The 144,179-nt window shown below is 37.1% G+C and overlaps 6 protein-coding genes, 2 long non-coding RNA genes and 1 pseudogene across 10 annotated transcripts; 7 read left to right on the top strand and 2 right to left on the bottom strand.

Moving 5' to 3' along the window:
• The first annotated feature begins 1,816 nt into the window (after nucleotides 1–1,816).
• LOC121409750 (octopamine receptor-like) lies at nucleotides 1,817–14,984 on the top strand. 2 transcript variants are annotated; one of them, XM_041601659.1, is made up of 2 exons: nucleotides 1,817–2,708; nucleotides 12,621–14,984. In XM_041601659.1, exon 2 carries the CDS (start codon nucleotides 13,081–13,083, stop codon nucleotides 14,548–14,550), a length of 1,470 nt encoding a protein of 489 aa, XP_041457593.1. In that variant the 5' UTR covers nucleotides 1,817–2,708; nucleotides 12,621–13,080; the 3' UTR covers nucleotides 14,551–14,984. The 2 variants fall into 2 exon arrangements, with proteins under 2 accessions (XP_041457593.1, XP_041457598.1); XM_041601664.1 differs by lacking the exon at nucleotides 1,817–2,708 and adding an exon at nucleotides 8,004–8,261.
• A 2,447-nt stretch (nucleotides 14,985–17,431) lies between these two features.
• LOC121429928 (putative defense protein Hdd11) lies at nucleotides 17,432–36,982 on the top strand. Its single transcript, XM_041627193.1, has 4 exons — nucleotides 17,432–18,155; nucleotides 34,013–34,241; nucleotides 36,098–36,165; nucleotides 36,900–36,982. Exons 1-4 carry the CDS (start codon nucleotides 17,891–17,893, stop codon nucleotides 36,980–36,982), a joined length of 645 nt encoding a protein of 214 aa, XP_041483127.1. The 5' UTR covers nucleotides 17,432–17,890.
• A 9,825-nt stretch (nucleotides 36,983–46,807) lies between these two features.
• Nucleotides 46,808–50,047, top strand: LOC121409742. Its single transcript, XR_005969195.1, has 4 exons — nucleotides 46,808–46,825; nucleotides 47,569–47,661; nucleotides 48,238–48,334; nucleotides 49,858–50,047. It is a non-coding gene; the product is annotated as an uncharacterized LOC121409742 (long non-coding RNA).
• Nucleotides 50,048–63,002: 12,955 nt separating this feature from the next.
• On the top strand, nucleotides 63,003–64,724 carry LOC121406327. Its single transcript, XR_005968771.1, has 2 exons — nucleotides 63,003–63,044; nucleotides 64,557–64,724. It is a non-coding gene; the product is annotated as an uncharacterized LOC121406327 (long non-coding RNA).
• Nucleotides 64,725–78,735: 14,011 nt separating this feature from the next.
• On the bottom strand, nucleotides 78,736–81,716 carry LOC121409731 (inhibitor of growth protein 1-like). The gene is made up of 2 exons (XM_041601641.1): nucleotides 81,534–81,716; nucleotides 78,736–80,067 (listed from the first exon to the last, which is right to left on the bottom strand). Exons 1-2 carry the CDS (start codon nucleotides 81,664–81,666, stop codon nucleotides 79,436–79,438), a joined length of 765 nt encoding a protein of 254 aa, XP_041457575.1. The 5' UTR covers nucleotides 81,667–81,716; the 3' UTR covers nucleotides 78,736–79,435.
• A 377-nt stretch (nucleotides 81,717–82,093) lies between these two features.
• Nucleotides 82,094–107,499, top strand: LOC121409713 (ATP-dependent DNA helicase DDX11-like). Of its 2 annotated transcripts, none has more exons than XM_041601625.1 (23): nucleotides 82,094–82,250; nucleotides 84,679–84,687; nucleotides 84,861–85,112; nucleotides 85,517–85,635; nucleotides 87,117–87,207; nucleotides 88,481–88,567; nucleotides 89,039–89,245; nucleotides 90,253–90,451; nucleotides 91,671–91,876; nucleotides 93,411–93,563; nucleotides 94,573–94,619; nucleotides 95,587–95,782; nucleotides 96,722–96,760; nucleotides 98,215–98,359; nucleotides 98,781–98,897; nucleotides 99,707–99,892; nucleotides 101,149–101,252; nucleotides 103,980–104,198; nucleotides 104,446–104,552; nucleotides 105,004–105,088; nucleotides 105,680–105,755; nucleotides 106,339–106,493; nucleotides 107,274–107,499. In XM_041601625.1, exons 3-23 carry the CDS (start codon nucleotides 84,888–84,890, stop codon nucleotides 107,307–107,309), a joined length of 2,799 nt encoding a protein of 932 aa, XP_041457559.1. In that variant the 5' UTR covers nucleotides 82,094–82,250; nucleotides 84,679–84,687; nucleotides 84,861–84,887; the 3' UTR covers nucleotides 107,310–107,499. The 2 variants fall into 2 exon arrangements, with proteins under 2 accessions (XP_041457559.1, XP_041457565.1); XM_041601631.1 differs by having other exon boundaries at nucleotides 82,095–82,250; nucleotides 87,120–87,207.
• A 3,970-nt stretch (nucleotides 107,500–111,469) lies between these two features.
• Nucleotides 111,470–116,149, bottom strand: LOC121409702 (coelenterazine h 2-monooxygenase-like). Its single transcript, XM_041601614.1, has 3 exons — nucleotides 115,490–116,149; nucleotides 114,839–114,914; nucleotides 111,470–113,476 (listed from the first exon to the last, which is right to left on the bottom strand). Exons 1-3 carry the CDS (start codon nucleotides 115,943–115,945, stop codon nucleotides 112,962–112,964), a joined length of 1,047 nt encoding a protein of 348 aa, XP_041457548.1. The 5' UTR covers nucleotides 115,946–116,149; the 3' UTR covers nucleotides 111,470–112,961.
• Nucleotides 116,150–117,141: 992 nt separating this feature from the next.
• Nucleotides 117,142–126,137, top strand: LOC121409697 (coelenterazine h 2-monooxygenase-like). The gene is made up of 3 exons (XM_041601607.1): nucleotides 117,142–118,149; nucleotides 118,700–118,775; nucleotides 125,095–126,137. The coding sequence occupies exons 1-3, from the start codon at nucleotides 117,718–117,720 to the stop codon at nucleotides 125,607–125,609; spliced, it is 1,023 nt and encodes a 340-aa protein (XP_041457541.1). The 5' UTR covers nucleotides 117,142–117,717; the 3' UTR covers nucleotides 125,610–126,137.
• Nucleotides 126,138–130,874: 4,737 nt separating this feature from the next.
• LOC121406319 lies at nucleotides 130,875–138,529 on the top strand (annotated as a pseudogene).
• The last annotated feature ends 5,650 nt before the right edge of the window (nucleotides 138,530–144,179 follow it).

The raw sequence follows: 144,179 nt of genomic DNA, 5'->3' as shown, positions 1-144,179 counted from the left end.
AGTAGTAGTAGTAGTAGAAGTAGTAGTAGTAGATGTAGTAGTAGTAGTAGTAGTAGTAGTAGAAGTAGTAGTAGTAGTAGTAGTAGTAGAAGTAGTAGTAGAAGTACAAGTAGTAGTAGTAGTAGTAGTAGTAGTAGTAGTAGTAGTAGTAGTAGTAGTAGTAGTAGTAGTAGTAGTAGTAGAAGTACTAGTAGTAGTATTAGTAGGAGTAGTAGTAGTAGTAGTAACTAGAAGTACTAGTAGTAGTAGAAGTAGCAGCAGCAGCAGCAGCAGTAGTAGTAGTAATAGTAGTAGGAGTAGTAGAAGTAGTACAAAATATATTGAGTTAAAGAGTTCAGAATAAGTATTCATTCATGACTTTATTTTTTTTTTAGATATACAGTATGTACCCCTATGCTCTCATAAAGGGCATATGCCACTCAACTTGGTAGCTATTGATAGCGAAATGCTTTAATTACCAAGTGCTGTGCTCTCGGTGTATGGCAATTATTTATTCGAACCCCCATTGCGTTGTATATTGATCTATTTAATCATTAACGTCTTGAGTCATTAGTTATACAAACATTACTCTTTCTGAATCTTGTCCCGCATGCCACGTCCACCACAGAATCGGACTCTCCGTGTGATTTATTCAGTATTAAAAACTTGTCGAGTACGCCGTACATATTCATCGTTATAAAATGGGGTGAATTACTGAATATGAGGGGGGAGGGGGAGAAGAGGGGGAGAGTGCAAGAATGAACAAACAAACGAATGAATGAATTAATTAATTAATTATTTTATATTAATGAGAGTATGAATGGATGAAGGATGGATGGATTGATGAATGACTGAAAGAAAGAAAGAACATTTAAAATTGGTGGTGCGACTGCTTGCAACCGTTGCGATTCTGTGCAACATACATTTTGACCAAATGATCGCAAACGGTCGCACGAGCAATATTGTGAAAGCCCCTTATAGAAAGAAAGCTTTTAGGTATGGACATTTACTCTGTTAAATCATTTTTAAGGGGGCGACCTAAGGATGACGATTTTTTTTTCTTCTCAATTGAATAATGGGGATATCAGTCCTCTTATTCCTCTCGTTCTCTTCATTTTCTTCTCTTTCTTTTTTTTCACTAGAAAAAATCGAATGGTCCGTCCTCCCCCTGTTAGCATAAGAATATGACAGAAATTTGTATAAAAAAATAAAAATAGAAAAAGAAGGAGAAAAGGCAACAAGAAAAAGAAATACAAAAAACAGATGTGGATGTAGATTCAAACTGAAATATATTTGATAGAGCAACAGAAAGTAAATATGATTATGGGGAAGAGCGTAAGTATAATGATCCGAGTGATGAATTATTTTATTAGCTTAAGTGATCCTGCACTTCAAGTTGAAATCCTCATTTGGTCCAATGTCTCCATTCTTGAGTAGTTTTGACTCCTTTACCGGAATTGTTCGAGGCGCCATTGATTGACCAAGTACCAAATTGCGACAATACTACTATTTTCTCTCCCCCTCCCCCCTCTCTATCTCTTTTCATCTCTCTGTATTTTTTTCTCTCTCTCGGGGGGGGGGGGGTCTGCTAGTGGATGGTTCTCACTTGCGCGTCATTGATTAAGGGTAAGGCGCTGTTCTCATCAATTTTATTGTTCTTTGATGAACTAGTTATTTACTAATCGCACTTTCGTAATTCAAATTAAAGCGCATCAATCGCAGTAATTACATGAGACGTGTCTCTCTTCATTTGTTCATCACCCCCCCCCCTTCCCGTCCACGAATAAAAATGCTATAGGCCTACCCGATTCTTATCACTAGTCAGTCAATACCTGCGTTTGGTTGCCCGTTGATAAAAGAGCATTGCTTTCTTAATCGTTGTTTAACATTCTCCCCGTGGTGCTTCTCGTAACGTAGAATACATACAATCACTATTGGGACTTGTTCAGTGGGTAAATCGGCTTATTAAACTGGACTTGTGGATATTTAGCTAGCACAATACATGCATGGATATGAACATGGTAATGATTATGAACCCGTGATCATGTCATGTTGTCAAAGTTGTCTCCAATTTGCACTCACCCGCGATGTTTTACCATGGACATGGTTTTACCAAGGAGATTTCATTCGACAGGCCAGGGCAATTTGAGCTAATACGAGACCAGAATAAACCGAAGTGTGACTTGTTTGGGCTGTGTTCTTGATCTTGTCATTCATGTTTAGTATTACCCTTGATATTCACCAATAATGGCTGAAGATAACGCGATGTTCGGAGATAACGGAGTTTGAACTTTGGAATTTGATTCAAACGGTTTGCAGTTTAATTCGGTCATTTAGTGCCATTATTACCATTATTATAACCGCCCGAATGTGAAGTCTGGTCACTTTTTGACGCTTATGCGATCATTTGCTTCTGACTCGGTCATAAAATGAGCACTATGCTTGAATAATTTATATATCGCATCTCATGGTACTTGAAATAAATGACAATTATCATTGCTTTTCCACAAACGGAGCCTTTTTTCTGAAAAACCTTGCGCGTCATTTCTACAAAGTTCTCTTGGAGCAGACGATATCCCTTCATCTGATTTTGGCGGGAGCCCTGCATGGATAAATTCATGACATACTCCGTGGCTGTGGGTGGGCAGAGGAGATACAAGATCGTGAATCAAAGACACTGGAATGTGTTTTTCAAAAGGTGACATCCTCACTGGACATTTTAAGTGAAGGTAATATACATAAGCTTGTAAATCATTATGTACATGATGTAGCCTATATGTATAAGCATTTATCTGTCAGCCAACGCCACTTATACGTTCACCGTTAACATGTTTATGGTCAATTAAAACTGGTTTGTCGTTAATTAGTCGATTTGACAGTCTCATAGGCTCAATACACCAACCTAGAAATGTTCTTTCCGATGAAGTTTTTTTCTTGATTCGTGTTCCTAAGGGGTCGTAGAACAAATTCAGGTTGGTTGCCAAAAGTTGCCGTTTGGGCAATTTTGCTAATTTGCATAAATCCAAAATGGCCGCCAGATGCATGCCATCTTGAAAACCTAACTTTTGAACCCCTGTCCACAAAATGATGAGTAATGACTCGTTTTAGGGGTTTAGAGATGTGTAGAACTGATTTCTGTAATTATTTTTGCAATATAAGGTCATCTTCAGGTCAAATCCAAGATGGCCGCCATATGCAATCTTGAAAAATTGACTTTAGTTCCCCTTGCCCAAGAATGACGAGTAATACCTCTACTTAGGGGTTTTGGGGTGTGCAGAATCCATTTCTGCTTTCTATTTTGCAATATAATGTCATCTTCAGGTCAAATCCAAGATGGCCGCCATATGACACCATCTTGAAATATTAATTTTTGAACCCTTTGCCCCAGAATCATGCATAATAACTCTATTCATGAGTCATTAGGTATGTTGATTCAATTCATGTAGTTATTTTGCACAAAGGATAATCTTCAGATAAAATCCAAGATGGCCGCCAACCGCCATCTTGAAAAATTACTGTCTGAGGCTTATACGTGTTAGAACTAATGTAAAGGGATTTCAGTAAGATACTCATTTCTTTTATTAATTCTCAAGTTTTTGTCCCAGAATCATGAATAATATCCCTCTTTTCGTGAGTTATTTGGTATGTTTATTCAATTTCTGTTCATAATTTTGCAATGTAGGATCATCTCCAGGTCAAAATAATCCAACATGACCACTAAACGCCATATTAAGAAATAAAAAAAATACTTCCGAGACTATTGAACCTTGAAGAAGTGCTGTCCCTAATAAGGTTGTTGTTATGTATTGGAGCTCATGTAAGGGGATTTTAATGAGAATGATTCATTTCTTTTAATCACTCCATTTTTAGTTCGAGGTCAAGTCATGTCTAAGATGGTCAGATGGTTGATAGATTTCGTCATTAACCGCTTACTTTAGAATTAAACCATTCAAGGTTTGGGCTATGATTTCGGGAGTTTTGATCCCTTTTTTTTCTGTGCAACCATACTTTTCCAGTGAAATGACTTTAAAGTATTATTTGAATTAAAAAGTGATTTCTCCGTATTTTTTTTCAAAAAAATTGATTTAATTATTAACTTCCTTTATAATTATTATTGGACTTTTCCTCCTGACAAGAGCCATTGACTTGGTCAGCAGGAGTGCACTCTTTAGCCTCCTGCAGAAGATAGGCTCCCCAAGACTGTTCCACGGTCAGGATTGTTCTCATTCGTGAAATGTTTTACGGAAACGATGTCGCCCCTGCCTCTCAAGAAGTGGGAGTACAAGACCTAGTCATACATAACAGCTGCCTGTCTTGTGCATGTAAGGGGTTTGGACCATCCATCAGACTTTGAGACAGTCAGAAATCCTGATAGACTCAAGACACCGACTGTCCTCCAGATATGTATATCAACAGCACACACTCGTCTGGTTATGGTGGACTCCTCACCTACCTTGGACCGACTAAATTTCTCTGTCCCCTTTCACAGGACAAGCATATAAGCATCATGATTGTAAAATCTGTCACAGTCATGGCCAAGCTCCTGCACGGAAGTAAGTCCTGGAAAACGTACGCCGACCAAGAAAAGTGGCTAAACACCTTCCATGTCAGCTGCCTCGGACGTATCATGCACGTTAAATGGCAGGACAAATTGAAAAATACAGAGGCCCTTCAGCGTACGTGCTAGCATCAAAAGCTTATTCTCGCTCCTTAGTCAAAGGCACCTCAGGTGGTTGGGGCATATACATGTTTGCCCCATGAAACCTTGGCGAATCCAAGAAGGGATTCGCCAAGGTAAGGTAAGCTGTGTGATTGGTCTCACCCCATCGATAGATCACACCTCCGTTTTAAAGACACATGCAAATATGACATAAAACTTGCCGGCATAGACACTAACACTTAGATGATAGTCGCCATCCATTCTATGGAGAGCTACTAAGTACAGGGGTCAAGACGTCAGAAAATAATCGGAATGCTAAATTGGCAGACCAAAGGCCTAGGAGGAAGGCTAGGGCAGCATCTCTATATAAACGTGTCTCAGCGCCATCCTCCTTCATCTGTAAAGATTTGCTCTAGAGACTGCCACTCTAGAGTGGAGCTCTATAGTCACTCTCGAAAATGTAAGGCCTAGCGCTACACCATCGTCTTTTAAGGCGAACTGATGCCTACCAATTATTGGACACATTGATTTAGAAAAATAATATTGATAAAACACTTTCAAATTGAAATAAGACCCTAAAAGCCTCTTCAGTACAAAGGTATGAATGGACCTTAAAAAATACACTCGAAATGGATAGCCCAAACCTAAAGAGGATTCATTCTAAGTTGAGCAATTAATGTTGAAATGAACTTGAGAATTAATAAAAGAAATGAGTATTCTTACTGAAATCCCTTTACATTAGTTCTAACACGTATAAGCCTCAGACAGTAAGTTTTCAAGATGGCGGTTGGCGGCCATCTTGGATTTGATCTGAAGATTATCTTTTGTGCAAAATAACTACATGAATTGAATCAACATACCTAATTACTCATGAATAGAGTTATTATTCATGATTCTGGGGCAAAGGGTTCAACAATTGATATTTCAAGATGGCGTCATATGGCGGCCATCTTGGATTTGACCTGAAGATGACATTATATTGCAAAATAGAAAGCAGAAATGGATTCTGCACACCCCAAAACCCCTAAATAGAGGTATTACTCGTCATTCTGGGGCAAGGGGAACACAAGTCAATTTTTCAAGATTGCATATGGCGGCCATCTTGGATTTGACCTAAAGATGACCTTATATTGCAAAAATGATTACAGAAATCAGTTCTACACATCTCTAAACCCCTAAAACGAGCCATTACTCATCATTTTGTGGACAGGGGTTCAAAAGTTAGGTTTTCAAGATGGCATATCTGGCGGCCATTTTGGATTTATGCAAATTAGCAAAATTGCCCAAACGGCAACTTTTGGCAACCAAGCTGAATTTGTTCTAGGACCCCATAGGAACACGAATCAAGAAAAAAACTTCATCGGAAAGAACATTTCTAGGTTCGGAAAATGTCAAATCGACTAAATTGGGTTTTCGTCCAAAAGTTAGTGGACCCCACCTGACTTCACATTGAATATCTAAATCATGACACACTTTGAAGATAATTTTCTGATGGGGTTCAGTAACTTTTGAGCACGAGGAACTGATTGTCATTTTTGGAAAACATGCAAGCAATAAAGGGAAAGGAATGAGTAGATGTACCGCTCTGGGGTACCGATTATTCTTAAGTTATCAATGTTGGGAGAGCAAGTCGGCCTGTTGCAGAAAGAGTTGCGTTTAAACGCAAGTCAAAAAATCAATCGCAAGTCAAAAATGCGCGCTGTTGATTTGTTGAAAATCAAGTTGCGCATGATTTTCAGAGTTGCGTTTGATTGCAACTCTTTCTGCAACATTACACGCCAGTGAGATTTAGGCTTACCCAGGCATATTCTTTTCGATTACATTTTACAAAAAAAGTGAATCTTTATGTAATAAATATTGCAAACAGAAATTGTTTATTTACAAATAACTACACAGTAAAAATAGGAATAGCACGTTGTTTAAGCATGTCACTCTAGCAACAAGTTGTTTAAACTTTTTTGTGATTGTTTAAACTTTTTAACAACTTGAGCGACCGAAAATTTCTGCCTATCTAAAATGAAAATTTAATTTTGTGATAGATAATATTCCACTTAGTTTTATTTCTTTCGTTGAATGGATTCATCCATGTAATCTGTCATGCATGAACATTAAAATAAGTATTAATTTCATTTCAGATTAAAGAATTAAGATTTTTTTTTTGAAAGAAATCATTCATTTTCAAGATATACTTTCTTTCATGGGGGGGGGCGCATATTTTACAACGATAATTTTAAATCTACAAAAGTAAGTATACGTGCAGATATAAATTCTTATTCCCGGATCTCGTATCGCGCACATTCTGGTATCAATTTCACTTTCTTAATTTTTCATACTATAAATATCATGCGTGGATGCTATAGAGCATTGTAAAAGGTTTATAAATGTAATGCTTGTATCATCGGGTTAATTAAAGCCGGTACGGGGCTGCCATTCAATACGCCGTCGAATCTGTTGGCTAGCTGAAAAAAAAGTTTATATTTTTCGTGTCTGTAAGATTATCTCCGCAGGAAAATTCCTTACTGATATCCATGCTGATATTTTACAGATTTATTTACTATCGTTTATTTGTAGACATTCTCGACAAGAAAATAAATGAACGTGAATTATTGCAGAGCAGCTGGAACATCGAATCTGTTAGTTCCCCTCTCGTTTGTTTGGGCAAAAGCCCAGGAAAAGGCCATCCTTGATTACGTGTTGGATAGGTCAGTGAACTGACAGAGTCAAGAATGTTCAAAACCTCGAACCCCATAGTTATTTCAAAATCTATTTTGAGGTTGGTCAAGAGCTTACTATAAGGGCTTTAATTGTGCCCTAACATAATTATAGAAAAACGTGAATTTCTTGGCGCCACCCCTTTCCCACCCCCAATGCCCCTTGCACGTCCCACTGTGACGGATACATGGATTTCCCTAATTTCTAATCCCAAATTTATTTAATTCTTTTTAAATAGGAAAAAGGAAGGGGGCAGTCATACTCATAGATAATTATAAGGACTTGATTTTCTTGGGGTAGTTCCATGCCGACCAGCCCCCCATCCCCTACTGCATCCCATATTCCATATTCCATCCACTATTCCATACCGGGATTTCATAATTATCCTGTATTCTCTCTCTTCCTCTCTCCACTCTTCAAGCATCCCTCGATCCACTCTCTCCCTCTTTCCTCCCCCTCTCTCTCCCTCTCCATCCACCCCTGTCAGCCCCCCTCCTCTCTCTCTCTACTGATGTTTTTTTTTTCCTCTCTCTCTCTCATGTATATTCCGCCACGACCTTGGGAAACTATATGACCAAACCATATTATACAGGAAGCGACTAGAGAAGCATTCACGAGACGTCGTTTCTCCATACTGAAGTTGTTATTTTACTCGCTGAAAACAACTTTTCTTACCAAACAGTAGCATTCTTTTCAATTGGACTATTACGGGGACTACAGGCCTATTACACCTTGTGACATAATGGTCGTTATATCCAATTTAATAGCTTTTATTCCTTGTCCATTAGCTTCAAAGAAAGGATTGTATCAGGATTGTGGCAGAAGATGCAAAAAAGTATTATGAAAGACAATGTTTCAACATGTTATGGATCATTTACTGTACATAGTTCTACACTTTGTAGCTGATGGGGTAAGCGTAAATTTTTCATTACAGGCTTTTTGCAGAGAAGATATATTTTAAGGACTGTTTGTCACACGTCGTCCATGTCTTCATAGCATGTTTAGGCTCCATTCTGAGAGTCCGAACCTATAGGCCCATAGGTGCAACTAGGCTACTCAGGCTATATAGGACGTTTCACTTGTCATTTTTCATCCCCCCCCCCCCCACCCTAATTCCCCCGACGCCAAAGGGTTTCGGGTTGCTACTGAAGTGATGACCTTAATTTGCTTAATTTGCCGTTTTGTTCCTTTATTTTTATGAATATCGAGTCATTGAGTTTTTGTTTGTCTCCCCGGCCGGAATATTTTCATCCAATCTATGATATACATAGTATACATCAAAATAGTGAACAAAAGTAGTGTTGTTTTTAGTGTTGTGTATATTGTTACTCTGTAATATAATATTCCACAGCTAAGCGTAGGATGCGGACTTCCTTAATGTGCGATTTCCCTCTTAATTACTCAAAAAAGTTAAAGGGGGTAAACAACGTTATGGAACCATTGCTGACATAGTAAGCTGTGATAAGAATCCCACACTTTCAAAATATTTGAACAAATCCATTAACACTGGTCAATTCAGTCGATATACGAATTTCCATTCTTTTAGTTTCACAATATTGTTTCATAATTATGAAACAAGGTAAAAGGTTGGTCTATTAATTGTGAATCCAAAAGTGGTAATGACCTGGTCTACGTGACAGGATAGCCACAAAAAATAGAAAAATGAATTGGTGAAAATTTTAAAGATATTGGACAAAGAATATATAAGAAAACTATTGGCTGGTTGAACCTATTACTTACACAATAGAAATCACTAATTTGGCAACTTGACGGGTAGATTTGTAACAAAAGGTGGTAGGAACCAAATTCCATATCTGGTGTGTACCTATACATGATTGTAATTATCAGGAATTTGTGGAGTTTTCTCATCTTGGTTCCATTTCCATGGTGAGGTGAAGTAGATAGACGGCAATTATAATGAAGTGACAACGACTTTGTACAACTGTTGAAAATTCAAACTTTATTAATAATATTGTCTGATTTTGTTCAAAGTTTATGTTACCCCCCCCCCCCCTCCTCCCCCTTAAATGTATTTTTTCCTGTTTGGTTCGTTTCCTCCTTTGACAACAGCAACGTTAACATTTTTTTTTTACATGTATGTATAGTTTTGCATTGCCCATCCTGTGAGTTTGCACGTCTACCAATAAATTAATTTTGAGATATTTTCTTTATAATTATAATAATAAATCTGGACTGTCTACTATTGCACCTCTCACTTTGCTATCAGATATTAAAAGTAAAGTACATGATTCGAATGTACAGTATATATTTATCGTAAAGAATCAAAAGTAATTGAAGTTCGCTTAATTTCGCGAACTTCAATTACTCCTGATTGAAGTTCGCTTCATTTCGCGCCCTGTTACGTAACTGAGTTTTAGTATTTGTATTGTCTTGGTATTGCTGATCATTCTCGAAAATTAATTATGCCCAATAGACCAAAATAGCGCTTTGCCATGCTTGTGCTGAGTTAAGGCCTATCAAGAAGGCTTTATACGTCATTTCATTACAACATCGTAATTCATACACTTACGTAACTGATTTTGTTATTAATCAATAACTTTTAGTTAAAAATTGATCTTACAGGATTTAGTTATCTTTTCTCAGACGGCATGTCCCTGAATAATTCCAACGAGATTGTGATACTGCTTCATCTACCCACACAGTGTTACTGTTGTTACATATCGATTGCGAGGTCATTTTAATTATCAATACGGGAGCGCGCTTCGCGCAAGAAATCATTGATGAAGGAGGAAGGGAAGAAATGTCTTTAGATTCTTCGTCAACATGGTCAAGGCAGTGGAGAATGGGGGAGGGGGCGAGATGAACTTTCCCATATGCAATTGTACAAATTAATTTCCCCGTGATCGTCACCCGTGATGACGAGCATTAACTATAAGAAATGCAATTACATTAAGAAATGCAATTATATTATATTCCGTAACTCCACAAGGCGTATTGATCTTAATCATGTAGTGGTGAAGCTTAACAACCAAATAATTCCCAGAGTTGAAAATACTAGGTTTCTTGGCGTTATCATTGATAGTAATTTAACATGGATACATCACATAAATGAAATTGAGAACAAAGTTGCAAAAAATATTGGAATAATATATCGCCTAAGTTTTTACTTGCCTAAAACTGTATTACGTACATTGTATTACTCTTTAATCCTGCCATATTTTTATTACTGTAATTTAGTCTGGGCTTACACATATCAAACCCATCTTAAAAAATTATGTTCCCTTCAAAATAAAATTGTACGTATTATTTCTCCAGACGACAATATACCACTAGCAAATACCACGAATTTGTTTCATTCCCTAAAATTGTTGAAATTAGAAGACATCAACAAACTTCAACAATGTCATTTTCTCTACAGATGTTTAAATCCTCAAATTCCACAAAAAATTCGTGATTCATTTCCAACGTACATCATTTTGATACCCGCTCAAATAATCAAATATTCATTCCCAAACATAGAAAAATAATCTTCCAACACTACATTCGTTATACTGGCCCCAAAATATGGAACGAAATTCCGGATTACATAAACAAATATTTGTCGACAACCAGCTTTAAGTATAAAATGAAAAAAAATGTTTCTGTCGTTATAGATATTTCCGATCTTACGTCTTCTTTTTGACTTCAAACATGATAACATGAACCATTGACAAATTGTTGTTAGGGCATTTATATTTTACCCCCACTGATATTTTGTTGTGCATTCTATTTTATTTCGTAATTTTTGTTTTGTTTTGAGTGATTCATGCCCGCCTCCCCGCTCACGTCTCCCTCTCTTGTTCCCTTTCCTTTTCTTTTCTCTGCCCTTTCCTTTGTATTGTTTTTTTTGTCTACAGCGTATCCCGCCACAAGCCTGAGCTTTTAGTTTTAGGGTATACGCCTTCTTCCTTAAACCCAATATGTACATATTTATATTTTCATAACAAATTGATTTATGTATGAATTTATGTTTATGAAAAATGTAAAGAAATGGAAGAAAATAAATGTTTTATTTAAATTGAATTGAATCATTATCATTATACTACATTCTTATTCTTATGGCGTGTGTGCAGCGATATTGAATTAATGAAACTCCATGTGACGTAACCTTTCCTGTGTTTCTTCTCTCTTGTTCAAGACATGCAAGAGATGGGGATTAGGGTAGGTAATCATAATTAAACAATGGAATATCGCCTTCTCTTTGATTAAACTACGTATTCATCATTCTGTTTCCATATAGAAATATGAATCTTAGACAAAACTTCGGTTTGAATGGCGTAAAGTTAAATCTTTATGATGTTAAGGGGATGTCCACCGGAAAGCTCACATCTTTTTTACCCTGCATGTGTTTGCAACTTTATTTATAATGACCCAAGTCACTCTAGCAGCATTATTGAAAATGCAATATTTTCATATTAATGCTGTAGGACACTGGCGTACCTAGGATTTTCCACAGGGGGGGGGGGAATTTGTCCGCCAAATATTTGATGAGGAAAAAAAATAAGGTCTTCAGCCACAAATAAAGGATTTCGTACCAGAAAAAAAATTGATAAGCAAAAAAAAAAAGGTCTTCAAGTTCAAAGGAGCGGGCCAGGGATCAGTTGTGACTCGTCAGGGGGGGGGGGGCAAGGATACGTCCCTTGCATGGGTGGTGACTCGTCAGGGGGGCAGTCTGCCCCCCCCCGTAGGTACGCTAGTGCTGTAGGGTTTGGCACTAAAATGCATCAGATCAAGCAATCCTGCCAAAAGACATTGCGCCTGAAACTTGTTTCAATAATGCACCCAGTATGACACTCGTAAGGATGCGAAGTTGAGCTTTTATTCTTTGAAGATTATTTCGTTTCTTTTGAACTTTTAATCCCATCCAATTATTTATAAAGATTTATAATCAGATCTCAATTCAAAATAATTTATCTTTAACAAAAAATAGTCGATTTGAGTAGATTGTTAGGATTGACTGTAATATTCTGTAAACAGGGAATAAATCTGTCATTACCTTCCGCTTTTACTCCTTATTTACCCATCTCACATTCCTTTCACTCCACCCCTTTCCCCTCCTCCTCCTCGATCCTATCCTCTCCTTTCTCTTCATATCCCTCTCTTAATTTGCATAATTCATCACTCCTGTCATATTGTTTCACGTCAAAAAAAATACCCAAAACTAGTACCCCCCCTCCGAAAAAAACTTAAGCATTTTTTTAAATGTATCAATCGGTTATTGTTTAACATGTCTAATTTTAATTCTTCTATTTTTCTTTTTCGTTTTCAGAAAGCACCTTGCCAGTCAGCCTTTCAACTGAATCAAATTAAATCAAGCGTCGACACAGTCCTTAGTACCAAAACCAAAACTTCAAGAAAAATTAGTGCTAATAATCAATGCCGAAACGACACATTGTTGGACAACTGCCCTCTTTGTTCCAATTGTTACAACACTTCAAACTTCGGCACACCATGGCTGTGATTTTACTCTGCGTCTTTGAAACTTTTCATGTTTCAGTTGTTTTCCATTTCAAATGAATTCGCTGGTTAAATTAATCAGATTTGAAAGTGACAGATTGAATTGATTGCCCTACATTCGAACAGGTGAAATCGTCCTGGTCAAGTATATTTGTATAAAAGTCAGCTGTATCATCATGAGCTCGATTTGGTGACGAGAAAATTGGATAACATGCTCAAAGCCAAATTATAGGCCCTAAGTCTTTCTTCATGGATTCAACAGCTATACAATCATGATTCTCCCGAGTACTTCGAACCCATCCTATGATATGGGTGTCGAATATGATGAGGTGTTGACTACCAACGCGACAGGAAACGTAACAAATGATGAAGTGGATCTGTTCCCCACTCCTCGATACGTTGGACGCTTCTTGCAAACGGCCAGCATGACCTTCATCTTCGTGGCCGCGTTGCTTGGCAACATTTTGGTCATTCTCCTGTGTATAAAGAAACCAAAAGAGTTACGGGTGTCCCGACGCCTCATTCTCCACCTAGCCATCTTGAACCTCTGCATGACTGTCCTGGTACTTCCGTCGGTCATTGTTTCAGCCGCAGCACAGGACTGGGTGCTGTCCAACGCTTGGTGTATGGCTACAGGCTTCTTCAAGAACCTCTTCTGCGTTGCCATTATCCTCAACCTCGTTCTCATCAGCGGCGACCGTTATTTCTCCGTAGTCAAACCGCTTCATTACCATTCAAGTGTCACCGTCAAGCACCACGGGATAATCCTGGGTGTCATCTGGTTTTTGAGCACCTTAGTGGCGCTGCCACCTTTGATCGGTTGGAATAAAATCTCGTATCACCCTAGTCGTTACATTTGCACCGGCAATTGGTCAGAGGATGATGCGAGTTACACGCTTTTTATTTTCCTCCTCGGGTTCGTGACCCCGTTTCTTCTCATGGTGTTCGTGTACTGGACGATCTATCGCGCGGCTCGTCGCCTCATGAAGCGAAAACAAGGGCGGCGCTTAAGCCAGGATGTCACCGATTCAGGGTCAGTCTCGGGTGGAGGATCCGTCCGCGTAAGCTCGAGCGCGCGTCACTCGTCGGAGCAGAGTGGGGACAGTCGCGGCTCTTCGCGTCGCATCAGCGGCATATTCGGACGTCGCAGCAGTAAGCGAAGCAACCGGATCAACGTCACTGACGAATGGAAAATCGCCAAGACGGGGGTTATTGTGATGGCGTCTTTCGTGATCTGTTGGCTCCCATACTATATCGTTCTCATGGTTGATGCTGTATATGGCTTTGGCACAACCGTTCCCCTCTCGATGCCTTATGCTTGGTTTCAATGCTTCGCCATATGGATGGCACTCAGCAGTAGCGCTGTCAATCCCTACGTATACGTCCTTCGTAGCCCACCTATGCGGAAACAAGCTAGCAAGGCCGCCCATAATGTCCTCTCCCGTTGTAGACAATGCTGCGAAGAAGACTCGCGGGATATGCGCCGCCGTCAATCCGGGAAAACCGGACGCTATTCGTTTTTGAGAATGAGTAGCAGGTTCAGCAGTCGCAAGAAGCCCACAAAGAAGCAAGCAGCAAAGGACAAACACCCTGAGGCAAGGAATAGGGGTGAACCTGAGGTGGAGCATATGATGCAGGCTAATCTAGATCCAAACAAGAAGCCTGAGGCAGTGGACCAGATAGATGGTGTGCCACCGAACGCCGAAATTGAACTTGTGTCTCACAGAAAGTTAGATGTGTAGGAGCTGTTATCTCGATAGATAAATTCGTTGTTTCATGATGTTCAAGCTTGCCTTGTCCACATGCCATGGGCATAGTATTTCTTATTTCTCATTTACAGCGGGAATGTTTTGTGTGATGTTTAAATTGTATAAGTATCTGGGGTGCATTTCATGAAGCGTATTGTCATAATAATGAATCTGCTCTCAGCCAATCACAGTCAAGGATTTCAGTGGCTTGTAACATCTTTAAGAGAAAATGGCTGACGAATCTCTTCATGCAACGCTCCCCCACCCCACAAATTGTGCGTATTTCAATTTATATGTCGTTATCATTTTTTAAACTGTGTATCAAAAGTGTATTCATACGATAGTATCGGTTTGTTTATCATGATTGATGATCATGACACTGAAAATGTAATGAGCCTCTTAATAAATTTGTTACCCTTTTGAAGGTGTACCGGCTTACTCATCTTCTTCTCACAATGTGTTTGTTAGTCGACTATTGAGTTTTGTTTGGGCATCTCAAGGTATTTTATTCCGTTCATAGACGGTTTTCAATATCCCATCCCATCATTTCCCCCTCTTTAGTTTTTTTTTTTGGGGGGGGGGGCTGCAGGGTATAGTTTGATAGGAACGACACGACCCAAAGTGACGTCACAGACAAAATTGCCCATGGATTACTTTTCTCACTCCATTGCCATGAGGAAAGAAAACAGATGAAGACAAACAAAACCGATTGTTTTTAATCGCCAATATTATCGGAAATCACGCTCGTGGATTGATTAGTGGTCAAGTATTCTTAGTTTAATCGAAATTATACCTTTTACCAACGATTGAATTTCGGGACATGCAGTTATATTTGTTTTAAACCTCTTTTTCACAACAAATATTATGGGCGTCTTTGTATTCAGGTCTGTAAAAGTGAAGCCCGCCCTCGCTTGGAGAAAAAGTTAAAAAAAAAAAGAAATATATAAGGGAGAACCCTTTGCCAATTCACAAAATACTGAGAGAGTATTTGATCCCCCACAAAAAAATCCGATTTTGTGATGATCATACATGCAAAAATTTACCCATTATTTTGCACTAGTGTACCTGAAGGGGGGCAGGGTTCTGAGGCCCTCCCACTGAATATTTATTACTATTTTTGTCGGGGGGGGGGGCTTGCTTAGTATTTTTATAGACAAATATTTTCAGTCTATATTAATCACTGACAATTGGAAATTAGTGACCTTTATAAAACACAGTGCACGGGATATCTCATTACATTTTCTGTAGTTAAAAAAAACTGCGGTATTGAGCTGAACCTGATCCGTAGGCCTATAATTTTGTAGAGAAGACAATGAGATTTCTATTGAATGCAACTATGATTCTCTTTTCTTGTTTTCATGTTGCATGCATGGGCGGAAATCTCAGGGGGGACGTTTCCCCCCTACCTAAAATAGTAGGGGGACACAATATCAAATGTCCCCCTACTATTTTTGGCCTTTTACGATGGAGAGAAATACATCATTCACAATCGAAAAAATACACGTATTTTTACCTTACATTTGGGTGAATACCATTTTTTTTTTTGCTTGTCAATTTTTTTGGATAAATTGACCGCAAACTTTGGGTGATAACCTTTTTTTTGTGTGTGTTTTTTTTGCGGGGGGGGGGGGGCTTGTCAAAATTTTCAGCACCTGGTCCTGTACCTTTGGGGAAAGATTTCCGCCCATGGTTGCATGCATTGTTCATATTCTATATAAAAATGTAAATTTTGTCATATGGTTAGCCAATATGAGACACACCTGATATTTTTATCATTTTTCTCTTTTTTTGTGTGAGTTTAGAATCCAATATGATTTAAAAAAGATTACGTGCACATCTAGTTACCAATAATGCATATAGCATAGGTGCCACAGCCAATGCTCGAACCCCGGACTTTCCATGTATAGCCAGGCGCCTTAGACCACTCGACCGGGGCATCTCCAGAATATAATACGAAAATAACTCGATATGTATTGTACAAAATGAGAATGAAAAAGGAAGGATGGGAGAGAGGAATTGAGAGAGACGGGGAGACACAGAAAAAAAAAACAGTTAAAGGCTGCGACAGATAAGAGGGAGGGGAGGGAAGAGAGGGGGAGGGGGGGAAAGAGGAGAGGGTCAGAACAGAAAGAAAAAAAAACGAGAGAATTAGCCTAGTAGCTGTGAGGGGTATCTGATGGTTGAATATAGAAGGAAGAACTGGAGGAGCCGTGGTGTAATGGTATCGACTCTCGCCTTGTAAACAGAGGGTCGTGTGTTCGAATCCCATCGCGGTCTGTCGTCCTTTGGCAAGGCGTCAATCCACACTTTGCCACTCTCAACCCAGTTGCTAAATGGGTACCAGGTAGGATGTGAAAGTCTTTTTAGCTTTTCCTGGCTTGTCCAATACTGTGTGCGATCCCCCAGGAAGTGGTGGATGTGCACACATTGTGTGCGGGAATGACTAATTGAATCCGATGACCGGGTAATAATATAATCTGTAAAGCGCTTAGACACATGTTGCGCTATGTATAAAAGCGGATTGTTATTATCATTATTAATTTTATTCATCGTATAATTGAAACAAAGCAATTTCCAACATTTCTTGATTTTATACTGTAATATTGATTTTTTGCTGATCAATATCGATTGTTTTCATGGTTGTTATTCAAACGTTTAGGTAGTAAAAAAAGTTTTATTGGAATTCACTTTGAAAGTATTAACGAGCAAAACAGTTTTTATTGAAGAAATTGTAATTTAATGAATTACAATATTGCATTTTGGTGTGGAATTTCCCGAATAGGCCGCGTATATCAACATTTATTATTACTATACGTGTGTTTGAGAATACTTTAATATTCACCACAATAATCAAATATGATATTTGCTAAATGCAAAATACGGTTCGACGAGTTTTCATGCATGAATCGGATCATCCCTTTGTCATTCGGAACCAGGCCAACTGAACGATGCAACTGACGTATGGACTTCATATGAAATTGACCAATTACTATGACGATTCTTTTCTTCTGTCAAAGAATTAGGCTTTTTTAGCTATATACGTACGGGTGTATATTAGTGGACTGTACCTGTTTGCCTACCACGCCCATTCGTCATTGGAATAAGGTTGGACAAATTAAACGTTGCGATTACCGGACGGTTTTTTTCCTCCAAAATTATTTTGGAGAGGTATTTATAAGGTGAAGACTCTGTCATCATTTCATTTGAAGCCTGCTGATTTCAAACCGGTAAAAGTGTGAACATATCGCTTTCTACAAAGCACGTGAGATATTGCTTTTTGACCTGGTGGGGTTTTTGTCACTTTGAAGGAGTGCCCTAGTGTTATTCAGTCACAATGTATAGTTTTTCTGAGTGTCCCTCAAGGGTGTCCTCTAACTTCGTTTTGACTTTATACACCCTCGTCGTCATCCTTTCAGTGGTCTTCCACGCCGACTGCTACTCGTCGGGTGCCCCGATGACCGCCTGCAGTGGCGGAAACCCGATTCACCACACCAAGGCCAGCAACCGTACCGAGATGTATGACCCCCAGCCGGCCATTGACAACCCGTTCAGATTCACAGCTGATTCTACCATCTACGAACCAGGCGAAAGTTTGAGAGGTGAATAAAAGTAATAACTATAAAAAATAATAATAATAACAATACTGATGATAGTAATAATATGCAACAGTGGTATAGCGCTTATGTTTCTATGCGCATACCCCGACTTTATCACGGCTGCCCTCATTGGACGCTCGAACATTCAAAGAATTACTTCCTACTGGGTACCAACTTACTATACACCTGGGTAGAGAGTGGCAAATATAGATAAACGCCTTGCCAAAAGACGCGAGCGCTGGGATGGGATTTGAACTCCGGACCGTATGGTTACTTCAAAGTCCGGAGACTTATCCACTGAGCCGCAACTGTTACACCCCTAAATATAATCATTATCAACCTGAGAGGCACAAATAATAATATCCCTGAGAGGTAAATATAGTTATTATCGCCCTGAGTATTTTAATCATCATTGTCATGACTGCGTGCCGTTCCTGATCAGGGCGACCTATTATTTATACCAGTATCAAATTATGGGTTCGGGTTGATGACCGATGAATTGCTAGAAAGGAAAGAGAGGAGAAGACTTGTAAGAAACCCCGTGATTAGAAATCATGTAGCCGAACAATCGCTGTCCCAACCGGTAACGATGACTTGCAATTTTAAAAGCAACCATGGTTCTGGGGTTCAGTGCCTCATTATTAGCTCATCAAGTCAACCATAATCGACTGTGGGATGGTCGTTAAAATTGTGACTTTTCGTGGGGCGGCAAATACAACCACGGTTCTTGGACATGATAATATGTAAAATATTATGAGTGAATACATGCACAATGTTGCCATCGGTAAATTTTGCTCCTGACCTCAAAATTAAAATAATAATATGCAAAATCGTACCATTGACTCGACTGGAAATTCCGCCATTCACCCCGTGTGTTAAGGACTTCCGTGAACGCGCGCAAGCGTGCACAATGCATGTAACCTCGTTCGCGTTTTATTTTTTTTTATTCGCTGTACATGATATACGTTCTAATACAGAATGTACGATGGCGGATAAGATGTCGTCGTCTTCGTCGTGTTTTGACAGCGAAAATGACGATTTATCACTAGCAAATATATGCTACATGCACGTCTTACCCAAGGAAAGAGGGCCAGTAAATTCCTTTCAAGTAAAGAGCTAGAACAAATTTAAGCCTTTGCTGCATTCGTTGATGTAGACTACCTGGGACTTCAGAATAAAAATAGCTATTCGTGCAGCAGAGAAGTTTGCGATTGACTTGCATGCAGCCCGGCCCCGGGAGACCAGCCCGACGTCCGACCAGCATTTCAGCAAGATCCGAATGGATCAAAATGAATATATAAATATAAAATTCGATGTAGGCCTACCGCGTTTACATCTTGCCCAGAGCCAGGTCAAACATCGTTCGTATATCACCACCATTGAGCAATCAAGCGATCGAAGGTAATTTGTTTTCACTTTGTGCTCTTGCATTTCACTCTCTGCAAAAGTGAAGCGGTGCAAACTTTGATGATTTTTGTATAGGTCTACATCTAGATTTCTTAATTGAGTCGATGAATAATGAGACTCATGACTTACTTCGTCTTCTATATTCATAGGCTTGTAAATGTGGCGGTGAAGTAAGTCATGACATGAGTCACATTATGTATCGATTCAATTAAGAAATCTAGACCTATACAAAAATCATCAAAGCTTGTACTGCTTCACTTTTGCAGAGAATGAAATGCAAAAGCACAAAGTGAAACAATTTTGGCATGGACAAAGATCGCTATAACAAGGATCACCATCTCAAAATCATCCTCTGTATCTTTTTCACCTTCGATAGCTTGATTGCTGGAATGCTGGTGATACGAACGATCAGTGGCGTACCGTGGGTCACGGCATTGGGGGGGGCACCAGCAAAAATTTTGAGTCACTTCGTGAGCGCGCGAAGCGCGCCCAGTTGCCAGGTATACTGACCTAACAGAGACATTTTAAGGACAGTGCCATTAAACGGATATTCAGACCTAAATAGGGACATTATAATCAGTCTTTTGTAACCATGATACGTACCTGTCTCGCTAAATAATGCGAGCGCGAAGTGCGAGCTGAAATTTTTTTAAATATTGACTCTCCAAACAGGAAGATTTTAAGGACTATATTTTAGGAATCCATTAAGAGTATACACATCTCACCATAGTCATCTAATGCGATTGCCCATAAGCGCTTGCTTATTTTGTTAGAATTACATCTAAACATGCACATAAAGCACTTGTAATCATGATTAACATACCCATCTCACTAATCAAATCTTGCGAGCGCGAAGCGCGAGCTGAAAATTTAGGAAATTCAGACCTGAAGGGGGCATTTTAAGGCTTATTTGTAGGAATTCACGAAGACCATACGTAGTTCACTAACCAAATGATGCGAGTGCGAAGCGCGAGCTGAAAATTTTTGATATTCAGATCAGAAAAAAGGACATTTTAAGGACTGATTCTACGACTTCATGGAGAGCAGACATATTACACAAAGCCACTACTGCGAACGTAAGCACGGACAAGAAATGATTTATATTAAGACCTTAAATGGGGCCATCACTTTTAAGTAGTCATGAAAAAGAAGCTCACTATTGTACATAAAACAATAATAACTCGAAGTGCGAGGAAATCCATTTGGCAGTTTGTTGTATATTGACTTGAAAACGGGAGGTTTTATAGTATAACAGGATTATATATCTCGGTAAATAGACAATGCGAGCACCAGGAACAATGAAGACATATGCCCTATGCAAATTATGTTTCATAAAGTTATGAAAAGAAATGTTTCTTATGTAATATAACATAATTATGATATAATATTAAATTATAATGAACAATAATGTCTTTTTTCCACTACGTTTCTCTCCCTTCCTCTTTTTCTCCTTTTCCCCGTTTTTTTTTTTTTTTGGTCAGCCGATTGGGGGGCACGTGCCCCCCCCCATGCCCCCCGTAGTTACGCCACTGCGAACGATGTTTGACCTGGCTCTGAGCAAGATGTAACGCGTTACATCTATAACGTTAGTTTGATCCATTCGGATCTTGCTGCAATGCTGGTCGGGCTGGGCAGGAGCGTAACGGGTCGGTGGCCATGCAGGAGGGGCAAGAGCAACAAAATCTCCGGTCTCATCAGGGGCAGATCCATGATTTTCCAAAGGGCCGGGGCAAACTTTTCAGAGGAAAGTTTCGACCAGCCCCCCCCCCCAAAAAAAAAAAAAAGTTTTTCAACCAATTGACAAGCAAAAAAAAAATAAAAATAAAGGTTTTCACTCACAAATGAAGTATATTTCGTACACGAAAAAAAGGGTCTTCAATTTTAAAAGAGGGGGCACACCTTTGTTTTAATGGCATATCTACGTTTTTACAATTTTTGTATTTTGCTTCTCAAGGGGGGGGGCAGGCAATTGCGTCATGAGGCAACATTTTGAGGGGCGATATGGTGTATCGGGTAAAAAAAACAATGCGAGTGAGCAAAAAATTATACATTTTTATTACAAAAATCAAATTTCAGATTTTGACATAATAAAGAAGATAACATATTTTTCACCCTTCTCTCTTTCCTTTTCCTTTTTTTTTCTTGGTCTGTACGCCACGGTAAACAAGATTTTGTTTATGATTTTGCATGCTTATTTAAAAAAATAAAATCACCTTTTCATGACAATCTATCTGTTCTTCTTTCTTTCCTTTTCCAGTTCCTCTTTTTCCCCTTTCCCTTTCATTCTCCCCCTTTTCTTTTTTCCCCTTTAAGTTCCCGGTGAACTCCGCCAGGGGGGATAGCTTGCCCCCCCCCCTGCACTGTTAAGCCACTGCTCCCTGGGATGGGCCGGGTTGCATGCAAGTCAATCGCAAACTTCTCTGCTGCACGAATAGCTATTTTTATTCTGAAGTCCCAGGTAGTCTACATCAACAAATGCAGCAAAGGCTTAAATTTGTTCTAGCTCTTTACTTGAAAGGAATTTACTGGCCCTCTTTCCTTGGGTAAGACGTGCATGTAGCATATATTTGCTAGTGATAAATCGTCATTTTCGCTGTCAAAACACGACGAAGACGACGACATCTTATCCGCCATCGTATATTCTGTATATTACGTATATCATGTACAGCGAATAAAAAAAAATAAAACGCGAACGAGGTTACATGCATTGTGCACGCTTGCGCGCGTTCACGGAAGTCCTTAACACACGGGGTGAATGGCGGAATTTCCAGTCGAGTCAATGGTACGATTTTGCATATTATTATTTTAATTTTGAGGTCAGGAGCAAAATTTACCGATGGCAACATTGTGCATGTATTCACTCATAATATTTTACATATTATCATGTCCAAGAACCGTGGTTGTATTTGCCGCCCCACGGAAATGAAAAACTAGAGACATTTTCCTTGTCCATCCCACAGTCTATAACCTGTTTTTTACTTCACTGGATTTTTCTCCTCCTCATTGATTGCCATTTTTTGTGTGCGAATCTAACGTTCTGACTCATCTCTCATTACGCGGCCATTCCAATTTCGTATATCCATTTTGCCCATATCCAACAGTGTGAAGATCTACATGTTTTTTTTCACACTGTGGACACCAGTCCTAAACATGGTAACTGTTCACAGCGTGTTCACATGGTGAATAGGTGATTCACAATGTTAAAATGCTTGAAACGCTCCGATTTAACAGTGTGAAGGTAAATTCACATTGCGTTCCACACTGTGGCCAGTGGCGTAACTACGGGGGGGCATGGGGGGGCACGTGCCCCCCAATCGGCTGGCAAAAAAAAAAAACGGGGAAAAGGAGAAAAAGAGGGAAAAAGGAAGAGGAACGTAGTGGGGGAAAGAAGAAATTGTTTTTATAGTGTTATATAATATTATGTTATAACATAAGAAGCATTTTTTCATAACTTTATGAAACATTATTTGTTTAATTGTGTCTTCATTGTTCCTGGTGCTCGCATAGACTGTTTAACTGTACTAAAGCCTCCCGTTTTCAAATTAATATACAACAAAATAATATATTTCCTCGCAATTAGAGTTATTATTGTTTTAAGTAGTGATACATTCTTCTTTTTCATGAATACTGAAAGTTATTGCCCTATTTTAAGGTCTTAATATAAAACATTTCCTGTCCGTGCTAACGTTCGCATTAGTGGATTCGTGATATTTCTGCTCTTCACGAACTCCTAAAATTAGTCCTTAAAATGTCAATTTTTCTGATCTGAATATCAAAACATTTTAGCTCGCGCTTTGCGCTCGCATCATTTGGTTAGTGAAATACGTGGGGTCTTAGTGAATTCCTACAAACAAGCCTTAGAATACCCCTCTTCATGTCTGAATTTCCTAGATTTTCAGCCTGCGCTTCGCGCTCGCAGTATTTAATTTGTGAGATGCGTATGATAATCATGATTACAATGACTTCAAAAAGTGCTCCATGTGTTTTGATGTAATTCTAACAAAATCAGCAAGCGCTTGGCACTCGCATTAGATGACTATGGTGAGATATGTATACTCTGACTTAATGGTTTCCTAACTATAGTCCTTAAAATATCCATGTTTAGGGTCAATATATACAAAAATTTCAACTCGCGCTTCGCGCTCGTATCATTTGGTTTGTCAAATACGTAGGGTCTTAGAGAATTCCTACAAACAATTCTTAGAATGCCCCTCTTCAGGTCTATATTTCCAAATTTTCAGCTCGCGCTTTTGCGCTTGCAGTATTTGATTAGTAAGATGCGTATGATAATCATGATTACATGACTACAAAAGGTGCTTCATGACTGTGTTTAGATGTAATTCTAACGAAATCAGCAAAGGATGGCACTAGCATTAGATGACTATGGTGAGATATTTATACTCTTAATGGATTCTAAAATATAATCCTTAAAATTTCCTTGTTTAGGGTCAGTATATACAAAAATTTTAGCTCGCGCTTCGTGCTCGCATTGTTTGTTTAGCGAGACATTTAAGTTTCATGATTACAAAACAATTTGTTTATAATGTCAATTTTTAGCCCTCAATATCAAAAATTTTCAGCTCGCGCTTCGCGCTCGCATTATTTAATCAGTGAGATACATATTTGTTTAATGGCACTGCATGACCTAATATCTCTATTAGGTCAGTATACCTGACAACTAAGCGCGCTTCGCGCGCTCCCTAAGTGAACCGAAATTTTTGCTGGTGCCCCCCAATGCCGTGACCCACGGTACGCCACTGACTGTGGCACACACTAGTCTGCAGGCACAGACCCTAATTGACAACTTTGGTCAACAAGTGTTTATCCACGCAAAGAAGGCCTTCGCTACACAGGCATGAATTGGCTGCGATTCATACCCTTAAAGGGATGGTCCAGGCTGGAGATATTCATACCTCAATAAATAGAGTAAAATTCACAAAGCAAAATGCTGAAAATTTTGATCAAAATCGGATGACAAATAATTAAAGATTTGCATTATTTCGGTAAAACAGTTCTAGGCATGTCTTTATGAATATTCATTAGATGGGATAAAGCAGCGAAGGCATGATTTTTGAGGGGGGGGGGTCGAGTTGAATGAAAATTTGAGAAGAAAAAAAGGCTATACTAATATCGTATATCAATTTTATTCATATCCAATAGTGTGAAGATACATTAAAAAGAATATATTTACCCTCCCCCCCCCCCCCAATAAAAAAGAAGAAAAATTAGGTCTTTTCGTACCTAAAAAAATTGACAGGAAAAAAAAGTTTAAAAGAACTGAGGGGGTGGTGCTGGGTTGAACCCTTGTACCCCCCCCCCCCCGTGTAAGCGCCTGGCTTTATAAAAAAAAGTGAAAATAGAAGAAAGTAAAATAAAAAACAGCTCGCTTTTATGTAGGCCCCCTAATTTTTTTTCTTGAACAGCTTCACCAATATCGGTGTGTATTTTTTATATTCATTCTATCCTACCTGTGAATCTTTCTATGTAAACAAATATAATAAGTTTCTACTGTCTTGAAAATATGGTTCAATAGCCAAATTCATCATTCATGGATGGTTTCACATGCCCCTTTGTGATTTACTTAAACCTGTTGTAGTCTCAAAGGAGTATTATTGTAACACGAACCGGTACTGTAAAGGGAGCATATTCCAAACCATTCGCCTGCCATGCCCATTCATTATTCATGTTATTGGAAGCAGTAAGAACAAGGAGTAAGATCAAAACAAAAGTTGAAATTACCCTGTGAGGATTCTTTTCAAACCAAGTCGTCCCACCAAGGAATTAATGAGAGCTATAGTGATAACAAGGGCTTATACCCATATTATTGGATAAACTATTGCTGATAAACCGTCGAGAGGAACCTCAATTTCATCATCCTCAGCGAACGCGCCCCTGTCATTCAGATATTAAAACTACATTCTTGCCGGGAGTCCTTCAAGGATGTCTTCTGTCACCATCTCCTCTTTATGTTCGCTCATCTTCTTACTGTCGGCCTTCCATGTGGACTGCTATCCTCGTGGTTCCCCGTGGACGGGCTGTGCTGCTGGGAATCCGATCCACCGCACGAGCTCAAGTAACTATACCCAGCTGTACGAGCCCCAGCCGGCCATTAGTAACCCTTTTAGATTCACTGCTGATTCTACCTCCTACGAACCAGGCGAAAGTCTGAGAGGTAAAGATGATAATTATTTTTGATAATTTCGAGACCATTTGGCATTGACCTTCAAAACTACCCGATGAATTCAGAATGGATGCAGGAGATCAGACCTACAGTTGTGCTCAGATGTATTCATACCCCTTGGAAAATCACAGTTTTTTGCATTTTTGATATAAATAAGAGTAGAACTGGAGTCGGTTACAAATCAGCTTAATACGTTGAGGTACCATGTACAAAAGCATGCCATTTTTTATTTTCACCTCATTTGCATATCGAAAGAATAGGTAACTTTTCTGGATTTTCTACTGTCCAAAAGTATTCATACCCCTGTCATGAATCATAAGTTAATAATCAATTGAATAGCCTTTATTTGCAATGACTGCCTCCAGTCGTCTCAAATAGTTTGTTATACTACGTTCTTGCATGTCTCTACAGGGAATTTAGCCCATTCCTCCTTTGCAATCCTCTCCAAGTCCTTCAGGTTGCTGGGCTTCCTTGTGTTGACCTTCACCTTTTCAAAGGTTTTCGATTGGGATCAGGTCAGGACTTTGGCTCGGCCACTCCAGTTGACTGTCTGCTCCTGAAACCATGTTTAGACCTTCTTGGCAGTGTGCTTTGGGTCGTTATCCTGTTGGAAGATCCAATCGGGGCCAAGTTGAAGTGCTTCAGTAGACTCTTCCTGAAAAACAGCCCAAAGCATTATACTCCCTCCATCATGTTTACTGTGGGCACCGTGTTCTTTGGGTTAAAGGCTTTACCTTTCATCCTCCAGACGTAGGGGACACCTCTGTCCGAACAGCTCCATCTCCATTTCATCAGACCAAAGAATAGACCTCCAAAAAGTTTTATCCCTTCCCAGATGTCTTCTGACAAAGTCCAAACATGATATTGTTTGGTTGGGTTTTAGAAGTGGAGTCTTCCTAGGCCGTTGTCCAAGGCAATCCTTATTCAAGGTCATCTGGATGGTTTGCCTGGATATCTTGGTCCCTTGGACATTGAGATTATTTAGCATCTCCTTTGTGGTGATTTTGGGGTTGACAGCATCAGCTCATACTAAGCATCTCGCTTTCCTTGCCGAGACTTTGGATAAACGCCAGAAGAGGGAATATTTCTGAGATCTCAGGAATTTCCTCTTCCTGGATACCATGCAACATGACTTTTGTATTCATGCCTGACATTATAGGGTCTAGCTTCAAACCAATAAGGGGGAAGTAAAATATTTGAATATACTTGAGCAAGACAGGGGTATGAATACTTCTGCACATCAGAATGCTTTGTAGATAATGTTCTCGCGTTCGTGCGTACGGTCCTGGAGATTAGTATAAATAGAGTAGATATCAGACAATTTTCGTCACTTGATAAAGAGTTGCAGCGGCACTCGAAAGCTCGTGAACTTGTAAGCTAGTGAACACTTTTTGCGAGAGTGATCACGAATTTCCTAGAAAGCCAGTGAACACTTTTTGCGAGAGTGATCACGAATTTCCTTGTTGACCATAGTAGATTGCGAGACAAATGAATACCCTCTAGCGATTATTTCAATCCGCAATAATGAACCTATTTAGTATTAATGTCTATTAGTATTTATCTACTATGCGAATTATCCTAGTCTAGCTTTCATTTTCATAAAATATGCAAAAATCACATATTTTCTTAGGGGTATGAATACTGAGCACAACTGTACATGCCCTGCTTTATATTCCCCCCCCCCTCCATCACTTTTTGCCTGGGCTTTTCCCCGTTGTCTTCTTAGCGCTTTTCAGTTGTTGATTTCTTCTCGTCATAAAGTACCTTGTCTGTCTACGACACTATACAGATCTACAGATCTATAACTTGGACTTAGCTTAGTACAAACCATTCTTGATCACCTTTATAACAAATATTGAAAGCTGAAATTTATTTTTTGTCTACAAGATTTTCTCTAACCCCCATCGCTGCAGTACTGTACCTGATTAGCTAATTGTATACCACGGTAATAAAAGTTTAAAAAAATATAAAAGAGAAAGAAATTTGACATTTCTCTCTTGAAAATAACATATTTTTACTCACCAAGTTCCCTCTTGCATAATGATGAAAGTTATTATTCAGATGAGACTTTTAAAGACCCTCGCTCAAAGTGGTTTTGTCAAAAAGTCCTATAGGATTCGGTTATAGGAGTAGGTTGACGGGAGAGGTGCACCTGCACACACTTTTTGTATGAAATTCTCTGTGCTGCCATTGGTTATGATAAATTATTGTTCCTGTCTGTCATATAGACTTCTTGATTTAGATGGAATGCCTTTTTTAGTTTCTATAGTCTATTGCCATTCACTATGGCTAGAGATTAAAACATTTGGACGAAAATTTGGCGGGGGGGAGCATTGGCGGCGGAAGCCAAAAATTTTAGGAGGGGACAACAAAAAAAATTTTGACAAGCAAAAAAAAAAAGGTTCTCAACCCAAAAATTTTAGGGGGGACATAGGAAAATAAATTGACAAGCAAAAAAAAAAAAAAAAAAAAGGTCATCAACAACAAATTTAGGGGGGGGACCGTCCCCCCTCCTCAAATTTAGGGGGGGACACGTCCCCCCCGCTTCCGCCGCCTATGGGGGGGGGAGAAAGCGAGAGAGCGAAGTGTCCGAGTGAGAAATGTATTTTATAATCATTAAGCCCGTAGTAGGACCGTAGGCATGATGCATAATTTTAAGATAAATTATTCTCGCTATTTTTATCATGGTTTCACCGATAAAGAGACGTGAAAATTGACTAGTATTAATTTTTTCCCCAATATCCATTAGATATATACGATGCTCCATGTCCCATCACCGAGCACGTACCATAGGGGGATAGCCCCCCCCCCCCCCTTCCCCATGTGATTTGCACCATTACACATAAAATGTTTCCTTCAAATTTCCGGCTTTCACTTCAATTGTACTAGTCTTGAGTGGGGGTGCAGCGTGTATTATTTTCCATAGGCATAATTTTTAGAAGATGTCTAAAAACTGCTTTTCAAAATTCTCAGCATAATTTGATTCCCGTTTCAGAATTTTTTTTTTCAAATTTACGTTAGCACCCCCAGTAAAAAAAATCGTTCCCAGGGCCCTGGTGAGATAATACTTTTTAGCTGGAGTTCTGGGTAATGTTTGGTCGGCACATTCCCCGAACATAAGGGTAAAGTCCATATTAACAACAGGTTGATTTGAACATGGACCTACTATGAATCGAGAAAAATGTGTACAGCAAGTTCAAATATTTCAATATCATCGACAACGTGCTTTAATTCACAATAGGCTAAACAGTTAAATAGTGGTGACTTTGCATTTTCTATTATGATCGATTTTGATGATTTTTTTTTGTTATGCTTGTTTTACTTCTGACATTTCTTTTGCTTCCCCCACTTTTTTGGTGGGGTGGAAGGGGGGATATATAAGTAAAGCCAGTCTTACTTCAGCTTTAGTAAGAGTTCAATAATGTGAATTATATTGGACTACATCATATATATATATATATATATATATATATTACCCAATACCATAGACAGTATGCTGTCCAACATTTTAAGTGTGTATGCTTACTTTGTACCCTGGAATTTTTTTTACATCCCAAGTTCATGCACGAGAATGGGTTTCATTACAACCCAATTTTGTAATCTTGATATTTTGTTGTAAACTTTTCCCATAAATTTTGGATTATAGATTCCATCTTTTAAAACACATGTTGACACATGCATAATACTCTTTGATTTTTCTGACAATGAATGTAGACTTTGAAGATTGAAATAATCTAGATTTCTAAAAATGGATACTTTCAAAATTTGACTCCCATTGAAGTTAAACTAGAGTTTGGTATAAATTTATTTGTCACTACTTCTCATTGCATTTATACAGGTACAAAACGACAAAAGAATTGTAAATATTCGTTGAAAAGGCAAGGTTCTCACCAAAGAATAAAATCACCGCAACTAACAATCAAACCATCTTTTCATTTTCGATGTAGCCTACGTTATCGGTCTATTTCTCTTCACATATTTAAATTCAATGCCAGTTTCCCTTTATTTCGAAGGCCAGCGAATTTTGTGTGTCTTCAAAGCATGAATAATCTCTATTGAAATAGTTTCCTTTCATAATTATTTTGAATATTAACGCGCAACGTATTGACCCAGCAGCTTTTTCTAAATATTTCAAACATCAGGCGATTAAATGGTTTTGAGGGTTTCATGAAAAAGTTTGTTCTTTTTTATTGAATCGTATATAGAATAATATTCAGTGGGCCCCAAATAGAATAAATACAGTAAGTTTAGGTCAATGATATCGTGAATTTCTGATTTGATGTGACCATTGGCGTGACTTCATAGCGTGTTTAGTGCAAGTGTAGCGTGAATAATAGACAGCAAAGTTTATGTACTTTCCATTCGGAAAGGTCTATAACTCCACAGGCATGATAGGGGTGTGGGATTTCACTTTTCCATACGTCATATACATTTAAAGAGTAAATTTAGAAAATCAGAAGCCCGTTGATTTTTTTTTAATCGACGTAAGGACAAGAGCAATAAAAAATAATTTTTCGAGGTGTTTTTTAATCACAACTTCTTCGGCTGCAGATCTTCAGTTTATCACTTATCACAAACAACGGTTTTTGGAAGAGAAAACTGGGATGTCACTTATCTTATTGCTAGATACGTTGCACATGATTGGCCCGTATTCTGAACTCGGGTTCGAATTAAACCCTGGTTTGAAGTTGTGGTTTAACTGTGGATATAGCCAATAGGGGGCAAATCCCTAACAGTACACATTCAATATATCAACTCATATGACACCCATGGGTGTCGATCACGGGGGGGATGGGGGGGATATATCCCCCCCAATATTTCAAGTGGGGGGGATGGCCTGTATTATCATCCCCCCCAATAATTTAGGGTAGAAAAATTATAATAATGATGATGAAAAATGAAAAGTTTGATCATGATGATTATAGTATGCCATCAATCAGTTTGTTTCCCTCGCAATTTGTGTATATTGTTATTAAAAAAAAAAATTCTTTTTCAGGACTATTAAACAGATGGGTGGAGGTTCAAGATGAAAAAGAATGAAATGTTTATATATCTGATATTTTTAACACATGACATAAAAGGACCCCAACGAAAATCAACTTTTGTTGATAGGGTGTTCCATCCCAACAGTGGTGAATAAATTAATTTAAATAAATCATTAACTCAAAAGGGTGGAAAAATAAACGGGAGTAAAAGGGTTGCAAGATAAATAAAGGAATGACGGTAAGCCCGATGGCGCACGAGAAGCCACACAGGTTGTAATTTGTGCTAGTTTTAATTGGTCCGAATCTGCATTTTATCATCATGCATTAAGAAGAATAAAGATATTGCCAGTCAGGTTAGATTTAAGAGAGAAGTTGTATACACATAGGCGTCGATCCTGGGTGGGGGGGCAGGGGGTGATCGCCCCACCAATGAAAATATTGGGGGCAAACATATCGTTTTGCCCCCCCCCCAATAATTCCGCATGTGCAACTAAAAAATTAAATAGGATTGTAATGCTACACTGAAATCAGCAAGCGAGATTGAGATACCAACTCGATTTTGATTTAAAATCGTGCTCAAAATGTTTGCTTTTCAGATTGGAATATAAAAATTTTCAGCTCGCGCTTCGCGCTCGCATCATGTACCAAAAACCCATACTTTTCATGATTATATAGGTGAATATAATGTCCCGTTTTCAATTCTAAACCTCAAAAGAACTTTGATTTTGCAATAATCTTTTGTTGGATATATATCTTCCATTAAAGTGTCCTTTTTTCCAGATCAAAATATCAAAATTTTCAGCTCGCGCTCGCATCTATTGTTCTTCTAGATACCTATCTTAATCACTGGTACCAAAAATGCTTAGAATATCAAGCTTTCAGGTCAGAATATAAAGAAATTTCAGCTCGCTCTCTAGTGAGATACATGCATCGACCCTCCTCATGAGTTACTACAAACAAACCTAAACAGGTACATTTTTCCTGTTTTCATGACATACTAAAAAAATTTAGCTCGCGCTTCGCGCTCGCATTGTTGGTGAAGGTGAGGTATGTGTCTCTTTCTCATATATATATATATATATATATATATATATATATATATATATATATATATATTGTGATCGAGCGCCTTTGGAACGTTGATTCATAATTTTGGCCCCCCCCCCCATCTGAAAAATGGATCGACGCCCCTGTGTATACATCATGCTCAATAAACAGATCACTATGTACATGATCCAGTCAATTTTTGTCATTTTTTTCTTGGTATGAGTTTAGAATAGGCTTACTTGTAACACAAATTGAATTTTCAAAAAAATTATACAAGTATAGTACACTACAACAATGAAGGAATTTCCAAGAACACCATGCATATCAACCACTCCCAAATGTCCTAACTTGTGATTCTAGTGGGGGTAATGTTGAAATATCCCCATCCACAAGAACATTTGTGTCAATCATCCCCCCCAACCAAGAATACCGATCGACACCCATGATGACATCCAAATTGTTCATAATTGTCTGGAAATGATAACTTAAGCATTTTCTTCATTATGAAAGCAAAGGCAAACGATAGAGTAAACATTTAAAAATATACAATATAAATAGATTTTTTGAATTTTTGGCTCCCCATAATTTTTAGCACACAGTTAGACCGAAGTCTAAGTTAAACCTGACTTCAGAATACGGGACCTGGTGTATATGCACACACACACTTACCTTTTTTCAACATGTTTTTATTAAGGATTTCATTCAAATGAATTACATAAACTCCAGATAAATACAAAAAAAAAATACAAATCTTCATTTCATGTCAACAAGGATATGCAAAAAAAAATACACATATATTTACCAAAACTGAAGCACCCCCCCACACACACACAAAGTCACGCCTGCACATTTTTTTCAACATGTTTTTATTAGGATTTCATTCAAATGAATTACATAAACTGCAGATAAATACAAAAAAATAACACAATAACATACTACCATCCCCTCAAGTACCCACACACGCACACTAAGTTTGTAGTATAGAGGTTGAGGATATTCAGTTAAAGTATTTTATTACCTAGCCGTTAACTTTGTGCCAGTAGGATTCTCTCAACGGGGACTATATAAAGATTTTATTCTAGTTATACAACCGAAGACTTTTTGACTATCATAATGTAAAAGCATATGAAAACCAATATAATAGCAAAATAAGAATAATGTGGCGCCTTTGATCAGAAATGGTCCACGAACCGAGGACGTCCCCAGCTTTTTTGTGTGTCCTTGTTTTGGATGTGAAGTCCTCGGTTGTGGTGAGTGCTCACACCCTAATACACAACCAATTTGCAACGATTGTGTAGTGGATAGCAATCCGGAATCTGAACTAAATTTGCTCAATACGGCCAATTTGTAGTTTTCGTATGAAAGATGAATAATCATATTCCTTTCATTTTCTGCCTGATAAATCATTTCTTTCATTGAATATGTCGAAGGCGAAAAGTGATTTTAAGTATTGAAAGTAAAACCATATAGTGACTGACAGGTGGCGACCCTTCTGATCAAGATATAAAAATGAAGGAAAGTAGGAAGAAGATATAGGCAACACCCTGGCCATTCATACTATGGTGATTAATAAGAAAAGTCAACTCAATTTGAGTCATCTTGCCAATCTCCCAAGCCTATCGTAATATGTTGTCCCCTTTGCATACCAGTCTCTGATAGAGCAAGTATGAAAATGAACACAGGGGATTCACAAAAAAATATCTAGGTGATCTGAAAATTGCAACGTCGGAGTAAAATTCTATCTTTACCCTTTTTTAAGTTGCTCTTATTAATGTTGTTGCTGTTGTGGTGCTGGTGGTGTAACGACTAATACACTGGCGGATCCAGGTAGGGGCATATCCGGCCCGTGCCCCCCCCCCCGCATATCCTCTTGAGAGACACGCAAAATATTGTTAGGGGAATATGTCATGCATGCGCGAATGAGCATTTTTTTTTCTGAAACAAAATACCTCCGTTTGTAGTGAAATCTTTTTTTTTTACTTGTCAAATTTTACCTGTACAAAAATGCCCCCTCCCTCTTTGGAAAAACCCGCATCCCACACCCCTGAACTAATACAAGGTATGATAATTAAAATAAAATTAGTCAGTTTAAAGCTGTTGATATATGCCTTTCAACTTTGTTTATTACATAATGACCCACTCGGGAATGAATAGTGAAAATAGTAAAAATTCTCTCCAAACACCCCAGACAATTAATGTCATATATCTTAAAGCGACGAAAAAATCTTGTTCCATTCCAGTGACAATCTCTGGTGAGAACGGGACTGTCTTCAGGGGCTTCTTCCTGCAGGCTCGGATCCATGGCACGAGAACAGCAGTTGGTGAATTCACGGACCCACCGGCCCTCTCCCAGTTTGGGCAGTGTGAAACTCCAAGCGACTCAGTAACCCATACTGGTAGAGATGACAAAGAGGCACTAACCTTCCAGTGGATGGCTCCGAAAAGATGTACAGGGAACATAACATTCATGTGAGTTCATGGGGGAGGGGGGTCTTGGGGGCACGTTTCATCAAGATTTTTCGTCTGACAAGTTGTCAGATCTGGCAACGTTCGAATAAAACTTACTTTGTCGGATAGAATATCTCAGACTAGTCATTTATTATTATAACGCTCCCAGAATGGGAGAGGAGATACAGGTTTATTTTAATTTGATTTCTGCCATTTTTCTTTTTTACAAGGCAAATGTGGCCAAGGCCTTTAAATTACGTCACGAAAACTTTGATCAGTGATTGAATAATCAAAATGTTAAGCATTCATTAGACGGGAATGGTAAAGGCAATTTGGTTTTATCGTAACAACACAATATATTTCATGTAGTCTTAATTCTGGGTAAATATTAAAGCAATACAAAAATCATATAAAAAACACCCAGAGATATAGTTAGGAGTAGGTGCACCGGAAGCAATATTGGAAGTGGGGTAAAAGATCAGAAGGGTGCACCCTTTTTTCAGGGGGAAGGGACCCTCATGTCATCAATCTTTTGGCAGGGGGCGAGTATTTTTTTAATTTTCATCATTATTTAAAAGTGAGATAGTAATGCGACCGAGTTTATCGAGAGGTTAATTTGTATTGAAGATGAAAGAATTAGTGCATATTTTCCGTAAATTTTAACGAGTTTTTAAGCAAACATGGCATAAAAGTGTAACTTTTCACAATGTTTTTTTTTTCCTCTATTCTTTTTTTTCTCTATTCTTTTTTTTTTGGGGGGGGGGGCAGCTGCCCTTTCCCAATATTATTCACGAACGCTGGGTGCAGTTATTGATACAACTTGCTTGGGTAGAAATTTCATAAAATAAGGTCTAATCCCTAACTACATTCCACTTAGAGAAGAAAGCCACTTTGAGGAATGAAAGTGATAGGCCTATACCTGCTTATTACATCAGAATTTAGGGGGTTATGGGATTCCAATTCATTAAGCATCTGTTAGTTCATACAGAAGATATCCCAGATAAGGGAAAATTACTAAGTGTCCTCCTTTTGTCGATTGACGGCGGCATATAGGAATACCATTTTTTTTAATTCAATAAAATGTCCCTGCCCCCTCCCCTTAAGCCCGGCTCGCGTACATTATTTGATTCGATGCGATCCGAATTTCAAAGAAATCGTAATAACATGAACATTCCAACCAATCAAATAAATCTTAGCGATCAGAGTTCGGAATCGTGGCAGGACTACGGAAATCGAAATTAAGTCTAGTTTGAGCTTCCCTGTACTCAAATCCAAATCGTGACGATGTCACCATCGACTTCAATTTGAAGGCGATTTAGACTTTTCTCTGACCACAGGGCCTGCCGCAAAGCAAAACTATGATTTTATTATTCCCACATTATGCCAAACTTCAAATGAAATAATCTTACGTGTTGGAACTTTCACATTCAATGCAAAATGTGATTATTAAAGAATCGCGTACGTCCCAACGAATCGCATGGTGTGAGCCGGGCTTAAAGCAGTATTTCGACAAAAGGGGGTGGGGCGCAGAAAGAAAATTTTAGCTAATTTAAGTTGTTGGTTCAAAGAGGGAACAGATTATTTGCACACACTCATATAAATACACGTTTCTTATCTCCTATTATGACACCGGTCCCAACTCTATCATCTGTGCAGCTGGTGCAGCAAAGTTTCCGAGAAGTCAGAACTTTGTCGTAGATGGCGTGAATGCGCTTACAAAATATCAAATTAATGATCTGTCAGCAGAGCCTCGATCTTCATTCACGTGATCTTATTCTGATTAGAATAGACTAAATGCGTATGCTTGTTTCGAAGCTTATCCATATTATTAACGTAGCAGTTATCTTGTTTTCTTTTATCTAAAACTTATTTTGTAGAGGATCGGTAGCCCTCGGTCATTCCACGTTCTACGTCGACATGACGTCATCCGTAATCACATGCAAAGGTAAGTACCCTTTAGACCACGGAGAATGAAAGTTTACTTGTTAAGTTATATCAAGTTGTGTTCAAGGCTCATACGACAACCGAAATCGACTGATCAGAATCAATCATGATATGTTAAGGTTCATTTTTTTTCAGAAAATTGAATTTGTATTTTAGCCATTTTCATTCAAGGTTCTTTATGACCAACAATTTCAGCATTATGATCCACGGTGGGGAATTAATTTATTTACATAGGGTAGGGTCATCTGTACTGCTCGCACCTGACGTCACAGAAGGAACCTTTGAAAATGCATAAATCACTTTTGTCTTATTATTTTTAATTTTGGTTAAAATCTTCTTCATCATACATACTTTTCTCATTAATCTATTTAACGAATTCCTATTTCTTTTCTACTTATATTGTTTGACTGAGATAAAGTTGGAAAACGTTTATTTTGGCCCTTATACCAAAACATTATTTTTCAACTAATCGATGAGCAACGCCCGTCTAACTTGAAAATTGGAGAAAAAAATATCTCTGACAAAAACGATATTTTTTTAGATTAACAATTAGATCATTATAACTGAGCAGTTCAAACCAAGGTTTATAAACTGTTTACAGTGAGTACAGAAATGTAGGAAGGGTTAAGTTTCTTTCAACGTCCCCTTCATGTGCTTATCCCACGAGTGAATCATATAATCAGAACATTCCTACATTTGATTTTACATTTTTTTTCTTTGTTTTCATCTTTGCAGCTGGATGTCTTCAAGTCAACATCAGTGTAGGCCTACTGGTCATTTCTTTGATGGTCACATTGTTTTACAAAACATCGGAATGATTATAGACGATACGTAATATATGCACTCTAGATTTACAGGAATTTATGCACTATTATTTAACATTAACAAGCCTCAGCTTTTAGGGTATTCGCCTTCTTCTTTAAACCCAACATGTACATATTTATATTCTTCATAATATTGATTTTTGTATGAATTCATGTTTACGAAATATGTAATGAAATACTTGTTTTTTTCCCTATATCATACATCATTCACCAGACTATGATAGCTACGTTCGGATCTTTTGATTTCCAGCACAGTTTTTCAACTCCTTTTAAAGTGTTAACGTCTACAGTGTACAATTTATTCTTGGTACCCTGTATATTTTCTACTGCACTTTTGTATCCTATGTATCAATAAATTGGTATTACTCTTCATCTCATTTTCTATTCAGTTTGCTTCCTAACGTAACTCTAAATCATAGATTTTAACAGAATACAGAGATTGAAAAGCAAAAATTACGATAAAAGTTGTGGTGTTATGTTTGTTTTATTTTATTTTATATTTTGATTAAACTTTCTCTTATAGCGAACATATACTTTTAAAATACCTGGTGTTTATTGGGGGTAAAGATATTCGGACACTAAAGTGAATTAAATTTTTTTTTTCGTTTAGATTTTACTGAGACTTCAAGGGGAACTTAATTCGGGCTAAAAATATTTTTATCAAAATGAATACAGTAAAATTCACAAAGCACAATTACGAAAATTTCATCAAAGTCTGATAACAAATAGCGAAGTTAGTGATTTTTAAAGTTTAGTAATAAAAACGGTTATATGCACGTCGTCATGAATATTCATTAGGTGGTCTAATGTCACTCATTCCCACTTTGTCTTTATCATGTTATTCCACGAAATCATAATTGTTTCATTTTTTCGATATACGTGTGAATGTTATGTCTCCTTTTGAAGCAATGAATATCTACTTCATTAAATCAATTGTCATTCATCATTTTTTGGTTCTTGAGGGAAAAAATTGAACAAACCTAATTTTATATAATAAGACACACTAAAATATGACATCATCAGTATTCAGTCTGCTCATTGAAAATTCATGAAGATATGACTAGAACTGTTTCACCGGAATAATGCATGCCATAACTTTATTATTACTTGTCCGATTTTGATTGCATTTTCATTTTTTTTTGTTCGTCTGATTTTTCTTCATCTGTCCAAGTCATTATTTTTAGCCTGGACTACCCTTTACATCAAACAGCACAAATGATTATGGATACATCTAATATAAGTAGTAGTTTTCGACGTTATTCGACAGTTTATGAATTATTAGCTATAAAAATATTGAAATTGGTGTCAATTAAAAGCTTTCTCTTTACAACCTATCCGCGCACATTTAAAGGAAAACACCAGAGAAGTGTTGAAACAACACAGGTTTGGCTTTGGGAGATGAACACTGACCAGGTAGGTGTTAACACAACACCAATCAGTGTTAAAAATATATCGGTTTGATTCTAAACTGGTGTTATTTCAACTCTTCTCTGGAGTTTTCAGATATGAATACTGGGCAGCATGATGCTGTATAATTTCTCACCAGTGTTTTTGCATTATTGCTTATGATTCCTTTGTGTACTATTAGAGGATGTGAGAGATGAATTCTAATAAAAATATTTCATATCACTAATCATTCGTCGTATGCACTTTTCATTTATTTCATTCATGTTTTTTTTCAATCAGTGTTTAATACCTAGAATGATTAGGGACAACATCCGTGCAGGGGCCCGTAACACAAAGGTTAGTAATGATCGTAGAACGTTTTTTTTTTCTAGAATTGATTGCATTGACTACAATGTACAATCAATCGTGAAAATCGAGCGTACTATTAATCGCTAACGTTTTGTGTTACGCGATCCGATTGGAAACATTTGGCCATAAAAACACGCAATAATATTGTACAATATAAAACCAAAATACTAACTTGAAATTAAGAATTTGCTATTTACATGTATCATTTTTTTTAGTTTCGTTTAAACGTAACTCTTTCTGCAACGGACCCCGTGGGGGGGTCAAAACAATCTAATAGTGAATTCATATTTTCTCAAGCATTTAAATTGCTAATCTTTTTTCGCCTACGCGCTTGTTTCTTTACCATCGGGACGCCCCCCACCCATAGGCGCCGGAAGCGGGGGGGGGGGCAGGGGGGCACTTGCCCAATCGAGGCAATGTCCAAAATTATACCAACAAGGGTCAACAAGGGTCCTGTGTAAACAGATTACATCTATTCATTATCTAACTCCTATTCATTATCTTAAGGCCTATCATAGTATCAAAGAATGAGAGAGTTGTCACCATATTGCAGTCTCATAATCAACTGTCCAAATTGCAAATATGATACATAGGGCCTACATGTGAAGAGTTTAGTTGCAAATGGTGTAAGGCCCTCTTTGGACCATTCCGAGAAAAAAAACACATTTTTTCATTCTCACTTATTGCAATATTCTTATGAGAAACTAAATTGTCATGATGTACTATCCGATCATGTGAACATGAAATTGTCTACCTGTCTTCATTTTTTTCTTTATATTTTTTTTAAATATTTAATATTGTGGACAACACCTTTTGCAAGCAAACTGAAATGAATCCAATCTCTTTTGATTATAAAAGTGATTTTTCTTTGCCATTTTCATTCACGTTTTCATTTGAATTTCAAATTTTCTTTAGTATCATCAGAGCGACTAAAATTGTACAGGTTTAGAGACAGAAAACAATAAAATCTATGAAAATGAGTCTTCCGAAGAGTTTGTTGTAAAAGGAGTTAGGTCCACTACAATTTTTTTTTATTCTCCCATATTGCAATATTTTTATGCAAAATAGAATTTTTATGATACATTACCATGAGAACATAAAACGGCGTATAAAAGAAATCTACCTGTCTCCATATTTTTTAAAGAAATTCTATCCCAAAAAAAATCTGCGTGGACCTAATCCCTTTTGCAACCAAACTGAAATGGACCTAACCCCCTTTGAAAAAAAAGGTGATTTTCATTGCCATCTCAGTTCACTTTTTAATGGGAATTTCAACTTTTCTTTGGTATCATCGTAAAGAGCTACTAAAAATCAATACATTGAGACATAAAATCTAATTTGCTGAAAAATGGACCTAGCCCCTTTTGCAAGTGAGCTCTTCATGTATACTCCTTTATTTATCTTGAAGATTCTTTGTAACTGGATCAATCTTGAGATCAACGTTTTAACGAATACATCTTATTCCAGCATGTACCGATCGATGGACCTAAAAGTCAAATGTATTGCTGTACACATGCATGCGTGGCCAAATTATTTCCAAGTAAACACCCCCTACACAAGTTTTTCGCGGGCTTTATTGTCGCCAGAATATGACCCCGAGGAAAAGCTGGGGAAAAGACATACCCTAAGCACGTTTTGGCTAGTTTTGGTGTGTATATTGACTGCCCCCCCGGCCAGGGGGGGGGCAAAGCGCCAAGTATGTGTTTAATTCATACAGATATATTATATTTTATCATCATGATCATTCATAGTCGATCGGGCATATTGAATTGTGAATGAGTGAATGAAATGTCTCATAGGCCCTAGTGGCGTGATGTAACAAAAATTTAAGCGGCTACATATGGCGTAACTGGTAATTTTTTTAAAAGTTGCTAGCGAGCGAAGCGACGGAGCAAAATTTTTGACGATTTTATTTAAAAATCCAATTTTGTGATAGATTTCGAAATTCATCATAAAATAATATCACATACTTCTCTTTTCCTTTCTCTTTTGTTTTTCTTGGTCGTGATTTCTTAATTATTTTTATTTTATTCTATTTTTTTTTGGGGGGGGAGGGCAATCGTATATGTCCCAGCCCCTCCCCATATGTATTTGTGCAAAGCGCCAAGTATATGTTTAATTCATATAGATATTATGTTTTATCATAATGATCATTCATGGTCGATCGGGCATATTGAATTGTGAATGGGTGAATGAAATGTCTCATAGGCCCAAGTGGCGTGATGTAACAAAAATTTAAGCGGCTACACATGGCGTATCTGGTAATATTTTTTAAAGTTGCTAGCGAGCGAAGCGACGGAGCAAAATTTTTGACAATTTTATTTAAAAATCCAATTTTGTGATAGATTTCGAAATTCATCATAAAATAATATCACATACTTCTCTTTTCCTTTCTCTTTTGTTTTTCTTGGTCGTGTTTTCTTATTTATTTTTATTTTATTCTATTTTTTTTTTTGGGGGGGGGCAATCATATATGTCCCAGCCCCTCCCCATATGTATTTGTGTCTGTGTTTGGCTCGACCGAAAAAAAAAAACCATACTCAATCCATGGATCCAGGACTTGTCCGCTATGGGACAGGAGCCTGGGAACGATTTCTTCAGAGAGGCTGCTGCTTTGTTAAGAAAAAAAAAAGATTAGTCTCCCAGAAAAAGTTTGACCTCTGAATGACGAATGAATGTTTTTTTTGTCACAAGCTCTTTAAAAAACTGAGGTGAAATGAGACTCTGGCCTATCCAGCCATCCAAAAACCAACGGTAAGCTAGTCGTTAGGGAAGATTTTCTGTATATAGTTAAAACAGCAATTTCGTTTTCAATTAGTAAATAATCAGAAATTTACTTATTTGAAAGTCAGAGTAATTTTTTTTTAAAGAACAAATCATCGCTCATCATGGGGTGCGAGATATTGGTGCATTTTTTGGTTCAAGCTTACGGGATGCTCGCGCTTTCATTGCCTCCCCCTGGATCCGCACCAGCCCTCGCTTTCAATTAATCAAGGGCCATGCATGCACAATGATGTGGAAAATCACTGTGGACTTATTTTGTGACGAATGTTGCAGTCAGTCTACTCTCCGACTAATGTCCTCACCCTATGCACCCATAGGGCTCAACGTAGGCCCACCCTCCCCCCAAAAAAACACACAGTGGGGTTACTGGACCTCCGTCTTCTGGCGCGGTCGAATGCTATTATTAAGAAAAAATGTAAAAGTATTCCCCCCCCTCCAAAAAAAGCTGACCTGGTTGTGTTACGCAATAGAGAAAACATATATTCTGAATATATTTCACTGAGCTCTAATTGATGTAGTTTGGCTCCGTTTGTTTTTTTATCCGAACGAAACGCATTTAAATATTCAGAAGACCAAAAACAATGGGGTCCCTGATCATATATTTGCTCTGGCTATACTAGGATACCTGCCGGGGGGGGGGGGCTTGGATTTGGAAAGGGAATATGGTTTGCTGCCTTTATCTAAAACCATATAGGCGGCCCACCATTTAATAACACTGGATATGAGAGGCTTTAGAACACGATCGCCCCCTGCAAAATAATGTGGGTGCATGCTCGGGAATTATGGGGGTCTTTGAGATCTAGCTGATCGACGACTGAAATGAGGGCCATGCAAGAACGGGGGAGAACGGTCAGTGAAAAAAAAAAGAAAAATGATATGATCAGGCAAACGTGAAAGCCGGGGTGAAAGAGGGTCTGGGGCAGCACATATATATACTGCCATATATGGGGTCCCCCCTCGTCCACGGATCTACTCTGGCAGTCGAGTGCAAAGGCGAAAGCAAAGACGTGTAAGTTGATCAAACGACAATTATGTTACGTAATTCTTCGAATCTTTCATCTCTTCATAGCGTTGTTCTCGTGAATTGTTTATCATGTTTATATCCAAAGGGCATTCAGAAAACCGTAACAAAGGAGTCCCAGGATCTTTGCTCCCTGGCTGTATATGTACGTGCAAAGCCGAGTGCAAAAGTGTTAATAAAGAAAAGCCGGTCGGAATTAGATAAGTTACCCATGCAAGCAGAAAAGACATACTCTGAATTCTTCACTCTGCTCTTTTCATAGGTTTGTTTTCATATTTTTTGTTTACATACAAGGGTCATTGCACATCGAGAAAACCAAAACACCTTTGCTGGGCCTTTGCTCTAGTTGGCCATGTTGGCAGTCGATCACTGGACAGTCGAGTGCAAAGACAAGCGCAGAGGCGAAGGCAAAATTGCCCCTAAAAAGCTGAACGGAAGATGAATATGCACTGTTAGAAAATTTATCCTTGAAATAAAAGAAGTTCCTGCAGCAGAGTCTCGAGAACACCTGTAATCTTAACAGATTGCGTAATCTTACAGGAAATTGGTATTTGGTGTATGGCATCTTACAAATTTCCTTGAATAAAACAGTCTTTTCACCTTTTTAAACAGACCTGTTCTGTTAAATTGCAGAAAAAATCATGTTTTATGAATTTACAGAATGATTCTGTAATTGCTTTTTGCAAAATCTTCATTTATTTCTCTGTAAAATCACGGGTTTTTTAACAGTGTGCACACGCGGGGTTATACAATAAATGAAAAAAAATCCTCACTCTGCTCTACAAATAATTATGTTATTTCTTTTCGTTTTTTGTGGGGGTGGGGGTATACAGCATGTACAATAGTAAAGGACATTTGTTCATTTAGCAATCAAGACACTGTGGCCAATGGACTTAAGTTTGATGACTCTATGCAGTGGTCGAGTGCGAAGACGAACGCAATTTAAACTACAAATATCCGCCTCCCCAAAAAACTGATAATTGAATAGAATGAATAAATGAATAGAATTAACAAATAATCAAATAAATAGATAAACAAATGAATGATGGTTGCTGATGTGGTTTACGGTACACCATGTGGAGTGTTAAATGATAACTAATTAAAAAATGATCGTCTCATAAATAAAATGCAATACGCACTCTGTTAATTTTTTTTTTCGTGCAGGGCATTATGAGAGATTGGGAAAAGCAGAACAGAGATCACTGAAAGTACTGAGTCCGAGTGCAAAGACGAGTGATAAGAAGAGTGCAATATTGACAAAGACAGGTTGATTAGAAGATAATGTTATGTAGTACAGAATTCACAGCAGGCTCGATCTCTCTACTCTTTTCTTGTTTGTTTTCGTGAATCGTTTATTTCACAAAGGGCAATTAGACATTCAGAAAACCATGGGATGGGAACCTAGCATGCCTGGACCTAAAGTTTGCCAAAGGAAAAAAAAACGAGCGCAAAGACGAGTGCAAAACCATATTGCCAAAGACAAGTTGATATAAGAAGATAAGAGCGTTACGTACCCGGGTTACGTAATACAGAAAAGATATTCTAACAAAATTCGCTCTGCTTGTTTCCGTGAATTGATATTCAGAGAACCATTACAATGCTGGCAGGGGTCCTGGACCTGCATGCTTTCGCAGTCGAGTGCAAAGACGATGGCAAAGACGAGTGCAAAACTGTTGCTAAAGAAAGGCTGATCGGAAGATAAGTTAACGTCATACAGAAAAAAACTATATATACTAAAAAAGTTCGATCTGTTTTTTTCTTTCTTTTTGTGTGTGAATTGTTTACATACAAAGGGTGGCATTTGGACATTCAGAAAACCATAACAATGCTGGCCGGGGTCCTGGACTCAGTGCAAAGACGATCTCAAAGACGAGTGCAAAACTGTTGCCACTCTAATCGGAAGGTGTTACCCCGATGTTACGCAATACAGAAAAGACATGCTGAATTTGGTTTGCTTTCGTGCTTTGTTTAATATACAAAGGGTATTCTAATAAACCAAATCAGAATAGTTGGGTCACCGAAACTTTACTCTGGAAGTCGAAAGGTCGACGAGTGCAAGTTCCTGCCAAATAAATTGCTGCATGGAGTATTTTGACATTTCTTCTTCTTAAAGAGGCCTATAATCAAGTTATTTTGCACTTTAACCAATAAATCGATTCACCTTTTATTCTTCAATCAGTTGTACATGAGGGTCGATTGTTTGTTTATTTATTCATTCATTCATTTATTTGTTTATTCATGTATGTATTAATTGATTTTAATTTATTGTAATTTATATCTGGCAAAAGGAATGACACATATTCATTTATTTAGGCCTATTTATTATTTATCTATTTCTGTTTTCTTTAGACAGGGTTTTGTCTTCAGTACATAAAAACTGCTTTTCGAGAGAAAACAATCATAATACAATACATAATACATATTTGATTCAAAAGAAAAACTACGTACAATATAAAAGAAATAATATTAAAAGCATATCAGAAAAATTGAAAGACCCGTCGACCGGTGGCAAGGGGTAACCAAAATGAAAATTGTTCCGATATAGAAAGTTCTCTCGCTGGTCGATCAACCAAAACAACCAAAACAGGTGTCGTGGCCGAGTGGTCTAAGGCGCCTGGCTATACATGGAAAGTCCGGGGTTCGATCCCCGGCCACGGCACCTATGCCCGTGAGCAAAGCATTTAATCTACAAAGCTCTTTTTATCTTATTTTCAAATAAATGGAAATGCTATATGCATTATTTGTAACTAGGTTGTGCACTTGTTTAAAAAAAAAATATGTATATTACGGATAATTATGTTCATTATTGTGTAACAGCAGAGGTGTCAGTGTGTCGTAAACAAGCATTCGATCATAAGTCACATGTTTAAAAACAGGTAATGTGATTTTTCGAAAACGGTAAAGGCAACTCCTCCGATTTTAAATGATATATTACGTGATGTGTGACATCAACCCGTTCTCATGCACCTACACCCCCCCCCCCCATATTTCAGCAAGTATATTCGGGTCGGTTGCTTAATTCGTAGTTCGTTGAAAACAAGCAATACAGTTAAATGTCGTAATTTTCTTTATCATCCATGCTTTCTTTACAGATTAACAAGAAAATAAAATATAGATAAATATTTGTCTTAAAGATCCATCAAAGAGCACACAGTTCTGAAAATTTGACAATTTAGCGAGAGATCGAAGTGTACGAGGTCACGAAGCGAGCGATTGTGTGAGCTATGTTTCATCCATTTATTTATTAAGATACATTCAGTCAAGTACGAAAGATCTGCAAAAAGCTGTTTTACATCAAAGAGCACACAGTTCTGAAAATTTGACAATTTAGCGAGAGAACGAAGTGCACGAGGTCGCGAAGCGAGCAATTGTGTGAGCTATATTTCATCCATTTATTTGATTATTTATTAAAATACATTCAGTCAGGTACGAAAGATCTGCAAAAGCTGTTTTACATCAATGACCTAATGAAAACAGAATCAGGATTACAACAAAGATTATTCACATGCATTTAAATTCCGAGTCATTATCTAGGCAATGCTTGCACATTAATAAACAAATATTTTTACATTAATGATAACATGAAAATGTCTAAAATGTTAAAGCAGAATGGAAAAATGTCGATATAAACTACAAATCGTATAATTTATTCACTGCTAAAACCCACTGAGATTAGCGAAATTCCCGCACCCTAGCACGCGCAACCCCCCTTCCCAGGGACATATTCGATGTCAGTGATGTCACCAAATGAAAACTTATGAAATTAAGTTCGTTATTTTTTTGTTGGGTTTTCATGAAAATCAAATGTCCCCAATATTTTCTTTCTGTTTTTATCGAACCAACTTATCGTGAGGGCTAGTGAATTTTCCATTAATCGCTAGCCGGGGCACATACACATACCATTCGCCTATAGCCCCCCCCCCCTCCGCCCTGAAAGATGCGGTGTGCAAAAGTCGACTACTGTTTCAAACAAAAACGCCCCCATTTCGATGGTTAAAAAAAAATAACGCGTGCAAATTTAAGCACTCGTCCTTGACCACACCCCCAAGACCAAGGGCTTAACTGGGTCGGGTGCACAGAATTCGATAACAATTTAGGAAGGTTTTGCACACGGAACTTGATGAAAAGACATAAAACCCAGATCGGAAAGCCAGTCTTCATCATTCTGCTGGCTGATACCTGCACCAACGAACAACTTCCTAATTATTCTTAGAATCACCAGTTTCGATACATCATCACGATGCCTGGACCTGACGTTAAGTGTTTCTGTTGCCAAGGTAAGATATTTGTATATAAAACAACTATGTATTGAGCATGCTGAAATGGCGCCACAGAGGGGACGGTGATGATTGAGGATCTATCGAGGGTTAATCTGAGCATGCGTGCAGCATCTCCCGACGGGATGTTGCCCTGCACCAAGTGGTATATAGACAGTACCTATATAATTATGTCTGCATTCGGCATTTTTTTTCGATCTGAAGGAGAATGACAGCTTTCCATGGGGCACAAAAACAATTCTCCAAGGCCAATTTTGACATTGGGATAAATTCCGCTGTTGTATAACCAGATATGATACCACGGGGAGAAGGGGTGTGAGCGTCGATCCTTACCATAGATTGTTATTGTCGCTATTTTTAATAGCGGGGAATAGAAAAATTGAGATTAGAAAGTATGGATAGAAAGAGATAAGAACACGAAAAAGGTTACTAGTAATCGAAATATGGCGTCGCCCATGCGTATCGTACTTTTTACACCCCTTTCACAGGGAAGTTTAATTTTGTTTTTGAATATGATTTCAATAATGTTTCAATAAAGTATAGTGTTCATATTCGAAGTTTAATTTTCGTTTTTGTTTATGCTCCATCGAGCTTATCGGTTTTTTTTGGTCAAAAGTGATTCTAGTTATATCTGATATGTAAACAATTGGATAAAACTTTGCTTTATTTGTAGTCTGAAAATAAGATTTTGAAATATATTTTACTTCTACCCCAGTGACACTTATGTTTTTTTTTTATTCCAGACGGCAAAGAGTGTGCCTGCGGGGGTGGAGAGTGCTGCATCACAGGAAAGTGCTGTCAGGAAGGAGATGGAACTTGCTGTGGAAAATGTTCAAGTGAGTCGCCAATCAAATTTGACCTATCAAAAAACCTATTAAATTCACTCTAATCAAAGTGAAGGCCTATGAACCAACCTAGCTATATTAATTCTACTAGTTCAATAGGCCAATATTATGCTGTTGGAAATAGGCCCTATTATTAAACATACCGACATAATAATATCCATACTTGAAAATATATTTCGAATACGGATTTGGGAAACGTTATGATTACCGTTTGTTTGGTTATAGAAGATGCGTCTCGGAACCCGTTCTGTGCTGGTTTCATTTTTTATATATTTTTTTACTGGGGCAAATATAAAGAGTGGCATAAGATCATTATACTTTGTCACCGGCATGTGTTTTTTATACTACCAGGATGTGACAAAAGATCTTTGATCAGTTGCCATAGATTGCTACTCTTGAAAATAGCTTTTATATCCCGAAAATTCACCCTTTTTTATCTGTACGATATATAGATGATCGATTTCATGCCGACAGTTATGTGTTCCGTTAACCGCATTTTCATTATCAGACACTTCTCCAAGCGATGGTATTCATCTAAAGTGATTTTTTTTCATACTTTTTTTCCAGATGCTGCATGCAAGTGTGCCGATGGCTGCAAATGTGAAGGCGCCTGTGCCTGTACTATGGGAAACTGCACGTGCTAGATCATCAAGACCATTTCCAGGTGAGTGATCATACGAGTGTGGTTTTAAAGTTCAAGTCCACCCCAGAAATGTTGATTTGAATAAAAAGAGATAAACCAAACAAGCATAACAATGAAAATTTCATAAAAATCGGGTGTTTACTAAGAAAGTTATGACATTTCATAGTTTCGATTATTCATCACAAATATTATGCAGAACTCAGTGACGTGCAAATGAAGAGTCTACGATGTCTATCACTCACTATTTCTTTTGTTTTTATTGTTTGAATTATACAATATTTCAATTTTACAGATTTGACATTAAGGACCAACTTCGACTGAAACATGAAACGTTAAAACAATGGAAATACCACATGTTCAGGAGGAATAAAACGTTTTTTTCACAGAAAAATGAGGAGAAAATTAAAATATTTCATATAATAAAATACAAAATAGATAGTGAGTGGATGACGTAATCAGTCCCCTCTTTTCATACCGACAATGGTGAACATAATTGTTTTGTGAAATTAAGCCAAACTTTGAAATGTCAAACTTTCTTATTTTACATCCGATTTCGATAAAAAAAGATTCAGTTTTATGCTTGTTGATTCTTCTCCTTTTATTCAAATAAACTTTTATGAGGGGTGAACTTGTCCTTTAATTAAAATATTGATATAAGCAAGACCTGGGGAGCGTTTCATAAAAGGACATGTTGGACGTTTAATCCTACAAATTCTCGGCCAGTCGAAATCAAGAAAAGTTGCAAGATCTGACAATTTGCCGAACAAATATTGAAATATTTTGAGGGTATTTTATATAGTCCAATAATAAAGGGAAGGTAATTGTTCACATGTGACATCACACATCTTTGTCATTACAAACGGGAGGATCTCCATATAGCATTAGTGATCGCAATATATTCAAATGCTCATAACTTTCTCAATTTTTGTACGATTTTTCTCAAACCTATAGATCTTATTCGTTTAATGTTTTTCACACATGCGCACTTGATCCAAAGGTTTAATTTTTTATGCTCTACTGTTACTATATGATTCCATGTAATATGATTTTTATAGTTAATACGTCCGTATGGTAGTTACGTTGGATGTTTAGTCATAGGCGGGGGGGACAGGGGGACGTGTCCCCCCTAAATTTGAGGAGGGGGGGGGGGACGGTCCCCCCCCCTTAATTTGTTGTTGATGACCTGCTTGTCCATTTATTTTCCTACGTCCCCCTTAAATTTTTTTTTTTGCTAAAATTTTTTGGGTTGTCCCCTCCTAAAATTTGTGGCTTCCGCCGCCATTTATGTAAGGTAGTTTAAGTTAAATAAGTGAGTTTAGTTTATTAAGTTAAGTAGTTACGTTTTTGCGATGTAAAGCGCTTAGAGAGGGCGCTCTATAAATATTGAGAATTATTATTATTACTATTATTATTAATATAAACTCGTGCTGTTGGACATGTCTTGTTTCATTAGTCGTGATACAAACAATGAATATCTTCATGTATTATAAACATGGCTTAAAATAGTTTTTTTCTCTTCCTCTCTTTGTATTCCCTATCTGCAGATTGTCATCTCTTCTGCAAACTTCCAAGCGGATTTCATTAATGTTTATTTGTGTATACTTTTTGTAACATAATGTATATTTATTATCTTACTCATTTTGAAATTATTCTTTCAAGATTTTCTTTTACTACTTCGAAATTATATTATTTGAACATTGACAATATTTGCTATAAAATATGCTATAATTAAAATGGTTTGTACATTTCTTTTATTAAAGTGCATGGCGAGATTTTGAATGCAGTAGGTGCTTTTGAAATTGAGAGAGCGACTTACAAGCAAGACCTTTTACGTTTCGCAATTAATATTACCTCAACAGGTCGCAAATTATATATTTTTTCCAGTATTCGTCGAAGATACATAAAACCCGAATTTGCATACGTTTTCAAGTTAGGTAATGCGATCGTGAGCTCTTGCTTGTAATGTCTTGGAGTATTGCATTTGAAAACCACAAAACCAATTTGAGAAATCTATATATTTTCAATCTACATTCAAGTTTATAAGAAAATTGGTTTATGAAATTATAAGCTGCAACGATGATTTACTTCAAAGCAAAACAAGGCTTAATATTTTCGAACCGCCGCGCAGTGACTGATAATGTTCAAACCAAAAGCAACAAGTTAAGCAAAAGACCTTCACTTTTAGCTTGAGCTTAAATTTACTTCTGGTTTCATCAGAAAAGTCCCACTGTTGCATACAATGTGAGGCATCAAAAAGTCTTGCTGTTACTCTCAGAATTTTCGTATCCAATCCCAAATTTAAAATGTGAACATACTCCTACAATCCATAAAAATATAAATCTGTTCACGAATACAACAACTTGCAAGACTAACGCTACGTTGTTTTGATTGCTTATATTCATATGCTGATCCTCGTCAAGAAGAGTTGGTAAAACGGGTAGGCGCTATTAATACTTTCGATATGGTTTTCAATCGGCAACAATGAGGTTCAAAGAGGAGAGCGAGGGAATTGAAGTGGATGGGGGACAAAAAGAAAAAAAATGTGTGTGCCCATATGAGCAGATGAAGAATTCAGAGAGGGGGGGGGGGGAATTGGGAGGAGTGAGTGAAGTGTGGAGCTAAGAAAACATCATGCAAAACGAGGAAAAAATAAAGAACGATGGAGTTTATGAAAATAATGTCTCTATAATTATTGATGGATACAAAGTTCATGACATACCCGGTACCTTATTATACCCCCTATTAAAATAAGCCCGTCGTGGCGGCGCTGCCGCCACTGCTTATACAGCATGTCTCAAAGATCTGGACTAGGTGATAAAGGTTTCAATCTGCAAAAAAGGTTCAGTGATAAGGGGAAGTAGTTGGGAGGCAATAAGGGTGTGTCAATGAGCAGATGAGAGAGGGTAGGGGGAGGGCTCAGTATGTAATAGGATGGAAGAGGGGAGGATTGGGTGAACTAGAATGATAAGAACAGGAAATACGAGGGGGGGGGGGGGGTGGAATAAAGAAAAACGGAAAATCTATTGAGGAAAACAAAATGAATGACGGTACCCACTACCCCTATCAAAACAAGCCTATCGTGGTCTGGCGCCGCCACTGGTTATTAGGCTTATTACCAGATGATGGACTGGGAGAATGCATGGATCATTCCTGATGCAAAGAATAAAATGATTATTACCAAAAAGGGATTGAACTTGAATTGATAGAGGGCGTTATGGAATAGAAACATCCAATTTCAATGTTGGTCTCAAATCGTCACTAATATTTTTTAAATTTTGGGACTTCATAACCAAGTTTAAATTATTTCATCAGCATCGTGACTTTATTTATTTATTTATTTATTTTTATTTATTTTATACTGCAGGGTAGGCCTGTTCAGTTCTTAAAACTGCTTTACAAAGGCGCCCTGCAGTTTAAAATACATGTCAAGATAAATATAAAATATATCATCAAAAAACATTCAACGTCAAAAATACAAAATACAAACTATTTAACATCAGAAACAATTAACATCAAAAAATTTAGAGTGGGAAGTGACAATCTAAACATACAAGTACATAGCATTGTAAATCAATGGAATATTATTTCGCTCTTCATCAATTCGTATGAAAGGCTTTGCATAATTTTTTAAAAACTAACAAGGAGGTACACGTACAGGCTTGTAAATTTGAAGGAAGTGCATTAAATAATTTGGGTCCGAAATATGCGAAAGATTTTCTTTTATATTCAGTTCTAGCTTTGGGAAGCTGAAGGGGGCATCGCAAAGAAAACCGTGTCCTGTATTTCACGGGCCTTTTACATACTAAAGGTTTTAAATAATTTGGAACTAAATTGTTCATTATTTTATATACAAAAACACAATACTGATATTTTATACGCTGATCTACTGATTGCCACTTCAGTGACTGCAACAGAGATATTTGTGATGTATTATAATCTTTTTTCAAAAGCATCCTGGCATATTTATTTTGAAGTTTTTGTATCTTATCTAAATGTATTTTTGCACTGCTTCCCCAAGATGTACTACAGTAATCAATGTAAGGTAAAATCATAGAAAAGTACAGCTTCTTCATGATATCAAAGGACAGTAAATGCTTAATCCGCCTTATACAACCTATTGCTCGAGATATTTTACAAACGATATTAGTAATATGTTCACACCAAGTCAAGCCCGGATCGAGCATGACACCTAAGTATTTAATCTTTTTTACATTTTCTAATTGTATGTTCCTGAATTTCACTGGCAAATGAGCACCCCTCAACTTTTTCTTTTGACCAAATACCATGGCTTTAGTTTTTTGCGGATGTAAATGCATACTATTTAAGTCTAACCATTTACATATTGAATCAAAATCATCTTGCAAATACTTTTGTACCTCCTTAATTGATTCACCGTGATTAAAAATGGCGGTATCATCAGCATAAAGAGACATTTTAGAATGTACATGCAATTTCAAATTACACATGTCATTAATAAAAATACAAAATATCAATGGACCCAATATAGATCCTTGTGGAACACCTGATTTTATCTTTAAAAATTCACTGCGACAATTGTTAATCATTACAAACTGCCTTCTGTCTGTTAAATACGATTCCATCCAGTTGTATTCATTGCCAGTAATACCATAATACTTAAGTTTTGCAAGTATAAAATTGTGAGGAATAACATCAAAAGCTTTGCGTAGGTCCAAGAAAATACCACCAGTAACATGTTTTCGGTCCATTTTATCATACAAAAAGTCTGTAATCTCAGTTAGACAAGTGGCAGTGGAATAAGACGGTCTGAAGCCAGACTGACAATTTGCCAGTAGATCATTTACATTTAAGTACTTATACAATTGATCATGTACTGCTCTCTCTAGTATTTTGGACAGGACTGGAAGCACAGATATTGGTCTATAATTGTCAATATCAAAAGATCCTCCCTTATGTACAGGAGTAATTCTTGCTGTCTTAAAATCTTCTGGAATAACACTAGTTTGCAAAGTTGCATTAAATAAATGGGTTAAAGGTCCAGCTATACTCTCTGCTGCCAGCTTAAGAAACTTAGGGTAAATACCATCTACTCCGACCGCTTTCGAACAATCAATATGTAATAGCTCTTTCAAAACATACTCCTTTTTGATTGCACAAAATTTAAATTCACAATCTGGAATAAAAAGAGTTTGTAAATTGTTTAATAAATCTTTCGAGAAATTATTCGAAGGGGCTTGCAACCTTGAGCCGACTTCATTAAAGGCTTTGTTTAGAACGTGAGCTATTTCATTGTTAGGTATTTGACCATCATCAATTGTTAACTTAACATCATGACTCGTGGTTTTATGTTTCTTAGGTAGAAGCTTCGATAAAATGTTCCAGTTCTTTTTTATGTCATTTCCGCAGTCCTTAAATTTGTCCTGATAATACTTCTTTTTCAAATTTTTAATCAAGTTATTAGCTCTGTTACGGGAAGACTGAAATTTATTCCACCAATGAATTAATCTTGTTTTTCTAAATTGCTTTCGATAATAATCCCTTTCGCGTGCTAACACCAAGTAATCATCATTTATCCAAGGTACCCCTCTTTGTTTTTGCCGCACTGATATCACGGGGGCATGCCAGTCACAAATGTCTAGGAGTGCGTTTTTAAAGGAGTGCCACAATTTTTCAACATCAGTCCCACAGGAATAAAACTCATGCCAATCAACTTTCCTTACATCATCTTTAAATTTCTCACTGTCAAAGTACTTGAAAGAACGACATTTAGTTATTTTGGGAGAAAGGGGTTGATGTTTCCCTTTAATTGCAGTAAAAATCACAGAGTGATCACTAAGTCCAGCTGACTGCACTCCTGATTTAATAATATTGTCAACAAGTGAATCAGAAATACATACCAAATCGATTACTGACTGGCTATGTGGTGAAATTCTAGTGGGTTCAGATATAACCTGTGTCATTTGCATTGTAGTAAGGAGACTGGAAACTTTTCTAGAAAGATTATTCACGGTTTGCATATTACAATTAAAATCACCAAGAAGGATGACATTGTTTGTAACTGTATACAATTTCTCGAGATTACTTTCAAGACTGTCAAAAAAATCTAAATGATTATCGGGTTTTCTATACAATATACCAATAAATAATGAGCTACTATTTCTACGTTGCAACTCCAACCAAATTATTTCTAAAGCAACAGATTCAAGATCCAATCTTCTTATATATGATAAATTTTCTGATATAAAACATCCCACTCCACCTCCATGAGTACATCTATCCCTCCTCTCAAACTTATAACCTTTAACAAAAATCAAGCTATCAGAATGTTCTTTTGTTAACCATGTTTCTGACACTCCTAGTAGATCATAAGGGTTATTATTCAGCAAACATTGTAAATCAGCAACTTTATTAACAATGCTTCTGACATTAAGATGAGCTAATTTAATACCTTTAATACCTTTTAGAGCAAAATCATTAGTTTCGGTTGACATATCATCATTTGCGTCGACAGAAATATTATTACAGTTATACATGACTTCAGTAGATACATCAGGATCATTCCAAAAAGGTAATACACTTTGCAGAATGCATTTCGGGCACTGCCAATTTTCAAACAGTTCGTCTGAATCATAGGTCTCTCTTGAGACCCCGCCACAAACTATATGCACCCACTGTGAACATACAGTGCATAACAAAGCCTTTTGATTTATTTTTACAGATTTATTACAAATTGAACATGGGTATTTAATCATTAAAACTTATGTTGAAATTAGGTTCATATTTTACTTCCACCACTCTAAGCAATTTATATACATTTAACATTTTAATAATCAAATATATAGCAAAACGAATATGTGCAAAATAGCAACAGCAACAATAACAATAAAATGTAAATTGACACATTTCAAAACAAGTGAAAAGTATTACGCGTAAGTTATGAATGTAATTTTATACAAATATACAATAGAATAATAACCAGGTACTAGTAAATAACCTTATTAAAAACAAATCGTACATTTAATAGTGCAATTTAAAAGCAAATGGTAAACAGGAACACCTGTGTGCTCAAGCAGACCAGTACAGTTAAGTGAATTTGATTGAGATTGTTGTCTCATTCTTTCAATTGATCAAGTTTTCCGAGGTCCTTTACACTTGAAAGAGCAACTCTTTTCCCACTCTTATTTATCGCTGTTATCCTTCCGTCTTGAGTCCAGACTTTGTGGACTTGCGGGAGGTTTCCCTTCTTCACTTGTGAGAACAGCTGAGATCGCCTTCGTGTTAGATTTTCATTGATGTAAATTGAAAGGCCTTTCAGCTTAGCCCTAGATGCATATACAGCCTCTCTTGCCCTGTAGTTGGAAAATTTGATGATGATATTCCGGGGCTTACGTGGCTCCTTCTGCTTGTTCTCAAGCGCAGCATGGCTGGAAAGGCGGTGAGAACGATCGATGTCCTCTTGTTTCACTGTAACACCCAGATTCCTCTGGCACACCTCTATGATCTTGGCATCAGTATCTTCGTTTGCAGATTCAGCAATACCACTGAAAATCAGGCAATTGCGGCGTGAATACTGCTCCGCCTCATCAGCTGCAGCTTCTAGCGACTCGACTCTGTTTTTTAGACGACCAACTTCCTCCTGAAGATTTGCATTCTCGAATAAGATGGACTCAACATGATCAGAAACTGCTGATTCAATTTCCTTCACAAGAACAGATTTTATGGAGCTGACTAGGTTCTTTACGAACGATTCTTCTAGAAGAATAACTTGCAGAGCTTTTTTGATAGCCACCTCCAACCCTTCTTCTACGCCTGGTACCTCATACGCAGCAGACCCTTCTTCGCCTCCGTCATCACTGAATCGAGAGTTTGTTGACCTCGTCGGGGATCGGGAACGCGCACTAGATCTTTGCTCAGATCAGATCAGATATGGATCCGCCACAGGGTAAAAGGCCTCAAAGACAAGCTGCTACAAAGCAATAAACGTAAGTACAATCTACCCGTAAGGGCCAATCAGTTTCCACACGGAACACCCCGCCAATTTCAAACTCTAACTCTAATGTCTAACACGGCCGACAAGTCCGGTGAAAAGTGCATGCAGCGCAGCCTCGGCCTCAACGCCAGAAAACGGTGACGGAGAATCACAGGGATGACGTCATCACCATGGCGCGTGGCGCCATTTCTGGGACCGATCAGCCTTCTACTTTGCACACTCCCCATGCCGATGCTGGATTACCCTTATGGAACAAACACAGTGTTACCACAGTGTGTTCACATAGTTGACTATGTGTAAACTATGTGTTAACTATGTGGTCACAGTGTTGTCACAGTGTGAGACTTCAGATCACATAGTTAATCACATAATTGCCCACATAGTTGGGTAACAAACACAGTGTTACCACAGTGTGTTCACATAGTTGACTATGTGTAAACTATGTGTTAACTATGTGGTCACAGTGTTGTCACAGTGTGAGACTTCAGATCACATAGTTAATCACATAATTGCCCACATAGTTGGGTAACAAACACAGTGTTACCACAGTGTGTTCACATAGTTGACTATGTGTAAACTATGTGGTCACAGTGTGAGACTTCAGATCACATAGTTAATCACATAATTGCCCACATAGTTGGGTAACAAACATAGTGTTACCACAGTGTGTTCACATAGTTGACTATGTGTAAACTATGTGGACACAGTGTTAGACTTCAGATCACATAGTTAATCACATAATTGCCCACATAGTTGGGTAACAGACACAGTGTTACCACAGTGTGTTCACATAGTTGACTATGTGTAAACTATGTGGACACAGTGTTAGACTTCAGATCACATAGTTAATCATAATTGTCCACATAGTTGGGCAACAAACACAGTGTTGCCACAGTGTGTTCACATAGTTGACTATGTGTAAACTATGTGGTCACAGTGTGAGACTCAGATCACATAGTTAATCACATAATTGCCCACATAGTTGGGTAACAAACACAATGTTACCACAGTGTGTTCACATAGTTGACTATGTGTAAACTATGTGGACACAGTGTTAGACTTCAGATCACATAGTTAATCACAAATTTTGCTCACATAGTTGGGTAACAAACACAGTGTTACCACAGTGTGTTCACATAGTTGACTATGTGTAAACTATGTGGTCACAGTGTTAGACTTCAGATCACATTGTTAATCACATAATTGCCCACATAGTTGGGTAACAAACACAGTGTTACCACAGTAAGTTCTTCAATCATACCCGAGAAAAATTTAACAAGCAAGAACAAGGGTCTTCAAGCTCGCGCAGGGCGGGGGGGGGGGAGCAGGGAGGAGTACTAAACTTGAAAAATGGTTTGATGCACTATTCCCAATACAATCTCCATTTAGTTTTTAATTTACACTGAAATTTTGCCGGTAATTTTGATATTTGATGATTTTTTTATTTTCTTTTAAGATCATCATCGCAATAAAATGGATAAACTATCAGTAAAGGCTATAACGTTAATAGAGTACTAGATATCCGGAACTCTTCGGTAAATCTCGGCATCGGAAATCTATTTTCGGCGAGGCATGCTAGCGCGCTAGTGTAATACATGTGCGTTTCAAATTCACTCGCTAAAGCTCACCGACGCCCGTTACAGTTTATCGCTTCATCCAATATTTACGCCCGTTAGAATCTGATCTTACTGCACTTTGTCTTAATCTTCTTGAATTGATAAGGATATCAACCATGTGCGTCTTAGTACACTGGGTGGAAACAAGGAACTGTTACTTCTAGCGATTTTGTAACAAACAAAAAGATGTCGGTCAACTTGGTGGACCCGAAGTTTGAGGGCCTGGTGGAGTCCGGAACCCCGCAGAGAAACGGCCGAAACATTGGCTGGGATGTGGAAGGCCAAGGTGTTAGTGGCCAGTGGTAAATATACATTATTATATCCTGATTTGTACCTAATATGTAATTATTTATGCTCTCCCTTTGTCCAGGGGTAATTGCCGAAGAACCGTATGTATATAGATCTATAGGCTATGTGGTGCTCGACTAGCCTGGAGGCGTCTGAAACTGAAAGTCATGATTTAATTTAGGCAGTGTATACAGCCACACGCGTGTGTCTTTACCATCCAGCCACACGCGTGTGGTTATATCCAGAACACCAGTATCTGTGGATACCGCCACACGCCGCCAGTAATAACAGTAAAACACGTATGTAGGTCTGACCAACATGTTAATGTTTGGACCTCATTGGTACTAGGAGTGGTCTGACCGTCTATATCACGATCAAAATAACCTCATTTCTTCATTAAATTCTTACATTCTAAACCCCTTTGATATCCTGAGATCGTTTCAATTTCATTCTCACCGTCTTCTCTCCTTGCTTTTCTTGTCTTGTTACAAACGGTTATTTGTTTAACAGCAAATTCTCTTTTTCTACTTGTGTCGATTCTGGCTTCCTTCGCGGTGGCGCTGGCAGACCCATACAGTACAGCGTTAGCGCAGCGCAGTAGTAGACATATAAGCATGCACGAATCCCAAGTTTCGTACGTACGCACGTACGCGCACATAGCCTAGAGTCAGTAGAGAATCGACATGCACGAGTAGAAAAAGTGTGGAAATTTGCTATTTAGCAGGCGGCCTTTTGTAACGACAAGAAAAGCAAGGAAAGAAGACGGTGAGAATGAAATTGAAACGATTTAATGAAATCAGAGTGGTTTAGAATGTAAGAATTTAATGAAGAAATGAGGTTATTTTGATCGTGATATAGAGGGTCAGACCTACATACGCGTTTTACTGTTATTACTGGCGGCGTGTGGCGGTATCCACACCACAGATAGGTGTTCTGGATATAACCACACGCGTGTGGCTGGATGGTAAAGACACACGCGTGTGGCTGTATACACTGCCTTTAATTTAACCCAGCCCAGGGAAGCGGGCGGGAGTTTCCTGGCCTGGGTTACTATGAATTTAGCTCTACATAGTACTCTACGTAGTCGTAGGGTTACTCCCCACTGACGCCTGGGATCACGAGCTATATTCACCCACGTACTGGTACAAAACCTGAAACTTTCGCCCCCGAGATTTCTACTTTCCCTCTAAATCTAGCCCTAAAACATGTAGGCCTACCTGTCATGGGGTTCAACTTATTTTCCAAGTGAAGTAGATTACCGGGTGTAACATTTCTGCGATATTGATTTCATTTTTAAAGAAGAATTCATAAAAAACGAATCGCGCGATTTGCGTGCTGTCGCCAAGCGAAAGACAACGAAATCAAGATGGCGACATAAACACGGCCGTAAGCTCTTTCCATCTTTTCTACTAGCCAGGAGGCTTCTAAAGAGTAAAAAATCATTTACTAATACTATACTAACGTAGTCTTGAGGAAGCAATGATGATGATTTTTTTTAGCGAAGCCAGCTGGAGATCATGATATGCTCTGAAAAGTTAAGCATAAACAGCACTCCCAGAAGCACGTTTACGATCGGCGTTTTGAATCGACGTTTGAAATCGCTGATTCTGTCCTCGCAATGGAAGCATAAACACACCATAAGATACGTTAGTATTAGTCTTGAGGACGCAATGATGATGATTTTTTTTAGATATGTCATATACTTCTTCATCATTGACGTCTTGACACTCTCTCCATAGTGTCTTAAGCGAAGGACCAAAACAAAGATGGATTTCCCTAGAAAATCCATCTTTTTAAACCAAAATCACAAGAATTCTATTCATTCTTACACCTTCCTACGCCTAATGCGTAGGGAGGTGTTAAATATTATTATATAAAAATATAAAATTTAGAGATAGAAATTAGAGATGAAAATTCTTATTCAACAAATCTTAAAATTTATTTCGTGATCATAAATAATTTATATATATTAATATGAATTATTTATAATGAAAATATAAATTTTAATGGGTTAGTTAATGATTTGTTAAATAAGAATTTTCATCTCTAAATTGTTAAGACGGGATTGCTTTCCGGAAGTACGTCATACATAAACGGTTCAAGGGTCGACGCTATTGTATTTCCATTGTTTACATGTGGAACGGGGGGTCTACGCGGCATCAGTTAGGTAAGAAATCTTCATTTTTTTATATTTTTTATAATAATATTTAAAATCTTCCTACGCATTAGGCGTAGGAAGATGTAAGAATGAATAGAATTCTTGTGATTTTGGTTTAAAAAGATGGATTTTCTAGGGAAATCCATCTTTGTTTTGGTCCTTCGCTTAAGACACTATGGAGAGAGTGTCAAGACATCAATGATGAAGAAGTATATGACATATCTAAAAAAAATCATCATCATTGCGTCCTCAAGACTAATACTAACGTATCTTCTGGTGTGTTTATGCTTCCATTGCGAGGACAGAATCAGCGATTTCAAACGTCGATTCAAAACGCCGATCGTAAACGTGCTTCTGGGAGTGCTGTTTATGCTTAACTTTTCAGAGCATATCATGATCTCCAGCTGGCTTCGCATCGTAAAGCGAGGTCAAATTGGGCGCGCCTTTTTTCAAAAGTTTTTTTTTTCCGATTGTTGTTTTTACGTAGAGATAACAAGGAGCAATACGACTGTATTTGCCCGCGGATTTTCATCTCACCGGAAGCATGTACCAAATGACGTCATTTAAACACGTTTATGATCGTGGTTGTGTTTATACTTCCCCAGAAAGCCTGATTCTGGTCAAACAACGTTTACAAACGCACCTTTTTGTGAGTTTACGATCGGCGTTTTGAAACAGCGTTTAAATGAAAGTAAGCATGGACGCAACCGTGTTTTGGACTAATCACGTTTGGAAACGCTGATTCTGGCCTGAAAAGTGGAAGCATAAACACGGCCTTACTCTCACCTAGCCAGGCGGCTTCTAGTTCTAGAGAGTAAAAATCAGTTACTAACGTAAGGTTACTCTCATCCGAAGCCAGGTCTTCCTTCTCATTGACCCACATGACGGAAGCCAAACCACCTGAAACTTTCACCCCCAAGATTTCTACTTTCCTTAATAGAAAAGATCTAGGCCTAAATCATGTACATTGAAAAAACTTCATTTCCGACATTTCTACGCTCTCGTTATTTTTGAACAAGAATTCATCAAAAAAATGAGAGAAATATTGTGAAAAGACGGAAGAGACTTGCCCGATGTTTACGCCGCCATCTTACTTCCTATTGTTCTTCGCCAACGTTACCCGACGCACGCGTCTATGAGAAGGAAGACCTGGCTTCGTATGAGAGTAACCTTACGTTAGTAAATGATTTTTACTCTCTAGAAGCCGCCTGGCTACTCTCACCCACGTTACGCGACTCAAGCGTCCGTATCGTGGGTGAAGAACAATAGAAAACAAGATGGCGGTGTAAACATCGGGCAAGTCTCTTTTTTTTCATGACAATTTTTCATTTTTTTAATGAATTCTTGTCTAAAAATAAAATCCATAGCATAGAAATGTCGGAAATGAAGTTGTATCCCAGGTACATGATTTAGGGCTAGATCTTTTAGAGAGAAAGTAGAAATCTCGGGGGCAAAAGTTTCAGGTTTTGGCTGCCTACATGCACATGTATACAATAGAACTAAGAAGCCCTGGCTTCGTATGAGAGTAAGTTACGTTAGTAAATGATTTTTACTCTCTAGAAGCCTCCTGGCTAGACTGGATTAGCATTGCATCGGCTAATTAACAAATTTGGGGACAAATTTAATGATGTGAAAGATTCTTACTAGTTTTTAAATAATAATTATCTTATTTAGATCTACTGAAAAATATGTCTACAACTCAAAATAGTTTGTGTGTACAGAATTCAGATAAAATTATTTACGTCTATAACTTAAAAACTGGTGTCTGAATTCTGATTTGATAACTTGTCTATACTCTGTAGTAATAATTCTAATAATGCTAAAACCCCATTTTTACAATGCATTTCATAAATGGCTCTTTGAAATTACTCTGATTATTTATGTCTGTCCTTAATGTGCCTGTCCCTTACAGAAAAAAAACTGATGTACTAAAGAAAGAGAAGGAGTTCCTAAACACCGCAACCAGAGTAGATGAGGCTATGGATGAGTCTGATGCCACAGATTAGGACATGGAGGATGAGGCTTCAACCTCAAAAAAAGATGTGAGAAAGAGGGTACGTTGAAACTTTACATTCAACTTAAATTTTTAAGACGTGCATGGATCAGGAAATTTTGAAGCATACTAGCCAGGAAATTTAGTCCAAAGTGATAAGTGTTTACCTGAAGCAGGCCAGACTTTATTCTGTGATTTGCAAAAAAAAAAATGACTTATACATAACTTGATATCGCTGCCAGTGGTGATTCAAAAAATTGCTCTTATATTTCTACTTGAAAAAAAAAATTGATGGAATTGGAAAGTATTGGTGGTACTACTTCAATAAAAGAAAATTCATTAGAAAAACTAAAAATAATGATACACTTATGAATTTTGTCTGGATTCCTAGTCTAGATACAGAATTGCATTGGATTCGCACATGATCGCGTACCCAGGTGTCGCAAATTTGAACTCAGAAGATATGCGAGACTTAAATGTGAGTGGGGCGGCGCGGTCACCCCAAAAAATCGTAGCTGGATGGTCTTGAAAAATGTTGAGCGGGGGAGGGGGGGCTACATTAAATTTTAATTTTAAAAATTCTAAACATATTCCATATCTGTTCATATTTTATTTCCATTTTTGGTTGCAGGTTGGGAAAGCTGACAGATCTGCTATGGCAGAGCTTCTAAAGAAGAAAAAGACTGAAGACCAGCGGAACCATAAAGGTCAGTTTAAAAGTTTATTATTTACGGCGAGATTCTGTGGCCAATTAAATGAAAAATCATGACCAGAAAACAAAATTCTCATATGTCCAGAAAGAGTATCTTCTCCAGAGCATTGCATTCATGCTTTTGGTGCAAATAGAATTTTACATCACAACAAAGAATACCTCTTAATTATCGAAGGTTAAACATATACCACATAAAAATTGTATCTGAAATTATGATGGAGTAGATGCTCTTTCAGGACATACATCTATATGAGATGAGAGTTATGTTTTCCGGACATGCTTTTTCATTAAATTGGTGATTTTTTTAAATGTTAAAGTTTTTTTCTGACTCTCTTGGTATATCATTGTAGGATATTGGCACTCTAAATGGATGAATTTCCATTGCTAGCCCTGGCATATCAACATTCACAAATAACACTGTGTCTCACACACAGATTTGCGTTATGGTAAATTCTAGTAGAAGGGGCTATGAAATGATGTGTCTGAGGATATATCCACCGCAAAAATAAAAAAATCACTTTCAATTTTTGAAAAAATTGCATTTTGGCCAATTCATATCGTCTGTGATGTCATAAAATCATATTCTAAAAAAATCTCTGTTCTTTAATGATATTTATCAAACCTTCACTGATATATTTCTCAATTTTTTTTTTCTTATTACAACCAATTATTCATCAGGGTGAACTTCCCCTTTGATAGCTTTTACATTTTCTTGTGTATTTTGCCAAGAATGATTGTCTCTGCGTGAATCTACAAATGAATTCAGAATATCACAATTACTGTAAATAGGAAGATGCTCTGTAATTTCTCATATTACCAAGCTTGTCAATAATTTCAAGGCGGAGGGTTAGGGTGAATCTCCCTGAAAGAGAAACTACATGTACTAGAATAGCACAGTCTCTCCAAATGGTAATCTACAGTGAAAATAAGTTTTTGATGTGGAAACAAAAACAAACTAACAGAAAACGGAGGAAAAGGACACCGACTTTGATTTGAATCTACGTAACCATAGAAAACATTTTAATGTTTTAAGTAAGTGATTGATCTTCACAAATGTCTTGTCATTTTACATTTTACAATGATACTGCCTGTCACCGGTACAATTTCTTCCTGAGCGGCGGACCAAAAAAATTAGAAATTCACAGAGTCAAAGGCTTAGACAATCAACCAGTTTAAGAACTTAATTTCCTTTAAGTCACTTCTTTGTCATTTCATAAGATATTTTCAATCAAGTAGGACTATAGAAATAAGATTACCGAGCCTGAAATCTTGATTTTCTTGCTTTAACTTATCCGCCCCTAATATTATAATCCTGTTTCATGGGTATGCATGGTTTTTTTGTTGTGTTTGTGACTCTTAGATACTCCACTGCAGCTGAGTAACCAACAGTCACAAACAGACGGAACTTGACTTGGCTTTAATTAATATTTATATATGATATAGAGTCTTTGAAAAAAGTTTGAGACTTTGAGCCAGTTTTTGTGTCCTTTCATTTTCTTATATTCAGCACACACAACAAGCATGACAACAATTTCCCTGCACTTCCACTGGCCAAGTACGTGCACGCATGGGCCAGAAGCTGAAAGATGTCCGTGCATCTCGAAGACGTGCAGAAAAGCAGGTTTAAGTGTGATACCTTTTTTTTTGTTTGGAAATAAGCCTTAATATTGCCTCATACGAGTCATTAAAAAACCCATTTTATTCTGATCATGGGTATATATTACACGAAAATGTCTTTCATGTATTATGACATGTCTGCTAATACAGCCAACTCAGGTTTATATAGTGTGTGCTTTCAAAATTTATCATGACATGTCAACTCCTGCTTTATCACCTTGTGATATTCATCAAACTCAGATTGATATATTTTTATATTTATACTATGACAAATCATTTTCTTGCCATGTGCCTTCCGTTTGATACTGTTTCCAAGTTCCAACTAATACAAAGGAATACTTATATGCAGCTATATGGACGCTAGTATATCCACTTCATGCGAGGGATTTGTGGACATTTTTTGACTCTTGTTCATATTTTTCTGATATTTGTATATAGGTGTGAAAAGGCAAAATATATGCAAAGTGTTCTTATTTTTGAAAAATAAATGTTGGTTACTTGTTCCTGTTTCGAAATTTCACAACTCTCTGTGATGGTAGGGATTTGCTTTACTACATGTATAGGCATTGCTTTTCCGACTACGGCGGCGTCGTCGTCAACATTGAAATCTTAACCAAGGTTAAGTTTTTGAAATGTCATAACTTAGGAGTTAGGAAGTATATGGACCTAGTTCATGAAACTTGGACATAAGTGTAACGAAGTATCACTGATCATCTTGCATGAGTGTCCAGGTTGAATGATCAAGTTCATTTAGGGTCTAACTTTTTTTTATGTCATAACTTTAAAAATATAAGGGCCTATTTTATGAAACTTGTACAAAAGTTAAATTGCTGATAATCTTACATTAGTGTCAGCCTGTCAGGTCACATGATCAAAGTCAAAGGTCACAGCACTGAAACCTGAACTGTTAATTTTTTTAACTGTCATCATCATGATCCTATTTCATGAACTTGAACATAAGGGTAATCAAGTACCACTGACAATGAGTTTCAGGTCACATTGTCAAGGCCAATGATCATTTATGGTCAATAAAATTTGACCATGTTTGGTTATCAAAATTGAAATCTTTAACCAAAGTTTTTGAGATGTCATCTTAACTTTGGAATTTTATCGACCTAGTTTAGGAAAATTGGACATGAGTATTTAAAGCCTGTGTATAGCTTTGGTAAAGGGTCAATAATGTGATTGATAATCGAATATCATCTAATATGACAGTCTTACTGAAGCGTAGAGACCGTTAGATATTTTTCAAACTGCACTTCTCTGAGAAAATTTCAAATATTCAAATCTTGGATATATAGCGCCCTCTCTCGGCGATGCTTGTTTTAAATTTAAAAAATGGGCATTCAAGCGCTTATTTTATAAATTTAGTGATGAGATATCCAAAAGTTACAGACAAAGAACATATCTTGAAAGTTTAAGCCCATTCCATGATTTGGAATAGGATTTAATTGAAAGACAAAAACGCACAGATATTTTAATTTGATCGGGTGACCCGATCAAGTTAAATTTCCATGTAAAATTGCAAAATTTATCCTGTAAAACACATTTTCATTTCATATCCTCCACATCATAACTGTTATAGGGCATATCCATTCATATTAGCTAGCAATGAATTGGAATAGTGATAGGTGCATTTTGGTGGATTTACCAAAACTATACACAAGCTTTAAGTTTCACTTATCATCTTGCATGAGTTTTAGGTCACATGATTAAGGTCAAAGGTCACTTAGGGTCAATGAACTGTGACCATGCTCGAGATATTTTTTTAAATGTCATAACTTTGAAAGATTATGGATCTGGTTCATGAAACTTGGATATAAGGGTAATCAAGTATCATTGATAGTCTTGCACTAGTTTTTAGTCAAATGATTAAGGTCAAATGTCATTTAACTTTGACTATGTTGGGAGTAATTTTAGAAATGTCTTCATAACTTTGAAAGTAAACTTGAACATTAGGGTAATCAAGTATCACTGTTTTTATTCAAAGTCAGCATTGTTGCTATATTGAATTGTGTGACGCAGGCGAGACTGTCAGAGGCGTTCCACTTGTTTTGTTTTTTCAAGTAACCTTTTCTTTTAAGGTTAAACAGGTTATTTTAGTTCGGTGTTTTCATCACTTGTAACCTTGCAAATCTTGTTTCGAATGAAGATACTTGCATTTGAATGAAAGAACAACCTCAAAGATAAATTTGTCAGAATATAGACTCATAAATGTTAGATACCTTAAAGGGGTACATATCAAAATAAATATAGTAAAATCCACCTAGCAAAACGCTGAAAATCTGTCAGCAAATAGTGAAGTTATAGAATTTCAAGCTTAGCAATATTTTGTGAAAATAGTAATATATAAGTCATCATGAATGTGCAATAGGTTGACTAATGATGTCATGTCCCCACCTTCCTTTTTCTTATTTTATTTAATAAAATCATGATCATTTTATATTTTCCTACATGTGTACACGACATGTCTCCCTTGTAACAAAATAAGTTGGCACAATGATTTTCTTACAAACTAAATCAGTTGTCAATCCAATTTTTGTAATTATATTTGGTGACAAAATTTGACTAAATATAATTTTTTGAAATAAAATACAAAAGATTACGTGGGGATATCATCAGCTTGCTCATTGCATATTCATGAAGACATGCATAGCACTGTTTTGCCCTAGTAATGCAAAAGTTAAAAATGTAATGACTTTGTCATCCTTGTCAGATTTTTATGAAATTTTCAGTATTTTGTTTGTCTCATTTTACTTTATTTGTTAAAATTGTATAATGTCAGCCTGGAGTACCCCGTTAATATGTTTACATTTAAGAAATATTTCATACCAGGCTTGTTTTCCCAAACAATTTCATTCCACAACGTATGTTTACTTGTGAAAATCGAGGAGAAAAATTCATGTTTGTATTCACTGTGCTGGTATTTATGACCCAGTTATTTTCATGTTGCTTTTATTTTATTACTGTTTATTAAACTGAACGAAATGAATTTTTTCATTTTTTATTTCTAATTATATTTTCTCGTGTCTTGTGGATTGCTCTCCCTACTCTTCAGATTGGGACCAAAGCACAATGTCTACCATGATACAACCACCCAAGTACCTACAGCCAGTGACAACAGACAAATTCTCAAATCATTTATGTTGTGATCAGGAGGATGGAAATTTTTAGTGTTGATTTTTTTTTCTTTTTCTACAACTGGGTATGCAAAATGATGAAAGATATATTCTAAAATTTGAATTGGTGACACTATTATTAGCTTCCACTCCTATTGAGATCAGCACTAATTGGCAATGATGGTATACTTTTGTGGTCAAGATTGCGGGACACTGTGCTTCGTTCCAGTTGGCCTGTGTTGCAGTGGTCTACATGGTATGTGCTGCATGGGTATGTAGTGAACTGCATGTGGTAAATGAGCTAGTGGCACATGCATACCACAGTTGGGTGGATTGTGTAGTCAATGTCCATGTGGTGGACTGTGTGGTAGACATCACAGTAAGATGAGCACCATAGTGTGGGGGACTATGTGGTGTATGTCATAGTGTGGGGGAGTATGTGGTGTATGTCATAGTGTGGTGGACTCTGTGGTATATGTCATAGTGGGGTGGACTCTGTGGTATATGTCATAGTGTGGTGGACTCTGTGGTATATGTCATAGTGTGGTGGACTATGTGGTATATGTCATAGTGTGGTGGACTATGTGGTATATGTCATAGTGTGGTGGACTATGTGGTGTATGTCATAGTGTGGTGGACTATGTGGTGCATGTCATAGTGTGGTGGACTCTGTGGTATATGTCATAGTGTGGTGCACTCTGTGGTATATGTCATAGTGTGGTGGACTATGTGGTTGATGTCATAGTGTGGTGGACTATGGGGTGTATGTCATAGTGTGGTGGACTATGTGGTGAATGCCACAGTGTAAAGGACTATGTGGTTATAAACGTGTGGTACACAGTGTGTTTAATATGTGTTTCGGACTATGTGGCGACTGTGTGGCAACACTGTGTTACACAGTGTTGTAAACACAGTGTTACCACACGTCCCAAAATAATATATTAAACACATGTGGTACACGCTGTGAACACACTGTGGTACACACTGTGTTACACACTGTGGTACACACTGTGGTACACCCTGTGTTACACACTGTGGTACACACTGTGGTACACCCTGTGTTACACACTGTGGTACACACTGTGGTAACACTGTGTTTGTTCCATAAGGGTATCTTCTACTTTGGATGATTATTTTACGAAAACAACGGCAAGATTCGAGAAGATGATAACGAATGTGCAGTGGATAGCTTTGTTGGAAAGTTGCAGCAATTGGAAGTAAAGATAGAAGCATCGTTTGAGTTCAAGAGCGTAAGCGAGTGGATGCCCTGACGGAAAATCAAAATAGAATGAAGAGTAAAATGGAAAACTTGGAAAAGGAAATCAGTGAGCTCCGCTTAGAAATCCAGCGCAATAAGGTAGAAGTAAATAAGAATGAAAGATTCTCCAGTAGAAATAATGTTAGATTCACGGTTGGTATCCCGGAAGCACGACAAGGGGAACGGGAAGATCCCGTCACCATGGTATAGAGGAAATTCTTCATTCCAAATTCAAGGTGAAAACGGAAGTAGAATGAGCCCATCGTGATGGTAAGAAGGCAACCGCGTAGCCAGGATTTCATTTTGGAGGGGCGGTAAATGCACGCGAAGCGCGCTCCCTAGGGGGTGGGTGCAGGGAGGGGGAGTTTCCCCCTCCCGCGCGAAGCGCGAAGCTTTTGGTGATTCATAAATTAAAATGAAAAGGAGCCATCTCTCTTGTCTCTAGTACCTATATCAGTTCCAGTTCAGTTGACGATTTTGAACCTTGTTTTCAAAGCTATTATGAACGCACAAAAAATTAAAATACTAATAACTCCGCGCGAAGCGCGGAAGCTAAAGCGTTTTATCATATTTTTCCATGGAACGGGTCCCGAGAAAAGGCTATTCTCAAAGATATATTGAATACTTCTCTTGGAAAGATCAGAATTGATTACAAACAATTTAGCGACAGCGCATATCTTTAACTCGCAAAACAGAAGAAAAGAAATGTATTTGTCGGGAGGAAGATTTTCCTTCCCGCGCAGAGCAATGAAACTCTGAAATTTCAAAGGGCGGACGTTTCATCAAATGCAGGTATCTTGTACCCCATCGGCTCTATTTCAATTGATTTTCTACGATTATTGAACTTCATTACAAGGAAAATAGTGCGCAAAAAGTTGAAACTTCTGTGATTTATTGAAATTATATAAAAAAGGATGCCTAATTTCTTTGACTTATCCTTAAGCACTTCATTTTGAATCAAAGAAACGTAAGTGTCATTCAAAATTTAAAACTGAGGTCGCAAAACAGGACAGGAAATGAATGTGCAGGGAAATGACATGAAATTTAATAGAATTTGATAAAAAAATATTGTATACTTTTTTTATTCAAACGACACGAATTTTATACCTTCCTCTTTTTTTTAATTAGAAACCTGTTTGCCTCAAAATTATGGTTGTTAAGTAATGAGCTGAAAAGCATGAGAAGTTGAATTTATGGAGGTGACGGCAGAAACTGATATAAAAGATTTGACCCGCCAGGAGCCAACCCGACCAGAATTTGCGTGATTAATAAAAAAAGGATAACTTCATATACTTCGGTCTAACCTTACTTTAAATCCATGCCCTACACTGTTAGAAAAAATAAAAGAAGTTCCTGCAGCAGAGTCTCGAGAACACCTGTAATCTTACCGAATTGCGTAATAATCATTCTGTAAATTCATAAAACAAGAATTTTTCTGCAATTTAACAGAACAGGTCTGTTTAAAAAGGGGGAAAAGGGTGTTTTATTCAAGGAAATTTGTAAGATTCCATACATCAAATACCAATTTCCTGTAAGATTACGCAATTCGGTAAGATTACAGGTGTTCTCGAGACTCTGCTGCAGGAACTTCTTCTATTTTTTCTAACAGTGTATATACATTTGAACTTTAACTGGCAAGAAACACATATAGCTGAGGTGCAGGGTTAGAGAAAGGGTGGGGGAAACAATGGAGAAATTCAATATTGTCATTTAACCGCGCTTAGCGCGGAATCAAAATTCATATAAAAATACAGAGCGAGAATGAAGGAGTTTCTCTTTTGAGAAAAAAAAGGTAAAAAGGAAAAAAAAATACAAAGCTACCTTTCTTCCCTTTTCTCCCTTCCCTTTTCCTTTTCTCCTCTCTTTTTCCCTTCTTTTTTTTTCTTTTTTGGGGACGTTTTTTTTATGGGGGGCGCGACCGCCCCCACCGCCCCCCCTGGCTACGCGCCTGTAAGAAGGTTGATGGTCGTCCAAGACACATCCTCTTGAAGTTCCTGTCTTACAGAGAGAAAATAGATGTCATGCGTCGTGCCCGCGAGACCCTGAAAGATGAAACATATTTCATGACAGATGACCTCGCACCAACAGATCTGGAAGAGAGAAAGACTAAATGGATCAAACAAGTTCAAGAACTGTACAGTAAAGGAACGAAACTCAGATTCTACTCTGGTGAATGGCGACAGGCTGGTGGCATCCCCTTCAATTTTGTGTGAGTAACAAACCGAATAAAATCAGATATGATGATGAAATGGTTACTGACAGACAATGTTTTATTTATTTTTTTTGTGTTCATATGAACGAAGCAGTAAACATGTATGAGAAATACATTATCACCATTCTTAAACAGTGCGAACTTATGTATTGTGATGCATCGTACAAAAAACGAAAACGAAACATTTGAAATATAATTTCAAGAGTAATTGCTTAAAAGTTGTAAATTCAGCTACGGTGAAAATGATAACTGCACGTCATGCAAAGTGAAATTGCACCAATACATGTATAAAAAAAATTGAGTCACTCATTATGGTATTACTTGAAACAAAATTTAAAATGGAAAGATTAGTCATTCTGTAATGTTGAAACTGAATAATACTTCTGCAAGTTATAACGGTATGCCATAATACCCGTTTATTGAGGCTTCACTTTTTGTGATATTGTTCATTCGAAATGTCCATTTTCCAGAGATCTGCTGTTCACCAATTAATTACAAACAAGTGGTCTTCATAGTCATATCTTCAATTATTATTACTCTTTATGTATTACCTTAGACCATTTGTATTCCTTAACCTGAAAAAACAAACATGAAAATAAAAAGAGAAGAAGAGTATATATTAAAAATGAAGTATAGCTAGAAAAATAATTAACTATGTAAGAAAGGTAAAACTTTGACAAAATAAAGACATTCTGCATTTGAGCACGTCAATCAATGATGAATGCAATAATATCATCAGTGATATTTCAAATCATAACCAATGTTTTGTGATTTACGTCGACTACTTCTTTTGATCGTGACTAGGGTACATTGGTGATCTTGATATTACAACGTCAAGCTCTACAACTTTACATGAAGTCAGTCCAAATCTGTGTCGCTATTCAATTAATATTTCTCTTATTCCGCTCATGCAAGGATCCAACCTCACGATATGCACATTCATCATGTACTTTAATTTTCTCGATTTTTTTTCATATTGAACTTTGAAAGACGTTGAAATCGTTGTCACAAAAATGCATTTATAGATGATAAGAAAAAGTATAAAATTGTTCAATGTAATAAGTGCTCTGTTTGTTTGATTAAGGTTTTCTTAAAAAAAAACATCGATTAGTATTTCATAAGCACTTGCACAAAACAGTTTATTCTGCCTCATTTCGAATGTGCACATTCGAATTTTAAGGCCTGGTCACACCGCCCGAGCGTTGTGGAGCGGTCGTAGAGCGGTAGGGAAAAAGGGTCGAATTTCGCTCTCAAAATTGGGGGAAAAATAAAAAAAAAAAATCGAAATCGAAAATGGTGAATGGTAGCGAGCGGTGATGATTTTTTTCTCTCCGCTCCACGACCGCTCCAACAACGCTCGGGCGGTGTGACCACGCCTTAAACGCTTAATATTCCAACATTGATTACGAAGACTTGTTTTTGGCGAGTATTGACAGATTTTGAAACTTGGTTTTATTGCTAAATCAAAAATACAATAAATTTATGTAAGATGGAATACTTATCTGACGTTAATAAATACTTACCTTTAATTCCAGTTAATTGCCTCTTAAAATAGTAAAGAAGTATTCCCTGGTAAATCAGGTCGTCTCAGTTAGGTTTCCATAATGGTACATGATTAATGCATCTATGGTATACACTTTTTTTCTTGTACCATAGTAGTTATCATCACTATATCAGTATGGATACCACCCATCACGGAGAAGATCACAGATCTTTAGTTTTGATACATGGTTATAATATGTACATTCTGTTAGTGTCAATCGTCATGAACTTTGCCTATTATGGATTAAACATTTTATTCTCTCACAGATATCCTTAGCTTATCATTAAAAACACTTGTGTTGTGTATACGGTGTAATTTGTTGGCATTTCCTGATGCCACTTTTATATATATATATATATACATTTTTTGTCTTAATTCTTCAGCTATATATATATATATATATATATATATATATATATATATATATATATATATATATATATTTGTAAGTGATGGCAAAAATGTTGAATGCATTTCAAAGAGTACAAGGTCCAAGGGACAGAAGAGGCAACGCTCCGACTGACCCACTTGCATATATAGGAAGTTGAGATTGATTGGTTGATTAATTGATTGATCATGAATTATTGACTTTATTTTACATATTTCGTGTAAGAACATAATTCAATAACAATACAACATCAGAGGAATGAACATGGTATATAAATCAGACATGGCAGCATTCATTTATATTAAATAATACAGCGATTTGAAAATCAAAGACAATTAAAAATATGGTGAAATATGAGGGAACCTAAGCTGCATAAAAAGTAACGCTTGTTCAGCCTGCAGGATCCCCCAAAATATGAAGTCTAAAAATATGTTAAAGAGGACGATTAAGTAAATCCATTACATAAAAAATGCCCAAATATTAGAGTTGTCTGTGTTGAACCCTAATTCCCCCGGGGGGGGGCATAATGCCTATGATAATGCCCCCCCCCCCTCGACAATTTTCACGATATATCTGCTGCGCAAATTTTTTTGACCTCGCCGCTCTCTGACTTTTTACTTTCACGTCTCGCACAAATTTTGAGACCAAATTTGTGACGCCCGGGAACGCGGTTACGACATTACGCAACATTATGTCAGTGCATGTCAGACCCAAAATTGCTCATAAACGTGATTTCATGTACAAATCCAATGCAAATTGTGTATTTAGCCCAACTTCATAAATGTATCATTATTTCTACTTTTACTGATTGAACTTAATTTTGCCTTGTTTATGATCAGAATTAAGTCTGGAACGATTTCCATCGAAAAAAATAATAAAAAATAAAAAACAAAGAAATACATAAGAAAAAAAATTAAATACATAAGAAATCGTTCTAACAGAATATTTTCATTCACAATTGTTAGGAATGCTATAAAGAATATTTTGACCAAAAAAAAAGGAGCTTTATTTAGTGAATCAGAGCAAAAAGTATGATTTCATGAATAAATTAGAATAATTAATTATATAAAATAAAAATAAATGAATTTCAGGCCATAATGCCACCCCCGGGGAATGGCAAGAATCAAAATACCCGGGAGATTTAGGGTTAAAGAGTGTACCGCATAAAAAATAATTTTTGCCACTATTACTTAGCCAGCGGGGTGTCGTAAGAAATTTACGATCAATTGCAAGTCTATTTTCGGTCGCTAAATCAATTTTATGTTTAGCAATTGATTAAAAAGTTGTGATTGATTGTTAATCTGTTTCTTGAATGGAGTGTAAACTGACCATATCAGGACATCCATACCCTTATGACAAGTACCCCCTTGGACAACTGATTGCAAATATTTTCTTGCAGCACCCCTAAATTTCATTGTTTTAGCGTAATATAGTTCAATATAGTTTTATTCAATATGTTCAGTACCAAATTGATACCATGTAATGATATGTCTTGTAATATACTATCATGTGTTAGCAAATAGAATGCAGTGTAATGTAAATTTAATGTATGTTAAAATGTAGCATCATACTTAGTTTAAAGTAGAATAATATTTTAATTTCATGAAGACCATATTAATAATTCGCCTTGATTTCTTATGTAATAAATAATTCATTTGTTAAGCGCATAGAGATCACAAATATTATGCGGTATATAAGTACAATATTTTATTGTTATTAGTATAAAGCGTGTTTACATTTTTTTGTAAAATTTAGTATATAGTATCCATAGGAAAATTATAAGAATTAATTAATAAACATCAATTCAATTTCAATTTACGTTTGAAGATATCTAGAGAGGTACGATATGAACCACATCATGGAGAAGACAGTTCCAAAACCTGCATCCTGTAAAAAAAGTATCTAAATCATCACTATTAGTACCCATATAGGCCTTAAAAGTCAAGTACACCCAAGAAAAATGTTGATTTGAATAAATAAATAAAAATCAAACTAGCATAACAATGAAAATTTCATCAAAATCGGATGTAGAATAAGAAAGTTATGACATTTCAAAGTTTTTTGCTTATTTTTCACAAAACAGCGATATGTACTACTCAGTGACATGCAAACAGACGATGATGTCCTTTACTCAAAATTTCTTTTGCTTTTTATTGTTTGAGTTATACAATATTTCATATTTTTCAGATTTGACAATAGCAATGGTAATTCCACATGTTTAGGGAGGAATTAATTATTGTTTCACTTGACAAATAGGAGAAAATTTGATTATCTCATATTTCATATAATAAAATACAAAAGTAGTAGTGAGTTCATGACATCATCAGTTTCATTTGCATACCGACCAGGATGTGCATATAACTGTTTTGTGAAATTATGCGATACTTAAAATGTCATATTTTACATCCGATTTTGATGAAATTTTCAGTGTTATGCTTATTGGATTTTTCTCTTTTTTATACAAATCAACTTTAAACAAATTTAAAGTTGATTAAATAAATGGTGTCCCTTCCTCTCTCTTCTTAGCCTTTCTTACTCTTCTTGTTCCTTCACACAGCCCCTCACACACACCCAGACATGAATGCGCACCCCCCCCCCCCCCAACTCGCTCACCCCTCACACACCACACTCTCTCATACGTTTTATCTATCTATCTATCTATCTCTCACACACACCCATCCTAATACACTTTCTCTTTCCCTCTCTCACATATTTACTTTGTCAAGATGCCTGCCCCCCCCCCTCTCTTGTATCACCTTCGTTACCCCTCTCCAATCCTATTCGAAGCTGAGCCCAGCTATCATTTTTTTTTAAATGTTTACATTTACTTGACGCGAAAGAGTTTCCATCCATGAAAATAGCAGTATCTTAACAGAAATTGATCAAATTTGTATCAAGTATTGTTTACATTTAAAGTATACTTTATTGACATAGTCCATATCAACATCATCATATGAGATTTAACCATAAATAAGACTGGGGGAGGCCGATTCAGCGATTTTCACAAGAAATCGCTGTGCAACTTTTGAGAACAAATTTGCGACTTCTGGGAACATGGTTCTGAAATCACGCAACGTTTCGTAAGTGAATGCAGACCCAAAATAGCTCATAAATGAAAATTTGTGTAGAAATTGAAGGCAAATAGTGTTTTTAGCCAAAATTCATAACTGTGCCATTATTCTGTTATAATTGATCAAAACTCAATTAATTTCTTTATTTTCTTTTACTAATCTATGGTAAGAAAAAAGTCCCTGAAGATTTCCAAAAACAAACAAAAACCTAAAAATGAAAAAGTTTAAAAAGGAAATACATAAGAAATTAAGAAAACAACAAAATAACTAAGAAAATAATTGTGATATTGTTTTTTAAGTACATTTGATCAGAATTATATAAAGTGTCTGTGATTCAAAAGATTAAAGATTGTGATTCAAAAGAATTAGAGCAAATTCCTTTTATTTCACACAAAGTCGCTTCCAAGACCACTTTGAGCGTTCCCACTACCAATTAAACTGGTTTCCACTAAACTTAATGTCCCGACAGGATGACATCTAGGGTGTCCTTGCTTCACTTCATTCAATTGGTCAATCATTTTGCTATTGTTAACTTTGTTCTGGAATTGAGATTTTAAGAGACCCTTCCTGCATTGTATTGTAAATAGTCATCTAAATACAGTACACATCGTGGAAGAGCCATGGTATAATGGTTCTGACTCTCACCTTGAAAACAAAGGGTCATGCGTTTGAATCCCACCGCGGTCTAGCATCATTTGGCAAGGCGTTAATCCACACTTTGCCACTCTTGATCCATGAGCTAAATGCCTGGTAGGATGCAAAAGCCTATGTGTAATATCAGTATGCCAAGAAATCGATTCATGGAACTCTTGTAGGAATGCTCCCCAGGGAGTGGAGAAGGTGCATGCATTGTATGCGGGCATACAAGGATCGATGATCAGGGTAATGATATGCTGTAAACCGCTTTAAAGCTTGTGTATAGTTTTGGTAAATCCACCAAAATGCACCTATCACTATTCCAATTCATTGCTAGCTAATATGAATGGATATGCCCTATAACAGTTATGATGTGGAGGATATGAAATGAAAATGTGTTTTACAGGATAAATTTTGCGATTTTACATGGAAATTTAACTTGATCGGGTCACCCGATCAAATTAAAATATCTGTGTGTTTTTGTCTTTCAATTAAATCCTATTCCAAATCATGGAATGGGCTGAAACTTTCAAGATATGTTCTTTGTCTGTAACTTTTGGATATCTAATCACTAAATTTATAAGATAAGTGCTTGAATGCCCATTTTATTAATTTAAAACAAGCATCGCCGAAAGAGGGCGCTATATATCAAAGATTTGAATATTTGAAATTTTCTCAGAGAAGTGCAGTTGGAAAAATATCTAACGGTCTCTACGCTTCAGTAAGACTGTCATATTAGATGATATTCGATTATCAATCACATTATTGACCCTTTACCAAAGCTATACACAGGCTTTAAGCGCATTATCATTACACATCAGAAATAAAAAAGATGCCGAACAATGCATCTTGAAACTACTGTTTGGAAACCAATTTTAATACATGAGCTGCGACCTTTGAACTGTAGACCGTAACTTTGAATTTGGCCTGTATGATACAGTATGTATTTTAGTATCAATTCGCATACCATGTTCATTTCAATGTACAAATGTCTTGTATTCAATGGCAACATAATAAACAAACAGGATTACAATAAATTACTAAAATCCTGAAATTATCTTGTCAAGATTTTCTCCAGATAAACCTCTATAAATTTTTAAAGAAAATGTAGCAATAAAGAGAAATAAAATTTAGAAATGCTGCCAATTGATTGAAAGGATAAAAGCTGATTAAATAGCCTTCACATAATTCATTGTCCTGAAAGAATGGAAAGAACAACCTCCTATGATGCTTTGCCTTGTTAAAAAAAGCAAGTTGTATGAACAATATTGAAATTGCATAAATTGACAATTTTTATGTCATGCTATTCTTGTGGCCCAAAGTACATTCAAGGACACCAGGAGCCCGTTTCATAAAGGACTAACAACTGTTGTAACTGTGGCATAGTGGCAACTACCATGGTGACATGGCTCAGCAGCCAATCATAATCAAGGTTACCATGGTAGTTGCCATAATGGCAAAGTTACAACAGTTGCAAGTCCTTTATGAAAAGGGCCCCAGAGCTGGCTGGAATGGGAAATACCGGAAACTGCCTCAATCATTTTTTTTTTGGAAAATGGGAAATAAATTCAGTTAAAATGGCAGGGAAATACCAAGATACTTGCTTCCTAGATATTTTCAGGAATTGCCCATGCGTTTCTCAAGCATATTCTAGCATTTCTCAGTACCTCCCTGTACATCCGTATTTCCCTCGCATTCCAAAGTTTTTTCCCAGTAATTCCTCCCTGGGCAAAAAATAAAATTTCCTGGGAAAAAAAATAATTTGATGGATGCCCATCCAAGTTTATACAACAAACCACAGTATTGCATAACTGAAGACAGAGTACATGGATACATGTAATGAAGGATGAATTTTCCTTGTTTACAGAAAATGTTGACCTTTATGATTTTACTTTGCATGACTGATGATAGCATTGATCAAATCAGCAAGCAATTGTAGAAAATCAGGTTTCACTAACTTAGCTTCAATATACTATTCATCAAACAGTAGGGTGTTCACCTGGTGTATTGCACCTATTGGTCCCTAAAAAATTCTCAATAGTAATGTATGATAATACATCAGAAGGTGGTCTGTATCCAGAGAGGAAGAATGACAGGACTTTGGTTGTACTAAACATCTGGTATTAACTGAATAAAAAAAAGGTGTGCAATCAAGCCGTTTCTTTTTAATATGGTGCATCGCACTATAGCAGCTTGAGTTTCGCAATATTGTACTGAAGAGTACCACCCCTCCTTCCCCCGCTCAGTAAAATTATGTTTTCAAATGTATTTTGTACATACTGCAATCACCCAATTAGGCTAGGACATCCATTTACCTCTAGTAATGAGGAATTTTCCTGGGCATGATTCATGGCTTTTATAAGTTGTTACAAATACAAAATAATAATTGCCACGAGTACATTGTACATTGTTCATCTCTCAATGCAGTTTATATACAATATTTATACAAATATCTACATGTAGCATGTTGTGCAAAATGCTAACATATTTAAATAAAATGCTTGAAAAGTAAAATAGGCTCTGAAAATTTAGTCTGTGGCGATCATTTTTTCTTGACTTCCGGCAAGCATTTTGGACAGTACCACTTGCCTTTGGGTTTTGATGAGAGTCCAACGCATCCAAAATGAAACCATTCATAAGGACAGTCTTTATTGTCACATCCAACCATATCTCCATAAGAGACCTGCTGGCAAAGACAGTACGTGGGTTCATTGGGGTCGATGGGAGGATCGATGGGCAAGATGTCCCTCTCCTTAGCCTTATTACGCTTCTTCTTCTTGGCCTTGGGGTTGTTGTCGTTCTGCTGTGGCACCCTGTGGTTGTCTTTCTCCTTGACATCGCTGTTGCGCCCCCGCCTCAAACGCTTGCTTGCTTTCTCCGCAGGTGCTTCCTGCTCTATGACTGCTGGGGCAGCCTTCTTCGTCTTCGGAGGGGGGTCAGGAGGATGCTCGGGCTTCTCCATGATCTCAAGGTGGGTGCGATTCATGTTCATCTGGCGGAGGCGGTTCTCCACGATCTCTGATATCTGAGATGCAAACTGCAGCTTCTCGTCTCCAAGCTCCTGACTCTGGATGAGACATCGATGGAGGTGGATGAGGGTTCGCCGTTTGTTGTGATTGTCCAGATCCTTGGTCACCAGAGTCTCGTAGAGCTGCTTGATTTCTCTCAAAACACCTGTACAGGACAAAACAAAATAATTACAAGCACTTGCTAGATTATTTTACACTGTAAGTTCTTTCAAGTTTGGTGTAGATCTAGGCCTACTTTTAGTGTTGATATTGGTGTTAGTCAGATTTTTACATCAGTGCATATGGCTTTAACTGAATAATGGATACCCTTTATCATAGAACAATTTAAACTTACAAAGTAATGAAATAAATTCATCCCAACCATCAGTTTAATTTTATCCTAAGAAAACAAAGCTTGAGCAGAAATTCCCCTAAAACATACCGGTAACCAAACTTTGGCAACTTGCTTTCCTGATTTTTTTATCGAATTTTTAAAGCCACCAAATTTGTTTTTGTGGCCAATTAGAAATGTTGCACCATATGGGAATAACAAATTTTACTCTGTTAAATTTACTACTGTAACAAAATATATATTTTTGTCACCAAAATGCTATTAAAATCACTAAACAAACAAAAAGACTAAACAAATTTATCATGAGTTGTGTGGTGTTGTCACTTAGTTGTTTCATCCGAACAACACACTTTCAGCTTCCTGATATTAGATTTCAATATTAAAAAAAAACAAGAAACATGACATATTTTCTAGTCACATTTTACCATGGCTGGGCATCATGATCATGAATGAATTTGTCCATTAAATGATGGGACAAGAAAGCCACAAATTAAAAGGAAAAGAATCTATCTAGGCAATAGCTCGAGGCCTAGTCGGACTATTGAGCTGAGCATTCTTTTAATTTACCCAAGGGTTGGATCATTTTAATAACATGTATTGTGTTATGCTGTCGGCATCACTTAATTGTTTCATCAGATCTTCAGAAGAACACATATTTTCAGCCTCACAGTCAGATGTGTCACAGACACTGAGACAGTGGAACCACTGACTCATTCATGAACAAGACTAGACCAAAAGCTTCGGTCTCTCTGTTGTGTTGGTTGTTTCGCAGAACTCCAGAGTCTGTTGGATCCACTTACCAAATACAGAGACCGAAGTTCTAACTCGATCTGTACAGATCTATGAAGCAGTATATGTTCCATGATGAAGAAGTACATGTACATGTATGTCAGAAGGATTTAAAAAGGCATCATCATGGAGTCCTCAACTCAAGTCAAGACTAAAGTAATGCCCGGTATCGGTAGGGCCCAACCATCCATGTCCATGCCAACATAAACATTCAACAACAATCATGACAATAATGCCCAAGACCAAGTCAAGAGCAATACATTTCACATAGAAATACCGGTACCACATTTTGACATATGGATAAACTTTTGGTGTTATCTTCCCCACAAAAAAGACAATGAGAGCCAAACAATGCATCCAGGGTTGGGACAAGATTGACGACTTCATCTGGAGCGGCGATTGGAAGTTAATAGGCGGAATGCCTTGTCTTGCTAGCCGATAGGCCGGGGGACGCGCAGCTTACATTCCCGTTGGTGTGAAATAGCACTTACTCTGATACGTATTGTCGATCTCACGAATTTGAGACACGCTCCTTTGCAGATCATTTGGAAGCGACTCGATGCAATCCAAGTAGTCTTCTACATAACTAGTAGTTTGGTACATATTTGCAGCCGAATGACTCATCTTGTTCACAGATTCAGTCCAGGATTAACGAAATAATATGAAAATTCGAAAACGTACATGTAGTTTTCAAAATGCCACAGCTCCGACGACGTTGATTGAGCAGAATAATCAAACATTAAAATACTGCAGCGCATGCGTAATTAGATGAAGTTGAAAGGTCAATCTTTGACCGTGCCATTTCATGAAGGTAAACTACATTTTATTAAAAAGTTCAAAGCTTTGAGTTTATAAAATTTTGATATTTTAACTTCCTCAGTGTAGAAATTTCTATATTATAAAGCTTATTCAAGTCAGAAAAGATGAAACAAGTCAGAGAATACTTTCAAAAAGAAATTATTATCATCGCACTATATCTACTTTCATTTTTGCTGAATGGAATATTCTTACCCGGAAGTAAGAGTCGCGGGAAATACGGAACAGCTGGACCAACCAAACGTTGGAAGGCCTGCCGGAATCGCCGGGGCATTAGCTAGTGCATGCTCTGCATGCGATCCCTCTGTACGGGAGGCCACACGTACGTACTGCCGACTAGATTGGATCGGAGCTGGACGAGTCGACCCGCAGTTTACTTTTGTAATTCGAAGGCAAGTTGTGTTCACCCTTGTTTTCTTCTTCCTTTATTTTCTTGCAGTTAGAATTCCAGTAGCACTGTTGTTATTCGTGTCTAGCCCTATAATGTTAGAACGAACTGCAACAAAATTTCAAGGAGTAGGTTAGACAGCTGGCAGCCGTCTGTTTCGAGGAGTTTTTAACATTTTTTTTAGTGGAGCTGGAGCCAACGTAGCTGTAGACAGCTGGCAGCCGTCTGCTTCGAGGAGTTTTTAAACATTTTTTTTTTATTTCTCCTCATACAAATTTGGTGAGTGAAGCCAACGGAGTTCAGCTGAACAACCAACATAACAGAGACCGAACTTATAATTTGGTCAAACTGTCTTAGTGAAAGCTTCAGCATGTTCAGTCTCTCCACTGAACTGCGTTGGCTCCATTCACCACGGCACTATTAGTCAGAAATTTTCAAATAAATCCCCAGAAATGGTTATCGGTAGCGAGCGGTGATGATTTTTTCTCTGCTCCACAACCGCTCCAACAACGCTCGGGCAGTGTGACATTGCCTTTACCAGACCTACTACCATGACTACTACCAGTAGAGGCGCTGGTCCAAAAATTGGGATTGTCCCAGAAAACAAGGATATCCTCATAAACCAAGACAAATCATGTCTTGATAAATTGAGACTGTCCTTGTTTATGGGGACGTTTTTTTTTTCACTTCCCCCTACGGGACAAAGACAGCAATTACGGAAATTGAGAGTGCTAAAAATAGATTCAGTGACCTCAATTCCCCCCAGTTCACCGTCTATTTTTCATGACTTACCGTCTTCCAATAATCTTGTTATGAAACCTGATATGTTTACATTGACTAGCACACTTGATTGGTGTCGGCACTTGACAGATGAATGAACTTTCCTAGATTTCTTGTGTGAAGAAATCCTTATAAACTGAGACAGTCCTTGTAAACTGGGACGATCCCAATTTTCTGACCAGCGCCTCTACTGACTACATGATGTAGGGCCTGTCTCATCTCATGTACGGTGTAGCTTAGACAGCTGGCAGCCGTCTGTTTCGAGGAGTTTTTAACATTTTTTTTTTATTTCTCCTCGTACACAGACGGCTCGCTATCGTGCACCCACCATTAGGGGACTTGCAATGCAAAATCCCCCCGTCTGGGCTTTTCAATTTTTGTCTTTAATGAATAAAAATTTTGAAAATTAACGCGACCAAAATGCAAATTAATATTCCCTCTTGGCATTAATAGCCAAAAAACGGAGAAAAATCAAGTTAAAAGAAACAAAAACAGTGACTTACCTCAGCTGTCGCGCAAATTCACTTCCCCGTTTTATCCAATCTTAAGTACATAAACATATGGCCATTGAGTCCCCTGTACAGATCGCGCTACAACTTCGGTCTCTGTATTTGGTGAGTGAAGCCAACGGAGTTCAGCTGAACAACCAACATAACAGAGACCGAAGCTTTTGGTCTAGGTGTAGGCCTAAGCTAGATCCCTCGATCCGTTTGTCAAGCAATAGGTCTAGAGATGCCAAGTTCAAAGACCAGCTATGCGTGAGATTTTCTGTGAATCTTGAGTGAGATCACAGACATTGTGTACAATGTATATGGGAATAGGCTTAGATAGTTGCGTGAGACAGAGATTTGAGGGGATGAACAAGAGTCCAAAATGCTTGAGTCTCACGCATAATGCGTGAGACTTGGTACTAGCTCTGTACTATAGGTCTGACCCTTGAACCGCTTCGTTATGGCGTACCTTGAACTCGATTAGCCGTGTTACAAAATGACGTTTTGAAGAACAAGATAAAAATCAATTAATATTGAAATTTGATACGTGATTATTAATATAAATTATAATATTAATGCACCTCTCCCTAACCAGGCATAGGAATAAACCCAGGCCAGGGAGCTCCGGCCTTTGTGGGCTGTAGCCCAGGGCCATTTCTATGCTATCGATTTCATTTTTAAACAAGAATTCATTAAAAATATGAAAAGACGGGGGAGACTTGCTCGATGTTTACGCCGCCATCTTGTTTCTCATTGTTCTTTGCCAAAGTTATTAATTCATGCGTCCGTAAAATCAGTTGTTTGGAATTTGGTAAATTTGATGTAAACTGGAACTGGTAGTAGGTCTTTAAATTGAACGAATCAAAACTTGAACTAAGGTTTTTTTTTTACATAGTTTCAGATCAGTTGTTTTTTATCAAACTATCTAGGCCTAAATCTACTAGTGAAAATAGTAATGTAAAATAACATTTTCTCACTTTGACAAAGAAAGGACTGCTATGCAAGCTGTGCTAATTACATTCTGGTTTGTATCAACACTTTAAGTAAACTATTTGAATGTGTTTGTCATTTTCTTCTGAATTCTTATTATTTTCCAGGGGGACTCCCCTGTCACTAGTCAATTCCAAGTATTGACACTCCCTATTTTATTTTCTGACACAGATCTATCATCAGGTGGGTGTTTCATAAAGCTGTTCGTAAAGTTACGAACGACTTTACGCACGACTGGAACATGTTCTTAGGTCATAACTCAATTACACAGGGATATCACATAGCACAAGAAAGGATCACCAGTCGTGCGTAAAGTCATTCGTATCTTACGAACAGCTTTATGAAACACCCACCTGGATGATATTGTTTGATACTAACAGATGATGGATGAATCATCACATTCAGAAATAAAGTCTGTACCAGAACTGAAGTTTGACCAAGAAGTGAATCCTGCCCAAGAAAGGGAAGGGCAGGATGGCAGAGAAGATGGAATTGCCTTTCCATTTCCTTTTCCACCTTACCCAATACAAGAGGACTTCATGAAGCACCTGTATGAGGCCCTAGATGGTGGCAAGATTGGTATCTTCGAAAGTCCTACTGGAACTGTAAGCTGAAATTGGTCCTTAACTCTTAGAGGGGAATCCTACTTTGGTTATAAATTGTATGAGAGCAGGAAAGTAAAAAAAAAAAAAAAAAAACATACTATGGTATTTGGTTATATTTTATTCAAGAAATCAGAAATAAGACAGTTGTGGATCTTTAAAAAAATGAAATAAAGACTCAAATTGGCATCTTTATGATTCAATTCTGACAAGTGGTAAAAGACAGCTTTCCATTTAATATCTAAGAATAATTAATAAATATAACCAATTGTGAAGTAGAGTAATTAAACTCAGTAGGATTCAGCTGATTTTTTTAGCATTTTTTTTTTTGGGGGGGGGTGTATTTTTTTAATTTTCAGCTATTTCCATCCGTGGTCACACCCCTGTGTTCTATGTACCTTTTATAGGGAAAGTCACTGAGCCTTATTTGTGGAGCACTGAAATGGCTGATGGATCATGAGAAACAAAAACAGAGGGAGCTGGAAGAACTGATGGAACAGCAGGAGATTGAAATGCCCGAAGAAAGGTGAATCTCCCCCCCCCCTCTCTGATTGTGATAATAAAAACAATGATGATGATAGGGATTTTAATAGCACATCTATTGAGATACAACTACCTTTTTCTCACGAGTCACACTTTCCTTAAAGGAGAATGAAACCTTTGGAACAAGATAGCTTGTGTGAAAAAAGAAAAATCAAAGAAACAGATCAACGAAAGTTTGAGAAAAATCGGACAAATAATGGGAAAATTATGAGCATTTGAATATTGTGATCACTAATGCTATGGAGATCCTCAAAATGGCAATGCGGCAAAGATGTGTGATGTCACTTGTGAACAACTTTCCGCATTAATTCAGTATATATTTCATTTAAATTGCCTCTTTTATCACATCTAGCAATAAATCATGTGTTCTTTCTATAGGAGGGCATGTAATACAGATTTCTAAAGAATATATCATGGATAAAGAGTTTGTATCATCATACGAACAAGCAAAAAGAGACATTTTGAGGGTATTTTAGAGTCCATCAAAGGGAAAGTTGTTCACATGTGACATCACACATCCTTGTCGCATTGCCAATAGAATGATCTCCATTGCATTAGTGATTGCAATATTCAAATGCTCATAACTTTCCCATTATTTGTCTGATTTTTCTCAAACTGTTTTTGTTCTTATTCTTTGAGTTCTTACTATAGATGAGCCCCATGGCCGCCCCATCTTTAGTTTGGGATGAAGTTTTGTCCTTTTACTGTGCTCACAACACTTTTGCAAAGTAGGCTAACCCCACCAATAGTACTTACAGAACTCTCCTACCCTGCAAAAGAGCAGGGTTAGCCAGGTAATCATGGTGTTTAACATAATAATCATGGATTAAGAGTCATCATTTTGGCTAGACTGCACTTGGTCCTCGCTTGATCTAAAACCTACCTGAACTTGGTCTACATGTGATTTCGACTTTTCTACCATTTTTACTTTGTCAAATGAAAAATTTGGTTCATAAACCCTCTTAACCATACAGACTAACTGGTGTTTGTCCAAGTGGTTGTACATGTAGCATTAATGGGAATCATTGTATTTCTTTTTTCGTTCTATTTTCTTATATTTAATGAATTTTTGTGTACACTTGCTCTTTGAAATTTATTTATTATCTATCATGTACATTGTAAATTGTAATTGTTTGCTTTTATCCATGACTTGTGAACGTTTTATTGTAAACATGTTAATTTCAGCCTTCTGGCTTTGTAACACGTATTGTTTTTTATACGGAATAAACCATGATTGAATTGAACTGAATTGAATCAGGTGAAACTGGTACTTGACCAAGTAGCAATTAGACAAAAAGGTTAGACAAACTTGACTCCAGACAACTGGCTGAAGACAAAGTGGTAGTAGACAACGTGTTTGTAGGCCAATCAGCAATGTTCATGAGAAAGGAAGTACATGTTTGATTACCTCTCTATTTCACATGCTTTGCTCGCTTTCTCCCTTCCCCCACACCCTCTCCAAAGCAGCAATAGAAAGCAGTCATCTGGAGCCCCTGACTGGGTGATGGAGTTTGATTCGAAGCGAGAGCAGATGGAGAAAACAACCAAGCTCATGGTAGTACCTGCATTATTTGCTTTATTTTATGAAACTCTGAAACAGTACAGGGGGCAGTTAATGGAAGGACTTGTCAGGTGTATTATTAGATGAAGCACGTTTCATTTGATAGGTAGCAAAGTAACTGCTACTTAGATAATCAGAGCTTGTCATATTTATTTATTTATTTATTCATTCATTCATACATACATTTATTTATTTATTTATTTCGTTTTATTTGTACAGGGTAGTCCCATCAGTAGTCTTGAACTGTTTTCCAGGGGGCCCAGTAAACAATAATTTACAATATAATAAACAAACAAATAAGGTAATAACAAACAGAATATCCAAAATAATCGTAAGTAAATACGTGGAAAAAAGAGATGATGGTACACGAGTACAATGTAGGGAATAATGTTATTTCATCTAGATATCAATCAGCATTAGAATAAGAGGAAATTCAAATACAGTTATAAGAATTAACCCCCCCCCCCACCGCCACATTTCAATTATTTAGATTCAGGTAACTCAATGAGAATACTATACAAAAGTTTACTGACACTTTGTCGAATGACAAATGTTGTTGAAACACCCTTCAGGGTCTCTCCTTGCAATAATATGTGATTTGATCCAATCAAACTTTACTGTGAAATCCAACAATGTTAAACATTTTCATGCAAATATGCAATATTGAATTGTCTTGAAGAGAATTATTCATGCATGAATATAGATAATAGTTTGAAAGACATTTTGGACAGACGTGTGCATTTTAGATGTTGGGATTGCTGGCTCCCCATAGTTGTAGTTTATATCAGATGATCAATTGCAACTCTTTGTAAGACCAGGCCTTGATGTCATTAACCAATTAGAGGATATTATGTAGATTTTAAACAAAATGTATTTTCAGCAAGAAAAGATGTGTATTCACAGAAAAAGATTGGAGGGTAAATCTATCCTGGCATTTATAATTTCCATTTGTGTTGCCGAGTTTGTACTGTACCCTTTTTCTCAAAGAAGCACCAAATAGCATTAAATAATATGCATGAAATTGAATAAATTTAAAGATATTTGGTTCCATTGGAAAGATGAATCGATTTGTACAATGTCAGGATATATATATATCTGTACAAGTCACAATTGAAAATGTTTATTTGTGCTAGAACTAGGGGTGAGTCATTACAGATTGTTTTTTTATGTATGACAGCCTGAGAATTTTTTGGCAGAGGCTGGTGGACTGCTAAAAGAATGAAATGCAGGTTCTCTTTTGCATTGTTTTCCAACCAATCTTTAATAGGAAGAGAGAGAGAAGAAGCTGAAAAGGGAGGCAAAACTGGATAAATTGAAGAGTGATCTTCGTCAACGAGCTTCATTCAAACGCAAGGTAAGACTTATAATCCCTTCCTTCCCCCTTCCCCTCAGTGGATACGGCCTGTTTGAATGTTATTCTTCTAATAATAATGTACATTGTAAGGCCATGGTACATGTAGTGTTGAAACTAAGAATAGACAAAACTTTCAGTTCACTTTCATGTTTTTAAGAAATCTGCAATCAAATGTACTCATTATGGATTTACATTTATCGACAATGGCCCAAATCTGAACATTTCTCAAAGTCAAAGTTTGATATTCTTCCACCAGTCATCATTTATCATCATCGTATATTGGAGTCGGCATCATGCCACGACACTTATTTTCTCTTTATATGCAAATTCATTTTTGTAAATGTGTTCATTTTTGTATGCATAATCATTATTGTAAATATGTTCTTGTTGAGACTCTCATACTCCTGATCGGGGGTCGATAGAGTTGAATAAAATCTTATCTTATCCTCTTCCATGAATGCATTATTTTAGAGATTATCAACCACCGATGAATCCTTGGGACCAGACAAAGAACCAGACGGGCAAGATCCTGCACGACAAGGCATCAAGGAAGCATCTCCTGGGGAAGAGGACGATGTCGACGATCATTTGGTGGCTGACTACCAGAGTGACGTGGATAATACTGAATCGGAAGATGAAGACAAAGATGAGAATGAGGAGCCTGAAGAGTTAACGAAGGTGCACTATTTTACTGACTTCAAACTATTCTTTTTGCATATTTTATGTTAAATATGGATTTAATCATGAAATTCTTTTGAGGTATATTTTGTTGCTAGGTTTCTTCATCAAAATGTGGCCAGACTCTTCAAAACCATTAATAAGTTGTCCAAAATACATTTTAAAATTTCTATTGAGTTTGAACCAAAACTTATCCTAAGCTTTGAAATGATATAACCGGTTAAAATTGATGAAGAATAGCCCACACTTGTAGCTTGTTTTCTAACTTGAAATTTTGACATTATAAAGAATAATTGTTCTTTCAGATAAGCTAATATTTTTAAATTTTACTTCTTGAAAACAAAAGTACTATTTTGTCTCACCCGATCAAAATAAATTTTCATGTAAACTTGCAAAATTTATCCTGCAAACAAAAAAATCATTGCATAGTGATAGACAGATTTGGGTATGTACCAAAGCCAGTGCTTCCACTTTTCAAAACAAAACCTGGAATTTTACTAAATATCTCAGAATTTTACAAATGTTCTCCAGTCTTTTATAAGATGTTATACTTCTCTTCTACACACAAAAAGGATGAAATAATAGGGCCCAGTATGGTAATGAGCCATTTTGAGGAGCGAAATCATGACCAAAGACATATCGGGCAAAAGAATGGCAAGCGAGCAAAGCAAGCGAGCATAGTATTCAGAAAATAAATTGTCCGAAGTGATAACTTTCCGGATTTTCTCACTTTATTTATTTATTCGTTCATTCATTTATTTATTTCGTTTAATGTGTACAGGGTAGTCCCATCAGTAGTCTTGCACGATTTTCCAGGGGGCCCTGTAAACAAATATTTACAATATAACAAACAAGAAAATAACAAATAGAACATCCAAAATAATCATAAGTAAATACGTCTGGAAATGATCTTGGAAAATAGCAAAACTTACCTGAATTTCCTGGATTTGGGGAAGAGTGGAAGCACTGACCAAAAGCTAAAAACAGGCTTTAATTTGTTATTACAGATTTTCTACTGCAGCAGAACACACTCTCAGCTGAGTCAGTTTGTCCATGAGGTTCAGAAGAGCCCTTACCACGATGATGTCAAGGTCGTGACCTTAGGGTCAAGACAAAATCTGTGCATCAATGAAGCTGTGAAGAAGCTTCGCTCCATGACGCTCATCAACGATCGCTGTCTGGAGATGCAGTCCAAGAAAAAATCAGGTATAATGGTCTGGTACTTGTAATGACCGAAAATGAAACGTTCTCAGAATCATAAAAACTAAAAATTAAATATATCTACCCATAGAATTTTCAGGAAAATGTATAATTACAGAATATTGAGCAAATGAAATTTTCAGAAAAAAATGCCCATCTGTTTAAAGTGTGGTCCCACATATTGTTTTCTGTGCTAGCTACATGAGAAAAAGCATGTGGTAATGAAATGAATGTAATTTTATTCAAGCAAGCCTGGACTATTTAAATTCAACTTTTGTTGTTTAAGGCATTCTTGCGTATGATAAACGCTTTAGGATTGCTTCCAACTATTTGCTATCAAACTTTGACTTTTATACCAGAACTCGAATTCAGAAAATGGTGATATGTATCCTAATCAAATGATTAGCTGAAATCTATGACTTAACCAGTCATTTACTTTTATAGCTAGCCAAAGGGAAAATTTGCTAATGTCTGGTACTCATGATTTTGAGATGAGGATGGTTTATATTTTACTTTTTTTCACAGTGGTGGTAAAATCTTGTCTTTTTTTTACCTAACTATTAAGAAAGTATCGATGCTTGTAAGCAAGCAACCAGAGGACCGACGGCTTAAGGTCCTCTCCAAGGGACCAGGTAATGAGGATTTAAATGCATTTCCAAAGAGCACTAGCATCCTTTCCAAGAGACCTGGTTATGAGGATTTTACTCTTTGCCCACTTTGTTCGACTAGAGTCACATACAGGGGGCTGCCAACTTCGAGTTAAGTCACATTTCATTCACAATACACACATCGTGCATTAAGACTATTGTTCATACACACACACACATACACAATTGTGATGAACATGTATGCATCGAATTTTACTTATACACATACAGCTTTTCTGTACAATAAACCAATCAAAAGCTAATATTGTGAGCCAACCTATTTAAGGTTGCACCTTGAAATTAATATGGCGCAGGAATGATTCTGTCTGTGGCGAGCAAAGAGTTAAATCCCTTACAAAGGACACAAGCGCACGTGGGAATCGATCCAGGGTCAACGGAATCCAAAGCCCTGTTCTTTCGACTGAGCTATCGTGCCTCCTCTGTGATTAATGGGTGCTGTTGAGTACGCTGGCCAACTTTAAATCTATTATGATTAGCACAAGGGTGACTTATTTTTAATTTGCATGGTTGTATCATGGAATAAATCTTTTTTATTTTCATTGCCATCCCCGCTGCAGGCAAAAAGGATGCCGATTCCACCCAACCCAAACGTAAACGCTCCAAGCAGTCCAAAGCCTGCCCTCACTTCAGCCAAGGTCCGCTAAGTCTCTACAAGGACAGGGTGGCCATTGAGGTCATGGACATGGAACAGTTGGTGGAGGTCGGGAAGGAGTTGAAGGCCTGTCCCTACTATGGTACCCGTTATGCCGTCCCAAGTGCTCAGGTCTGTGAGATTCTCCTTGTCATCTAAGAATTCTGATATAATTTATTCGATGAAATGCATGATTTGATTTTAGAATTTTTAACCTGTCATCCCAGTACCAACATTAAGTCACCCAAAATTAATTTCAAAGTTTGTACTGAGCTTGAAGAGGCCCATCCTTGATTTTAAAAGGATAATTATGTAACTTGACAAATTGATGAATAATATCCCACTCTAGTATTTGAATGAATGTTGAAGGTATTCATTGAGAGCTGTATAAAACAATAATGACCAAATAGTGTTCGAAGAAGTAGGGGTTCATTCAAGCATGAGACGAGCATACTGTGTAATCTCATTGAAACTTCCATGCAGTCTGTAAAAAGTAATATTGTATCAAGGCTTATATAATTGTTTACAAACTTCAAAGTTTGTCAGTATAAAGCAGAAGAATTGCTCTTTCCGGTTAGCTAAACATGGTTACATGAAACTGATTTTTCAAACTATTGAAAACTCACAACCTAAATTGGCCTACTTTGGTGTGTTGAGCAGGGTAGTCAATACAAAGGCCAAACTATGGACTGGATTCCTTTATGTTGACAGCTTTAATATGCATTTCAAAAACTCTCTCAGAAATAATTTCTTTTGCCTGTTTCGTCCTAAGAGTAGATTTCAAAATTTGATTGACAGGTGGAATGTATGATGAACAAATTGTTTTCATGTTGATATCAGGCATTTGAAATCATTTACTAGTACGTTACCTCATGTCATTTATTAACATTTCCATTGTTGAGGAGGTAACGATAAATACCTTGAACAAGTAGGCACCAGTAGCCTACTTGCCTAAAGTCTACTTTTTGTCCTTCCTGTATAGCAAAGCGAGACTATACTCTATATGCGCCGCTTTTCCGAGGTTAAGTTTTTGAAATGTCATCATAGCTTAAGAAAAGTAAATTTACCTAGTTCATGAAACTTGGACATAAGGGTAAGCAAGTGAAGATCCTGACTGAATTTCTGGTCACATGATCAATGTCAAAGGTCACTTAGCGTCAATGAACTGGCAATTCTGGGGTTATTTCTTGAATTGTCATCATAACTTATATATTTTATTGAGTTAGTTCATGAACATCCTGGGTGAGATTCAGGTCACATGGCCAAGGTCAAAGGTCATTTAGGGTCAAACTTTGGTAATGTTGGGGGTATTTGTGGAATTGTCATCATAACTTTAAAGTTTATGGATATCGTTCATGAAACAGACATAAGGGTAATCAAGTACGAATGATTGCTTTGCATATGTTGTAGGTCACATGATCATGGTCAAAAGTCGTTTTAGGTAAATGGACATGTAGTATTTTATTAACATATGGTGTTTTTTGGTGAATGATTATTCGATATATTTTTTTTCGAAGTCAGCACTGCACTGCTATATCACTGAGGCGTAATGCAGGAGAGACTGCCAGAGGTGTTCCACTCGTTTATTATTATCTAAACTCTTGATGAATGCATTGCATTGCTTATTTTGTAATTTGCCCATCTTTTGCCATTAATATTTGAACAGTTGGTTGTCCTGCCTTACAACATCCTCTTGCACAAGTCAACAAGAGAGGCATGCCGTATCAACCTCAAAGGCAACATTGTTATCGTCGATGAAGCTCACAACTTGATAGAAACCATCTGCAATGTCCATAGTATAGAAGTTACAGGGGCACAGGTGAGTCCTGGGACCTGTCCCACAAAGACTCGTGTTAGATCCTATCAATTCTGGAAATCCATCATTGTCATAATTCTGGATACAGAACATCCTACATGTACAGGAAACAAAGCACATTAACTCTTAATGTGCCATTAGCTGTAATCAGTGAATGCTATATTTTTTTCACAGTCCATGTTCATTGTTTTATGAAAAGGGGAATCACTCCTGAGACAATAATGTTAAACCACTTGACCATAAGCTGAACTGACCAATGGAATCACTCATGCACGCAATGCACTCATCAAAATCCAATAGGCATAACAATAGCTGTATGACCATCGCACGAAAATGTGTTCGTGGCACTCCAGTGGATGCCCAGATATGTGTTCATGGCACGTTTAGGGTTAAAAAATGATGCATGCAGTTCAGAAACGTTATGTGATGACCTGTGGGGGCATCGTGTGCTAGTGGTTTCGACTCTCGCCTTTCAATCTGAGGGATGTGGGTTCGATTCCCATCCATGGTGTGTTTTTTACTTCAGCAAGAAATTTACCTACATTGTGATGCACTCAATCCAGGTGAGGTGAATTGGTACCTGGTAGGAAGAAATTCCTTGAATGCTTGGTTGCCTTTATGGCAGCACAGCTAATCCCTGGGTAACACTAGCAGTGCTTTGTATCCTCAGGCCAAAAGTGCTTTTTATATCCAGCTACATGTATTAGTATTATCATATTTATATGTTATCATATATTATCATTATTTTATTTGTTGTCAGACATGGTGCAAGAAAACTGCAGGAAAATTTAGCAACAGAGATCAGCACCATTTCATGTAGAAAGTTGAGGTGAAGAGAGTGGAGAATGAGATGGATAGATTAGCTACAGATTGATTGAAGATGTGAGAGGGAGAGAATTGGAGAGTGAAAGTGTTTTTTTTTTTGGGGGGGGAGGGGGGAGAATGGTAGCAGACACTTACATTTCTTTCAAATTACATTTCATTGTCTTCTTTTCTCTCTCCCCCATTATAGCTTTGCCGAGCTCATTCACAATTAAGTCAATACATGCAGAAGTTTAAGTAAGTATTTTTTGTTCTCATTTCACTTTTCTAAAAGGGGGGCTCTTTGTGCATGTATTTTAGAATTGTTTTGCAAAATGGGTAATACCAACTGAAGTGCTTAAACTTGTATATCAAACTGCAGCATGTCGTCTCATCTCATTAAGAAATAAGTCACAATCATTGAAACATGTGGTAGTTCTCGTCAATGACCACACAAACGTCTTAAACTTTGCATTTTCTCGTAATGATTCTTTCTCCATGACTGGTAAAATTTGCAACCAGGGTTGCATAACACAAAGGTGACTGATTAATCGTATGCTTGATTTTCATGGTTGATTTTACATTTTAGTAAATGCACTCAATTGTAGAAAAATGTTCTATGATTGCCAAGCTTTTTGTTACTGGCCCCAGGTGGGTGTTTCATAAAGCTGTTCATAAGTCACAAGAAACATATATGCACAACTATGGCCCTTTCTTGTGCCAAAGAATATATCCCTATGTAAGAACATGTTCCAGTCATCTGTGAAGTAATAATGATAATTATAATAATAGCCAATTTTTATACAGCGCTTTTCCCAGAAAGGCTCAAAGCGCGTTACAGCATATTATTACCCTGGTCATTGGATTCATTTCAACCCTGCACGAAAAGTGCACAATTTCCACTGCCTGGGGAGCATGAAGTCAAGTGTAACATTACGGACAGCTTTATGAAACGCCCACCTGGCACAAAGCAAAGGCTACACTGTCCCTCCAAGTGATATTCAATTTATTAGAACTGTGTATGCCGGGTTGATATTTTGTAGAAAATTTCTGTCAAACGTAGTGTAGTTCACATTGTCTCTTTACAGTGCTGTTAATGTACTAAATATTTGCTTTAAGACTATTAAAGTAATGCACCTATAGCAGGGCACCTTCTGCACGATCCACCTTGGATAAGAATTCACCTGTAATTGAACAGAATCACCTTCCTATCCTATCTCTTCAGGAGCCGACTCCTGGCTAAGAATCTGATGTACATCAAGCAGCTCCTTCAGATCCTCTCCAGCTGGGTCCGTCGCCTTGGAGGGAGAGTAGACTCGTCTCCAGACTCCCAGAAGATGAGCGGATCTGGCTCCACCTCCCTGTTCACCATCAATAACTTTCTCTTTGAGACTCAGATGGATAACATCAATCTCTTCAAGGTTGGTTATTTAGTTCAAGTCTCAAGACAACATTTCTCTAAGCTACACATTATCATATACAGGTGACTCTTTCTCTTTTGCAAGTCAAATCTCTTGGAACAACAGAAGATGTTATTTATATTGTCGTCGCCCTTTTTATAAAATGTGTTATAATAACAAATTTGCAATAACACTTTATAGCTGCTGAAATGCTTCAGTTTGATGAAAAAGTAAGTAAAGTGCTGAAAAAGTAAGTAAACTTCTAAAAGAAATTATAACATGTCTTTCTGAAATGGGACCCTGGGGCTCGTAACACAAAACTTAGCAATGATCGCAAAAGTTCTTTCTATGATTGATTCCATTGACTACAATGTACAATCAATCGAGAAAATCAAATGTACGATCAATGGCTAACCTTTGTGTTACAGGACCCACTAGTCTGAAATAATAAAGTTTTGATCGTGGAAATCTTTTTCAGGATCTTGTACAGGTCTTGTACGTCATGTTTCACTGTGGAAGAGTTGTGATGAATTGGTTCTGACTGTCACCTTGTAATCATTGGGCAGGGTGTTTGAACCCAACGTAAAGCTGAAGATAAAAAGAAAGGGTATTTTTGACATGTGAAGTTTGTTTTACCCCTGTTCTTTTGGGATTATAATTCTCTTACATTATTCTTCCCTTATATTTATGTGAACTTTGATTCATTTTTCTCCATCAATATACATGTAGTGGATGAGATTATACAATGTGCTTGAAATCAAAGTAAAAGATTTTCATGAGAAAATAGACCTTAAAAACCTACACCAGCTTAAGAAATAATTAAATTGTGGAATGTAAAAAACACAACAATCATGAATACTGCTGGATTTTTAGAAGGAATAATTGATAACAATGTAACAAATGAGCTTTCAGGATATCTAATTATTTCTGTTTCATTTTGTTTTGTCATTTATTCCATAGCTGCAAAGGTATTGCCAAAAGAGTCAAATATCCAGAAAGGTGAGTTTCTCATTTCAGTATCCTGTCAAATTGTCAGTTAAATGGGAGGATGGTCCTGCGTGATGAGAGAAAATTAGAGAAAAACTTAAGGTTTGTTCAAAACCCTTCTGTGATTAGTATAAAGTAAGGGATTTTTGAAGATGTCAGGTACATGTATGAGCAGCTCCCCATATCATTATTATGAAGATCCACGCTATTTTATTCATGAGTCCACTGTTTTTATTCATGAGTCCACTCTTCAAACAGTGGACTCATTAATGAAATAGTGTATCTAACCATGGTAACGGGCGTCAATACAGCGCTCTGTGACAAAAGTGCGCATCAGCATTGGACATGTTTTATACATGTGCCCGATACGCGCTAAATTAAGCCTAATTTAACAGGAAATCTGCATAAACCATGGACTCAACCATGGGTTTTCAAAACCACCTTTGTGAATTCGGGGCCTCTGAACTTGTTTGAGATGGATGGACCTTCTGTTGAGAAGGGAAGATGGTGAACCTGTGAAAAGAGCACTGTATCTGGAAGTGGATGAAGTAAGGGGTAAAGGGAGACCTCAGATTACGTGGAAAGATAAGGTGAAGAAGGAAAATAGTAAAGGTACATAAGGTCTGAACAGAGCTGCCAAGTAGTATGGTAGTGGATCGTATTACTGAACACTTTTCTTGAATTCAATCATATCAAACGCATTATTCTCATAAAATTCATCAAACTTTCACGATAAATACACAATTACCTACAAAATATTTAAAAAAAAAAATTTGCCGAAATTGTTTTTCTTTTTTACGATATTAGCTTCCAATCGGACCCCTCTTCGCATGTCAAATATTTTGGTCACTTGAAAAAGGTATTGTATTACCGAACGAGTGTTTTCTGTGGAAAAATTTGAGAAAACAACAAAATCACCGATAAGCAATTTTGAACATATTTTATTATTTCTAGAATATTAAGACTTTGAAAATGTGTTTTTGACCATTTTTCATCATCTCTCTATTCAATTTCCCTTTGAAAGAATGTTGCAAAGTTTTGAGCATATGAAATAATTTTCTGACGCGTGCGATATGCATGTTCGGAAATATGATCACTAACTATACTGATTTTCAGTATTTAGTACTGAAGAATGAGAAGAATACTGATGGTTTCATGCAAAATACTGATTTCTTAAGTTTCAGTTTATGTGTTGTCCTATGCTATATCCTTGGAAATACTGATTTCTTCACCTTAATACTTATTTTCAGCTTTAAAAATACTGAAATGTTCTTGTTCAGGTTAGCAGCTCTGTCTGAACGAGGAGGATACTCAAGACAGAAAAAAGTGGAAGGAGGTAATGTCATCATGGCGTGAGAGCTATTAACCCTTCATAAGAGAGAAAAATTCTGACTGGTGTACATGTCCATGTAAAAGATGATGATTGATGATGCTTACGAACATGTATATAACTGTTTTCTCTTTAGTTGAATGGCTTTGTGGAGCGATACCAGCCTTCCTCTGTCAAAGTTCATCAAGCTGAGAAACCAAAGGGGTCAGGCATGACGCAGTTTCTACATCAGATTAGCCAAAGAGGACAGGCTCCAACCCAAAATAAGCAAACTACTCCAGGTATCTAACAATCACTGGTTGAAAATGGTATCTCTAATTCATATGTGTTTTTCTTGTATTCCATGCTCAATTAGTTGCTACAGTATGAATGTGTATAATGATAGCAGTGTATGACATTACAAAATCAAAAGAGGCACAGAACGCTTTTGCGCTTACATGTAAATGCAACTAAGAAAAAATCAAGCTCAAGACCCAAATACGTACATGTTAATTTTTTGAAAATCTTGTTGACTTTTGGTGTTGATCCCAAGTCAAACATTAAAGATTTAGGCAGTGGAGTTTTTTGTGTATGTACTTGTTTTTTCAATGCTCCTTGCATTAAGTCAGGTGATGAAGATAATCATGTCTATCATATCATTTTTCTTAGTACATGTATAATTGGAAGTGATTCTGTTTTTTTTTTCAATGTTTTTCTTTCCAGAAAAGTCAGGTGATGAGGAGAACCATGTTTTTTCTTCGCCGCTGATGCACATAGAGGGGTTCTTACTAGCCCTAACCAATGCTAATAAAGATGGACGAATCGTTGTGCACAAAAAAGGTATTATATATTGAGTTCTACCAGCAGGCATAACCACTTTACCCATATCAACATCTGATGTTGGTTTATCCAACAGTTACCATAGGAACTGTGTTTTAAATCTAAATGAAAAAAATATCAGATTGAACAAGATGTCAGACAAAAATGTTGATGAAACGCTCTCCAGATTATCTTTTTCATTATCATCATCATCATTATTACCTCATCATCCTCATCAGTATCATCATCATTATCATCATGTCACCACCACCATCATCATCCTCACCATCGTTGTCATCATTTCTCAACTCTGGTTTCGTCATTATAATCAAATCATTGCTGTGAAATGTACTCATCATTATTGTTGACATCACTGTCAGGAGTACCATCATTATTGTCATATTTTCATCATTCATGACATCATCCTAAATTTCATCACTATCATCAGAATCACCATCATTACTGTATGAATTGTTTTCATTTTCAGATGATATGAATATATCAATGTGAATTGTGTTATACAAGTGTGAAATATTTTGATTGCCATTATTATTAGAAGTAGTAGTAATAGTAGTTATATTATCATGAATATTATTAGTATCAGTATTGATATTATAATTTGTAGTAGTAGTAGCAGCAGCAGCAGCAGCAGCAGCAGCAGCAGCAGCAGCAGCAGCAGCAGCAGCGCAGCAGCAGTAGCATTAGTAGCAGTAGTACATGTAGTAGTAGTAGTAACGATATTTTTTTTACCACATTCCACTCATCTTAGGCTTCTTTCACGTTCTTGTCACACCTTCCCCGTCTATTGCTCTCTCTCTCTCTCTCTCTAGAACTCCTGAGCCAGTGCAGCTTGAGGTTTCAGCTGCTCAACCCTGCCGTTCACTTCACCGATGTGGTGAAGGAGGCTAGGGCCATTATCGTTGCCGGAGGAACCATGCAACCTGTAGAAGAATTCAAACATCAGCTTCTTGTCTGTGCAGGGGTCCAACCGGAAAGAATCTTAGAATTCTCATGCGGTAAGTTTCTCGTTAACCACCTCTCTGCTGTGAAAACAGGTTTTCTTTTTTATTTTGTCTTGCCATTCTTAGATATAAGGGAGACTAATGGTTCCAAATGGCATCTGTCTATCGTCAGTCGTCATTTGTCAGAAATGTTAATATTTACATGTACCTGCAAGAGTCACTTATAACTTCAGATCAGATTTTTGCACAAAAATCAAACTTGTATCTTGAGTTTTATTTTATGTAGTATTGTTGTGAATCACTTTTTTATCGGTAGTCTTGTTGATAATTGTTTTTTTTTTGCTACTGAGTGATATCGATGACCTCTCTCTCATTGTCAATAATACCTGCTATTATGTACGGACATGACAGTGATTTTTTGCGATTGCAGAAATCGGATGGAATTCATGGAAACTTCTTTTTTAAAGTGGCTTTTGATAAGGGAAATCATGAAAAACATATTTTTCCTCAAAATGCACGGAACAGCTACAGAATTTATTCCAAAACCTCAAAATACGAGTACTTCCTAGCCGCAAACCCGATCTCACTTTGCTATAATCATGACAATCCAAACATTGGGACTCCTCTCGATCGTATCAACCAAAAACAAGTACCAACTAACATAGAAAGCAGCACTTGGCCGTGTATTGCTGCCCTCTAAGTTCAAAGATGTGTAGCACGATTTCGAAATGGTGGATAGGCGAAAGTCGTTGACTGCTCAGAACGAGGTCCAAAAATCCCCAAAATAATTGATAAAACTTCATGCAACCCTAAAATAATGCTAATAATGTGAAAGGTGAGGATGTATTTGTGCTAAATATGTTTGTTAAAAAAAGATATGTAATTGTTAACATTCGATGAACAAAGATTTTAAAACGTTCTTGGTACAGTGGCAGATACAAATTTTGACCAACACAAGTATTGTTACATTGCTATTATTTAATCAATGTATTAAAAATGCGTATTGATTATATTCTTTTTTTCGATAGTTATCGATATCAGTAAGATATTTTTAGCGATATATCGACAAAGAATTTTCTTACAAATAACAACACTACTTTAATTTAACTTTAAATTTTGGCAGTATGACAAAGAAGAAATACTCTATTAGATAAGTTAATTTTCACTTTTTGAAGACAAAAATGTAAGTGTTATAGCCATTTATAGAGAACCTACCTTCATGGACCAATAAAATACTTGTATCTCATAAAAATTACATATCATAGGAATGAACCAGAAATAGCTACATGTATTGTATCTTTATTTTCCAGGTCATGTGATCCCTCCTGATCACCTATTACCAATCTCCCTATCCAAAGGACCAACAGGGTTAGAATTAGACTTCACATATCAGCATAGAGACCAACCTCAGATGGTAAGCTTCAGGACAAGTCTTTTTCAAAAATTTCTTTACAAGTTTTGTTGGTTTGATGATATTGTTGGTTCTCAGCACGACCAAGGTAAAATGTTAAACTTGTTACATAAATGTATGTTTTATTAACTCTTTATGTGCCACTTAAAAAAAAATGCATGTGCTATTTTATTTTATGAGTATACATTTTCAGGGTTGTCCGTAGTTAAAAATACTAGTGATAAATACCTGAAAATAGTGATAAATACAGAGCTGCCAAGTAGTACTGATTTTCTGTATTTAGTACTGAGAAATGAGAAGAATACTGATGGTTTCATGCAAAATACTGATTTCTCAAGTTTCATTTATATGTGTTGTCCTATGGTATTTCTTTGAAAATACTGATTTCCTCGCCAAAATACTGGTTTTCTGCTTTAAAAATACTGAAATGGTCATGTTCAGGTTGGCAGCTTTTTAAATACCACCTCAATAAGTTTTGAGGAAATAGTAATCAGGAAATGAATGGAAATACTATGAAATATACTTGAACATTTTCAGGGGCCTGTAACACAAAGCTTACCAATGATTGCAGAACATTTTGCTATGATTGATTGCATGACTACAATGTATAAATATATATTGTTTAATTTTCATATTGCAATGTTTTTTCCCCCCTCTAAAATGTCTTATTTACCAGTAAAGAAATATCTTAGCGTTAGTTTGATACCCTATACATTCATATTAACAAAGAAAAGCTTAGAATGTCTATGGTTTGTTGAGGAAAAAAAGGTCAAAAGGGAAGAGACATCAAAGCATCCCATCAATCAACCTAAACAATGGAATCATCTCCACTTTGATATCCCAGGGCCCAGGGCCTCCTCTTACAAAGACTTGTGATTGATCCAACCAACCACAACTATGGAAAGCCAGCAATATCAACATCTATTATGCATATTTGTTCAAAATATTTTCTAACTATGATGTATATTCATACATTCATAGTTTTATTGAAAATCAGTGTGTTTCTCTTAGTTAACAAAGGACATTGTTCAAATTTCTTGTAAAAAATATTATGACCATGATGGATTTCCATAGAATTGAGTTTGATCGGATCAATTGTAACTCTTTGTAAGACGGGACCCAGGTCATTGTCACCATTTTGCTTTGCGAGGAATTCGGAACATCACAAGGATGTGTTGGTGTTTTTTTTTCTTTCGTTACGATACGGCAGCCATAGAAATAAGATATAAGCTTGTTGATTATATTTTTTCTTCGACATTGTATGTGTAGAATTTCACTGTTATGCACATTAGACATGCAAGTACAGGCATTATATTCCTCAACTTCTCAATACTTTCATTATATATGTTATTTATTGTCAGATAACAGATGCTGAAACATTCCCCCCACCCCCCAAAAAAAAAGATTATTTGAAATATTCCAATAAAACTGAGATATGTCAACATAAATGAAACGTGAATGTAAACAATATAAATATTTTTGTCAGTCTGTTTATTTTGAGAGAGCATTTGAAATTGATTGGCATGATTGGAGAACCTGGGTTTGCATTAGAGGAAAGGTGGAGTGATGAAATGACAAGGAGAGAGTGAAGGAAAGAGAAGATTATTTCAAATAACTAGATTGAAAATAAATGTATGAATATACTATGTTGTTTCAAATGTAGGGATTTGGTGAAACGCAATTTGTCTGAAAGCGAGATAGAAACCAGCGTATAACAAGAGTGCACGCGATCGATTGCAGCTTGCTATGACCTGGAATACAAATGCCTAATTGACCCGTGTACAATTGTGCGAATCTGCAAAGACAATACCCCTATGTATTTGTGTGATCACCCCCCCCCCCCCCCTTTACGTTGTAGTTTAGTGATTTTTTTTGTATCTTTGTTATTGAAGTCTGTGTATGATTATTATGTTATAGGGTCAGCTAATCAGAAGGCTTGTTCCTTTCTTGCTGTCCCTCTCATATTCAATCCAGTGTTTATTGTATTTGTTATTGTTTTTTCTATTTTGTGAATATGATACTTTGTATAAGTAGTGCTTTTGTATGAGCAAATTGAAATTGAATCATGGAAATAAAAATGTTTATACAATGATGTAAGTGCTTTGAACTACTGTTCTGTGTGGATAGATCTAAGTTCACAAAGGGCTAATTCTCTCGCATAAGAATTATTTCTCAGTATTAGTATTCATTCATATTATTTTACAATATATTGGGTCAAAGTAAACTGTAATGTGAATTCTCGTTTAGATGAACTGCCACAGTTCTATTGTAATGAAAAAACATGTGCTTAGACCCTGTTTCACTGTTCCATGCAAGCCTTGCGGGTGAGTAATGAGCAGTCGCCTGCAGCTCATCACAAGTGTTTTGAGCATGTTCAAACTTTTCTACGGGGCAAATTAGACTTGCATGCACTCCTGGAGGCAACCTCGTGCGAGATGCGTGCTACTTTCAATGCGGGTGACCTGTAGATAGCAAGTCACACGCAAAGCGTAGACCCTGTATGGCCCATGGAAGGTGTGCAAAAATTGGAAAAAGGGGAATGAAAATGACGCCTATTTTTTAGTGAATAATGAAACCCCCTTTTTTTCATATTTACATCAGCACCCCTAGTGAAAAAAATCATTCCCAGGGTTCTGAGACCCTGTTGATGTAACGGAGCCTTCACTTATCAATCTTCTCTCTATTATTCTCTCTCTCTCTCCTTGTCTCCCCGTCTTTCTCACCCGCCAGATGGATGAAGTAGGGCGTGTCCTGGTCAACATCTCCAACATCACACCAGGGGGTGTGGTCTGTTTCTTCCCTTCCTACGACTACGAGAAGCAGATCTACCAGTACTGGGAATCCCAGGGGGTTCTCACCAGGCTAGGCCATCGTAAGAAGATCTTCAGGGAACCAAGGAAGGCTAATCAGGTGGACCAGGTCCTGGGACAGTACTCTGCAACCATCGAGGTACAATTAGGGCCCTGTTACACAAACTGTTGCATTTGATCTCAGGGTTGATATTTGTGATTGATTACATTGATAACAGTATCAAGGAAGGCTAATCAGTTGGACCAGTTCCTTGGACAGTACTCTATTTTCCTTATTTTCCTTGTCTGCTCTCAATTCTGTCCACATATCTCGCTTTTTTGTGTCCATTCCCTTTATTCTTTTCATCCCATTTATTCATTTCTCTCTGTTTTTATTTATACTACAGAAAGCTTGTAGTAGATGTACACTATCAGGCCTGAACGGAGCAATGCTATTCTGTGTGGTCGGTGGAAAGATGAGCGAGGGCATAAATTTCTCTGACAATCTAGGAAGGTGAGATTGGCTAGTTTTGTCACTCATTTAAAGGTTTAATCCAATTTAATTATATAATATTAGATGGCTCACTCAGAATGCAATACCAAAAATATTCCAAGAATTCTGGAAAATATTCCACGATTTTCAGATGACTGGAATATGGGATTTTCGTTGGATTTCGGTCCTTTTTAGGGATATGCTCTGATACTGCACAGGCAATTGATGCAGATCAAAATAGTGTTTTTAATGCATCGCTAGAACACTCTATATAGATTATAATTTATGATATTGAATTCGAGCACAATTGAAAGAGATGTCGTAATTGGTCATCTAGAACCAAGTGATTACTGAAAAAAGCAAAGACTGGACACTGCTACAAAGCAAATCAAAAATACAGCACAACATAGTAATTGTGATGAAAATTCAGCTTTTTTGTGAATTAAATGATCTAATCTTTTAACTCTTCCAGATGCATCGTGATGGTGGGTCTTCCTTATGCTAACATCAAGTCCCCAGAACTGAAAGAGAAAATGGACTACCTCAATGCAAATATGGTAAGATTTAGGGCCATTCTTCTACATGTAAATACTGGATTCAGACATATGGGTATTCAAATCTTGAGAACATTGAATAGGCATTCAGAAATCGTGGATTTTTGTGTTCCCAACTACTAAAATTACAGTTTTATGTTGGAAACCCTCCCTGCCAACTGTTTCTAAATAGGATATTCCTACACTGGGGAAAGATACATGCCATTTAATCCTATTTGTTTGTATTAGGGGGTGGAATTTTTAGTACCAAACACCTTTCTGCAGGGATTCAGGGGGATAAGAAAAACAGGTTCTCAGAACGTGAACATTTGAAACATTATTTTCATACCATTTGGAAAAAAATCGGCACTAGTAGATGGGTGGTTGCTATACCTTATTCAATGCCGGTTAGTAAAGTGATTTATGGTTCTGACGAGCACTGATTACTGGTTGTGAAAAATCTGTGGTTCACATATTACAAGAGTATTGTGCATGCCAGAGCTTGCACATGGTGCACCGTAAAATAGGCAACTAGAAAACCAGTGCCTCATAAATGCTATATTATTATTATTATTACATAACTTGAAGTTCTTTTATTGATAGTTTATTTTACAGCCACAAATCAATGGTCGGAGTGCTGGCCAGGTCCACTATGATAACCTCTGTATGAAAGCCGTCAACCAGTCTATAGGTGAGTATAGTATAGGTTACATGAAGAAGTGACTGAAAGTTAACAAGGCCCAGGGACGGTGGCGGGGCTTTCGCTTGATGCTTTGAGCAATAGGTCTAAGGGGGGGGGGGGGAGCTCCCAGGCAGGAGTGGTGATAATGTTTCAAACTGCCCAAAGGATATTTGAACATTGAAGCAAAAAGGGAAGATAAATGTACGTACTCCTTACAGCAACATCAACAAATGTTTTAAAAAAGGTATTTAAAAATGTAAATATATTTTTATAAACAAGTGCACACCAAGTTAACAATAATGTGTTGCACTGTATTGTTATTGTTTGATAAAAATGTTAATATTTGATATAAAAAATCAAACTCCCATACTTCAAATAACACCGAAAAGTACAGAAGTAAGTTTCAATAAGAAAAATAAACCTGACATTCATGAGACATGAGCTATTCAAATGGGAAACTGCAAAAGAAAAAAAAATGAAGATTAATCAGGAACATGAACCAAAGTGTGTACATACATGTATGGAGGTCTCTATCAGACCAATGGCAAAAGCAAGACCTAATCACTGCCATCATCACCCAACCCTACTCCAGGTCGAGCTATACGCCACAAGGGAGACTATGCCACGATCCTGCTCTTGGACCATCGCTACACCAGACCCTCCATATGCTCCAAGCTCCCTGGATGGATCTCGGAGAGGCTACAGATCGCCCCTCGCTTCGGTCCTGCCTTTGCCTCCATCAACAGGGTGAGGAGAATTCCTATTTCTTGATCCTCAAATTGACAACAGTCATTGTATTTTTATTGATTAACCTACAATGGAAAAGTAAATTAATTAAACTTTAATCCTGCCTGCCCATCTAGCAACAGGGTAGGCCTACAGAGATTTTTTTTTACTCTACCCATACAGATACAGGGCCCACAAAGATTTCATGAGGTCAAGAATTTTTAACCCTCAAATTGGCAACAGTTTTAATTTTTATATTCATTTTTCTCATTGAAAAAGTAATCATGCTCTGGTCCTGCCTTTGCCTCTATCAACAGGATGGGGATAATTTTTTTATTCTACGCAACTTTCTTGATCTCCTTGGATTCTCAGATTGACAACAATGATACATTTTCTATTCATTTTCCTATATTTTGAAAAGAGTGATTATGATTCGGCCCTGCCATTGCCCCAATGAACAGAAGAAGTAGAGATTATACATATGTTTATTTTCCTTCATTGAAAAATTAAAGTAATTATGCTTTGGTCCTGCCTTTGCATCAATCAACAGGGTTAAGAGAATTTCGTAATCTTCCCATAGACGTCCATACATTTTTTCAAGAACACCCAAGGGAGAGAAGAAAGGTGGTCTTCGTGACTAGGTGGTCCTTCTATACAGGTTTTCACAAAAGCTTGTTTGATGGTATATTTGGGGAATATTATTCAAATTGGTGGTGTACATGGACAGGTGGTATTTTCATACGATCTCTTTGTGCTGTACGTCTGAAATAATTTTTTTTCTCGTGTTTATATTTCCAATAGTTCTTTGTAGACAAGAGACCAGACAAACAGGAATAATACAGACTGGAGAACCCGTGTTTTAAATGAGGACAGGCCAGAGAAAAACTGAAGCTCTTGTGTTTATTGTGTTAAGACGCAGGTGATAAAGAGATGTGAAGTAGTACTAGCTTTCAGTATTTCATGCAAAGTACTGATTTTTAAAGTTTCAGTTTATGTGTTGTCCTATGGTATTTCTGTGAAAATACTGATTTTCAGCCTTTAACCCTATCTAGGCCGGGGTATTTTGGGAGTTCATATGGCCGGGGGGGGGGCCTGGGAGGCCCCCCCCTTAAGATCTCGGCCGTCGACCGCGCGATCGCGCCGAAAATTGGCACGCGGGTTGCCTGGGACATAATCTACAAGATTGTATAGTAATTTTTTTCATGCGAATTGCTATTAAGTGATTATGCTAATTTATGCGTAATTAGTATGCGAAATCATTCTTTTTCCTCTAACTCCCTAAATAAAGCTCCAAATGTACTAATTTTTGGTATAGAAACTCTTTGTGGTGTTCTTAGCAAGTGTACATGAAAAAAATTGCGATATCAAATCATTTTCTTATGTATTATATTGTTTTTTGCAATTTCTTATGTATTTCTTTGTTTTTTTTACCTTTTGTTTTTCATTGTTTTTTTCAATGAAATTTGTTGGGGACTCTTCTGTGATCATAAAAAGCATAAAATAAATACATTTAGACCAGCAAAACTAAATATAATCATGCATTTATGAATTTTGGTTGAAAACACAATTTCCATTGACTTTGTACACAAAATCACGTTTTTAAGCAATTTTTGGTCTGACATGCACTTACATAATGTTATGTAATTTCGGAACCACGTACCCGGGTGACGCAAAATTGGTCTCAAAAGTTGCGCAAGACTTGAAAGTAAAAAGTCAGCGAGTGGCGCGGTCAAAAAATTTTGCGCGGCAAAAATATCGCGCGATTTGTTGAGGGGGGGGCCTCCGAGGCCCCCCCCCCCCCGGCCTAGATAGGGTTAAAATACTGAATAGTTCTTGATCAGGGATTCGCTGTGATACTCTCCTATCCAAAGGGATTTCGAACCTTAGTCCTTCGAACCCTGGTCCTGTCCCTGGGATTCCTTCTTAAGTGTAATTCTTTTTTTTCCTATTCTCACTTGTGGCCTGCGCCGTTTTGGGAAAAGTAGGCATGTATTGTTGGTGCATTTGAAGTATAATCCTTTAATTTTATTCTCCATGTCAATCATTCAAGTAACATGCAGTCTCAGACTGATTTCTGTTCTTGTTCATTTGTGACCTCATCAGTGAAGGGAGGGGGGGGGGGTTATGCAGCGCATGGTTTGAATGTTGCAATGTTTGGAGAGTAGCGCAATGTGTGATGAGTATCGTAATAGTGAATATGTTGAGGTATGAAGAAATGGTAACCAATCTATTGGACCACTTTTTGCTGCATAAATGTAATAATTTATTATTAAAGAATGGGTTGACTGAACGCTAAGTAAAAGTTGGCTGTTACCTCCCAATATGTTTTCATATTGAGTCGTATCTTATATGCAAATTATTACTGAACAGAGTTAATTATTGGGGTGTTTTTTTTTCTTGCCATAGTTCAGGAAAGTTCTAAGTTTTTGTTGGGGATTCAGTGTAGGATCACCCAAAAATTTGTAAGATGGGTGGGGTGAAAGGGTGATTTCCACATTTTTTTTATTCAACATTACTGACAGTTTAATAAAGTGATAATGAAGCTATCTACCTGGGATATAACTGCATGTAGCTCAGTGATAAGGTATACCAAATTTGTTACGAGAATTGTATTACAGTATACGTGTATTATCTTTATTTTGTAAACTGACATCAAATGTCTTTGTAATAAGCTTTCCTCTACATGTATTTTGGAAAGAAAAAAAATGTTTTCATCTTGTATTTCTGATTGCTGGAAGCAATGAATATATGTAAATGTAGAGCAGGTATTTTTATTTATTTCAACATGATTATGTGATTCTATTGAAAATGAAAGAATTAAACTATAAATGATAAATATTTTGAATAAGTGTCTTCCTGGCTTTTTCCAAAATGTTTACTTGTTTGGATATGTTCAAGAGAGTCTCTTATAAAATTCATAAAATTCATTTGAGTACAAAAACATGGCTTGCTGATTAAAGACACAAGTTGATAAATATGGAGCAAATGATATACACAGTGGAGTATTTCATTGACAATTTTGCTCTGAGCCACCAGTCAGATGCAAGGATTTCAGTAACTTGTAACAAATTAAGTGAAAATCATGTTACATGAAATGCTTCCCTGAATGAACATAGTTCCCTGAATGAAGAAGGATTAAAAATGGAAAGTTGAAGAGAAAGAAAGATGGTATGGAAGGGAGGAAAAATGGAGTGATATTAAAAAAAGAAAATGAGAGAAGAAAAGAGATTGAAAGAGAGAGTGATAGAAAAAACTTGCAAAGTGACTTAGCAACTTGTGAAAGTCTGTTTATTATTGCACCTATTAAAGAACATGTGTTTTCTGTAAAGCAGTGTATAGATGTGTATCAATGTTGATTTTCTATATTCATGCTGCTATTGCTGTATGATGTATTCCATTTATAATGTAAAAGTATTGTTTTTTTTCATGAGATATATTTGATGAAATAAGAAGTAAAAGATTGAAATGGAAATGGAATCCATACCACAATTCATGGGAAATCCAGGTATGATCCCATGAAAACCACGGTCTCTTGGATGCCATGTTGACTGGCCTTCATGCTTCTTTCATAGACCTTGTATATTTTCAAATGCCTTTACGCTTTATTTTTCCAATGTGTGCTGTAATATAGTGCCCTATTCCAGAGCTGCCACGCAGAAGATTTTCGGCTGTCCAATGCGCAATTGCCATGGTATAATATACAATACTGTATGATCAAATTCTTCAAAAAATATCATTACTAATTAATTATGCTAAGTTGTGCATGAAATAAGAAATTTGCTCTTATTAACTAAATAAGGTCTCTTAACTGTAAAAAGAAAAAAATCTGAAACTTTTTGGCAAGTTTTTGTTAATGATGCATGGTCAAACTTCATTGACCTTAAATGGACTTTGACCTTATGTGACCTGAAATCTTTGCCAAATTGATCAATGAATGATGCTTCATATTTTGAATGTTGTGAAATATCCTTATCGAAGTTATGAGGACATTACATAAAGCTAACTTTAGGTTCAGATTTTTATGTTAACAACCAACATAGAAGCATTGTGGTGCAGCGGTTCTGACTCTCGCCTTGTAATCAGAGGGTTGTGTGTTCGAATCCCACCATGGCCTAGCGTCCTTTGGCAAGGCGTTAATCCACACTTCGCCACTCTCCACCCAGGTGTTAAATGGGTACCCGGTAGGATGTGAAAGCCTATATGTAGTATGCCTAGCAATTGAGTCTTTGAACTCTTGTTGGAATGCTCCCCAGGGAGTGGAGAAGGTGCATACACTGTATGCGGTCATGCAAGGATCGGATGACCGGGGTAATAATATGTCTGTAAAGCGCTTAGAGACGTTGTTCCGATGTATTAAGAGCTATATAAATGCGGAATATTATTAACATTGTCAGGAAAACCTTGCGGAATATATCTCTCTCCTCCTTTTGAAGTAGGACAAAAATATGACTTGCTGACTTTCAAATGTTGACATCACTTCATCCATTAGGATTATTCTTATTGCAACTTCCAACTTTGAAATGTCATATCCTTACAAAAATAACAAAGACAAAGGCCAATGAACTTTGGCTGAGTTTGGGGGTATCTGTTGAATTGGCATCAGAACTTTAAAAGTTTATGGATCTACACATGTGGTTCATGAAACAGATATAAGGGTAATCAAGTTTGAATAATTGTTTTGCACACATCTTTAGGTCACATGATCATAGTCAAAGGTCAAGTTGGGTCAATGGACATAGTATTTTATTATGAGTGTTTTCTTTTGGGAATAATTATTAGATAGCTGCTTTCAAAGTCAGCACTGCTGCTATATTGAATCACGTAATGCAGGCTAGACAGCCAGAGGCGTTTCACTCATTTTCAATTATTTTTAATTGACTTTTCTATTAATTAGGTATCTAATCATGCATTTTACAATAATGATGATGATGGTGATAATAGCACATACCGTAATTTATTACAAGCCTTGATTTGTTTATAGTGCATTACACAGATTGTACGCCCTTATGCATTTGAGAAGTGGGGAAAATATTAAGCAAGAATAAAATAGCTGAGAAGCTAGAAGGTACATGTATAAAATTCAATAATGGACACTAATTGGCAAATATTCTTCGGTTTTGAATAATTATATCGTTATGATATATTTCAAAATAAAATCCTTTCCTGTGTCTAACAATGAATTAAAAGATAAGTAATCATTGGCGTACCAACTTAATACAAATTTGAAGTGTTTATTTTCAAAGGTAAAGGTCAAGAGCTGGGAGCTGATAACCTATGTGTTTCTCAACAAACTTTGTTCAATAATTATTTAACTGTTTATCAATAACACAACATGGCTAATTTGGGTGTGTGTATTTCTTTGATAAAGGCTGATGGGCTTTCTATTTTAAAAAAGGGGGGGGGGGGATACCATATTATCGATCTAAAAAAAATGAAGTGAAACAGAAAACAAAAAATACAGGTGAATCATAATTATTACATTTACATAATCACATTTATTAAAAAGGCATTTTAATGGCAATCTGATTCAACTGATCCATATTTTCTATTTAAAAATACTAGAATAGGACAAAATAGATACAAGTTAACTTTTTTTTCTTCAGAACGAAATGTTTCAGAATTATTTGGAACACAAGAAAATATCCTGCTTGAAGCTAAGTTTGTTTTTAAGAAGAAAAAAGATATAAGTAACTTATTATTTTGCCAAAATTACAAATAGCGCATGCATATAAAAACAGAGAGAGTGAAAATATGTATTCCCTCTCATTTGGGAGGATTTTTTCAGCTTGTATACTTTTTTTTTTTTCAACTGAAAAGTGTTTCTGGAAGTATTGGTCATCTTGCCCTGAGAGTAGGATTTACAACCTTCTACACAGATTCCTCGGTTCTGACTTTCCAAACTAAAAGGAATGGTGAATGAGCAATCAATAATATGCACATTTATAAAAAAAAATACTCAAATGATTTAATATTTTAACATGATGATGACAGAAAAAAAATATCTCTAAGTCTTATATATTAGAATCTTACTAGATGAATAGTAAGACTAACATTCACAAGTACATATATTTCATTGGTCATTTTGACTCGGAAGAAGATTCTGCTAGGATCGAAAGCTTAGGCCCCTTAGGCAAAATGGATAAAAAAAAAAGTATGTATTCATGCACAGCTGAGCATGTACAGGTTTCTTGTATCTGCAGTGCTTGGTTTCCTAAGGAAGGTGAACCATATGCTAATTATAGGAGATGTATCAGTCTCCAAGTTTATACACATGGACTTGAAGGTAATCTGAAACAAATCAAGATGATTGAATCATGGAAATAAAAGTTTGAATTTCTAAACAGTATATGAATAAATAATAGCCGATTTCTCATGGTACATGTATGATCCATAATTGTATAAAGGTTTATACCATAAAGCAAAGTCAGAATACAGGCAATTGATATTTTAAAGAGAGTTGTAGAATTTAGAAATTCCAAGAATGGAGTTTCACTTATAAATACTAGACAAGAAATCTTTGACATGATCTCCGATCTGGATAGGTGAATCCTCTTGTAGGAAATGCAAACCCTCAGCTTCAACAGTCTTTTGGTTTGGCCATTTAGCAGTTCCCTTCTTGATCCCTTCGCTAAAGAATCCTGGAACTGCACTGATGAAGAGCTTGGGCAAATCGGCAGACTCCCTGAGCCAGGAGTTGTACGCTTTAGCTATGTCAATCACATCATCCGGGCCATCGCCAATGATTGGAATCTGTCGTGGCCAGGTGAGGGTGGGGCGCCGATCTTCACCAGGGTTCTTGAACGGCTCGCGGTATGCATCCATCTCCTCGGGACGTAGCTCGCGCATGATAGCCCTGGGCAGGAGAAGCTCCACAAAGTAGTTCTTTTGCAGCACCAAGTCCTCGCCAGCCTCTGAGCGCAGAGCCTGGAAGAAGTCTCGGGCCATATCTGGGAATCGATCCCATCCCGGGACAGGGCCCACCACGCTCTCCATATGGACTAGACCTACAGAAAAAATAATAATGAAAAAGCCTTGCCAAAACAGAATGAAATGCTTACTATGTAAATGGACAACATCAACAGAATCTAGAGCAGATATAGATAATAAGTTTCGGCAATATTAAAAACTAGTAATTCCTACAAGGAAAGTTTACGTACTAATGATAATCTAACATCTACCTGGTGGAAAGAAAATACTTTCATTCCCTTTTCCAACATACCAAAGTCCATTTTATTATTTTGATTTGAATTTCAATCCAAAGCATCAGATTTGGTATGAGCCCCCCCCAAAAAAAAAAAATAATAATAATAAAATAGTAAAAAAATGATTTGTTACACTTAAGACAATGACAATGGCAAAATCACAATTTGTTTCCTTATTAAGAAAAATCACCATGAACAAAAATTTAGGGCAGCTGCAATACTCATCCTTGGCCAAAGATTTTGAAACTGCAGATTTTGTCTTAGCAGGCCCATTCTCACTCAGAGTGATATTAAAGGGGAAATTCATCCTGACAATAAGTTGGTTTTGATAAGAGCAGAACATGAGAGAAAAATATGCAAGTGTTAATGAAAATATATCAAAGAATTTTTAAAGAGGTCATGTAAGAGTAGCTTCCATGTGTCATGTCATACAAATTCATTTATATATCAATGGAACATGATACATGTAAGTAAATATACATGTAGGTTTTGTATAGAAGGGGGTATAATGTCCCACTCATTCAGTGAATAACCTTGTTCTCAGTTATATCTCCAGGTGTGGCAAAATAAGGGTGGCAATTTTTGCTCTCTTTTTCTATGAAACAAATGCTTGATTTTCTTACACTGTCAGTTTCCAATACAGCTATTCATCATATATCTTGGCTCTTCTGTAAATTTGATTCTTTGAATTATTTTTTCTTAATTAAAAATAGAGATTGAAAAATGAAAATTTTCTTGCCATAATACTTTTCACCAATAGAGGGAGTACACAAAAATATGCCCAAAAATCAAGATTATGAGCGCTCAGGTGAATATAAAAATATTCCCAATTTACTAATGAAAAATAAATTGCAACTGTGTGCTATGTACAGCATTGGAAACCATAGTCCTACCTGTAGATTCCCCACAGGCAGGGTGGTTGCAGTGAACAATGTAATGTCCTATATATCTGTCCCCAAATGAAATTACTCTTAACTTTGTTAGAAAATAAATGCTCAATGATTAGTATCACACAACACATGGAAGAGGTACTTGTCTATGACATCAAAAAAAATCAAAACTTTACAAATTCATGACTATGGATTTTAATCAAACCTTCAATTTTTTTAATTTTTAAACATTGAATTATTTTCAAAGTGAACTCCCCTGTACTAATCAACTTACCTTCAACTTTTTCTCTGTGTTCGTTACACCAATGGAATCCTAGTCCAGAGCCCCAGTCATGACATACTATGCTAACCTGCCCAACAAAATGACAAATGGAATTTCTTTACTAAATGTATCATTTGAATCATCAAATTAAAAAAGAAATAAAAAATGTGTAAAAAAATCTGCCTAGATATTATCATTTCCATAATAGATTCAGTGTCACATGAAGTCATCATTTAGCAGTATTCATTTACTTCAACTTGTTTTTCTCATCAATATTTTATTTGTTATTGCAAATTATCTAACTGAAAAAGTTATTCTTAAGTTAGGATGGGGGTCTGGAGTTCGGACATTTCATATTTTTGAAGCCTTCTTTTTTTGTCTTGGATTACACTAAAAATATGAATTCAATAGTTGTAATCATCTTCTATTTTGTTCTTTATATTTCCTAACATTTTGACTAAAAATTCATGAAACATCGCTTGTAAATGTTTCCTAATGACTTTCTAAAATTGATTGTCTGGACACACAACAACTGGGTATATGGTACTTGAAAAGTCAAATGGAATGAAGTTAAATTTATATTAATAATTCATGGTTGAACTTGAAGAGTCTTATTTAAACAAATCTCTTATCACAGCTGGCAGCTTTCTTTCATTTCTATACCTTTTCTGGTAAGTTGACAGAATCAAACCAAGCAGATAGATAACGGTAGTGATCAACAAAACGATAAGAATGGTTAGTGAGCTTGTTGGAGCGTCCCTGACCAATAAGATCTGGAGCAAGACATCGAGCGATGGGTTCCACGCGAGGAATAACATTCCTCCACAAATATGAAGACGTCGGGTTGCCATGAAGGAAGACTACTGCATGCTTGTTGTTGCTATTTTGGGGATCCGAATCATAATATGACATCTTTTCCCCTAAAACGTCGACTTTCGTGCACTTTCCCCACCAATCATCTGCTGTAACCAGGGGTATCGTTGACTGGTTGCGCGACGCCATAGCTGCGGCGGGCCTTGCGACGAGCTTTCCGCTGGTCGACGTCTGCTGCCCAAGTTTGAAATGGCCAACGACGGTCTGCAGTCTTCCTATAGAACTGGACGCCATTTTTCTAAGCATGATTCAGCAGCAATATACTATCACGTCTATATCTGGATATCCAGGGTATAAGTCTAGCCAAGCACTGTCCCCGAAATCAACAATTGATCAATTCCCCATCGAATCGTACTTCGTTGTTTACATGCAGGTCAATGTCCAAATTGTAAGGTATCTTGGAGCTTAAAATAAAAGGCAAAATACAGAGCGACTGTCCGGACTTCAGCAAGAATAAAGGCGACCCAACACCTTACGACTGGTCTGCGACCCGATTTCAGAATAAAATGTAGTAGAATTTGATGCTAATATTGAGACTATTGGAATATCTTACTGTGTAATGTTCTAAATCATCGTACGAATACCTATGATCAAATCTATGATCGGGGGGGGGGGGGGGGTCGATCAGCCCACTAGTCACTACTTCATTTTTTTCCCAAATCCGTCCGTACCTGCTGCCCCCTCCCACCTATATATATATATTTATATGTTTTTTGCATTTTGACCCTTTTTTCGCTTGGCAGGAAACAGCTGGTGCAAGCGCGGTGACACCAGGAATTAAAAAAAATAGGGGGTTGGAGCAAGTGGGAGGGGGGGGGGGTGAGGCAATTTGGGGTGGATCTGATCAGAGAGGCATTTATACTTTTGCAGTATTCCCTCTTTAAACCGGGCCCCCAACCCCCTCCTCCCTCGGTACTGCCACTGGCCGAAAATTGCTACGGAAGTGTGCTCTAAATGAATTATAAACTTTGATTACGCTCCCTCCAGGGGCGGCGAACCTGAGGGGGGGGGGGGTGTGGTTGAGGAGAACCCGTTTTATGTGTGAGCAATAATGCTCTCTTGCCTCTAGTGCTCCTTCTCGAATCAGTGCCCCTTTTTAGCCAGGGAATGTGCCTATTACGAACGTGTTCTGTGCCCCCTTTAAGGACCCGTTACGTGTTAACAGTATCCCTTGGAAACAAGAAACACATATTTTTAGTAATTACAACTTATCAAGAAAAAAAAACTTGTACAAATAATCCTACGTGCCTTAAGTTTCATGAGTCATGTGAGTGGGGTAGCTATAAGCGGCAGTGACATACTGATGGGGGGCTATAGCCCCCCCCCCCGAAAAAAAATTACGACCCCCCCCAAAAAAAGGAAGAAAAGGAAGGAGAGAAGGGTGAAATATGATATTTTTAAAATTGCATTTTCGTTTTAAGAATGTCAAAATTTTTGCTCGCTTGTAGCTTCTTATAAATTTACGTGATATGACTTATCTAGCCTCCTCAAAAATTTTGGTTCACTACACCACTGTAGATAAGTCTTTTTTTTCTTTGTTTAAGATATTGCCCTTTTCGAAATAAAAAAGTGCCCTTTTCCCCCTCTGCCCACCCTCACTTTTAAATTCGCTCCGCCGCCCCTTGCTCCCTCCCTAACTAGAATAGGTTATTAAATAAAATTATTCGATGTTATCAAGCTACCTCCATCCGCCCTCTCACCTAAACACCCTTCTCTTGGTAACCACCCCCGAGCCGCCTCTCTCGAATACATCGCCCCAACGCGCACTCTCGAGCTCCCTCTCGTAATACTGTCATTGAAATATAAACATGTCATTACATCGATCATTGCCATTTTCCCGATTTCATCAACTACATGCATATCGTTTTATTCTGCAATAGATGCAAATATTGATACGGCAACATTCACGTCCCATATGATAATATTTATATACCAAACATACTAGAAAGGTCTAAAGGTCCCAATACCCTTGACGCCGGGAAAGAAGTATGATATCTGTTCTTGATTGAATTGCCAAGATGGCGGTCCGTTGTGCAGTAAGTCGTCTGCAAACCTTGTTTGGATACAAGAATGTGGCTACCAGGGTACAGGGAGTTGCCAGAGTTGTCTCATCACGGTCTCAGTCCACCTTACCACCGCTTGTAACGGCCGACGAGTGGTGGGGAAAATGTCAGACAGCCGAGGTCTTGGGTGAGAAGATGTCGTATTACGACTCGGATGCTGTAAAAACCAGTGGCAATAAACACGCAGTTATATTCCTTCATGGTAACCCGACGTCTTCATACCTGTGGAGGAATATTATACCTCGCGTGGAACCCGTCGCTCGGTGTCTTGCGCCTGATCTTATTGGTCAGGGACGTTCGAACAAGCTCGCCAACCATTCCTACCGTTTTGTTGATCACTACCGATATCTATCTGCTTGGTTTGATACCGTAAACTTACCAGAAAAGGTACTTCACGCGACTTTTTAAAGGGGGTAGATTTAACACCCTGCTATGGCTTTAAGAAATAGGGGTGGGGAAGAAATAGTTTTGTCCTCATAAATTTAAAAAACAAAGGGGACTGTGGGGACAATATACCATTGCTATTACAAGATTAAAATGTTGTTTTTAACAAATAAGTACATAACTATCTTCCTTTTACTATTTATCTAATTTACTCTATTCATACAGTTGCTAAAATGACCGCATGCGTTTGAACTGTCATTTAAACGAGTAATGAGTTTCCTTAAAGGAAGGAAGTACAAAAGGTCAATAGTACATGCACTTCGCTCCCTTCGCTCCCTTTGCACGCTGAATTAAATATAATGGTATAAAAATGCAACTCTTATTTTTATATTTTCTGCTATGGATGCTACACTAGCATTTAAGCCGATGTTGTAGATTTTCTGTAAATTGTGTGACGGGGAAACTAATTACTATGATTGCTGTTTGTGATGATTTTATTTAAAGCGAGAGTAGTTCACCTATATAAAATAATTAATCTTTCTTTTTTTTTCAGGTAAGCATAGTGTGCCATGACTGGGGTTCAGGCCTGGGATTTCACTGGTCCAATGAACACAGGAATAGACTAGAAGGTCAGCAAATTACACTTATTTTCAGTTCTATACAATTCAATTTAATTTAAATTCTTTCTTAGTGAATTAATTACAAATCACTTCACAAATACATATTTTAAAATATCTATCATTATAATAAATGGTTTGGGTGCCCCGAAATGCAGAGGCATGGGGGGACCCAACATATAATCATAAAACTGTAAAGTGCCTAATATATAGCTAAAGCTCTTTTTTATAGCTCTTTTTAAATCCAACGCATATTCATGGAGTCATGGACATTATTTCTAACTTAGGCAACAAGAAAAGCTCTGGATATGACGATATTAATAATATTATAGTAAAAGCAATTATTCCATTCATTGTTATTCCCCTAGTTCATATTTTTAATTCATATTTAACTAACGGGCAAGTTCCTGATTCTATGAAAATCGCTAAAGTTATCCCATTGTATAAAAAGGGGAACAGGCTGAGTGTTAATAATTATCGTCCAATCTCTTTTTAAAAAATTTAAAAAAAATCATATATTTTCGAACTTTCACTTTCTTAAAAGAACATGATATATTCTCAAATTTTCCATTCGGCTTTAAAGAAAAACACAGTACCGTTCATGCTCTTTTGTCATTCATTGAAAAGGTAGCTCATGTCTTAGATAAATCTTCTCATATGGTTGGTATATTCCTTGACCTATCCAAGGCCTTTGATACAATCAACCACGAAATATTACTTAGCAAACTTTATCATCATGGTATACGTGGCAAGGCTTTGGAGTGGTTCATGAATTACCTTTCCAATCGAAAACAATTTGTTTCACTGAATGACCATTCTTCCAACTTATAGGACATTAATTGCGGTGTGCCACAAGGAATCCTTTTGGGACCTATTCTTTTCACAATATATATTAACGATTTTTGCAGATCATCTGATATGTTGTCTTTCATAATCTTTGCTGATGACACCGATTTATTTTTTTCTGATAAAGACCCACACTCTCTTGTTCAAACAATCAAGAACTGCCTAAAATTACTCGAATGAATTAGAAGTAACAAACTTTCTCTTAATATTGAAGAAAAAACAAAATACATGTTGTATAGTAACATCTTAAATTCATTACCTAATAGTATTAAGTTTGATAATTTTCAATGGGAATGTGTATCGAATATTGATTTTTTAGGTGTCACTGTAGACAATAAACTTTCTTGGAAGTGTCATATTGACAATATTTGCAAAATAATTTCTCGTAATATTGTGTCATGAATAAATTAAGAATGTTCCTCCCGTCGACTAGCTTCCTTACTCACACTATACTCTTCTTTAGTATTACCATATCTTCTTTATGGTCTTCTTATATTGGAAACACTCATCAAACTTTACTTACCAGGATTTTATTGCTGCAAAAGAAAGCACTTCGACTTGTTTTTTCTTTCCATGTATGTTTCCACACTGATCCTATTTTTTACGAAAACAAAATTTTGAAGATCGGTGATCTTTACCTACTCCAGCTTGGGCAATTTATGTACCAATACAATAATAATATGCTTCCTCTTATTTTTCATGACAGGTTCTTAAAAAACAGCTCCTCACACAATTACTCTATTAGACGTCGCGATGATCTTTATTTGCCTATGCTTAGAATGCTGTTCGCTCAAAATACATTTATATATAGGGGCCCAAAATTTTGGAACTCTCTTCACCCAGATATCAAGTTTTTCCTTCTCTTAATCCATTTAAAAGAAAATTAAAATTCATTTTGTTACAGTCTTACAATACCTCACATTGATTCCTTTACCTCTATGATTTGTTTGTTCATTTAATGTTTACCTGTTTACAGATTACCCTCGGTGATTGTGTTAGATTGACTACACTTCTATCATCCTCTCTCTCTCTCTCTCTCTCTCTCACTCACTCTCTTTGCCTTTCTCTTTCTCCATTTCTCACTTCTTCTGATTTTAGCAGTTTGTGCAGCAATGTTTGTTTATTTTTACTCTGTTGTTTTGTGTGTCTTATTTTTGTTGTTGTTTCGTTTTGTCTTCGTGTCTTTTTTGTCTCTGCTCACCTTTTCCTTTACTGTAATACTTTTTTATATCTTTATTTCATTATCTATTTTGTATTGCTGCTTCCTTTGGCCCATATAGATTAAGTGATATACTTTTTTTTTCTTCTTGAGTGGTCCACACTTTACAAGCTTTGCTTTTCAGTGGGCCACTCCATTTTCCCAACATATCTTGCATATTGTTATTATAAAATTGGAAATATCATCTTCTGTATCAGAGGTATATTCTTTATATTTGATTCATTTGAATATTTACGTCATTTATATTTCTGATGTTATGTTTTATTTATTGTAATTATTGCATTATAAATTTTGTTGGATGAATGAATAAATAAATGAAATTAATTAAATTGAATAAATGAAATGAATAAAGACACCACCCCAAACGAACATTGTAAGGACTATTTTTTCGGAATTCATGACGAGCATGCGAGTTCATTTTTCACCATAGTCATCTAATGCGAGTGTCAATCGCGTGCGGATATATATATATTTTTTTTTAGAATACACATTAACACATGAAGAACTTTTTGTAGCCAAAAACATGATACGCATCTCACTAAGACATTGAAGTGAGCTTAACATTTTATTTTGATATTCAGACATGAAGAGATGCATTCTAAGGCTTGTTTTTGAAATTCATGAAGACCACACGTATTTTATTAACCGAAATGATGCGAGAGCGAAGCGCGAGCTGAAAATTGTTGATATTCAGACCCGAAAAGGGGACACTTTAAGAACCAGGGGCCGCGGAACGGTTTTCAAATTGGGGGGGGGGCTGACCATGTTAAAATCACAATCATATGGTCATTTATACGTTTTTTGAAAAAGTTTTTGAAAGGGGGGTGGGGGTCTGAAGCCAACCCCCCCCCCGCTCCCGCGGCCCCTGAAAACTGTTTTATTCAAGAATTCGTGAAGAGCATAAATATCTCAGCAATTCACTGCTGCAAACGTAAGTACGGACCGGAAATGTTTTACATTCATACCAAAAATGGAGGCAACCACTTTACGTGGTCATAAAAAAGCATATGCAACTACATTTAATAATAAGCTAGAAGTGTGAAAACGGGCTGTTTTAGTGCCATTCTATCCCCTTGAACATGATTATTTATCTCATTTAACAAACAATGCGAGCTCCAGGAGTGTAAACACATAAGCCCTAAGCAAATTATTTGTCATAAAGTTATGAAAAAATATCTCTTATGTAATATAATAACAAATTATGCAATATTTTTTTCTTCCCCACTACGTTTCTCTTTCTTTCTCCCTCTTTCCCCCCTTTTCTCCCGTTTTTTTTGCAAGTCGATGGGGGCACGTACCCCGTCCCCCTCCCACAGTTTCGCCACTGTTAGGAAATAGACAAAAGTTTCAAGTTTATTTTTATTGATTTCAAATCCAAACATAAAGGATTGCAACCAAAAAATGAAATGCAGAGTTTTTTTGAAAAACAAAGTTATGACATTCTTGGCTGTCTATAATTTCAGCACAGAGTTAGACCATGACCTAATTTAACCGGGCTTCAAAACACGCGCAGTTTGCGCGTTTCCATTTTACACCCTGGCGAAGGCATTTTCCGGAAAAGTAGCCAAAAAGCGACTAGTGAAGAGTCTACGTCTACGTTTGTTTACGTTATCAGCTGGGCGCGCGATCCAAAGTCCGCACCGAAGTTATCCGCAGAACATACCGTACTTGCAAATGTAGCTGAGCTTATACTTTCCAGGTTCAATACGAATGTTTGCCTTCATCATTTGCCTTGCCGATTTGCTGATGTCTGTCTTTCTCTCTATCTGTCTATATATCTGATATCTATCTCTCAAATTCTATCTCTATCTATCTATCTATGTAACTGCAGTATCTATCTATCTAATAATCTTCTCTGTCTCTCTCATTCTCTATCTAACATCTATCTATCTCAAATTCTCTATCTCTCTCTATCTATCCATCCATCTGTGATCTGTCTGTCTTTCTCTATTTCTCTCTCTCTACCTACCTATGTATAAACTACAGTATCTATCTGTTAATGTGTCGCTCTTCTCTCTCATTCTTGATCTATCTGACATCTATCTATCTCTCAAATTCTCTATCTATCTCTCTATCCATCTATCTATCCATCTGTCTGTCTTTCTCTATTTCTCTCTATCTATTAATCTATTTTTTAACTAGAGTATCTATCTATCTGTTAATTTGTTAATAATCTTCTCTGTCTCTCTCATTCTTTAATTATCTATTCAACATCTCTCTCTATCTATCTATCTATCTATCCATCTGTCTGTCTTTCTCTTATTCTCTCTATCTATTTATCTATCTATTTTTTAACTTATCTTTCTGTTAATTTGTTAATATTATTTGTCTCTCTCCCTCTTTATCTATCTAACATCTATCTATCTCTCATCTATCTATCTCTATCTATCCATCTGTCTGTCTTTCTCTATTTCTCTCTATCTATATATCTATGTATCTATCTATCTGTTAATTTGTCTATCGATCTTCTCTGTCTCTCTCATTCTTTATCTTTCTATCTAACATCTATCTATCTGTCTCTCAAATTCTCTATCTCTCTCCTTCTCTAGCATCTGTCTGTCTTTTTTCTCTCTTTCTCTTTGTCCGTCCATATTTCTATCTACAACTCTCTCTCTCTCTCTCTCTCTATCTAAGTTTCTCTCTCTCCCCCTCTCCCTCTATATATCAACCTCTCTGTCTCTCCCCCTCTCTATCTATCCATCCATCTCTCACTCTTTCTCTCTCTTTCTATCTCTCTATCCACCTCTCTCTCTCTCTCTCTCTATTTCTATCTATCTATCTATCTGTCTATCTTGTCTCTATCTAATTATCAGTCTTCTATATCTATCTTTCGGCAGCTTCTCAGTGTATCAATCCATCAAACTTCAATTTGTCTTTCCATTATAAGTATCTGTTTATTTTGATTTTGTCTGTCACTCTATTCATTTAGTTAATAATTTATTTTTAGAAAAAAACTATCATAAACAACGCGACTGCAAAAGCATGTTCGGATTTCACTCCTGACTGCCGCTCTCTCTGTACATGAAGTGCCGAGGAACTCTGTGCTCTGATCAGTAATTGTACGTGCAAATTGCATGCGGTGGTGGACTCGCCTGTGTCGCACGCTGCATGCAACCAGCGACGTGTGTAGACTCTTCACTAGTCGCTTTTTGGCTACTTTTCCGGAAAATGCCTTCGCCAGGGTGTAAAACGGAAACGCGCGACCAGTTTGTTCCGCCGGCGATTCTTGGCACTTTATTGGGGAGATAATTCGCAAAAATACACGGCACTCTCTCTAATACAAATATACAACTTCTCAATTGCGGGGAAATCCCTTTTTGCTGAATGGCAATATATAACGTGATATCCTGGTCACATCTCGAACAGGAAAGGGTTAGCCAGTCGCCAGACTGTGGTGGACGTCTGGTTTTCCGGGAGGGGGGAGGGGGGTTACACATGGGCTTTTCAAGTTCCATATCAAATTAAAATATCTAAAAGAGGATGTTTATTTCTTGATTCGGTCCTTTTTCTACCTCCGGAGCGTATTAGCAGCAACACAAAAGCCCAATTACATACGCTTATTCTATACTTCTTACGCAACCTCCACACAACTCGTCAAAACTTACTCAGTGCTTCATGATTGCATCAATGATTAAGAGCCTTAAATGAATAGCGGCCCTTCCAACGGCGCCGTTGATCTCCGACCTTAGCGGAGGAAGAATACAGGAGAGAGATTCACATAAAAAGATAATTTACTCATGGCCGTATGCCGATCTTTTTTTTAGAGGATGGGGGGGGGAGACGTCTAACTTTTTTTTAAAGAAACTCTAAATTGAGGGAGCGAACAAACTGAGTTTGTCATTGGAACATTTTTTCAGTTTTTAAGGGAAGTTGAAGAATTTCGTACACAATTTTGGTGAGATTTGTGAACATTTTTTATTTTAAAAATATAACTTTTCACATTTGTTTTGGGTACCAAGTGCGTATATTAACCACCAAGAGTCAAAATATGAATTTACAGCCCGGGTTCACAACCAACTTTATTAACATAAATTCATATTAAATAAAAAATGAAATAAAATAACATGTGAATGACGGACATTTTAATGAAGTTTTTATGGACACTACATTTAGTCAGTTATGTCAGAACATACAGTATTTCTATAACAATTATTCTGATGGACTTTATTATATCCAGGGATCGAGGGGTTGTCTTTGAGTAAAGTCACCGCCAAACTATGCGTAGTAATATACGATTGTAATTGTGAACATTGTCCTTTCCTTTAGGTCTGGTGCATATGGAGAGTATCGTACAAGCCCTTCCATTATGGGAGCTCTTGGACAACAGCATGAGGGAAAAATTCCAGGATATCCGCTCCGAGGCCGGTGAAGAGATGGTCCTGAAGCAGAACTTTTTTGTGGAACAGCTCCTCCCTTTCGCCGTCATCCGGAAGCTGCGGGTTGAGGAGATGGATGCCTACCGCCAGCCCTTCAAGAACCCCGGGGAGGACCGACGTCCGACCCTGACATGGCCCCGCGAGATCCCCATCTTGGGTGAAGGCCCGGACGAAATGATCGTCAGAGCTACGGCCTACAACGCTTTCCTCAAGGACTCGGCGGATCTACCCAAACTCTGCATCCTGGCCACTCCTGGAGTCATCAGTGACTGGATCGAGAGGATCACCGAAGATTGGCCCAACCAGAAGAAGGTCAGGTGCGAGGGCCACCATTTCCTCCAAGAAGACTCTCCCATCCAGATAGGGGATCATATCAAGGAATTCTTATCAGAAATTTATGAATAGACTTATAGCTTGGAAATGAATTATAGAATGTAGTAAACTTACATACATCCCCCCTAAAAATCTGGGCTATTTTATATCTATGCTTGATAACGCTACCACCATACCAATAATATCGACTCCAGACCGACTATGCTAAATTGCGTAATTCCAATGGCATGCCATCAGTCGGTTTGGAGTAGGTTCGTCGGTGGGACTGTACATAGCATAAAACAATTTTTGAAGTTTGTTCAATCTAAGAAAGGACTATGTAGATGTCGCCTCATATAGCCTATGAAACTCTTCTTTTTTTCTGAACCATGATTCCAGCTACACTGTTCAAAGAAACCCTGATTTTACAGGGAAAAAAAGATTTTGCAGAAAGTAATATTAAACAGAATCATTCTGTAAATTCATAAAACAGGAATTTTTCTGCAATTTACCTGAACAGGTTTGTTAAAAAGTGGGAAAAGAATGTTTTCTTACAGGAAATTTGTAAGGTTCCATACACCAAATACCAATTTCCTGTAAGATTACGCAATCTGGTATGATTACAGGTGTTCTCGAGACACTGCTGCAGGAACTTCTTTTATTTTACATGTTTTAAGGATAAATTTTCTACAGTGTATATAAAAATAATTTCCTCTGTATAAAAATGTTCAGCTAGCTAGATGTCATGCAAGCTTCTAATATGTATGCATACTGAGGTGGTATGATTCAAACACATTACCTTGATAGATCAATCCCATCTCCCCTTTCGTAGTGTCGGAGACGTAATTGAATTTAGATACACCTAGAACAAAACTTTTTACTTGCGGAACGAAATTGATCATATTCCAAGTCAAATTGATAAAGAATCTTAAACACATGCAAAGCAATATCGTGAGAATCTGGTTCCCCATGTTGGACTGGCGACTCCTCCTAAGTCGAATCTCTTTGGAACCACAGATTTGTTATTTTATTTTACTTACCAATATAAAAAACAATACATATAAAATCACAACATAATAATACATGATAAAATAACATTGGATGGATCGCCCTACTCAGCTGAGCCATTGCAGCACAACTGTTCTGCCGAGTGGTCCAGCTTTATATATAATCTTTCGATTATGGCATATTTTACTTTAGAAGATGCGGCAACACATTTTGTTTTGAATAATCTAGTCTCAAATATTGCTTAAAGTTCGGCGATTATTCGACTTGTGAAAAACCGACCTCGACGTGTTACCGACAGAATCTCTTGTAATTTTAACATATGTGAACTAACATAATGAATCTGAAGTGGAATTTACGGGGCATATTCTAGTAGATATTCCAAAGAACTTTCTTCTTTGATGTATTTGATTCCCTATATCTACAAGGTTTAGGTATCTCGTCTTTTTTTTTGGAAGTACCTAATCACACAAACCGGTACTATGTAAGTTTTTGATATAATTATAGGACAAGTCTAGCCACAAATAATTTTGATTTGAACAAGAGACTAATGTATCGATGACATTACTCATTTGAAAAAAGAGGAGAAAGACTAACAAGCATTAAATAAAAAAATCAATATCGGATGTAAAATCAAAGTTCTCAGTTTAATTTTAAAAGAATGATTTGCAGAAGTCTTGTCGATGCAAGTTTGGCATAAACTGTAATATATTTGTGTTTTTAATTTCAAAATATGAAAATATTTTTGTCGATCCCAGAAATTTGATTCTGCATAGCGTAGAGATAATCAACTCGATTCTGAGTCAGAGTGATATATTTCCTATCTACTCTGTGTGATCATTTCTAGTCATATTCATTTTAGCCGGTCATTTTACCTCTGCAAATAAGAGCTGAGACATGCACCAGCTAACGCCATTCCGAGTCATCTCTAACCCACTGACATAAATGTGTGGAATTTATCCCAAGTGCTATTTTTGTAATTTTTTAATTACTAGCATATTTTTTGTACATTTTTCAGCTTTTTTTAAGATGCATTTAAATAAGACATAAGCAGTTGCACTTCAACAAATTTTATATCCAAACATAAATATAGGCCTATTAAATAAAAAAAATCTATACACTGCAAATCAGTCCTAAATGCTCTGTTATACTTATTCGAAATGAAAAGGGATAGAAAAGAGAAACGAAAAAAAGAGACAATGGAAAAGAAAGGAGAGGGATCGAAAAGACAAGAAAAAAGAATAAATAAATGAATGAGTACAGAAAAAAGGGGAAAAAAAGAAAGAATGAAAGAACAAAAGAACGAAAGAAAGGAGGAAAGAATAAAAGAAAGAAAGACAACGGATCGAAAGAGAGAGAAAGAGTGATAGTGAATATCAACGGCGATTTCTTCTGCAACATAAACGCCCTTGTCTGCAATAACACTTTCGCAAAAAGTTCAATAATCAATGGGAGCTCTGCCAAAAGAAAACTGCCAAATTGACATGAACCTGACTGTATTATCTCTGTATTTCTGGCTTATGATACATAAGGGTGCGTGCATTTGATTTGCTTGGACTTGATTTGTTTATATAAATTCTACCCGTGGAAAATATATATGTATTCACAGTTGGCATCTTGCCTAGACGTTTTTATTCATAAGTGAAATAGATTATTTTAGGCCTACATAATAATAATGATAATAATAATAATAGCTGGATTTATATAGCGCTTTTTGCCCGATGATACAAAGCGCTTGCTAATATTATCCCGGCTTTAGCTCGAGCTACCATCAACGGCACTCAATGCATGGAAGGAATTAATCCTACCGGGTACTCATTCACCTCACGTGGGTCGAGTGCAGTACAGTGTGGATAACTTTCTTGCTGAAGGAAAACACGTCATGGCTACGATTCGAACCCACGACCCTCTGTTTGAACGACGAGAGTCAGAACCACTAGACCACGTCATGCCCACATGAAGAGATTATTTTTTAGCAACATAGCCCGGTTTCTTGAAATAGAACGGTCTGAAATTCAGGGAGTGAGATTAGTCAGAATGATAATCACTGTGTGATGAAGTTACGAAAAAGAAGACTTAAGTAATAAGTTCTTTTAAAACCTCCTCAAGACCCACCCTTGATCAAAGACTCAGTTAGGGTCTGTGCCTAGAGAGTATGAAAATGAGTTACAATGTTCTGGCAAACACAACACATTTACATTAACGAATCACGATTTTTGTTTTCAATCAGAATAGACTGTCCTAAAAAAAAGCGAATGATACCATGGTCACATTTGCTCTATGACGGCCGTACGGCAAGTCGAAAACAGCCGTTTCAACATTTTTTTTGCACCAACTACATACAGGTGGTTGAATTGAAACTAATAAAACAGCTGTTTTAGACTCGCCGTACCGCCGCCGTAGTAGTAATAATAATAATAGCGGCATATTTACCCAGGGTAGCCACTGTTGTTGCGAGACTATTCGTCAACATGAATGTTTAAATACATAACTACTAAGGCGTCTCAAATCTGACGCGCCCTTGAAAGAGGAAATTATTCATCATTTTTGTTTGTTTTATCTAGTTTATGCAACATTATCATTATGTTATTGTTCATAATATCATTATTTTTTCTTAAGATAGAATGACGATTTTAGGATCATAACTTCCCCTTTTTGTATTTTATGTTTCATTAAAAATCGGATCGAAATACACTATTTACAGTTTATTCAAGAAGATTAAGGAATTGGATTACATGTGATCACAACATTTTCAAAGATTAGGAACGATTAGGAGAGAAAATGGGGCTGAAAATAAGGTTACAACTTCTCTGGTTGTATTTGGCACTTTGAAGGTAAATACAATTCTATGCAGCGCCGTAATAAACCAAACAATTTTGAGGGGGGCAACTATATTCCTTATGGGGCAAAATTTCTAAAATGCAACGAGCGAGATTTGAATTTTCATACAAAGATCTAATTTTGTGCTAAATTTTTATATGATATTCAGAAAAAATATAATAGTTTACCCTTTTTCCTTTCCCTTTCTTCCTTTTTCCTTGGTTGCAAAGTGGCCCCATTGCGAGACAATATTCTCTCTGCAGCCCACATATTTAACCACACTGCAAAAACTCCGGTGTTGATTTAACACCAACACCAATGCAGTGCATTGGCGGATCCAGGGAGTGAGGCCAGCCCCTCCCCCACCGCAAAAAAATGTAGAAAACAGAAAGGAGGGCGAAGGGGGAGAAAGGGAGGGAAATAAGAAGAAGAAGATAGAAGATGATGATGATGAGAAACAGGAGGAGAAGAATAGGAGGAGAAAGAAGAATTTCAGATACAGGATGGATAAAAAAAAACGATTACCGCTAGTAGTAGCTCCCTCCAGGGGCGGCGAACCTGGGGGGGGGGGGGGGGCTGAGGAGGACCCGTTTTATGTGTGAGAAATAATTGCTCCCTTGCCTTTTGTAAGTGCTCCTTCTCGAATCAGTGCCCCTTTTTGGCCAGGGAATGTGCTCTGTGCCCCCTTTGACCCGTTACGTGTTAACAGTATCCCTTGGAAACAAGAAAACAATATCTTATCAAGAAAAAAATGTGAAAATAATCCTACGTGCCTTAAGTTTCATGAGTCATGTGAGTGGGGTAGCTATAAGCAGTGACATACTGATGGGGGATTATAGCCCCCCCCCTCCCCCGAAAAAAAATTACGACCCCCCCAAAAAAAAAACAAAGGAAGAAAAGGAAGGAGAGAAGGGTGAAATATGATATTTTTAAAATTACATTTTCATTTTAAGAATGTCAAAATTTTTGCTCGCTCGCAGCTTCTTATAATTTTACGTGATATGACTCATCTAGCCTCCTCCAAAATTTTGGTTCACTACTGTAGATAAGTCATTTTTTTCTTTTTTTAAGATAGTGTCCTTTTCGAAATAAAAAAAATGCCCTTTTTCCTCTCTGCCCACCCTCACTTCTAAATTCGCTCCGCCGCCCCTTCCTCCCTCCCTAACTAGAATAGGTTATTATTCGATGTTATCAAGCTACCTCCATCCGCCCTCTCACCTAAACACCCTTCTCCTGGTAACCACCCCCGTAGCCACCTCTCTTGAATACATCGCCCCCACGCGCAATCTCGAGCTCCCTCTCGTAATACTATCATTGAAATACAAACATGTCATTACATCATTGCCACTTTCCCGATTACCTCAGCTATACCGTTTTATTCTACAATAGATGCAAATATTGATACAGCAACATTCACGTCCCATATGATAATATTTATATATATGGAAACCAAACATACTAGAAAGGTCTAAAGGTCCCAATACCCTTGACGCCGGGAAAGAAGTATGATCTGTTCTTGATTAAATTGCTAAGATGGCGGTCCGTTGTGCAGTAAGTCGTCTGCAAACCTTGTTCGGATACAAGAATGTGGCTACCAGGGTAAAGAGAGTTGCCACAGTTGTCTCATCACGGTCTCAGTCCACCTTACCACCGCTTGTAACGGCCGATGAGTGGTGGGGAAAATGTCAGACAGCCGAGGTCTTGGGTGAGAAGATGTCGTATTACGACTCGGATGCTGTAAAAACCAGTGGCAATAAACACGCAGTTATATTCCTTCATGGTAACCCGACGTCTTCATACCTGTGGAGGAATATTATACCTCGCGTGGAACCCGTCGCTCGGTGTCTTGCGCCTGATCTTATTGGTCAGGGACGTTCGAACAAGCTCGCTAACCATTCCTACCGTTTTGTTGATCACTACCGATATCTTTCTGCTTGGTTTGATACCGTCAACTTACCAGAAAAGTTACTTCACGCGACTTTTTAAAGGGGGTAGATTTAACACCCTGCTATGGCTTTAAGAAATAGGGGTGGGGAAGAAACAGTTTTGTCCTCATAAATTTTAAAAACACAGGGGACTATGGGGACAATATACCATTGATACCATTGCTATTACAAGATTTAAAAAATGATGTTTTCTTTGGGTTGTCTTAATTGCATCCCCGCCCCTCCATTGACACCACCCTTGCGCCCCTGTAGTATTACAAATGTCGTTTTTAACAAATAAGTACATAACAATCATCCTACTATTTATCTAATTTACTCTATTCATTACAGTTGCTAAAATGATCGAATGCGTTTGAACTGTCATTTAAACGAGTAATGAGTTTCCTTAAAAGAAGGAAGTACAAAAGGTCAATCGTACATTCACTTCGCTCCCTTTCTGATGTTCACACTTTGCACGCTGAATTAGATATAATGGTATAGAAATGCAACTCTTATTTTTATATTTTCTGCTATGGATGCTACACTAACATTTAAGCCGATGTTGTCGATTTTCTGTAGATTATGTGACGAGGAAACTAATTGCCATGATTGCTGTTTGTGATGATTTTATTTAAAACATGTAAATAATTATACAACACAACTTTAAAAGTTGTGTTATTTAATTATTTACATGTTTTAAATAAAATCATGACTAATGAACATCAGGGAAAGTTTTAGCATTCGCCTACGAAAAGTATATGACACCCATTGTTGACAATCCAAAAAAAAAAAAAAACCGAGAGTAGTTCACCTATATAAAATAATTATTTTTTTTTTCAGGTAAGCATAGTGTGCCATGACTGGGGTTCAGGCCTGGGATTTCACTGGTCCAATGAACACAGGAATAGACTAGAAGGTCAGCAAATTACACTTATTTTCAATTCTATACAATTCAATTTAATTTAAATTCTTTCTTAGTGAATTAATTACAAATCACTACACAAATACATATTTTAAAATATCTATCATTATAATAAATGATTTGGGTGCCCCGAAATGCAGAGGCATGGGGGGACCCAACATATAATCATAAAACTGTAAAGTGCCTAATATATAGCTAAAGCTCTTTTTTATAGCTCTTTTTAAATCCAACGCATATTCATGGAGTCATGGACATTATTTCTAACTTAGGCAACAAGAAAAGCTCTGGATATGACGATATTAATAACATTATAGTAAAAGCAATTATTCCATTCATTGTTATTCCCCTAGTTCATATTTTTAATTCATATTTAACTAACGGGCAAGTTCCTGATTCTATGAAAATCGCTAAAGTTATCCCATTGTATAAAAAGGGGGACAGGCTGAGTGTTAATAATTATCGTCCAATCTCTTTTTAAAAAATTTTAAACAAATCATATATTTTCGAACTTTCACTTTCTTAAAAGAACATGATATATTCTCAAATTTTCCATTCGGCTTTAAAGAAAAACACAGTACCGTTCATGCTCTTTTGTCATTCATTGAAAAGGTAGCTCATGTCTTAGATAAATCTTCTCATATGGTTGGTATATTCCTTGACCTATCCAAGGCCTTTGATACAATCAACCACGAAATATTACTTAGCAAACTTTTTCATTATGGTATACGTGGCAAGGCTTTGGAGTGGTTCAGGAATTACCTTTCCAATCGAAAACAATTTGTTTCACTGAATGACCATTTATCCAACTTTTAGGACATTAATTGCGGTGTGCCACAAGGAATCCTTTTGGGACCTATTCTTTTCACAATATATATTAACGATTTTTGCAGATCATCTGATATGTTGTCTTTCATAATCTTTGCTGATGACACCGATTTATTTTTTTCTGATAAAGACCCACACTCTCTTGTTCAAACAATCAAGAACTGCCTAAAATTACTCGAATGAATTAGAAGTAACAAACTTTCTCTTAATATTGAAGAAAAAACAAAATACATGTTGTATAGTAACATCTTAAATTCATTACCTAATAGTATTAAGTTTGATAATTTTCAATGGGAATGTGTATCGAATATTGATTTTTAGGTGTCACTGTAGACAATAAACTTTCTTGGAAGTGTCATATTGACAATATTTGCAAAACAATTTCTCGTAATATTGTGTCATGAATAAATTAAGAATGTTCCTCCCGTCGACTAGCTTCCTTACTCACACTATACTCTTCTTTAGTATTACCATATCTTCTTTACGGTCTTCTTATATTGGAAACACTCATCAAACTTTACTTACCAGGATTTTATTGCTGCAAAAGAAAGCACTTCGACTTGTTTTTTCTTTCCATGTATGTTTCCACACTGATCCTATTTTTTACGAAAACAAAATTTTGAAGATCGGTGATCTTTACCTACTCCAGCTTGGGCAATTTATGTACCAATACAATAATAATATGCTTCCTCTTATTTTTCATGACAGGTTCTTAAAAAACAGCTCCTCACACAATTACTCTATTAGACGTCGCGATGATCTTTATTTGCCTATGCTTAGAATGCTGTTCGCTCAAAATACATTTATATATAGGGGCCCAAAATTTTGGAACTCTCTTCACCCAGATATCAAGTTTTTCCTTCTCTTAATCCATTTAAAAGAAAATTAAAATTCATTTTGTTACAGTCTTACAATACCTCACATTGATTCCTTTACCTCTATGATTTGTTTGTTCATTTAATGTTTACCTGTTTACAGATTACCCTCGGTGATTGTGTTAGATTGACTACACTTCTATCATCCTCTCTCTCTCTCTCTCTCTCTCACTCACTCTCTTTGCCTTTCTCTTTCTCCATTTTAGCAGTTTGTGCAGCAATGTTTGTTTATTTTTACTCTGTTGTTTTGTGTGTCTTATTTTTGTTGTTGTTTCGTTTTGTCTTCGTGTCTTTTTTGTCTCTGCTCACCTTTTGATATTAATTTCCTATACTGTAATACTTTTTTATATCTTTATTTCATTATCCATTTTGTATTGCTGCTTCCTTTGGCCCATATAGATTAAGTGATATACTTTTTTTTTCTTCTTGAGTGGTCCACACTTTACAAGCTTTGCTTTTCAGTGGGCCAGTCCATTTTCCCAACATATCTTGCATATTGTTATTATAAAATTGGAAATATCATCTTCTGTATCAGAGGTATATTCTTTATATTTGATTCATTTGAATATTTACGTCATTTATATTTCTGATGTTATGTTTTATTTATTGTAATTATTGCATTATAAATTTTGTTGGATGAATGAATAAATAAATGAAATTAATTAAATTGAATAAATGAAATGAATAAAGACACCACCCCAAACGAACATTGTAAGGACTATATTTTCGGAATTCATGACGAGCATGCGAGTTCATTTTTCACCATAGTCATCTAATGCGAGTGTCAATCGCGTGCGGATATATATATATATTTTTTTTTTAGAATACACATTAACACATGAAGAACTTTTTGTAGCCAAAAACATGATACGCATCTCACTAAGACATTGAAGTGAGCTTAACACTTTATTTTGATATTCAGACATGAAGAGATGCATTCTAAGGCTTGTTTTTGAAATTCATGAAGACCACACGTATTTTATTAACCGAAATGATGCGAGAGCGAAGCGCGAGCTGAAAATTGTTGATATTCAGACCCGAAAAGGGGACACTTTAAGAACCAGGGGCCGCGGAACGGTTTTCAAATTGGGGGGGGGGGGTGGGGGTGGGGGCTGACCATGTAAAAATCACAACCATATGGTCATTTATACATTTTTTGAAAAAGTTTTTGAAAGGGGGGTCTGAAGCCACCCCCCCCCCGCTCCCGCGGCCCCTGAAAACTGTTTTATTCAAGAATTCATGAAGAGCATAAATATCTCAGCAATTCACTGCTGCAAACGTAAGCACGGACTGGAAATTGTTTACATTCATACCTAAAATGGAGGCAATCACTTTACGTGGTCATAAAAAAGCATATGCAACTACATTTAATAATAAGCTAGAAGTGTGAAAACGGGCTGTTTTAGTGCCATTCTATCCCCTTGAACATGATTATTTATCTCATTTAACAGACAATGCGAGCACCAGGCAGGCGCGTAGCCAGGGGGGCGGTGGGGGCGGTCGCCCCCCCCAAAACGTCCCCAAAAAGAAAAAAAAGAAGGAAAAAAAGAGAGGAGAAAAGGAAAAGGGAAGGGAGGAAAGGGAAGAAAGGAAGGTAGCTTTGTGTTTTTTTTTATTCTTTATTTTTTTCTCAAAAGAGAAACTCCTTCACTCTTCTTGCTCTAAATTTATATATGAATTTTGCTTCCGCGCTGCGCGCGGTTAGATGACAATATTGAAGTTCTCCATTGTTTGCCAGTTAAAGTTAAAATTGTATACATTACGGTATGAATTTGAGTAAGGTTAGACCGAAGTAAATATATGTTATAAGTTATATATATATAAGTTATCTTTTTTTTCAATTGATCGCGCAACTTCTGGTCTGGTCGGCTCCGGGCGGGTAAAATCTTTATATCATATTTTGCCGTCACCTACATAAAGTCAACTTCGCCCGCTTTTCAGCTCATTACTAAACAACAATAATTTTGGGGCAAACAGGTTCCTAATTTCGTTCGTGTCGTATTAAATAATTAAAAAGTACAATATTTTTTTATCAAATTGTATTAAACTTCATGTCATTTCCCTGTATACATTCATCTCCTGTCCTGTTATGCGCCCTCAGTTTGAAATTTTGAATGACACTTAAGTTTCTTTATATTCAAAATGAAGCGCTTCAGGATAAGTAAAAAAAAATTAAGAACCAGGGGCCGCGGAACGGTTTTCAAATTGGGGGGGGGGGTGGGGGCTGACCATGTAAAAATCACAACCATATGGTCATTTATACATTTTTTGAAAAAGTTTTTGAAGGGGGGGGGGGTCTGAAGCCACCCCCCCCCCGCTCCCGCGGCCCCTGAAAACTGTTTTATTCAAGAATTCATGAAGAGCATAAATATCTCAGCAATTCACTGCTGCAAACGTAAGCACGGACTGGAAATTGTTTACATTCATACCTAAAATGGAGGCAATCACTTTACGTGGTCATAAAAAAGCATATGCAACTACATTTAATAATAAGCTAGAAGTGTGAAAACGGGCTGTTTTAGTGCCATTCTATCCCCTTGAACATGATTATTTATCTCATTTAACAGACAATGCGAGCACCAGGCAGGCGCGTAGCCAGGGGGGCGGTGGGGGCGGTCGCCCCCCCAAAACGTCCCCAAAAAGAAAAAAAAGAAGGAAAAAAAGAGAGGAGAAAAGGAAAAGGGAAGGGAGGAAAGGGAAGAAAGGAAGGTAGCTTTGTGTTTTTTTTTATTCTTTATTTTTTTCTCAAAAGAGAAACTCCTTCACTCTTCTTGCTCTAAATTTATATATGAATTTTGCTTCCGCGAAACACGACCAGTTTGTTCCGCCGGCGATTCTTGGCACTTTATTGGGGAGATAATTCGCAAAAATACACGGCACTCTCTAATACAAATATACAACTTCTCAATTGCGGGAAAATCCCTTTTTGCTGAATGGCAATATATAACGTGATATCCTGGTCACATCTCGAACAGGAAAGGGTTAGCCAGTCGCCAGACTGTGGTGGACGTCTGGTTTCCCGGGAGGGGGGAGGGGGTTACACATGGGCTTTTCAAGTTCCATATCAAATTAAAATATTTAAAAGAGGATGTTTATTTCTTGATTCGGTCCTTTTTCTACCTCCGGAGCGTATTAGCAGCAACACAAAAGCCCAATTACATACGCTTATTCTATACTTCTTACGCAACCTCCACACAACTCGTCAAAACTTACTCAGTACTTCATGATTGCATCAATTAGAGCCTTAAATGAATAGCGGCCCTTCCAACGGCGCCGTTGATCTCCGACCTTAGCGGAGGAAGAATACAGGAGAGAGATTCACATAAAAAGATAATTTACTCATGGCCGTATATGCAGATCTTTTTTTTTTAGAGGATGGGGAGGGGGGGGAGACGTGTAACCTTTTTTAAAGAAACTCTAAATTGAGGGAGCGAACAAACTGAGTTTGTCATTGGAACACTTTTTCATTTTTTAAGGGAAGTTGAAGAATTTCGTACACAATTTTGGTGAGATTTGTGAACATTTTCATTTTAAAAATATAACTTTTCACATTTGTTTTGGGTACCAAGTGCGTATATTAACCACCAAGAGTCAAACTATGAATTTACAGCCCGGGTTCACAACCGACTTTATTAACATAAATTTATAAGAAATTATTCTGATGGACTTTATTATATCCAGGGATCGAGGGGTTGTCTTTGAGCAAAGTCACCGCCAAACTATGCGTAGTAATATACGATTGTAATTGTGAACATTGTCCTTTCCTTTAGGTCTGGTGCATATGGAGAGTATCGTACAAGCCCTTCCAGGGTGGGAGCTCTTCGACGAGTACAGCTTGCGGGAAACCTTCCAGGGTATCCGCTCCGAGGCCGGTGAAGAGATGGTCCTGAAGCAGAACATGTTTGTGGAACAGCTCATCCCTTTCGCCGTCATCCGGAAACTGCGGGTTGAGGAGATGGATGCCTACCGCCAGCCCTTCAAGAACCCCGGGGGAGGACCGACGTCCGACCCTGACATGGCCTCGCGAGATCCCCATCTTGGGTGATGGCCCGGACGAAATGATCGTCAGAGCTACGGCCTACAACGCTTTCCTCAAGGACTCGGCGGATCTACCCAAACTCTGCATCCTGGCCACTCCTGGAATCCTCAGTGACTGGATCGAAAGGATCACCGAAGATTGGCCCAACCAGAAGAAGGTCAGGTGCGAGGGCCACCATTTCCTCCAAGAAGACTCTCCCATCCAGATAGGGGATCACATCAAGGAATTCTTATCAGAAATTTATGAATAGACTTATAGCTTGGAAATAAATTATAGAGTGTAGTAAACTTACATACATCCCCCGAAAAATCTGGGCTATTTTATATCCATGCTTGATAAGGCTACCACCACACCAATGATACCGACCCCAGATCGACCATGCTAAATTACGTAATTTCCAATGGCATGCCATCGGTCGGTTTGGAGTAGGTTCGTCGATGGGACTGTATATAGCATGAAACAATTTTTGAAGATTTTCCAATCAAATAAAGGATATAAAGGACTTTGTAGATGTAGCCTCATAGAGCCTTTTATCGTTCATTGTTGCGACATATATGCAGGTACATCACCGAATTATGGATCTCTTCTGTTTCTGATACCAGCTACACTGCTAACCCCCCCCCTGATTTTACAGGAAAAAAAACCCAAAATATTTTGCAGAATCATTTATTAAAGAGGAATTTTTCTGCAATTCAACAGGTCTGTTTTAAAAGGGGAAAAGAAAAATTTGTAAGGTTCCATACACCAACTACCAATTTCCTGTAAGATTACGAAATCTGGTATGATTACAGGTGTTCTCGAGACTCTGCTGCAGGAACTTCTTTTATTTTAAGGATAAATTTTCTACAGTGTATATAAAAATAATTTCCTCTGTACAAAAATGTTCAGCTAGCTAGATGTCATGCAAGCTTCTACTATGTATGCATACTGAGGTGGTATGATTCAAACACATTACCTTTCTTTTGATAGATCAATCCCATCTCCCCTTTCGTAGTGTCGAAGACGTAACTGAATTTAGATACATCCTAAACAACAAAACTTCTTACTTGTGGAACGGGATTGATCATATTCCAAGTCAAATCAATAAAGATTTCTAGACACCATGCAAAGCAACATTGTGAGAATGGCTGGTGGCTCCTCCTAAGTCGAATCTCTGTGGCACCAGAGATTTGTTATTTTATTTTATTATATTTACCAATATAAAAACAATACATATAAAATCACAACATAATATAATACATGATAAAATAACATTGGATGGATCGCCCTACTCAGCTGAGCCATTGCAGCACAACTGTTCTGCCGAGTGGTCCAGCTTTCGATTATGGCATATTTTACTTTAGAAGATGCGGCAACACATTTTTTGAAATAAATAATCTAGTCTCAAATATTGCTTAAAGTTCGGCGATTATTCGACTTGTGAAAAACCGACTTCGACGTGTTAGACAGAATCTCTTGTAATTTTAACATATGTGAACTAAACATAATGAATCTGAAGTGGAATTTACGAGGGCATATTCTAATAGATATTCCAAAGAACTTTCTTCTTTGATGTATTTGATTCCCTATATCTACAAGGTTTAGGTATCTCGTCTTTATTTTTTGAAAGTGCCTAATCACACAAACCGGTACTATGTAAGTTTTTGACATAATTATAGGACAAGTCTAGCCACACATAATTTTGATTTGAACAAGAGACTAATGTATCGATGACATTACTCATTTGAAAAAAGAGGAGAAAGACTAACAAGCATTAAATAAAAAATCAATATCGGATGTAAAATCAAAGTTCTCAGTTTAATTTTAAAAGAATGATTTGCAGAAGTCTTGTCGATGCAAGATTGGCATAAACTGTAATATATTTGTGTTTTTAATTTCAAAATATGAAAATATTTTTGTCGATCCCAGAAATTTGATTCTGCATAGCGTAGAGATAATCAACTCGATTCTGAGTCAGAGTGATATATTTCCTATCTACTCTGACTGTATGTACTCAATTCTCAAGTGATCATTTCTAGTCATATTCATTTTAGCCGGTCATTTTACCTCTGCAAATAAGAGCTGAGACATGCACCAGCTAACGCCATTCCGAGTCATCTCTAACCCACTGACATAAATGTGTGGAATTTATCCTAAGTCCTATTTTTGTAATTTTTTAATTACTAGCATATTTTTTGTACATTTTTCAGCTTTTTTAAAGATGCATTTAAATGAGACATAAGCAGTTGCACTTCAACAAATTTTATATCCAAACATAAATATAGGCCTATTAAATAAAAAAATCTATACACTGCCAATCAGTCCTAAATGCTCTGTTATACTTATTCGAAATGAAAAGGGATAGAAAAGAGAAACGAAAAAAAAGAGACAATGGAAAAGAAAGGAGAGGGATCGAAAAGACAAGAAAAAAGAATAAATAAATGAATGAATACAGAAAAAAGGGAAAAAAAGAAAGAATGAAAGAACAAAAGAAAGGAGGAAAGAATAAAAGAAAGAAAGACAACGGATCGAAAGAGAGAGAGAGAGAGTGATAGTGAATATCAGCGGCGATTTCTTCTGCAACATAAACGCCCTTGTCTGCAATAACACTTTCGCAAAAAGTTCAGTAATTAATGGGAGCTCTGCCAAATTGACATGAACCTGACTGTATTATCTCTGTATTTCTGGCTTATGATACATAAGGGTGCGTGCATTTGATTTGCTTGGACTTGATTTGTTTATATAGATTCTACCCGTGGAAAATATATATGTATTCACAGTTGGCATCTTGCCTAGACGTTTTTATTCATAAGTGAAATAGATTATTTTAGGCCTACATAATAATAATGATAATGATAATAATAATAATAGCTGGATTTATATAGCGCTTTTTGCCCGATGATACAAAGCGCTTGCTAATATTATCCCGGCTTTAGCTCGAGCTACCATCAACGGCACTCAATGCATGGAAGGAATTAATCCTACCGGGTACTCATTCACCTCACGTGGGTCGAGTGCAGTACAGTGTGGATAACTTTCTTGCTGAAGGAAAACACGTCATGGCTACGATTCGAACCCACGACCCTCTGTTTGAACGACGAGAGTCAGAACCACTAGACCACGTCATGCCCACATGAAGAGATTATTTTTTAGCAACATAGCCCGGTTTCTTGAAATAGAACGGTCTGAAATTCAGGGAGTGAGATTAGTCAGAATGATAATCACTGTGTGATGAAGTTACGAAAAAGAAGACTTAAGTAATAAGTTCTTTTAAAACCTCCTCAAGACCCACCCTTGATCACAGCCTCAGTTAGGGTCTGTGCCTAGAGAGTATGAAAATGGGTTACAATCTTCTGGCAAACACGACACACTTACATTAACGAATCACGATTTTTGTTTTCAATCAGAATAGGCTGTCCTATAAAAAAAAGCGAATGATACCATGGTCACATTTGCTCTATGGCGGCCGTACGGCAAGTCGAAAACAGCCGTTTCAACATTTTTTTTTTGTACCAACTACATACAGGTGGTTTGAATTGAAACTAATAAAACAGCTGTTTTAGACTCGCCGTACCGCCGCCGTAGTAGTAATAATAATAATAGCGGCATATATACCCACACTGTAGCCACTTCAGTTCCAAAAACTGTTCTCCCAGCGGGCCCTGCTATTATTATCCCGGCTTTAGCACGGCTACCTTGATCGAGCGCTCGAGCATTCGAGGAATTTCTTCCTACCGGGTACCCATTCACCTCACCTGGGTCGAGTGCAGCACAATGTGGATAAATTTCTTGCTAAAGGAAATTGCACCATGGCTGAGACTCGAACCCACGACCCTCTGTTTCAAAGTCCGAAGACTAATCCACTGGGCCACAACGCTCCACACGTAGAGCAAATGTGACCAAGGTATAGGAAAGAAAATGAACGAGAGAGACAAAAAAGAGAGAGAAAAGAAGGAGGATGGGAGGTGCGGATAGGAGGAGGGATGGGAATCGGAAATATTGGTGGTGGTGATGGGGGGGGGGGGTGTGAATACATAAAAGTGAATAACAGGTTACCTACATTACCATGCGCACTTTAACATTAATGGAAGGATCCTGATGCGGCCTATGTATGATTTCCGGCGCCTTAATACAAGAGCGATGGCAGCAGCCACGAGAAGCTCGATATTTATCGCTGACATAATAAAGGGGGAACTTTCGCATGAAATACTTTCGAGAGGTAAACAAACTGGGATTTTCAGCCAAAAACAAAGTGTTTTGTTACGCCTACATTATAATGAAACCTTGGTGAAATACAGATCCTCGAGATCAAAACCGAGCATATACAGGATTTCAGAGTGAATACAGGAACCTGCGACTTCAAATCAGAATTTGAAACATAGCATTCAGCTGAGCTTGCAACTTATCGCGCGTGGAATCTCGGTACAGGGGTCTTTGGGAGAGAAAAAAAATTGACCTCTGACGTCATTAAAGAGGATAAGTTCTCCGGTTTGCTTTCATACTGGCTGTTTCACCGGCGAAGTTATCCACCTCTAGAGGTGGAGAAGTTCGCCGGCGAACTTCACCGGTGAAGTTCTCCTGTGTACCTTTCATACTGGACACTTTCCCCTTCGCTGGCGAACTTCGCCGGTGAAAAGCGCAATATGAAAGGGGTATAAGGCGTCTCGAATCTGACGCGCTCTTTAAAGAGGAAATTATTCATCATTTTTGTTTGTTTTATCTAGTTTATGCAACATTATCATTATGTTATTGTTCATAATATCATTATTTTTTCTTAAGATAGAATGAAGATTTTAGGATCAGGGCCCTTTTTGTATTTTGTTTCATTAAGAATCGGATCGAAAAACACTATTTACAGTTTATTCAAGAAGATTAAGGAATTGGATTACATGTGATCACAACATTTTCAAAGATTAAGAACGATGATTAGGAAAGAAAATGGGGCTGAAAATAAGGTTACAACTTCTCTGGTTGTATTTGGCACTTTGAAGGTAAATACAATTCTATGCAGCGCCGTAATAAACCAAACAATTTTGAGGGGGGCAACTATATTCCTTATGGGGCAAAATTTCTAAAATGCAACGAGCGAGATTTGAGTTTTTATACAAAGATCTAATTTTGTGCTAAATTTTTATATGATGTTCAGAAAAAATATAATAGTTTACCCTATTTCCTTTCCCTTTCTTCCTTTTTCCTTGGTTGCAAAGTGGCCCCATTGCGAGACAATATTCTCTCTGCAGCCCACACATTTAACCACACTGCAAAAAATCCGGTGTTGATTTAACACCAGCCCGGAATCTATATTATGTCCACACCAGACAAGTGTTAAAAAACACCAGTTTCGTTCTGGTCTAACACTAAAAATGTGTTTATATAACACCAATTAGTATTAAAACAAGATCGGTTTGATTCCAATCTGGTGTTGTTTCAACTGAATACTTCTCGTGTGGACATATATAGATTCCCTGCTGGTGTTAAATCAACACCGGAGTTTTTGCAGTTCATTGGCGGATCCAGGGGGTGCCGGGCCAGCCCCTCCCCCACCGCAAAAAAAAATGAAGAAAACAGGAAGGAAGGGAAAGGCGAGGAGAAAGAGAAGGAAAGAAGAAGCTAATGATGAGAAAGAGGAGGAGGAGGAAGAATTTCAGATACAGGACGGTTAAAAAAACGATTACCCCCGCGATCAAAGTGACATACCTAGTACCAAATCCTTATATTATCAAAAGTGTGATTTCCTCTCGCGCGCTCGACTCGCCCACACAATCATGACAATTATGTACGTATAATGACATCAAGGCTGGTTTTGATGAACAAGAATGTCAAGTCTACTTTAAAATCTAAAATCAATAAATGTTCATAATAACAAGAAAAATCACCCTCGAAAATGCATCCACCACTGCCTCCCACCCCCTTCCCCACTCTTTCCTCCACTCTCTCTCTTCTTTTTCCTCTCCCCCCCTCTCTCTTGTCTCCCCATGTCCGCTTCCTTTTGGCATCCGTTAAAAATCAGCACCCACAAGAAACACAAATGTATATAGTTCAGCCTCATCTTGTCAGTTCCAGAATTCAAATTCTGCTCGGTACTGCCACTGGCCAAAAATCATACGGAAGTATGCTCTAAATGAATTATGAACTTCAGGACCGTTTTTGCTCCCTTGCCTTTTGTAAGTGCTCCTTCTCGAATCAGTGCCCCTTTTTGGCCAGGGAATGTGCCTATTACGAACGTGTTCTGTGCCCCCTTTGACCCGTTACGTGTTAACAGTATCCCTTGAA

This window comes from Lytechinus variegatus, chromosome 1 (genome assembly GCF_018143015.1).
Source record: "Lytechinus variegatus isolate NC3 chromosome 1, Lvar_3.0, whole genome shotgun sequence".
Classification (NCBI taxonomy): domain Eukaryota; kingdom Metazoa; phylum Echinodermata; class Echinoidea; order Temnopleuroida; family Toxopneustidae; genus Lytechinus; species Lytechinus variegatus.
The sequence above is the reverse complement of the archived record's forward strand: the minus strand, read 5'-3'. Positions and strand labels throughout refer to the sequence as shown.

Coding starts and splice junctions, on each gene's coding strand:
- LOC121409750 (XM_041601659.1), top strand. CDS start 13,081: ATGATTCTCCCGAGTACTTCGAACCCATCCTATGATATGGGTGTCGAA.
- LOC121429928 (XM_041627193.1), top strand. CDS start 17,891: ATGTATAGTTTTTCTGAGTGTCCCTCAAGGGTGTCCTCTAACTTCGTT. Junction 18,156..34,012: donor ACCAGGCGAAAGTTTGAGAG/GTGAATAAAAGT, acceptor GTTCCATTCCAG/TGACAATCTCTGGTGAGAAC. Junction 36,166..36,899: donor ATCCGTAATCACATGCAAAG/GTAAGTACCCTT, acceptor TCATCTTTGCAG/CTGGATGTCTTCAAGTCAAC.
- LOC121409731 (XM_041601641.1), bottom strand. CDS start 81,666: ATGAGTCATTCGGCTGCAAATATGTACCAAACTACTAGTTATGTAGAA. Junction 80,068..81,533: donor GATCGACAATACGTATCAGA/GTAAGTGCTATT, acceptor TGTCCTGTACAG/GTGTTTTGAGAGAAATCAAG.
- LOC121409713 (XM_041601625.1), top strand. CDS start 84,888: ATGATGGATGAATCATCACATTCAGAAATAAAGTCTGTACCAGAACTG. Junction 90,452..91,670: donor GCAGTCCAAGAAAAAATCAG/GTATAATGGTCT, acceptor TCCCCGCTGCAG/GCAAAAAGGATGCCGATTCC. Junction 93,564..94,572: donor TAGAAGTTACAGGGGCACAG/GTGAGTCCTGGG, acceptor CCCCCATTATAG/CTTTGCCGAGCTCATTCACA.
- LOC121409702 (XM_041601614.1), bottom strand. CDS start 115,945: ATGCTTAGAAAAATGGCGTCCAGTTCTATAGGAAGACTGCAGACCGTC. Junction 114,915..115,489: donor CTGTCAACTTACCAGAAAAG/GTATAGAAATGA, acceptor TTTGTTGGGCAG/GTTAGCATAGTATGTCATGA. Junction 113,477..114,838: donor ACACAGAGAAAAAGTTGAAG/GTAAGTTGATTA, acceptor TTTTTTCTGTAG/GTCTAGTCCATATGGAGAGC.
- LOC121409697 (XM_041601607.1), top strand. CDS start 117,718: ATGGCGGTCCGTTGTGCAGTAAGTCGTCTGCAAACCTTGTTTGGATAC. Junction 118,150..118,699: donor CCGTAAACTTACCAGAAAAG/GTACTTCACGCG, acceptor TTTTTTTTTCAG/GTAAGCATAGTGTGCCATGA. Junction 118,776..125,094: donor ACACAGGAATAGACTAGAAG/GTCAGCAAATTA, acceptor CCTTTCCTTTAG/GTCTGGTGCATATGGAGAGT.